The sequence below is a fragment of the Apostichopus japonicus genome, chromosome 1 (assembly GCF_037975245.1).
Source record: "Apostichopus japonicus isolate 1M-3 chromosome 1, ASM3797524v1, whole genome shotgun sequence".
Classification (NCBI taxonomy): domain Eukaryota; kingdom Metazoa; phylum Echinodermata; class Holothuroidea; order Aspidochirotida; family Stichopodidae; genus Apostichopus; species Apostichopus japonicus.
Window position 1 is genome coordinate 17816992 of NC_092561.1, and position 110973 is coordinate 17927964.

The window sequence follows — 110973 nt, forward strand, 5'->3', positions numbered from 1 at the left end:
TTGAGATTGGATACATACTGTAATGAGGCTTTTATAACCAGCTAGTTGATACAGTCCTAAACCCTTTTAGAAGTAAACATATTCTGTGCATCGCTCTACATACGTCACTCTGATGGACGGACACTCACCCACCCACACTGCTATTTAACAGGATATACGTAAGTCACAACCTTTTAGCATGGTTCGGATACTTTAAAAATTCTACAAATTCCAAAGTTGCAACGGGATCTCAAATATACAGACTTTGTATTTATCGTAAGTGAAACATATTGGATACATCAGCACTTGGGTAATTACCGCAGCGGTTAAACGACGGAAGAATCATCATTAACAAACTATCTGAAAAATCCCAGCCTCTGGAGGGGGAGCTCAACGGACTATCAACGCCCGGTTGTGTGGGTTATATTTTGATTGTGCCACACGGTCATCAACAGTTTTAATTAAAGATCATTCTAAGGTCAAAGAACATTCTAAGGTCACTACAGTATATGCCACTGTTTTTTCGAGTTTGGACTCCCATCGGCTTGCTTAATAAATAGATATCTGGCTAAGATCGCACACACAATGATTGAGGAATGTCAAACAAGGAACATGTCTTGTACCAATTTAAAAGGATTGAAAATTTTCTAAGGTATTTGGAAACATTAAAGAAAGTTCACTCACAGATAACTGTATATAACGGTGAGCACTGTGTGATATACTATTCTCTGAAATTATTTTGAGCCATCCCCCCCCCCCTTCCTACCCAAGAAAAAAAAAATCCTCCTCACTTTGCTTATAAAAATCATCTCAATTTTGATAAAAAGAAAGGCCCGACCCTTCTATCTCCCAAAAGAAAAGATCACTTGGCTCATAAACAGAGAAAAAGTTACACATTTTTGTCAGAAAAGTGTTATGTCACTAACAAGTACTGTACGTTACCAGTGGTATAAACCAAACCCTGTATGAACCACACATGAATATAACACTGTTTATATGCTCCGGCTATGTCTGTAACATTGGTAAAGTATGAATTCATGTACAATATGTCAGTATTGACAATATCTGTTGTTTTTTACCAACCAAGCCTTCATGGAATGTACAGTACATGTTTCATCAAGTGCTGTACCGTATGTTAGAACATGCTGGACTTCTTACTTCTGAAAACTGCAAAGTACGGAAGTACGGTTAATACCGACGACACCGGCCAAGATACACAACTTAGATCTTGGCAGTCTCTCTAGAGTACACAACTAAAACTGTAGGATGACTGGAGGTGAAAGATCACCATGGAAGGAGGTCAGTGTCAAAGGTTACCAGGTTAAGATACGTAGACAGGGTCAAGAGCGAGTGCAGTTTTTTTTGGGGGGACAGATAAGCAAGGAAACAAATAAATTCAATGTCTTTGCTGGTCATACCATTTGTTTTCTTACTGAGTTAAACCTCGCCAATTGGATGAAGGGTATTCACCTGAGTGAAATACAGTACATAGTAACAATTTGAACTACTGTACTTAAAGGCATTGAAGACTCGCCCCAAACACTGTGTGGCCATCGTGTCGCTACAAATTGCAGACAGTAAAGTAATGAAACGTGATACCTTGTTATCTTTAGCTGGACCTGAGTTGTCCATCGCTGTATCGTTTGTACACTGTGCTGTGGGTATTGACCGCAGCTGTATGTACTGACTAAACACTAGTGTCTAATTACCGACGGTAGCAAGCTGTGTGTGTATTTTCTGGGATCGATGGTGGTGTCTAACACTTCTGTAACACCTCATTCGAAACTAGGTCAGATTACCTGCATTAGATGTTTCTTTTTGCGAGAGTCTTCACACCCTTTAAGGTACATAGACAAGGTCAAGAGCGAGTGCAGTTGTTTTGGGGGGGACAGATAAGCGAGGAAACAAAGTAAATTCAGTGTCTTTGCTGGCCAAACCATTTGTTTTCTTACTGAGTTAAACCTCCCCAATTGGTTGAAGGATATATCTTCACCTGAGTGAAGTACAGTACATAGTAACAATTTTAACTACTTAAAAGAACTTTTGCATTAACATTTTTTTTTCTTCCTTTTTTATCATTTCATACAACTTAGAAAACTTTGAACCTATCAAGAAAACAGTCCAACATTTGCATTTTTTACTTTCAGGATTAGACATTCATGACAGGTACTTTGCTAATACAAAACTTTACACCATCTCAAAATGATCTTATCCTATGGGAACCACTGAAGTATCTTGATGGTGCAATCTGCAAACACTATAACCCCTGATGCTCTTTTTGCAACACAGTTCCCACAGTACAAACTAGCTGCTGTCAATACCCCAACAACACAATGACAGATCTCTTTGGTATGCCAAGTATGCAAGGTCACCACTGCATTCGTACAAAGTGGAAGTCTCTTTCAGCCCTAGGGGGAAACAATGCAACAAGTGGTAGTAGTACAGTAGTAGTAATAGTAGTCCAATGAACCAATGGCATGGGTAAACACACTGCCTGGCAACTACTGTACATACCAACCATGAACAGAGGAGGGCTGGTATCAATCCAGGAACCAGAACAAACCTATTATCTCCTGTCACATGAGACTGAGGGAGTACAAGAATGTCACCCACCCCTCCCTTGGAGGTCCAAAGCAAACAATATTTAATAATCTCAACTTTCATTTTCATGAATAGTAATAGAATTTCCCAGTGAGCACATATTTTGCAAGACTCTGCCCCTATGTGTTCAGACTTCTGGCATACTTTTGAAAAGTTTCCTACTGTACAAACAATAGAAAAGAAATTTTTCCATTTCGGGGTGGAAAAAAAAGAAACTGAAAAAAAAATTACTATACAATTCTGCCAACAGTGAAGTTGTATTATATACATGTACATGTACATTATTACTGTGTGTAGAACTGACTACAATACGGACATTCGTTGAAGGTGCTCTTTCTGACAGATTTTGAAAATTCACTCATTTTTTTTTCAGTCCTTCTACAAAAACACAAAAGTTTTGAAAAGCCATCAGAACCTTTTATCTTCAAATAATCAAATACTGGTAGAAAGTGAAATAATAGCCTCTCAAAGTTTGATCCTCCCAAGGAGCATTCTACTACCCCCCTGGTGGACCATTTTATAGGTAGGTCAGGGACATTGAAGTATTGCGCTTGGGGGACAATTTACACTGAGCCATCTGGGCAGTGAGAAGTTGTTTTAAATGGTGCATCCATGGGGTCAAAGTGTACCATGGATATACAGTACTGCAGGAAGGGAAACGTTATAATGTCCAGATACTGAAATAATACTGTGGGTTATTATACTTGGTGGAAGTTATCAGTGAAATAGGTGGACCAGTAGTTCTGGGAGGAAGATAGTGACCTTAGTCAATTGGGGGGGGGGTAGAGGAGGGGGCACAGTGCATGAATGTCACCTGTTCTGAGGCTAGGGTAGATCAGAGGGGGTAATTAAAGGAGACAGGATAGTGAGGAGGATTGCAGGTAAATATTTGGTGGAATTATTCAGTGAAACATGAACTGGGACAGTCGTACAGTACAGTGGCTTCATTGGATGGTAGATTTAGGAGGAAGAGGAAATGGGGGCGCTGTGCTAACACGCTCCAATCATGTACTTAAGGTGTAGAAAAGTGATTATGTTGACTGGGAGGCAAGTAAATTCCAAAATGATATATTGTTATAGCCAGGGTAAAACTGGAAGAAGTACGTATAGAGTAATTTGTCTACTGAAAGTACAGACCAAAACATGTATATATACTGTACTGTATGGTAATAGCTGTATTTTCAACAAAAAAAACATTTTTAGGATTTTCTTCAGAAACGAGATTATGGGCAGATCCAAGCTATTTGCACTGTGACGTACGGGACATTTCAGAGACTTAAATGTGTCTAAAAGTTATAAAAAATCTATTTTCCAGAAACTTTTTCAGGTTTTCATATTTGTTATTGCTGCTACTGTATTACAAACTCATGAAGATTTCCTACACTTTCTTTAATTAGGTCCCATCTTAATTAATGTACAGTGTGACGTACGGGACCAGAGAAATTTGTGTTTTTTTTACTAAAGAGCAAAGCTGAAATCGCTCTGAAATTAGGAGGGCAGTGATCAAGCTGTTATAACTAGTGAATAGCCTAACCTTCCAAGGGCTAAGCTGTAACATATTAGAAAAAAATATGAAGCCATTCCAGTTCAGTGATTACACAAATGAAAATTGTCCTGTGACGTACGGGACATGTGACGTACGGGACAATTTGTCCAAATAAAAATTGACTATGAAAACTCATATTTTTATGTCTGAATATACTATAACAAGCTGATTTCTACATGAAAACAATAATTTGGATATGCCAGAACAATGTCATTGGTAATTTCATGCCATATTTCCTTCTTTCTGGGATCGAAAAGAGCAGTGACTGTACTTGTGTGATCATTCCACTACATAAAACATGGAATGCCTAAGTATAAATCTACTCTACACATTCATCAAATACTCATAACATCAATTTTAGCTTTGTTAGACCACAAATGATCCAAGATGCAAAGTTTTGGTGCAAAACTGTTTTGGTATATACTGTACAACACTGTATCATACGTACTCCCCACTATTGACCCTGAAGTTGAAATATGATCCATCCCATTCAAAACATATCAAAATCTCCACAGTAATGTCCTCATAATGTCCACCTATGAAACTAGTACAAGAAAGAAAACTCTATATAGACCTAATACTGGTTACCAGACCAAATACTCATAACATCAATTCTAGCTTTGTTAGACCACAAATGATTCAAGATGCAAAGTTTTGATGCAAAACTGTTTTGGTATATACTGTACTGTACAACACTGTATCATACTCCCCACTATTGACCCTGAAGTTGAAATATGACCCATCCCATTCAAAACATATCAAAATCTCCACAGTAATGTCCTCATAATGTCCACCTATGAAACTAGTACAAGAAAGAAAACTCTATATAGACCTAATACTGGTTACCAGACCAAATACTCATAACATCAATTCTAGCTTTGTTAGACCACAAATGATTCAAGATGCAAAGTTTTGATGCAAAACTGTTTTGGTATATACTGTACTGTACAACACTGTATCATACTCCTCACTATTGACCCTGAAGTTGAAATTATGATCCATCCCATTCAAAACATATCAAAATGTCCACAGTAACGTCCACATAATGTCCACCTATGAAACTAGTACAAGAAAGAAAACTCTATGACCTAATACTGGTTACCAAACCAAATACTCATAACATCAATTCTAGCTTTGTTAGACCACAAATGATTCAAGATGCAAAGTTTTGGTCCAAAACTGTTTTGGTATATATACTGTACAACACTGTATCATACTCCTCACTATTGACCCTGAAGTTGAAATATGATCCATCCCATTCAAAACATATCAAAATGTCCACAGTAACGTCCACGTAATGTCCATCTATGAAACTAGTACAAGAAAGAAAACTCTATAGACCTAATACTGGTTACCAGACCAAATACTCATAACTTAAATTCTAGCTTTGTTAGACCACAAATGATTCAAGATGCAAAGTTTTGATGCAAAACTGTTTCGGTATACTGTTCAACACTGTATCATACGCCCCACTATTGACCCTGAAGTTGAAATATGATCCATCCCATTCAAAACATACCAAAATGTCCACAGTAACATCCACATAATGTCCATCCATGAAACTAGTACAAGAAAGAAAACTCTATAGACCTAACACAGGTTACCAGACCAAATACTCATAACATCAATTCTAGCTTTGTTAGACCACAAATGATTCAAGATGCAAAGTTTTGGTCCAAAACTGTTTTGGTATATATACTGTACAACACTGTATCATACTCCCCACTATTGATCCTCAAGTTGAAATATGATCCATCCCATTCAAAACATATCGAAATCTCCACAAAAACGCCATTCGTACAATTTCCATAACAACGAAGAAAACTCTATAGACCTAACACTGATTATTGAACAAACTCATGAGTGATTGTCGTCTGTAAAAATTGGGCGAGCAAAACTCTACACTTGTAACTAAAAATCTCAATGTCTACTATCTACCGTAAGTTCAGGACACAAGAACATTGTTGCACAGTCATGATAGTCACACTTCACAATAGGCCTATGACATGTTGAAATGCAAACTCAACATTCTTGAAGTCGTCTTCATTCAATGTCAATGTTGAATAGCATTGTAGATGATTCTGTATCCCACACACACACAATTGACTTCCCGATAGTTTATTGAACAACACCTGGGCTGTTGGTGGTCATCTGTCAATAGTTTATTTGAAGCCATGATGTGCTCTTCAGGCATGCAGGGATTATTAGTTGCAACTACCATCTTTCAACAAAATAAATTTGTAAGCATTGGAAGGTTTCCAGTAGAGGTCCCCATTGGAGCCCATGCATGTTTATTATGTATAAATACAGGGTTTCCCCACACTATGTCCCGTACGTCACATTTTGTCCCGTACGTCACATTTTTAATTTTGATAATTAGATTTGCTGTGAATATTATTTCAAATTTTTTGGGATGGATTTTGTTGAACAATGTTCTTAATTAGAACTTTACAAAATATCACCAAAAAAAAATTGTTCGTCCATATCAAAACTTGAAAAAAGTGCTGAAAATTGTGACGTACGGGACATCAGTATTTGGACACTAGCTAATTAGCATATTTAATTGATGAACCCCCAAACATAATATGTCAAAATTATTGGAAGGAAGGGTGTATCATGTCCCACATAACTTATATTCAATTATTTCATATTGCTGGCAGGGAAATAGGATTCCAAATGTCCCGTACGTCACACTGCAATTTGAATTTATGCAAATTAGCTGGCTGTAATTATTCGAATAGGCAAAACAATTAAAAAAACTTATGAAAATCCGAAACTTCAATAATTCAGCTTTCACATGACACCACATTTAGGGTGCTTCGGTAAAGTTTAAAATTTGGCTTCTAGGGATACAATAGCTTGGACCTGCCCTTATCAGATAAACGATACTTTCAGCAATTAGATAACATGTATATAAAGCAATCAAGTTCAGCCACCCTGATATCCCTACAGTATATTTTTGACTTCAGAAACCCTGGCCTTGAAATGTGACATGTACCAGACATGCATAAATAAGGGGTTAATCAACGGTCTAGCGTGCGTTACTCACAGGATTAATGCACGATCGGGGGATAATGCAAGCGATGCACGAGGGCGGAGCCCGAGTGCATCCAGCGATAGCATTAACACCCGGAGTGCATTAATCATGTGAGTAACGCACGCTAGACCCTTGATTAACCCTGTTCATTCATACACTAAAATTTGTGTGGGGGAAAAATCATAAAACAAAACATTTTTGGTTACATATAACCAAAGATTTATTAAAGTGATGCCCCGTAATTTTACCGTGCGTTACTCACAGGATTTAACCACGGTCAGCTGACCTGAATGGACCAATAGGATTTAGGAATCTTTACTAAGTATGAATGAATATTCAGTAAATAGTGATCACAAATATTCATCGACAACAGCAAATGACCACATACTGTACATACATATACATGTAAGACACCACTATTAAATTTGCATCAAACTCCCTGCATTACTGTACATGCTAAATGGCAACCAGGTGATAGTTACTTTGGTGTGGTAGGCTATTAACGGTCAATATGTGTACAGACATTGCCATACTGTACCAAGAGTTGGTTTTCCAAGAATGAAGGATCATCAGACCAATATTAAATTCAAAACACTTCCCAATTGCTGCATGTCTGTACAAGATTGTGCAACATCACATGATGTGGCCATCTACTTGTAGGGGCGGTTGATAAAAACTCGGATATCCAACATAAACATAAATTCAGTGACACAGGATGTGGAATCTCTTGTGCATATTAATTGTGACCTTTTTGAATAGCAGTTTGCAATGCTGGATAAATCATATTCCCTGACAAATCTATGTAGTTGAAAAGTTAAAGCAGCATTTTGCGTTTGGTCGCCGTTTTCTACTTTTTTTGACATGTCCATCGAGTTTTTACATATATATCAATCACAAACAGCAAACTAAGATATTAGCCAAGATTTTCCCTGCCAACAACGTTAATTAGCGAGTAATTAAGGATATTTGCAGATAATGAGAAAAGTGTCCACGACAAACTCCACGTTTAAAATTAATCGCATACAGTTCCCCCAAACCCACTAGTTTGAATTCAACCAATCAGAGATGCAGGTTTAGTTATGAGCTGTTGCTAAAAATAGATTCAAGACTTTGCGTTGGTATAACCATGGAGGTAAAAACAGATTTACCTCCATGGTACAACCAGGGAGTTGCTATGGAACTCCCTGGTACAACTGCCATATAGACTGTACACAAATCAAACATGGTGTTGTATTACGTAGGCCTATTGGTCAATGACGTTCGTAGTGTTTAAATATTCATATTATGGGCGAGGTTTATTGGGATCCCAACGAAAAATCTCTTGGAGAAAAACAAAGTTAAAAGTTGCAAATTTTCGACTTTTAATACTTTTATGCCACCATTTGAAGTAAGATTTAAATAGATAAGCTAGTTATGTATGTCGTTATGGCATATAGTGGAGTCAGTGAGGTTGAGAAATATCATAGAAAAGGACGCAAAATGCTGCTTTAATGGATGAATGTTGCTTGTTACAGTAAAGTAACCGTTTGTACACAAAATTCATTTTTCCATTGACTGTTCATACTGCCAGCTACTGTATCAGTTACATACATGTGCTCAGTTACAATGATCTGCAAACACGGCTCGGCATACAGTTACTGTATATTTACTGAAAGTGTTGTTCACAAGTCATAAATTTTGAGCCTCTTCTGTGAGTTTGATATGCTCATGGTTACACCTATCAGTCACACTGGTACAGTAATATAACTGTTAGAATGAGAAGGGACATAGAGGGTGCACAGTGTTAAAGGGTTCATTCTAGGCAGAGTACGACAAGAGTGGTAAGGTTGCGAGGAGACAGGTAAACGAGTAATAATAATAATAATAATAAATGAACTTATAAAGCGCTAAAATCTACGAAGTATTCAATAGCGCTGTACAACCTAATAAAAAGCCAACTTAAAAAAATGAGTAACAAAGTAAATCTGCTACAGTATGCTGAAAATATTTTTAAAGTTCTGTACAGTTTTTCAATTTTATTCCCCTCCTGATGTGTTGTTAATATTTCAATTTGGTTAAATTATCATGCTCCTGTATACAAAGTTTACTGATAGTTATCAGTGCAAAACTACAAACTACAATTAACTCACTGAACTATGGTTTTTACAAAAGATGTCATTGATGGTCAATTGCTTCCAACTTTTAAGCCTTAATCCTAGTTAGTGACTTGTTGATAAAATCATGAAGTCAAGAGCGTCACCATTCATAATGTTCATTCGAACATGCAATTTCGTTTTGACACTTTTTTACAACAGGCCGCTTTTTGGAAGAGAACATCGAAGCTGTATAGCTGCACTCGGACCACTGGACAGTACACCAAGTTGTATTCACCAGCTTCACCTCCACCAGATTGTGGTCGGAAGACTACAGCTCTTCAATACTCTACAAGAATCTATTTTTTGGAAACAAAAACAAACCCATCTCTGTGTGTTCCAGCTCAGTCGCAAGCTTTTCCAGACTGGAATTTGTTGGAAGAACAAACAGTAATTAATTCTGTTGCATTTCCCTGTTCAGCTCATCTTCATTTCAGAACATCCAGGCTATATATGCTATAAATAGCTTACAGTGTATAAGCTCCAAAAATATGGAAAATTGTCTGAGTGATATAATTATTGTAATCATCTTTTTCCAGATTATTTGTGTAGCGAGTCCGTCCGGAAAGCTTTAAATACTTTTCTTGAACTGTAATTGGTTGAGACCGCCAGCAACTCTGTATGTACAGCATTTTTAATAGTACTGTAACAATATACGTACTGTACAACCTAGAGTTAATTGAACCTTTTCAGACAAATCTTTCTGGGGCTTTCATGAGATCCAGGAAGTGTGAAATGGTTGATATGAATCTATGAAGATGATAATGAAATCCATATACAGTATTATATCATGTCACACAGAATAGAAAGTCTGGACTGGTGAATTTCAAGTGAAACTTGATCGATGCGTTCGTTCAACGTTTAATGTCTTCGCATGATTTGTGTGGCTTCGTTTTGCTTGTCGTCTGCTTAAAGGCATTGAAGACTCGCCCCAAACCGCGTGCGGCCATCTGAAAAATTTAACTTTCTGTTGCTTGCAAGTGATGTTTTGTTTGTGTCGCTACAAAATGCAGGCAGTAATGAAACGCGATACCTTGTTATCTTTAGCTGGACCTGAGTTGTCCATCGCTGTATTGTTAGTACACTGTGCTGTGTGTATTGACTGCAGCTGTTTGTACCGACTGTACACTAGTGTCTAACTACGGACGGTAGCAAGCTGTGTGCGTATTTTCTGGGATCGATGGTGGTGTCTAACAGTTCTGTTACACCTCATTTGAAACTAGGTCAGATTACCGGCATTAGATGTTTCTTTTTGCGCGAGTCTTCACACCCTTTAAGTTCTTACTTCTGTTATTGTTTTAACTTATCATGTTGCGTTTAGGCTGCTACGGTACAGTATTCGTGTTGGGCTACAGTAGGTATAATTTGTATGTCAATAGATGTGTAATTTTGAATGCGATTCTAATGTTGTGGTTTTCGAGATACTGATAAGTTGTACAAATGAACATTGTTAGTAATTTTCCAACTGAAGTGTACTTCAGGTACTGAAGGGGGGTAATTTGATCATTTAATTATTACTGAACTTTGCACCATGAAATGTACACAGTGCTTTAAAGTATATCAAACAGGCAAAGTAGGAGCTCCAGAGTTCTGATGTTGTGAAGGGACAGGTAGGTGGGGAAGCGATCTTCGTTAAAGTCAACGTACAGTACAGTGAGCTGCAGGAGCCATACTTTGCAGGGCTTGATCACACTTGTTCCCCTCTCCCCCCCCCCCCGCAACCCCCGATATTACAGTGAGTCACGCATTTGTGTCATCCTTGGCTGACCTTGTACAGTACTGTAAGGGTATCCTGGTCTTGTGTTTCATACAGTATCATATTGCCAATGGCTGTGGTTACTTAAATATTGTGAAGCTTATTAGCAGGGATGAGCCTGGGGTAAAAAAAAATCACGGAACTTTGCAAAAATTGCAGTATAGGCTCCAGTTTGCGTATGCTACAGTGTGTTAGGATAATAGTTTTTGTTTCCGAGGTAGAAAAGAAATCACGGATTCCACAAATTCGCGGGAAAAGCTCATGTCTGTGTTAGTAAGCTACTTATATGGTGTTGATAAGACGTCTGTTTCATCTCAAAAAGGTACCAATATCCACCCAACTTTGGAAAATGCAATTATCACTGTGCCCATTATTAAAACTGCAAAGGGCATGAACCGAACAGGCATACAGCTCTCCATAACCTTCCAGGTTGTTGCAATCTTCATGTACACTTTTCAATATTACAAATTTGTGGCCAGTGTCGGCCACTAAACATATTTCCATGATGAATATGCGCAAATATAGACATTATGGAAGTTAGTGACCAAGCAACTAGTCAACTACTCAGCTGAATTATTGCTGATTTCCGGGCTTTTAAAGTTTAAGTTTCCAAGATTTTGTGAAAAATGAAAAAAAAAAAATATTCATCTAAAATAATAATAAATAAAAAAATCTCATCACTAGATTGAAGGTTGACCATACAGCAATTTTGCATTTAGCATTTTGGTGAAAATTGAAGGTCATTTGAGTTCAAAAACATTCAAAATCGACAAAAAAACACTTACATATTGTTGCTGATATTGTTTTTCAGTGGGGGAGGGAAAGGTGGGGGAGGGAAAGAGGGAGAAAGGGATGAGGGGATTCAGTCATCTGAAGTTATGAAATACTGTTTGTTTTGCCTTAATTTACAAATGCTTTCCATCACTCTTTTCTGTTTTATAAAAGTGCTCAAGTTTTGATCACCTTTTGTCCATGTTCCTGTTAACGAAGAAGACAAAGCACAAAAGCAGTGGTGTACAACGCTCTGAAATAACCCTCCATACTCCTCATCATAGTCAGAACTTACAATCTTTTCAAATTTTGCAAGTAGCTCACCCCCTTCCTACCCACCTTTCCTCCAACCACATTCCCCCCCCTCCTACTCTACCCTTCTACCTCCCAGCACACATAAACTAAAAACAAATCTCAACCTACTACTGTACATAGTTCTCTGTGACAATATACAATAAAATAGCAGAGAGCAGCTCTTTTTGGAGTATTTTTAGTGAGTGTGCTAAACAAAATCTCAAAACACTTCAGCATTTATTTTAATGCAGCCATGTTGTAGGGGTCCACATTATAAACTATATTACTGCAGTAGCTTACAATTTTCCTCGGAAAAGTCAAACCCACGTGATTAATTATCGCACTACTTGACTGTACCTGAGTACGAACTTAGAATGAAATATGTATTTATATATAGCAACACTGTACAGTAATGAATGATGGAAGTATATGAATTATTCATGGTTGAGTAACAGCAAACAACAGGCTCCTGTAAGTGTGTTACTTCTCACTGTGGGAGTGGGTGGGACATTGAGTGGGCGGAGCAGAGGCTTGCACTACTGTATGCGAGAGGAGGGGGCCAAAGAAAATTCCCCTTTGATTGTTTTCGAAATTTTGATATTTCCCACTCATAGCAATTGTAGTATACATGTACATTATGCATACAGGATGTAGTTTACAGGACCAAGAATGAAAAAAACATAATTGGGAAATGGGTGGGTGGGTATTGCATGGGTGGGTGGGTGTACAATAGAGGCATGCACTTGTGTTCGGTAGTTCCCCTCTTACTGTAGCTGTGAGAGGTGTGGCCTAAAGAAAATTCCCCTTGCTCATTTGTTTTGAAAGTGTTCACAAAATGTTTGTGAAGAAATGATGGCTTTGGTAATAGCCAATTATTAAACTGGGCAAACAAAGCAGTTACAGAATATTTCTCTTGTTACAAAGCACTGTACTGTATTGTAGAGGATCGAGGGGGGGGGGGGAGGGAGGGGGCATAGTGCTAAAATATGATCAGTTATTAGGGTAGGTAGATGGGATTAATAGGGTCCCAACAGGTAAGAGAGGGGGACAGTTAAGTATGAATAGATCTAGATACAATGCTATTGTAGTACTGTAGGACTTACTATGATATGGTAATTCCAAATCAGTGGACCATTTTTGAGGCAAAAATTTAAGTATTATTAAAAATTGTAAATTCCAACCTTTTTTTTAATTCATTCATATTTGTGTACATACTACACATTGTGTAAAGTGAGCTTTTTTTTTAAATTTTATTTACTGTTCATATTTTAATGACACACTATAACTTGTAGCATTTACTGAACAATCAAAATTTCAAACTGAATTTGAAAATAAAACTGCTACAGTAGGACATTTTCAAAGTATTAAATAAACTTTCTGGTTAATTAACCTATTGTACAGTAAGTGGGACATGAACTTAAAAGCTAAAGGGGATCAATAGGGGTACAGTATGGTCCAATACTGTACCCATATGGATTACAGAAAGAGATCTGCAATTCTGGGAATAATTCTATCTATAATGTTTAGTGTACAGTACTGTATATCTACTGCAGTATATACAGTATCAGCTCCTGCAAGTACTTACTGTAGTAACAGTATCAATCTCGCAAAACGAACAAAGTTATTAAAAAACAAAAATGTTTCTGTGAAAAACTTGTTACCATGAAACAGGCTAGAATACAAGCTACCTGTACGTAGGTGGACATTGAGGCGTGGTGGGGGAATTTTCAGTAGTACCATGAACACTATAGGGTGGACCAGTAACAATAAAGACTACAATTTTTGACTAAATGGCATGTTTTACCCCCTAAGTTAACAAATATGGCTCACTGTACTGTACATCACAGATAATTCTTTTATACGATAAAACTGTACCTACTATACGTATATAAATATATTTACTTACAGATTCTAAACTGATTTCTTCCGAGTCTAAGACCACAGTCTTACAGAATCTGCAATCTGCTGTCACCCTGTTCGTGGTGTAACTGGCATAGTGGAAATTGTGGAGTACCAGATGATAGAACCCCTGCACGAGACCACTGGTTACCTCGGCAGACATCTTTGTCCCAGTGATTTCTCCTGACAGCAGCCTTTGTTGATGGCCCACTCTTTGTTCTATACTGATATATATGTACAGTATGTATAGTCCTCTACAGTTAACTGTATGTACAATCACACACACACAAACAGCAGCAGCTCTCTGCTTGCTCGAAACATATAAAGGTTCAATTAATAGAAACCTATGGTAGCTCAGAGCTGAACATGTGCTGCAGCATGAACAAAAACCTGCACAGATAGCCTTGGGTCGACGTCAATTACTGTGCTTGTATATCGGTGATTCATGGAGTACAAGACAGGTATGCAGGAAGGACTATACTGCACAGGTGACTGAGTAGTTCACAATTATTAAAGCGAGGTCAACTGACTATTTCTGCATGAAACAAGCAAAGACAACATCAGAAACAATGAAAATCCCCTATTCTCTTTGTGTGATTTTGTTTTTGTTATGAACGGCTACAGATTTACAGTAACAAATCTCAAGTTTATCACAAACAGTTACTGTACTGATCCCCTTAGTTCATTCTTGAAAATAAACTTCAAAGTCACGGTCTGCAACTTGCTTTGAAGTTTTGTATTTCAATTTTACCTGTAAGTTTTAATCACAAACTTTTCATTCCAAATCAATTCGAATAAACAGTTTTAAAACAGTTGCTTTAAGAACACTCCCAAGAACACTTTAAGTATTTGTAGCATACCGCTTATACATTGCACTTGCGTCACACAATGAAAATTTAAAGGCGAGTAGTTATCCTGATGCGTTGGGACTCGAAAACACAGCGACTTGTTGTAATGTGCAGGGTTAAAAATGCTGTTGAAAAGGGTGCTGTTCCACTTGTCACAAGCGTAAATTTATATCACAGTATCATATTATAGTTTCCAAAATAAACCTGTAGCAATCTTTCGATGACGTTAGGAAATTTCGAAGCAGTCCTGACTGTGGTGTCACAAAATTTTAAGTATACATCACATTTACTCTCCAAAGAAAATTCGCAACGATAGCCAACGATGCCCATCTAGAAATAGAGTTTGTGTTAAATTTTCCTTCAAAATTCACAAGCCATTATAAGGATGAAACAGTGCATAAATTATCCTGTGCAATTCAACAGCGAGAGCGAAACCTGCGAGTGCGAACCCTGCTCTATTTCCTAGAAAACTGCAATTCTCAACTACTGTATAGTATCTATTACATTCAAGTTACAGACAGTATAGAAGTTACTATTGAGACAAAGCACATACAGGTAGTGTTCCTCCTACTCGTAAAGGTGACATTAAAATGATTTTCGATGAAGTCTCAACTAGGTCTTCACCAAATGATGACATCTCTGAAAAGAACTCAAAAGTTTTGAACGATTCAACTTCGAGAGCGAAAGTGCACACCCCCGCTCGATTTCCTAGAAAACTGTAGTTCTCAACTACTGTTAAAGTATCGATTACTTGATAGACAGTAAAGTTAACAACTTGAAAAAAAGACAGAAAAACAGAACCAACTTTACAGTACTACACTGTACAGCGGGATCATCATTGAAAAGCTTTCAACTTCAGTCTACAGGTAAGATTCGAATCCATGAAAAATCCAAGACGAAACAAATGTCCCGATCACGTTGGGGCTGTGGAATGATAAGGGTAGTTCTTTGACCGTTGGGGTCCGGTCATAGAGCAGAAAGCGATAGAAGGTTACCGGTTCACTCTAAACTCGGTAGAGCCATAGTGCTGAGGTTGTGTTGAGACAGGTAAGCGAGGAGCTAAGTCAATCTGAAAGCACGACCGGCCTGGACCTTCCGATGTGGTTAAGATATAAGTTTACAACAGATACGTAACATTCGTAATTCAAAACACCGGCCACTTTCTTCTGTCTCTTAAATTCGGACAGTTACTGACAATATCAACTGTTCCTTGTTAAAAATTGCTTTTGAATAAAAAGTTTCCAGGAGAAAAATGTTGTAACACATGTAACAATAGTGTTTAATAATATGGTAAAAGTGAGTCCAAAAATGGAGCAACTGCTTTCTGCTTCTGTCTGCACTGGTCACAAGATCATGAATGAAACTGCAGTTAGTCAATAAGCTACTGAACAAAACATACTGCATTCTGTAGTCAATTTATGGCTACAGTAATATATAGACGGTAGACTCAATTTAACAAGGATTGCAACATCTGACCCAAAATGAAAAATTACCACTTTTAAATTTACAATTGATGAAAAGTTATTTTTAAACGCAGGGGAAAGCACTGTCTGGTCTCATCAAACAATTACCAACTGATTTGGTTGGTCTGAATACATTGTATTGTTGTCAGAAATACCAGGTCAACAAAGTTGATACAGTAGGAAGTCAGTTTTAAAGAATATTGCAACAAAGACAAAATATTATCTTTTTCCTTTGTAAACTAAACAGAGAAATACATGTTTCATGTGCACAGAAAGGGGAGGAGAAAAAGGAGGGGGGAGGTAAAAACAAGGCCAATTTATGTCAAGTTGAGTACTTCTTTAGTTCCTAAATTGTATGTAGGCATTGTAAAACAAAGGCCATGGTGGGGAGTGGGAGGGTAAGAGGTGGGGAACAAAAGGGTAAAACACTGCCCTCCTATCTTCTGTTAAATCAGCGAATCACTTGAAATGTTCATGAAGACCGACCTTTGCACCCTGGATGGGGAGTAGGAGAGGATAGGGGAGGGTGAGTACTGCTGAAATGTAGATTTTTATCTTTAATACAGTTACTGGTTATTTCTATGTTGTGACACAGACAGGGATATCATAAGGGAATCGTTCAACTCCCCCACATTGCCTTCTTCACTTTTGTAAGAAGTTTTCCTTCCTGGGGATTGAGGATGATGGGATTTTTTTTTTAAATACAAAACGAAAGTTACGGAAAATACCCCACCACAAAAAAAAAAAAAACAATTTCACAATGTCAACGATCTTTAAATTTTCTGATAAAGATCAGTTCATTCTTTCTAACAGGTAATCATCTTGGCAATTTACATAGGTTTCAAAAGATGCCATGATGGAACTACAGTACTTACTGTACAGTACAAGTTACTGTGTACAGTATATGTGTGGGTACACCCTCCTGTATAGCATTAAATTACTAGAGGCAGGTGTGCATTGTACCATATCTATAGCAGATTCAGCTTACATGGTATTGGTTACACATGTTGTACAATACAATACAGTAGTAATTATACAGTAGTAGTTCAGTACGTTTCAAGGCCTCTGCCTTGGTACTGTACATACATACTATTAGGGTTACTATGATAAATTAGTTCAGTTAACAGGGATTAATTTACTGTTCAAATATTGTGCAGCATTTTCAAAGGCTCTGATTTTTGTTCTCTCATGGCATTCTATTATATGTACAGTACACTGTAGCTTCTGTGTTGAAGACTGCTATACAACTTTACAAAGTATGTAGAGCGACTTGACCACTTTGTATAGCATTTTGCCCTGCAATTATTCCATGCTGTATTTACTGTAAATACTTCAAGAATAGGCCTACTGTGTGTGTCCTTGCTGTACCTACTGTACATACTTTAGGTATAGGCCTACTGTGTCCTAACTATAAGCAAGTTGTTACCGACTTTACAGTACTAACTGTACAGTACAGTATATACGGGTACTGTACAGTACTCACTCACTGTACATGTAGGTACATGAATCTACCGGTCGTAGAACTCTGTGTAGAGGCGGTATTTATAGTTTCCATGTTGATGTCTTAAACAGATGTATTTCTGTAAACTATGAAGTACTGTACTGTATGCCGGATGACTTTAACCCTCATGAGAATGGTCCTAGTTAATTAAACTGTCAGAACAGGTTAATTAATTATCAGAAAGGCACTGCAGTACAACCTATTGTACTGTACATAGCTGCAGTAGTGTTGTACAGGCTGCCGGTATGATAAAAAAATTGTAATCGGATCATGTTAACCTACAGTATAATTCATAAATTCATTTAAATATATAATTTATGGATGATGGAACCTTTGGCAAGCCAGTTAAAAGGCTAGAAAAAAAAGAAGAAGATATTTGCTACAAAGCGCTGCCTCAACAAGCCTGAGACATGAGCACTGAGTAAAGTTATATGGCTTACAATACTGTACAGTATATATGCTGATACTGTACATTAGTACTGCACACATTTACAGAACACGTCCTATACGTCAAAGGCATTGAAGACTTGCCCCAAACCGCGTGCCACGCTCTGAAAAAGTTAACTTTCTGTTGCTTGCAAGTGACGCTTTGTTCGTGTCGCTACAAAATGCAGACAGTAATGAAACGTGATACCTTGTTATCTTTAGCTGAACCTGAGATGTCCATCACTGTACATATCGTTTGTAACTTTGTACACTGTGCTGTGGGTATTGACTGCAGCTGTATGTACTGACTGTACACTAGTGTCTAATTACCGAAGGTAGCAAGCTGTGTGCATATTTTCTGGGATCGATGGTGGTGTCTAACACTTCTGTTACACCTCATTCGAAACTACTGTAGGTCAGATTACCGGCATTAGACGTTTCCTTTTGCGCGAGTCTTCACACCCTTTAAGGGAACCTAATGTTTAGCATACATGTACTACGTAGCTATGATAGGCTATACAGTACGGCGTCAAGTACACTGTGATGTAGAGTATGTTGATTTAGACGTATGTCTTATCAAAACGATCTAGGTTACGAATTCTGATGAATGGCAAGCATGCTATCTTGAATAAAAGAAGTAACACCTACAATACAAAGAGGTCTTTAAATAAATTTATTGCAGTTGTGCAAATCATGTACAAAGTCCAGTACATAAAATACAAAACCTGCTACATAGTAAGATACCTGAACAACCATGCATACTATACAGTGGTATTCAGGCCTACTGTATTAGAGTTACTAATATTGACAGAGATTATACAGTGTCGCAAAGGATCCTTGGTCTGCTTAAGTATAGATACAGAACATTGTAAACAGTATATTAAACAGACATTGACTTCGTATATCAATTCATTGGCCATGAATAAATATTTTAGTCACTAAAGGTACAGAGTCTATAGACCATTTAAACTCAACATTTTGATCCAGTAAAGGCCAGTTTCATGACAAACGTTTTGCAGTACTTGTAAAGTTCAGTACAACAGCTACAAATAGATTGACTTGTGTACTGTACAGCTACAGTTATAAAGAGTTGGAGAGGGGTAGGGAACGGGGAATGAGAGGGTCCAGGGATATGAGAGAAAGGGAGGGAGAGATGGGATGGGAGGGAAAGGTGTGGCAGATACTACAGACCTAGTAGTATATAGACCTATAAAGACATAATGGCAAAACTTTACAGATAGTGGTCTGTACTTTAAACAATGATCACAAAAACCTGTACATGTTAAGTATTGTTTTCCAAATTATAATCTTTTATAATAATCTTTATAATCAGTACTACTTGATTTGCTTCTATGTCATACTGTCCAGACTAATTATCGTCAAGCCACTGTTGAATAATTTGAAAACTTACAATTCTCTCATAGATGTACAATATTCATACTGTATTGGCCATTTTTTGTTGGCACTACTGTACCTGTAGTTACAATTTTTGGGACAACCAAATTAGTTGTTGACCAAAGGAGTAAGACCTGGTTGTCTGAGGGATAATAGAAAATGCTTAAACCCTTTGCCCTGTACAGTGACTACGTACATACCAACCAATTACCTTGTATGGATACCAAATGTGCATGGTGAATATCTCAAGCAGAAATAGGTTTATAACTGATCCAAGATGAAATTCATCTTTAGAACATTCTTAAGCGCGCAATCAAATGTCCAGTAAATTATGATCATGATTTCTAGGACCAATAGGGGTTGATTTTTAATGAAGGTGAGCTGCTTCCAGCAACCTGCTTGTCCATTATAACAACCTGTAAGTGTAACTTGTAAGTTACCAGTAATCTATGTACTATGGTTAAACTTATAGATTTCTTGTGCCACTGCAATTACCAAGCTTTGATGTTCAACTTCAAGGGGCTAACAATTTAAACAAAACTGAAGCTTCCTCCCTTTACTGTATTTTAGTGGTTTTCACTGACAGAAGTTGCATGCAAAATAATGGCTACAATTTGACAAGTCTACAAACTAGTGTCTTTCTGTCCAGCAACAAGTATAAAGTGTAGTACCACACAGCATGCCTACCCGGGCCAAAGTAAAGCTAAATGTGCAAAGCTGCTTTAGACCTACTGTAACTTACTAAAGCCAAAGATTTGCCTTATGTACAGGTAGCTTATTTAGTCTACCACAACACTTCCCTACCGATACAACGTTACTATAGTAAAGGCATTAGCCTTACTCAAAGCGCCACACCGCCAAAATTAACTGAAAACAGGTCATGTGGCTGTAGTCTGTAGCATAGCCTAAATATTGGCTTTACATTGTGCCTAGCCTAACAACAGAAAGTTCTGCCAACGTAAACTGGGCGTAGGCTAGGCGTGCAGATGCATGAAAGAAAGAGAAACAGTTGTCAGCTATGTACTAAGCTGCCGATATATTCTCTCCAATAGTGAGTAAGTTAGAGCTGTTAAAGGTTTTTTCAGGCCACACATGCACTATTAGTGTTACGCCTTAAGTGTAGTCTGCTGAGGTGTAACATTACAATAAGCATAACGTGTGTAAGCCTAACTTAGGCTAACATATGCAGAGAAAGGTGGTACACTCCCACCAACTTCTAAAGCATCTTTATCGTACCGAGATTTAACGTTCTTAGATAAAGGGTGTAAAAATCGAGATACTTACTTTAGCAGTTAACGAAAACGTCCCGTATCCTCCCCCTTAACATTTTTAGGATAGCATTATCCAAGAAAGAAACGGTAATTCCATAAATTCACGGGTGAATGTTCTTCTGGACTGTACCTAATATTGGATATCAGTGTAGCTATGCACACACGCACACATGGAAATCTCGCACCATAGACAGTATTGTACGTCAGTAGTGTAGGATACTGAATACATGCATGTGTACGTTGATTGGGCCCTTCGTTTCAATTTTACAACAGCTCGGCTATATTTTGAGAGTTCAGAAAATATTTCCTTCAGAGTACAGTTAATAATACAACGAATTCGATTTTAAAGGAGGGAAGGTCGAACTTCTCACAAAGAATGGCAACATTAACAGAACTCGAGCAGGTCTGGCAAGCCTGCATGGTTACAGGTGGAAGTGTAATACAACCTCGAGACCCTAGGGGCAACATTGAGACTTTAAAAGAGGGGGCCGGGCCCGGTGACATAATGTCACACGACCCTATCCCCTGTATTACTCTCGGCGCCACTGGTATAGGAACGCCACTTCTTTTACATAGTTCTAATTGTCTCGAGGTACTGTACAGTCAACCGTATATACTGATCGAGCAGTGGGTATAGAGGAGGTCATTATTGGATCAGTTTGATTTGAAGTCTAGATCTAGCTTCGAGCAATAGTCTTCTTTGCCATTTGTAGAACATGCACGTAATACGGTCATAAGGCTTCCGACATATAATACACAACCCCTTCACGACAGCATGCACGGTCGATCGTACATGGCAGTTGTAGGCCTGTAGGCTAAATGAACGACCGGGAGGTAGGCCTGCCTATTGGATATTGAAAACAGCTCTCCAAGAAAACATCTGCACGTCAGAATCAGTCTCTAAAATATGGCAATTTTCGTATGGGGGATGCAAAACAATATCAACAATGAAGAGTGTAGATACGTAAAATTCGTATACAGGCATTCATTCCCAAGATTTGAAGTTGTACTAGAAAAGGAGTGAAAATGCATGCTGCATTTAATCCCTTTTACCAAAAAAAAAAAAAAGAAAAAAGAAAAGTAGAAGCCAATCAATTAATTGATCCTACCAGGCTGAAGGCAATAGTTTTTGCGGGGAAAGGAAAAGAGGGGATCTAAGCCCTACCGGTGTCGAAAGGTGGACCGGGAAGCAACGGTATCTGAATCGATCTAGCCTTAACTAAGTGATTTGGACTTCGGGTTGGGCATATTAGACTACATTTTCTTCGGAACATTACACAACTTGGGATATTGCCGTCTTCATGACTACATCTTGCGTTGAACTATTTCCTTCCATATACAATTCTTATAGTATTTTTTATATATATTATGCTTCAAGATCGTAACATAAATGTCGTGATACATTATCACTAGTAATACTCCCCACACCCTCCCCGTGCACTCTCCTGAACGGGCCCAACATCATGTTAGAAGTTTCATTGCTACTTATCCTATCATTTTGACAAAAACTGATGGCGCCCTTTCCATAAACACTGCTGTTTGGATAGTTATTCGAAATGAAGACAGATAACGTCTTCTTTTGATCAACGTTTTTAGGAAGTTCCTGATTCCAGCAATATACGCTGAAACACAATTAAAAAAAAAACACGTATCATTGTATACGTTTTTCTTTCTTTTATCGTTCCTTTTCACTAGCTAAAATGAAGTTACAGCTATTAGCAGGCAACGTTACTGCTAGCTACGATTCAAGGCAACTTAATGCTAATACAGGAGGACAAATTAAATGGAACGTCCTTTTGAGGTGACACTGTGCACGGACATAGAATTAACGTACCGTTTGAAGTTGAAGTGTACACAAATAGTATAGTTAGAATAGTTATAGTATAGTTTGAAGAACCCTAGCAAAGCATTCCTGACTATCCGTTTAATAGTTTGATGGGATACATAGAGCAAGCATGCAGAAGAGGCAGGAATTATCGGAGAGTCGCAAAGCATGAGTTCTTAGTCCCCAGTATTAATCACTACCCATTGACAACAACATCAGTGTATTTCTACCAGGGCAAAAACAGTTCCCCAAATTTGGCAAGGTAAAATAACGAAGGCATCTGTGATATATCATTAATAACCAACAGCAACTTCAGACGCAATATGACTACAATTAAATGTATTTGTCTTTTGGAGGTTCAAGACGGCAAGGTTTCCTGCGTAAGACTGAAAATACAGTAAATATCACATTGGAATGAACTTATTTTGCAAATAGCAGGTGCCACGAAGGCCCAATTAAGATACATAAAGCAACATTGTAAATATAATTGACAATTCCCTTGGGGTGGGGTTGGGGTTGGAAGCCGGCAAATTTAAATTGCAGAGGACAGACTACACAGTGCCCTATTCGAATGTAACGTTTTAGTATCATCAAGGAAACGTTTTGAAACAACCATCTTGTCTGCATATGAAACCATCCACTTTCATATCTAACAAGAACTATCACGCAAGCTTGAAAGGGGCGCTCTTCTATATTATTAATGTATTTCGCGAAAAAAGAGGGCGCTTGTCGTTACAAATTGTCAGAGCCCGTGTATACAGACATTCGCCTCTGAACATAACCAGAGCCGTCGCCGTAGATAGCTACGGCTCTGAATATGACACTGTAGTTTTCGAATTGTACTATGACGCCCTCACAAGAGCTGCAGATATTCGAGGCAGCATACGCCCATTAAATCCCCCATTGACTTAAACACTAAATAACAAAAGTAATGTGGTCTCTAAGTTCTCACCAGCTAAACGCTACCCATTACAGGATAGCTGACAAGTTGACCTCTTTACTAGTAAACAATTTTCTTACGCTGCTCCTGACAGGGCTAAAGTGGTCTAACATTCAAAGTCATTATTTAGACTTTTCAGGTCAAAATATGACATTTTGAGATATTATATATCTTTCCCATGTCCCTAATGAGCCACCGTAGTTTAACTGGTCTAATTAAGATATTCTAAGTAGGCCAACTACTTCATTAATCAGATTTTTCAAAACTAAAAGTGTTAAATTAATATAGTCTGGATTGATAGCAGTGATTTTCATATATCTACAAAAGTAGTAAAATTAATGTTGTGCCTCAAGACACCTTTTAATAACCCCATATTTTGGACGAGTATTGCTAGGTTGCGTTAGTTACATCTATTATATTAATGTGATGAGATATATAAATCTATATTTTTATGACTTTAGTGAATGGATTGTTACAAAACAACATTTTCTGTAAGGATACTGAAGAACCAAATCAGTTGGCTGGTCGTATAGAATATTAATATAATAATTCGATATGGAAATCGACATATATATTGAGTGAAATTTCGTGTTTGATTATATTTAAACATTTTGTGTCTCGTCTTGTTCCCTTCTTTAGCTCTTTTGTAAACAAGTCTACAGGTTTTAATCTTCTGCAAATCAGTCCCGCATAAAATGACCGGTTGAGTGCAAATCAAACTTATGATTAATTTTTCATCTCATAATACCCCACTATCGCGGCAAACCCTGCAGTAACATCATTTTCTAAGAAGTGTACGGCGCAAATCTTTTATGCTGAAGTGGAGGCTCATAAAACGAAATGTTGAGCAAACAATCTTTTTGCTGTGTTCGACTCTAAAGATATTTATAAAATATTGGAAAAAAATTCTAATGGATTTTCATAAAAGACGTTATTGGAAAAAGCAGATGAGCCGCCTTTATTTGTTTAATATTCCGACAGTTACTATCCAATGAGGTTCATCGTAAGTGTTTTGCAGATTGATAAGTGTATTGATCAAAGCTCTGTTACGTTGGAGACATTTTGTATTCCTCACCGCCTGAAGAAAATCAGCGTTTGGATATTTAAATAGCGTGATTTACGATATGGCATTAAATATTCTAATCTGCATCCTTCTAATACCAGGTTTGTATCAAGAATCAATTACAGTTATTTTATATAAAAGGTTTTCAAGTTTAATTTTCAAGAAATGTACAACAAATTGGGAGGTATACTATACATAATGACATATTATAAAGTTAACGGTAACTTGCAGCATATATGAAATTCAAATACAAGAAAAGAAAGCAATTAACGTTATTACTTACAAGGTATTAAAGGAATGGTCGTAAGGAAACCTCAAATAATAATTAGAATTTACTCTGATAATGTTTTGAGAATTCACTTCTGTCACTAACTTAACGTTATCGCAATTCCTTTAGCAACTTGGAGTATACATATATATATATATATAGAAAGTAAATTTAATTTAACAGTGTGAACAATGGGCTATCACATTAGCTGGGAGAAGCCTAATTTGAACAAACAGCTTGATAGCCCATTGTTGATATATATATATATATATATATTTAAATACAATATATATACAATTAAATGTATTTTCACCTTGGATACCATTATTCGTTCATTATTAGTCTGTAATCTGAAGATAAAAGTAGTCACTTTCCGCAGTGTTTTTGTCAATTGATATATTCATTCGAAGTGAAAGAAATAAAACCTATCTATAAGTTAGAAAATACATTTAATTGTATATATATATATATATATATATATATATATATATATTTATATATATATATATATATATATATATACCATGCCGACATCTTCTCTATAAAATAGTTTCAATTCCTGCTACTCCTTGTCACTTTCGGTGATCATGCACTGAAGAAGCGCTAGTTTTGCTCGAAAGCTCTGCAAAAACCAAACATTGGCTGATTTACTTCCAATCACTTACCTAATTCAATTATTGTATCTCACTCGAGATCCAGCCTTTCTCTAAATGCAGCAACAGTTGTTTAACAGTTTTTCCGTTATTCCTATGTATATATATATATATATATATATATATATATATATATATATATATATATATATATATATATATATATATATATATATATATATATATATATATATAAATACAATATATATACAATTAAATGTATTTTCACCTTGTATTTATGGCTACTAGCCGTATGGATACCATTATTCGTTCATTATTAGTCTGTAATCTGAAGATAAAAGTAGTCACTTTCCGCAGTGTTTTTGTCAATTGATATATTCATTCGAAGTGAAAGAAATAAAACCTATCTATAAGTTAGAAAATTGTAAATCACTACAGCTATTTGATGAGGTATCTAACTATACCCCATCCCTTTGTCTCCTTAATAGTTAGAGTAACTTTACATCACAGCCAATTAGCAATTATGCTCAATGATCTAGTTCTCAAACAATGATGCAACTTTAGAGCAATTAGTTCCTGGCCCATGAATATATACACCAGTTTGGTTTTTAATTTGACACAACCGAACACAATTCGTATCTTAGGTTGGCTGCGTTACTAAATTATAATCAATATAGATGAGAATTTTTGTTTTTCATGATGGTTAAGATATGTTCGAACTCAAGAACCCTCATTTGTCTTTTATAGGTAACGGTTAGTGTATGAACGAAATCTGTTTAAGTCACCAGTTGCAGCCTGTTAAAAATATTGCTGTCTTTAAAACTAAAATCCAATATTTAGGAGAGGATGTAAATATTGATGGACTCGCCTCATACAAAGTAACCGAGTTCTCAGAAAACACCATTGCGGGATCGTATTCGAGTATTGATTCAACTACCACAGTTGATTATATCACAATTCCATATTTACTCGTTATATACTATTTTATGATTTGACAACAAATGTTGTTCGGGTTCAGTTATTTGAATCGATAAATATTGAGTGATTGAGAAGTGCTTGATTCTACAACTGTGTTTTACGTTTTAATAAACATTCGTCTTAAGCGTATGTTCGTAATTTCTATCACTTTATCTTTTAATTGTGCTTGAAATACGTTACAATTTCATGAAGCAGATAACCCCTTCACGTAAAGTTTGCTCACAAGAAAGAAAACGAGAAGTATTTTCTAAGATGAATGTCTGTGAAATGTCATAATGTATAGTAATTCGTCAACAATAATGTTAAGGAAGTCCATATTGAAAGAGAAAGTAATATTAAGTCCTTTTATTGTCGACGTTATCTTGTCCGATCGATAGTTCATTTCCCCACTATATACCCGACCCTATAATCATTAGAACAGGCTTCCTTAGCTGCCTAAACTTGCATCTTTTTGTCGTGAAGATGTTCTTAATATTTATAGATTTAAATCTTAATGCATGTCAAATGGTTCTATTGATTCTATCTCCTTCGTATTCTCTCCTTACCAAGTAGTAATGACGTTGTTGCATTGAAATTGAAAGTCTGCAAAAATACATAAATATATTCAGCAAGGTAATATATTACATCGCTCCCGGTGACCACTTCGGTTTTGGTCACAGCCTTGTCATTTTCTGAATATATTGGAAACAGGTCACATGCGTTTACTCTGAAATGGATATTATAACTATCTTTATACTGGTGTCTATGGTATCAGGTACGATATTATTTTGAATAATAATTTATTGTTAATAATAATATATTATTAATAACGAGACTAATTATCAAATGTTATATGTTGAATACATCATCTTTTAGGTTTTAGTAGTGATCGTGACTGTAATCATGTGAATCCTTGAACGTGTTTCGTGTTTGTTTTATGAAATTTAGTAAGCGATCAAGCAGTCGGAACACTTAATCTTTTATTTATTTATTTCGAATTTAAAGAATACTTTAAATAGGCCAGAGGTACAAAAGTTGAATTTAAGGCTAGCATATTGACGGATGGAAGCAAGGTTGTTACTTTAATGATACCTCGTTGCCTTAACAACCGGACGACGTTGATTAAAATCAATCAAATTTAGGTTCAACAGCAGAGAATGATATTTACGACAACGTGAAACGTGTTTGGCGCTACATATTTAAGAAAGTATCAAAGGAAATTAAAAAAGAAAAGAAAATTAAAGTTGATTCATCACTATCATTAGTGTTGTCGTGCAGTTCTTAGCGGTACTATATTAATGTGTAGGCTTCGTAGCCTATCACATAACGACGATGTGATAATTGGATGATGGAGATATGAACGTCAGCATTCTAAGTGAAAATGTGATCAACAAGACTACAAAGTCAATTTCCAACGAACCTTTTTTCAAATTATACTGTCACAATCATCCTCGGAACACGAATACGTTCGACAACACATACGTTCGTTGTATTATGATCCAGGTACCCAACGTGATGGATGTTTCACTTGCTTCAAGTTTGAATTTAGCGTATTAATTTATCGTATGATGTAGTTATTTGCTATGTAATTTATCAAAAGGACAGTTACATATCACTTTTTGTTCAATTTGATATCGATGGTTTAATGAAACGTTGTGAATGTGATCAACAATTTTTTTCACTAAAAGCGACTGATAACTGCCCAAAATAAGATAACAATAATTGATGAAATTAGAACCGCTACATTTTGTGGGTGCGAGTGCAGGTTAATGAAAGAGTAATTATGGAATTGATTCGATTTACCACTTTTCTTCACCTAGAAATTTCGATATTGGCATTTATAACTTGCAGTTTAACAATGTTATCTTTATGTTTTATGATATTATGTTAAAAAAGGTAATTATTTCAGGTAATATTATTTGTTCATAGGATTTTCTACATGGAATAGCATTCAAACATTTACCAGTAGCAACTAAACCACACACACATTCTATAACTAAATTTCTATCCTTGTAAAAACATTTTTATCAGTACTCGATCTTTCAAGAAGAGTCTTCTGAACGTACATACTAAGTACGTATGTCACAAAGTAAAGACAAACGTTTTAAACCCACAACAATCAAAAAAATATATTTATGGGATGGAGTTCATAAAACCAAAAGAAGAAAATTATACAAACATCATATGAAATTTCATTTACTGTCGCGACTTGTTAACTGTGATTAAATGCTCATACTATTGGACCAACAATGATGACTTTAACTGTGTCCCGAGAAAAATAAATCATGTTTCAAGCCTAAACAAATTAGAGGCGTGACGTTTATTCTTCTCCACTTCCTTTGTCTCGATAATTCCAAAATGGGATATTTATTGTGGAAAGCATTTGAAACTGTACAGACATATTATTTGTACGGTGTAGGGATATTTTGTTAAAGAGTTGCTTCCAATTTATCGGGGTCTCATCAATGATTTATAGATACATAAAAAGAATTGTATATTATTTCTTCACATTTATAGAGGTATATGTACGGTATAATTGTTTTTCTAAGGTATTGCAGCCAGGTACCCCAGAAGTGCTGAAGGAGAGCTTCGCCACTTTTTATTAAATCAAGAAAACCATTCACCGAGGGACAGACCAGTTCTGAACGCCAGTGATACTGTAGTTGTCGGACTAGACGTCGAATTTTACGCCATGCTTGATTTGGTGAGCCGGGGCGATTGTGGCGCCTTTAAAAATTAGCCACACATAATGTACTTAGTTTTGACCCTTCTGAGACCTTTTTTGTCAAACAAATTACAACAACAATCACTCCAGGACCGATTTTTTTTTCTTTTTAAGCTCCACGTAGCACAAGCAGATAAGAATTGAGACTTGTCAGGCCACTGTATCCGAGAGACATGAACTATACTTTAACATTTGCTCAATTTGATTATCTATATACTTGTATTGTGCGAGTTCTATCATTGATTTGACAATAATAAGAATTCAGAAGTCATATTTCTATTTGTATTGTTTCTTTCCAGAATGAAAAAGATCAAATACTAACGACTGCTTCTTGGTTGACCATGGTAAGAAAATGTGTCGACAATGTTACGTAATATTTACACACATATTTTATATACATGTTACCTTTCGACTTTTCAAATGTTTTCACTTTTATATAACTCGTTGACATTGCAGATGGGTTACTTTCGATATTATCTTAGTTTGAAAGTTGATTCAAAGTTTCGTTTCGTACAATTAGTCAAATTTAGATTATGTTTTTGAATTTGATATCACTACGATATTAAATTAATTCCGAATGTATTTTGTCATAATAGTATGGTTATTTAATGATACATTAAAAAAAAGCTACAACAATTTGCTGAAACCGTAGTTGACAATCGTTGGAAACATTATACAAACAAACAAAAGGAAGAATAAAAATATTCCCCAGTCTGATGTCACTCGTTTCTTAATGTTCTACAAATATGATTTAAAGAGGAAGTTACAGATTTCTCAGCACTGACAAGTGTTAACTATCGTTAGCACAACTTGAAACTATCAGAATAAATGTCTATTCATGATTAAATTTAATCACATTCGCATATTTTTATTTCAGACCTGGACAGATGAGCGAATGTCATGGGATCCGAGTAATTTCAGCGGCGTTGATCTAATCCATATGTACGTTGACGAAATATGGATTCCAAAGATATTCCTAAGCAACTCGTAAGTACTCGTGTCTATATTACTGGAAAGAGGCTAAAATAGGTTGATGTTTATTAGAAAGCTTGTAGATGTGAACATGGTAACTGATCAGAGGTGCTACATTGCGTCCGAAAAAGAGCTATTCTCTCTGTAAAAGCTATTCCCCAAAAGTTCACATGTCACAATGAATAACATATATTGCATTACACTCTACTAATATACAATATTAATATAATGTTTTAGTCATGGTCATATAAAGAGCCAAACACCAAAGCTGAACATGATACCAGCTGAGCGATGACAAAATGAAATGATACTAAAAAAATATATCTGAATGCCTCCTCGGAAACCTCTGTAACGCGAATTGATGTCCCATTATTGTTTATTTAAGACGATTGTTCGTTTGATTTCATCTAGATTGAGCGAGGAAGCTCTTGGTATTGTAAACTCGGAAAGAGGATCGATCTTACTGACGTCAAATGGCCACGTTCATCTCGGGGCTCCCGTTGTCCAGTCTACACAATGCCACATCATGTAAGTTTAGAAACCAATTAATGTCATGATCATAAGTACATTTATAAATTTTAGAGGAAAAAGGTAAACATGTGTCACATCTTATGACGATAAATAGCGTGTGAAGTTGTTACTAGGAAGTTGACTAACTAAGACAATGATTTTATTAGGATCCAAATTCCAAAAGAATGATACCAAATTGACAAGGATTCCGTTTGTTGTCTGATTTAATCATGTCAACGCCAGACTAAAACTAGTATGGTGACATAAGGGTTGAAGCGATTAATTTATCGAGAGCTGATCACATGTTTTTTTGTTGAACTTGATGGTTATGGAAATGTATATCTTATAGCTATTGTTTCCCTATAATGATTGGCAAGAACGCAAATTACTGTTCACGTTTACCTTTCTTTTTTTTATTTCACAGCATCACATACTTTCCGTTCGACACACAATTGTGTCCTTTTCACTATATCCCAGAAACCATGCTTGCTCATCAAATGTATTTCTATATCGCCCCGCCAAAGAACGAACGCACTTTGTATAGCAATCAATGGGACCTCCTCAATGTAACCGTGTTCAGCGGTGTGTTTCCAGTAGAAGAATTCGTAGAAGGCCGCCATATTGATTATTATACATTGGGCTCAGTGTGCGTTCATCTACGAAGAGACCCTACCTACTATATAACAGCTCTCCTCCTACCTTCAACCTTTCTCTGTGTAATGTCATTTGTAACATTTTTGGCTCCACCCGATAGCGGCGAGAGAATCTCACTGGGTGTATCAATGGTACTTGGCTTAACTGTATTCCAGTTGCTCATCGTGGATACATTGCCATCATCTAGCAAGACGCCTCCGATTATCGGCACTTATCTGACTGCAACCTTTATTCTTGCCTGTCTCGCTGTTCCTTTCTCTTTGGCTAACATTGCCGTAGCTTACGGAGACAGACGATTATGGATCCTGAAGTACACATTGTTTAGGAACATCCTGCTAGAGAAACTGCCTAATATATTCTGCACGCCAACCTACAGTGACAGAATTCACATCGTACCCATCGTCGTAAAACCACAACCACTTTTCAATAAGAGGGATGAAGTTATTACCTTGTCAACCACGGAAGGAGCACCAAAGACGAATCAAGTGGCACCTTTGCCACCAACGCCTTCGCCACCGCCGTCACCAGGAAGGCAAACGGAGAAGTTATCAGCTAGTGAGAAGGTAAAAACACCTGACAGATTAATGGAAATGCTGTTTTTTTATTGGTTAGTAACATGATTCGATAATGAAGTCATCAAAGATAAAAGGTCATGTTATTCAGCGCAACTCATATTTTTGTTTTTATACTTTGAACGTTATGCATACCGACTTATCTCACCAGTTTGTGTTAAAAATATACTAATAAAAAACCAGATAAACAATTAATTTGTTCGTTTTTCCTGCTTTCATTACAGACGCAACTGGAAGCGCGCACGGTTGCCTTGGTGATGGATAGATTGTTCTTGCTTGTGTTCATCTTTGTGTTCTTTGCTGTCACTGCATATGTGATAATTCTCTTTGGGCAAGATCCTGGACGAACGGAAGAAAGTTGTGTGATATAAACAAAATGAAACATCCAGTTTAAATACGTTACATTTGATTTGATTTCACGGACATTATTAACATATACAGTAAAGTCATCTAATTCTCATAGTAACAAACGAGACTTCAAGAGTTACTACTTTTCCAGTTTCATTAATATAAGTTTGAGTAAGTTGTAAACACCTTTATTACAGAGCACTGTCAAGTTTTTAATGATTCCTTGTACTCCCATCTTTGGTGGCAGATTTTTCTGTTCCTAAAAGAAGAAGGAAGAGAAAAAAGAAGCAGTTTCTCAGCAGAGAAAGTACATTTCTCTCAAAAGATTTCTTTAAGATAGTTTATTCAAATTACAATCTGTACATAATTACATGTTTTTTTAATAATTTGTAGAAAAAAGAAGGTAATTAATTAATCCTGCGAAATCCTGCGAAAAAGAAGGTAATTGTGAACAAAGCTCGAGCTCCGTGGTACACAGATGAACTCCGACTTCTGAGGACTAATGTTCACCGTTTAAAACGAGCTTGGCTCAGCTCACCGCTGGAGATTAACAAGCAAATATTCCACGGTGCCCGAACATCTTACCATGACAAATGCGAGAGAGCTAAAACTGAGTACCACCGTTCTCGCATACAGTCCGCCAACACCAGGAAACTGTTTGTCGTGGTTGATGAGATCACAGGAGACAATAAGTCAACTGGTGCCATCCTACCTAAGCACAACGATCCCCAGCAAATGGCGCAAGATTTATCTGACTTTTTCTGTGGGAAGATCAGTAAATTACGCGATACATTCCATGATGTTACAAAGCCAAGTTTACCACCGTGCCCACCTAGTCATAGCTTTTCGAACTTCAAGCCAATTACCCGTGACGACGCGACCAAACGTATTTCAGCTATGAACTCGAAATCTTCAGAGCTCGATCCGATGCCAACTCAGTTCGTTAAACTTTGCCTACCAGAATTAGTGGATGATCTCGTGAACAATGCCAACACTTCCTTCAAAGCAGGGACTGTTCCGCGACGTCATAAACGCGCTCTTGTCAGACCATTATTGGAAAAGCCCGGACTGGATCCTGATGTTTTATCAAATTATCGTCCCGTTTCCAACCTTTTATTTGAACATACATTTTTAGAGAACATGTGTTTGAATCAAATTGATGTATATTTAACCAATTCTCTCTTTATTCGAAATTTCAATCTGCATACAGAAGGAACCATAGCACAGAAACCGCGTTGCGTCGTGTAAGAAATGACATTCTAGTTTCAATGGACAATCATAAAAGGGGGAATTTTAGTCATACTCGATCTTACCGCCGCATTCGATACAATTGACCACAATATTTTAATGCAGCGTTTGGAGCATCGGTTTGGCATAAATGGCATTGCTTTAAAGTGGTTCGATTCATATCTTCGAGGACTTACTCAACGTGTCTGTGTTGACAATTGTTATTCGGACGATGAACCGTTATTTTGCGGTGTACCACAGGGAAGCGGTCTTGGGCCGATTCTTTTTATCTTGTATACATCCCCACTCGAAGACATTATTTTAGCCAATGATATCGACTTAATGATTTTTGCCGATGATACACAAGTGTAAAAATCTATCGGACTGGACATTCATACCTGAAAAATCCATAAATGCTATTCGTGAGTGGATCGCAGCAAATCGACTTGTACTCAATTATAGCAAAACAGAAGTAATTCATTTTCACAGTAAGTTCCGAAAAGTTCAAACAGACATATCTAGTTTCAGAGTTGGTGTTACTCATGTTAAACCCATTTCCGTTGTCAGAAATTTAGGAGTGCAATTTGATGAATTCATGTCTATGTCAAGTCATGTCTCAAAAATTTGTCAGTCAGCATCATACTCATTGTATCGTATTGGGAAAATTCGTAAGCTCTTAGATCGCACAAGCACAGACAGATTAATTCATGCATTTGTTACATCGTACCTTGATTATTGTAATATTTTACTCTATGGAATTGAGCAACAGCAACTGGCACGTCTTCAATTGATCCAAAACTCGGCAGCACGCAAGGTTACACGGAGTAGGAGGCACGAACCCATCACACCCATATTGATTGACCTTCATTGGTTACCTGTCTCCGCAAGGATCGAATTCAAGTCTCTAGTCATAACTTACAATATTATAAATGGCACGCCCCTCACTATCTTGGCCCTTTGATCAGTCGCCAGATTGCCAATCGCACACGACAGAGGAGCAGACATTCTATGGAGATACGACTAGAGCTGGGCAGATTCGCCCAAAAAAAGCTTTGGCGCACAATCCTTTGCCTTTTTTTGCACCTGATCTATGGAATGCACTCCCCAATGACATCAGGGCAGCTCCATCATTAAATGTTTTTAGGGCACTCCTTAAAACTTACTTTCTTCGAAAGTATTATTCTTTTTAAACCTCCAGTCATATTGTTTGTGTTACCATCTTGCCATCTTTTGAATGTTTTATATTGAAATTTATTTTCTATTTATGTTTTGATAGTCTTATTGTTGCTAATTTTCGGCTGTAATAGTTTAGTATATTAGTTTTATTGTATGCTGTCATATTTTATTGCTTTTGTCTCTAATTTCTCAATTTTATTGTTTTTCTTTTTAATAATTATTGTTAAGTTATTTATTTCTGTAATTCTTAGGATGCAATAGTTTTAGACTGTAATATTTTTAAGCTGTAATATTTTTTAAATTGTATTATTTTATGCGTTTCTGTGAAGCTGCTTTGAGATCATTCTTTTGATGTAAGGCGCTATAAAAGAATAAATTATTATTATTAGAAAGAGGAAATCGTTCAATTGATTAGAACGTATTTGAGTAAATACAGCTGTAGTTGCTCGCGCAAAACAAGAGAGTAACCTAGGATGATGGACCGCAATGTATGGAACCAAATCCACAGTTTTTTTTAATGTCTTTTGCGACTTATATACCAATGAAAGGATTGAGTTGTCACGTCGTCAAGCCAAGATCTACCAAGTTGTGACAAGGAAGCGGAGTCAAATATCGCATTAGCAACAATATTCGTTTTGGCATTGTAAACACAAACTTGACCGTAAGGAGGGAGGGGGTGATAGTCGAAAGGTTGTGTACATTTTGCTATACGTTTTGGCTGGGTCGTATCCATAAGAGATTGCGGTCCGCTGATACATAGAAGCATACTCCGGTAGTTGTGCTTATTCTAATATATAGATTCATTGGGTACGATCACATATATAGTTTCAAACTAATAATGTAGAAGTAATCAGTTGCACGTATAAAGTTTCCCCTCACCCATAAAAATAACACAAACAAAGATACATATTGATAAAAACAATGGAAAATAATCATTGATCATGAAGTTCCGATAGCTATTACGGTTTCACGTTATTTAGCTGCTAAATGTCTTGAGAGCAAGAAAAAATAGAAAACAAGTCGGCTCCTCAGGGCTAGCCTAATTGTCAATCTTTTGTTTCGTCAGTTCTAATAACCCGACAAAAGCAAGTTCTATTAAATTGATATAAAAATAAGCACAAACTTAACTACATTTATATCTACATTTAACACCATTTGTTCTTTAAAATATGTTGTCTCATTTAAAAGATATTAGTTGTGGTCACAAAAGTCTTATATTCTCTGATTGAGTATTGTATTGCATCTGTATAACTTACGTAACGTTTCGCATAAATTATTTATTGATGGCCGTTTGAAGGGAATGTATCCCTACCAATGTAATTTATTAACTACAAGTGTAATACCAGCGTAAATTGTCAATTGATGTTAATTCTAACATGAAACAGAATATCTATATTTAACACCATTTAGTCTTAAATTTTTTGGTCTCATTTAATAGATGTTATTTGTGGTCACAGAAGTCTTATATTCTCCGATTGAGTATTGTATTGCATCTGTATAACTTACGTAACGTTTCGCATAAATTATTTATTGATGGCCGTTTGAAGGGAATGTATCCCTACCAATGTAAGTATGATACCAGCGTATATATTCAATTACTGTTGGTTCTAAAATTAAACATGATGTCGTAAATTTCTAAGGCAGAAGTAGCTTTAACGGTAATCGGTCATAAACATTGGAAACAGTAGAAGTTTTACAATATTGTAAACACTTTTATACACAACTTGGTATATCGTATACAACATGCAGGACACGCTACTAACAGAGCTTGGCATTAACTTAACCCGATAAAACCAATTTTAATAAAACAATTCAGGAAAAAAAATATATACCTAATGCAGAACATCGTTTAAAACGAACTATAGGCCATTTCTTTAAAGCTACGCTATACTCCCTGGTTAAAGTAGAGATACTATAAGAGTGCATGTTATGTAAAGCTTATTTTCATATTGTAAGTATTTAGACGGATGCGTATTTCAATGTTATTTCTGTTATTGGTATGTTAATTAGTTGTAGTAGAAGCTGTAACTGTTGTTAGTGTCGGATGGCATTCGATTGCCGGGCCTTGAGTGAGACACCTCGTAAATAGATATAGGCAATGCACGCAACACAACTTGTAGGCCTATATTTCATTCATCATGATAATACAAATACATTTCCTTTAATAACTTTCCACTGAGTCCATGTGGTTGTGCGGGGTTAGTGGTGGTAGTTTTATGGGATAAGACAAAGAGAGATGGTGAACGATTGGTGGATTTCAGCATGTAGATTATTGCAGCTCATTTATTAAAATTGTTCCTTAAGAGAACATGATACAATACAAAATTAATTTTGTTCCATTGTAATATTGATGTCGTTGTATTGTTCAATGGAACCGATTGGACGATGAGGATATAGGTGTTGTCACAAATTGACCGTTGTTTGTTGTCAAGTACTCGATGTTTTAATAAGTTTGCTCTTCTATCTTGAAGAAATTACAATCCATACTATAATGTTGCCGTAATATTCTTTATTAAGTCATATCATCATTCCGGATGCTCTTCGTCATTGAAAGGATGTCAGCTAATGTAGTTTGTAGGGTGTCAAGTACGGTTTTTTTTTTGTACATATAGAAATACAAATATGAAGAAAAAGTACAAATAGAAGTCTCACCGAGAATAGCGTTATCAATTTCTCATTCAGAAACATAGTATTAACCCCCCCCCCCCCCCCAGCCAACAACCTTGCTAATGTTAACGTTTGTTACCTTTCCTTTCTCTGGACATTGGTTTCTTCCAAAAATCAACCAATATCGAACCCTGTTTTAATCCCCTGTGGTGCCCTACTCATGTCTCTGCCTATGCTTAAATACTGTCCTCCTTTCTCGCGGCTTTGTTCTACCGTGTAGCGTGTATTTCTGTTTCTTTTGTTACGGTATAGTTTGCAGTGACTATTCGCGTCTCTTTAGTCCCCTAACTCCATACTTCCCTGCTTGAATGCCTAGATCTTTCTCCCTGGTTTGCTTTGACCCTACCCACCTGTCTCTATGATTCCTTTTCCCCGTCTACTCTTTATAGCTTCCATGGAACATCATGAGGCAGGCCTACAAGCGTGATGATGTGCATAAAGCTTGATGTCGTTGTTATGAAAACATGTTCATATTGCCACTATGCGATAGGCTGTAAATGCATTATCCTATATTTGTTTTCCTTGACTCCTTTTATATAAATAGTTTTCAATTTCAATATTCTTGGAGTCATATCTCGCTCTACCTCTTCACCGCCCTTCTGTTAACACCACTGTCAAACCTCCTGGTTAAGTTATTGTCTTTGTATAACCTACTAATTAGTAAGTAATCGACTATGAAAGAAGTTTGAGGTTTGAATCTCTGTTACTATGACAATAGTATTTAGCAACGACCTAAAAAACGTATAATCATTATTGGTATAGTTCAGAAAAATATTGATAGTATATATTGTCCTTTTGCTAAGTGCACTTCCGTTTTATTAATAGATTAACAAACAAGAAAGCAGGCTGAAATGTACTAAGCTGATATTTATTCTGTTTGGCCTATTCTTCTTCTTCTTCTTCTCTCAAATTTGCGTTTGAAAGCTTATCTAAAACTAACAAGACGCTCGGCTTTGAAAAAGGAGGGGAAAAAAGATGAAAGGATACCTAAAATGGTATTCCCTTTAAGAAAATGTTAAGTGGCGTAATACATGTCTTATGCTTTTTCCTATTGAGTATGTGTTGCATTTGTGGAACTACGGTTGCTTAATAGAGACATGGAAAAGACAACATAGGGACTCGAAATATCAAAATAAAAAGATTAAAAGTATAATTTAGAATTTAAATTAAAACAACATGAGATTCAAAGTAGTTATTTAGACTTTTCAAGTCAAAATATGACATTTTGAGATATTATATATCTTTCCCATGTCCCTAATAAGCCACCGCAGTTTAACTGGTCTAATTAAGATATTCTAATTAGGCCAACTACTTCTTTAATCAGATTTTTCAAAATTAAAAGTGTTAAATTATTATAGTCTGGACTGATAGCAGTGATTTTCATATATCTACAAAAGTAGTAAAATTAATGTTGTGCCTCAAGACACCTTTTAATAACCCCATATTTTGGACGAGTATTGCTAGGTTGCGATAGTTACATCTATTATATTAATGTGATGAGATATATAAATCTATATTTTTATGACTTTAGTGAATGGATTGTCACAAAACAATATTTTCTGTAAGGATACTGAAGAACCAAATCAGTTGGCTGGTCGTATAGACAAAACAAAATAATATATCGATATGGAAATCGACATGTTTATTGAGTGAAATTTCGTTTTGAATAAATTTAAACACTTTGCGTCTCGTCTTTTTCTTTCTTTGGCTCTTTTGTAAACAAGTCTACAGGTTTTAATCTTCTGCAAATCAGTCCCGCATAAAATGAATGGTTGAGTGCATATCACACTTATGATTAATTTTTCATATCATAAATACCCCACTATCGTGGCAAACCCTGCAGTAACATCATTTTCTAAGAAGTGTACGGCGCAAATCTTTTATGCTGAAGTGGAGGCTCATAAAACGAAAGGTTGAGCAAACAATTTTTTGCTGTGTTCGCCTCTAAAGATATTTATAAAATATTGGGAAAAATTTCTAATGGATTTTCATAAAAGACGGTATTGGAAAAAGCAGATGAGCTGCCTTTATTTGCTTTAATATTCCGACAGTTACTAGCCAATGAGGCTCAACGTTAAGTATATTGCAGATTGATAAGTGTATTGATCAAAGCTCTGTTACGTTGGAGACATTTTGTATTCCTCACAGCCTGAAGAAAATCATCGTTTGGATATTTATAAAGCGTGAATCACGATATGGCATTAAATATTCTAATCTGCATCCTTCTAATACCAGGTTTGTATCAATAATCATTAATAGTTATTTTATTTAAAAGGTTTTCAAGTTTAATTTCCAAGAAATGTACAACAAATTGGAAGGTAAACTATACATAATGACATATTTATAAAGTTCACAATAGCGTGTGGCATATATGAAATTCAAATACAACAAAAGAAAGCAATTAACGTTATTACTAATCGCTTCTTATTACTCTAAACAGAAAGAATCATCTTTGTAAGGGTTTAAAGTAATGGTCGTAAAGAATCCTCAAATAATAATCAGATTCTACTCTAGTAATCTGTAACTATTACTTCATTTACATGAATAGAGAATTTTCATTTCAATGTCACTAACTTAGCGTAATCGCAATTCCTTTAGCAACTTGGAGTGTACATATATAAATATACTTTATATATATATATATATATATATATATATATATATATATATATATATATATATATATATATATATATATATATATATATATATAAAGTATATTTAATTTAACAGTGAGAACAATGGGCTATCACATTAGCTGGGAGCAGCCTAATTTGAACAAACAGCTTGATAGCCCATTGTTGATATATATATATATATATATATATATATATATATATATATATATATATATATATATATTTAAATTTATTTAAATACAATATATATTTAAATACAATTAAATGTATTTTCACCTTGTATTATGGCTACTAGACGTATGGATACCATTATTCGTTCATTATTAGTCTGTAATCTGAAGATAAAAGTAATCACTTTCTGCAGTGTTTTTGTCAATTGATATATTCATTCGAAGTGAAAGAAATAAAACCTATCTATAAGTTAGAAAATTGTAAATCACTAGAGCTATTTGATGAGTTATCTATCTATACCCCATCCCATTGTCTCCTTAATGGTTAGAGTAACTTTACATTACAGCCAATTAGCAATTTTGCTCAATGATCTAGTTTTCAAACAATGATGCAACTTTAGAGCAATTAGTTCCTGGCCCATGAATATATATACCAGTTTGGCTCTTAATTTGACACAACCGTACACAATTCGTATCTTAGGTTGGCTGCGTTACTAAATTATAATCAATATAGATGAGAATTTTTGTTTTTCCTGATGGTTAAGATATGTTCGAACTCAAGAACGCCCATTTGTCTTTTATAGGTAACGGTTAGTGTATGTGCGAAATCTGTTTAAGTCACCAGTTGCAGCCTGTTAAAAATATTGCGGTCTTTAAAACTAAAATCCAATATTTATTTTGAAAAGGATGTAAATATTGATGGACCCGCCTCATACAAAGTAACCGAGTTCTCAGAAAACGCCATTGCGGGATCGTATTCGAGTATTGATTCAACTACCACAGTTGATTTTATCACAATTCCATATTTACTCGTTATATACTATTTTATGATTGCCAAAAAGTGTTGTTCGGGTTCAGTTATTTGAATCGATAAATATTGAGTGATTGAGAAGCGCTCGATTTAGATTAACGATTTAGAAACATTCGTCATAAACGTATGTCTTGCCGTAATTTCTATCACTTTCCCGTGTAATTGTGCTTGAAATACGTTACAATTTTATGAAGCAGATAACCCCTTCACGTAAAGTTTGCACACAAGAAAGAAAACAAGAAGTATTTTCTAAGATAGGAATGTCTGTGAAATGTCATAATGTAAAGTAATTCGTTCACAATAATTTAAGGAAGTCAATATCTTTGAAAGATAAAGTAATATTAAGTCCTTTTATTGTCGACGATATCTTGTCCGGTCGATAGTTAATTCCCCCACTAAATACCCGACCCTATAATCATTAGAACAGGTTTCCTTAGCTGCCTGAACTTGCATGTCGTGAAGATGTTCTTAATGTTTATAGATTTAAATCTGAATGCATGTCAAATGGTTTTGTTGATTCTATCTCCTTCGTATTCTCTCCTTACCAAGTAGTAATGACGTTGTTGCATTGATATTGAAAGTCTGCAAAAATACATAAATATATTGACTGTAGTCAGCAAGGTAATATATTACATCGCTCCCGGTGACCACTTAGGTTTTGGTCACAGCCTTGTCATTTTCTGAATACCTTGGAAACAGGTCACATGCGTTTACTCTAAAGTGGATATTATAACTATCTTTATACTAGTGTCTATGGGATCAGGTACGATATTATTTTGAATAATAATTTATTGTTAATAATAATATATTATTAATAACGAGACTAATTATCAAATATTATATGTTGAATACATCATCTTTTAGGTTTTAGTAGTGATCGGGACTGTAATCATGTGAATCCTTGAACGTGTTTCGTGTTTGTTTTGTGAAATTTAGTAAGCCATCAAGCAATCGGAAGATAACACTTTTATTTATTTATTTCGATTTTAAGAATACCATAGATAGGCCATAGGTACAAAAGTTGAATTTAAGGCTAGCATACTGACAGATGGAAGGAAGGTTGTTACTTTAATGATACATCGTTGCCTTAACAACCGGACGACGTTGATAAAATCAATCAAATTTAAATTCAACAGAAGAGAATGATACTTGAGACAACGTGAAACGTGTTTGGCGCTACATATTTAAGGAAGTATCAAACGAAATTAAGAAAGAAAAGAAAATTAAAGTTGATTCATCACTATCATTAGTGTTGTCGTGCAGTTCTTAGCGGTACTATATTAATGTGTAGGCTTCGTAGCCTATCGCTATAACGACGATGTGATAATTGGATGATGGAGATATGAACGTCAGCATTCTAAGTGAAAATGTGATCAACAAGACTACAAAGTCAATTTCCAACGAACCTTTTTCAAATTATACTGTCACAATCATCCTCGGAACACGAATACGTTCGACAACACATACGTTCGTTGTATTATGATCTAGGTACCCAACGTGATGGATGTTTCACTTGCTTCAAGTTTGAATTTAGCGTATTAATTTATCGTATGATGTAGTTATTTGCTATGTAATTTATTAAAAGGACAGTTACATATCACTTTTTGTTCAATTTGATATCGATGGTTTAATGAAACGTTGTGAATGTGATCAACAATTTTTTTTCACTAAAAGCGACTGATAACTGCCTAAAATAAGATAACAATAATTAATGAAATTAGAACCGCTACATTTTGTGGGTGCGAGTGCAGGTTAATGAACGAGTAATTATGGAATTGATTCGATTTACCACTTTTCTTCACCTAGAAATTTCGATATTGGCATTTATAACTTGCAGTTTAACAATGTTATCTTTATGTTTTATGATATTATGTTAAATAAAGGTATTTATTTCAGCTAATAATTATTATTTCATGAATTTTTTCTACACGGAATAGCATTGAAACATTTACCAGTAGCAACTAAACCACAAACACATACTAAACCAAAATTCTCTCCTTGTAAAAACATCTTTATCATTACTCGATCTTTCAAGAAGTGTCCTCTGAATGTTCATACTGAGTACGTATGTCACAAAGTAAAGACACACGTTTTAAACCCACAACTGTACGCAATCAAAAATATGTTAATGGGATGGAGTTCATCAAACCAAATTATACAAACATCATATGAAATTTCATTAACTGTCGCGACTTGCTAACTGTTATTAAATGGTCATACCATTGGGCCAACAATGTTGACTTTATCCCGAACTGTGTCCCGAGAAAAAATAAATCATGTTTCAAGCCTCAACAAATTAGAGGCGTGACGTTTATTCTTCTCCACTTCCTTTGTCTCTATAATTCCAAAAATGGGATATTTATTATGGGAAGTGTTGGATAGTTACTTAGCGCCACCAAATAATCTGTTTACGATATAGTTTGATATATGTTAATTTATGCAAACCTTAATTTGAATGGTATGGTTTGTGTTATGTAACGTCTACCAAGGTTTCTTGGAGAACACGTTCTTGTTAAAAGCTCACAATACATTACGTTAACCGTTTAGACGGATCAATGGCGCTATAGTGTTTTGTCACTGAAGTTTTCATATAAGTTTTGTTAGGTTGTCCCGGGACCGACACAACAACTGGCGACGAGGTTGGTCGGAAATAAAACCTAAGTTCTAAAAAGAGTTCTTACCGGGAGAAGGAGAAACTATGGCTTCCAACATGTTAAAAGTGGAGATTTATGATCCTGATGTGGAAATTTGGGAATCATACGAGGAACGTTTGATACTGTTTTTCCAAGCAAATGAAGTAGAGGATGATAACAAGAAAGTGGCGACACTTTTGTCTTCAATGGGAGCAAAAGGCTATGGACTTTTGAAAAATCTTGTATCGCCAGACAAGCCATCATCGAAGAAGTTAAACGAAATTTGTGGGACTTTGAGGGTATACTACAATCCCAAACCCCCAGTTTTATTGGAGAGATTCCGATTTTACAACTACAACCAGAGCTCGTCAACTACAATTGCAGAGTTTTTAGCCGAACTAAAGAGAATGACTAGCACGTGTAATTTCTGAAGGATGCACTGCGTGACCGGTTCGTTTGCGGGATATCCAGAAAAGGCTCTTGTCGGAAGACGATTCACTAAAGCTGGATAATGCCGTGAAAATTTCCATGAGTATGGGGTCCGCCGCCAAAAAACGCAGCTATTATCAAGGAAGGGTCTGCCAGCGTTCATCACGTGGCATCTAAGCCAACGAGTCATCGAGTGTTCTGTTCGTGCTGCGGTAAACCAGGACATTTTAAAAAGGACTGTCATTATAAGGACTATAAGTGTCACATTTGTTATTGTGTTGGACATTTAAAGGCTGTTTGCAGGCGAAATTCAGATGTGAGTAAACCACGTGATAAGGAACGTAATTCTAAGCATAGGACAAGTAAAAAGAGTAAACATAGTTCGAGAATTAAGGAAGTAAATCAAACCCCTGAATATGATTCTAGTAGTAGTGATGAAGAGAGTGGTGACGAAGACGTCACAGTTTACTATGTAAAGTTACTTGCGTCAAGCAAACCAGTTGAAGTTCAAGTTGAAATTGAAAACCAAAAGATATCTATGGAATTAGATACGGGGGCTGGTGTTTCCCTAATTCCAAACGATATGTTTGTTAAGGCACTGTCGCCTAAGGTTGACATTAAACCTACAAAGGTTGTTTTGAAAACATTTACAGGAGAGAAGATACCTGTAAAAGGAAAATGTATCGTTAAAGTTAAGTATAATGGAATCGAAAAAGCATTGGCATTGTTTGTCATTGCAGAGAATGGTCCCGCCCTTTTGGGTCGAAATTGGTTGGAACACTTGCCTTTAAATTAGCAAGAAATCAATCGTGTGTATTTGTCACCAAAAGACAAAGTCAATGAGATATTGTCTGGTAGTAACGTACTTAATAAGAAATTGGGTACAGTCAAAGGCATCCAAGCGAAACTTAGGATAAAACCTGATGCAACGCCTAAATTTTACAAACCAAGGCCCATGCCTCTAGCTATCAAGGATAAGGTATCAGAAGAGCTAAATAGACTAGTGAAGGAGGGTGTGCTAGAAAAAGTTGATTTTTCTGATTGGGCCGCCCCAATTGTCCCAGTGAGAAAAGGGGATGGTAATATCCGGGTTTGCGGGGACTACAAGGTCACAATTAACCCAGTAATGCACCAACAAGAATATCCTTTGCCCCGTCCAGAAGAGTTCTTTGCACAGCTGCAGGGTGGTCAAAAGTTCTCAAAAGTAGACTTGTCAAATGCATACTTGCAAATAGTTTTAGATCCCGATTCCAGAAAATATGTTACGATCAACACCCATTTAGGTCTTTTTCAGTATACAAGACTACCGTTTGGAGTAAGCTCCGCCCCTGCAATTTTTCAACAATGCATGGACCAAATTTTGGGTGGGTTAAATGGGGTGGGTTGCTATCTAGACGATATTATTGTCACTGGTAAAACTGACGAAGAACATTTAAGGAACTTGGGTCAAGTAGTCAAGAAACTCGACGAGGTTGGTTTGAGACTTAGGGAATCAAAGTGCTCATTTTTTCAGGACTCGATCGAGTATCTTGGTTTTATATAGATGCTAAGGGAATTCACCCATCTCCTGCAAAAGTTGAGGTGCCGACACAACAGGAAGCATTCGACACTGTACAGACATACTATTTGTACGGTCTAGTGATATTTTGTTAAAGAGTTGCTTCCAATTTATCGGGGTCTCATCAATGATTTATAGATACATAAAAAGAATGGTATGTTATTTCTGGACATTTATAGAGGGATATGTACGGTATAATTGTCTATTTCAGGTATTGCAGCCAGGTACCCCAAAAGTGCCGAAGGAGAGCTTCGACACTTTTTATTAAATCAAGAAAACCATTCACCGAGGGATAGACCAGTTCTGAACGCCAGTGATACTGTAGTTGTCGGACTAACGGTCGAAGTTTACGCCATGCTTGATCTGGTGAGCCAGGGCGATTGTGGCGCCTTTAAAAATTAGCCACACGTAATTACGTACTTAGTTTTTACCCCTTCTGAGACCTTTTTGTCAAACAAATTGAATTATAAGTAATTAAGTAATATTTGTAAATGTTTGTAAGTATTTATAAATATGAGGTAGCATATTATAACTAAGTTATGTGTAAGGTGAGAATAAGAGAAATGTGGTATAGAAGTTATTCTACACTATTTAGAAGAACAACAATCACTCCAGGACCGATTTCCTTCTCTTTAAGCTCCACGCAACACAAGCAGATAAGAATTGAGACTTGTCAGGCCACTGTAACCGAGAGACATGAACTATACTTTAACATTTGCTCAATTTGATTATCTATATACTTGTATTGTGCGAGTTCTATCATTGATTTGACAATCATAAAAAATTCAGAAGTCATATTTCTATTTGTATTGTTTCTTTCCAGAATGAAAAAGATCAAATACTAACGACTGCTTCTTGGTTGACCATGGTAAGAACATGTGTTGAAAATGATACGTAATATTTACACACATATTTAATATACATGTTACCTTTCGACTTTTCAAATGTTTTCACTTTAATATAGCTCGTTGACATTGCAGATGGGTTACTTTCGATATTATCTTAGTTTGAAAGTTGATTCAAAGTTTCGTTTCGTACAATTAGTCAAATTTAGGTTATGTTTTTGAATTTGATATCACTACGATATTAAATTAATTCCGAATGTATTTTGTCATAATAATATGGTTATTTAATGATACATTAAAAAAAGCTACAACAATTTGCTGAAACCGTAGTTGATAATCGTTGGAAACATTATACAAACAAACAAAAGGAAGAATAAAAATATTCCCCAGTTCGATGTCACTCGTTTCTTAATGTTCTACAGATATGGTTTAAAGAAGAAGTTACATATTTCTCAGCACTGACAAGTGTTAACTATCGTTATTACAACTTGAAACTATCAGAATAAATGTTTATTCATGATTAAAATTAATCACATTTGCATATTTTTATTTCAGACCTGGACAGATGAGCGAATGTCATGGGATCCGAGTAATTTCAGCGGCGTTGATCTAATACATATGTACGTTGACGAAATATGGACACCAAAGATATTCCTCAGCAACTCGTAAGTACTCGTGTCTATATTACTGGAAAGAGGCTAAAATAGGTTGATGTTTATTAGAAAGCTTGTAGATGTGAACATGGTAACTGATCAGAGGTGCTACATTGCGTCCGAAAAAGAGCTATTCTCTCTGTAAAAGCTATTCCCCAAAAGTTCACATGTCACAATGAATAACATATATTGCATTACACTCTACTAATATACAATATTAATATAATGTTTTAGTCATGGTCATATAAAGAGCCAAACACCAAAGCTGAACATGATACCAGCTGAGCGATGACAAAATGAAATGATACTAAAAAAATATATCTGAATGCCTCCTCGGAAACCTCTGTAACGCGAATTGATGTCCCATTATTGTTTATTTAAGACGATTGTTCGTTTTATTTCATCTAGATTGAGCGAGGAAGCTCTTGGTATTGTAAACTCGGAAAGAGGATCGATCTTACTGACGTCAAATGGCCACGTTCATCTCGGGGCTCCCGTTGTCCAGTCTACACAATGCCACATCATGTAAGTTTAGAAACCAATTAATGTCATGATATAAATTTTAGAGAAAAAGGTAAACATGTGTCACATCTTATGACGATAAATAGCGTGTGAAGTTGTTACTAGGAAGTTGACTAACTAAGACAATGATTTTATTAGGATCCAAATTCCAAAAGAATGATACCAAATTGACAAGGATTCCGTTTGTTGTCTGATTTAATCATGTCAACGCCAGACTAAAACTAGTATGGTGACACAAGGGTTGAAGCGATTAATTTATCGAGAGCTGATCACATGTTTTTTGTTGAACTTGATGGTTATGGAAATGTATATCTTATAGCTATTGTTTCCCTATAATGATTGGCAAGAACGCAAATTACTGTTCACGTTTACCTTTCTTTTTTTTTATTTTCACAGCATCACATACTTTCCGTTCGACACACAGTTTTGTCCTTTTCAATATATCCCAGAAACCATGCTTGCTCATCAAATGTATTTCTATATCGCCCCGCCAAAGAACGAACGCACTTTGTATAGCAATCAATGGGACCTCCTCAATGTAACCGTGTTCAGCGGTGTGTATCCAGTAGAAGAGTTCGTAGAAGGCCGCCATATTGATTATTATACATTGGGCTCAGTGTGCGTTCATCTACAAAGAGACCCTACCTACTATATCACAGCTCTCATCCTACCTTCAACCTTTCTCTGTGTAATGTCATTTGTAACATTTTTGGCGCCACCCGATAGCGGCGAGAGAATATCACTGGGTGTATCAATGGTACTTGGCTTAACTGTATTCCAGTTGCTCATCGTGGATACATTACCATCATCTAGCAAGACGCCTCCGATTATCGGCATTTATCTGGCTGCAACCTTTATTCTTGCCTGTCTCGCTGTTCCTTTCTCTTTGGCTAACATTGCCATAGCTTACGGAGACAGACGATTATGGATCCTGAAGTACTCATTGTGTAGGAACATCCTGCTAGAGATACTGCCTAATATGTTCTGCACGCCAACTTATAGAGACAGAATTCACATCGTACCCGTTGTCGTAAAACCACAACCACTTTTCAATGAGAAGGATGAAGTTATTACTCTGTCAACTACGGAAGAAGCACCAAAGAAGAATCAAGTGGCATCTTTGCCACCAACGCCTTCGCCACCGCCGTCGCCAGGAAGGCATGCGGAGAAGTTATCAGCTAGTGAGAAGGTAAAAACACCTCATAGATTAATGGAAATGCTGGTTTTTTATTGGTTAGTAACATGATTCGATAATGAAGTCATCAAAGATAAAAGTTTATGTCATTCAGCGCAATACATATTTGTTTTTATACTTGGAACGTTATGCATAGCAACTCAACTCACCATTTTCAGTAAAAAATATAACTAATAAAAAAAAAAAAAACAGATAAAAAATTAATTTGTTTGTTTTTCCTGCTTTCATTACAGAGGCAACTGGAAGCGCGCACGGTTGCCTTGGTGATGGATAGATTGTTCTTGCTTGTGTTCATCATTGCGTTCTTTGCTGTCACTGCATATGTGATAATTCTCTTTGGGCAAGATCCTGGACGAACGGATGAAAGTTGTGTGATATAAACAAAATGAAACGTCAGTTTAGATACGTTACATTTGATTTGATTTCACGGACATTATTAACATAAACAGTAAAGTCATCTTATTCTCATAGTAACAATCGAGACTTCAAGAGTTACTACTTTTCCAGTTTCATTAATATAAGTTTGAGTAAGTTGTAAACACCTTTATTACAGAGCACTGTCAAGTTTTTAATGATTCCTTGTACTCTCATCTTTGGTGGCAGATTTTTATGTTGCTAAAGAAAGAAGAAGGAAGAGAAAAAAGAAGCAGTTTCTCAGCAGAGAAAGTACATTTCTCTTAAAAGATTTCTTCAAGATAGTTTATTCAAATTAAAATCTGTAAATAATTTCATGTTTTTTTAATACATTGTAGAAAGAGGAAATCGTTCAATTGATTATAACGTATTTGAGTAAATGCAGCTGTAGTTGCTCGCGCAAAACAAGAGAGTAACATAGGATGATGGACCGCAATGTATGGAACCAAATCCACAGTTTTTTTTATGTCTTTTGCGAATTATGTACCAATGTAAGGATTGAGTTGTCACGTCGTCAAGCCAAGATCTACCAAGTTGTGACAAGGAAGCGGAGTCAAATATCGCATTAGCAACATATTCGATTTGGCATTGTAAAAACAAACTTGACCATAAGGAGGGAAGGGTGATAGTCGAAGGGTTGTGTACATTTTGCTATACGTTTTGGCTGGATCGTATTCATAAGAGATTGCGGTCCGCTGATACATAGAAGCATACTCCGGTAGTTGTGCTTATTCTAATAGATTCATTGGGTACGATCACATATTTAGTTTCACACTAATAATGTAGAAGTAATCAGTTGCACGTATAAAGTTTCCCTCCCCCATAAACAATAACACGAACAAAGATACATATTGATAAAAACAATGGAAAATAATCATTAATCATGAAGTTCCGATAGCTATTATGGTTTCACGTTATTTAGCTGCTAAATGTCTTGAGAGCAAGAAAAAATAGAAAACAAGTCGGCTCCTCAGGGCTAGCCTAATTGTCAATGTTTTGTTTCGTCAGTTCTAATAACCCGACAAAAGCAAGTTCTATTAAATTGATATAAAAATAAGCACAAACTTAACTACATTTATATCTACATTTAACACCATTTGTTCTTTAAAATATGTTGTCTCATTTAAAAGATATTATTTGTGGTCACAAAAGTTTTATATTCTCTGATTGAGTATTGTATTGCATCTGTATAACTTACGTAACGTTTCGCATAAATTATTAATTGATGGCCGTTTGAAGGGAATGTATCCCTACCAATGTAATTTATTAACTAGAAGTGTAAAACCAGCGTAAATTGTCAATTGATGTTAATTCTAACATGAAAAAGAATATCTATATTTAACACAATTTAGTCTTTAATTTTTTTGGTCTCATTTAATAGATGTTATTTGTGGTCACAGAAGTCTTATATTCTCCGATTGAGTATTGTATTGCATCTGTATAACTGACCTAACGTTTTGTATAAATTATTTATTGATGGCCGTTTGAAGGGAATGTATCCCTACCAATGTAAGTATGATACCAGCGTATATATTCAATTACTGTTGGTTCTAAAATTAAACATGATGTCGTAAATTTCTAAGGCAGAAGTAGCTTTAACGGAAATCGGTCATAAACATTGGAAACAGTAGAGGTTTTACAATATTGTACACACTTTTATACAAACTTGGTAAATCGTAACAACATGCAGGACACGCTACTAACAGAGCTTGGCATTAACTTAACCCGATAAAACCAATTTTTATAAAACAATTCAGGAAAAAAAATATATACGTAATGCAGAACATCGTTTAAAACAAACTATAGGCCAACTTTTTTACGTTATACACCCTGGTTAGAGTAGAGATAATATAAGAGTGCATGTTATGCTATATTCATTTTCTAAAGCGTCAAGTGATGCTTATTTGCATATTGTAAATATTTAGACGGATGAGTATTTCAATGTTATTTCTGTTATTTGTATGTTAATTAGTTGTAGTAATAGCTGTAACTGTTGTTAGTGTCGGATGGCATTCGATTGCCGGGTCTTGAGTGAGACACCTCGTGAATAGATTTAAGCAATGCACGCAACTCAACCTGTAGGCCTATATGCTTCCTTAATCTAGTCTGAGTCTCTCCCGCTACGCCTCACTCCGCAGGAACGTCCTAACAGACAAGCACAGAACCCCTTTAACGCCATAACTACTCACGTTACAATAATTAGAGGGCGGGCTTTAAAATACAAATCTGATTTTAATTCTGTCGTTCCGTCGTACCTAAAATGGTGTTGCCCTAACTACAATATTAATCGGGGTCATACTATAATATTCTCCTGTTGAGTATTGTGTTGCATCTGTGGACTTACCCATTGGTCTGTCTTTTATACTACGTAGGCCAACTACTTCAGTTAATGAGACTCAGATGGTTACATCCTGATTTTTCAAAACTAAAAGTGTTGTAACAACATAGCCTGGGCTGAAAGCAGTGATTTTTTATATATCTACAAAAATAGTAAAATTCATGTTGTGCCTCAAGACATCTTTTAATAACCCCCATAGTTTGGACGATTAATGTTAGGTGCATTAGTTACATCTATTATAATTATATGATGAGATACATACATTTAAAGATATATAAAATTTTCTGTAATTATACTGCAGAAAAAAAAATTGAGCTGGTCGTAAAGAATATTAAATAACATATTCGTTTTTGATTTTCTTTGAATATCTCATTCGTTTTGTGTGTCTTTTTTGGTTGTTATTTTGCTGTTTCCTAAAACATGTTATAGAGAGTAAACCATCTCACAGCAAAATATTCCAATAAGTGCATATTTACTCTCTCCCTACACGGCATGATACCGTCATTGTGGTAAAACCCAGCTTGTTATATGCACTAGGCATTAACAGATCCATGAAATTGCATTAACCATACACAATAAGATCGATGGCGAAACTGAGGCTGCTGAGTATAGGGAGAGACTATAGGGTATGTGAGGGGGGGGGGGGGGGGGGGTTAGGTAATATAATTGATGTTTGCTGGCTTGCAAGGTAATACTTGCTCAACAGATACAACTTATTTAAATATATATTTTTATATATACTTTTTTCTCTCGGCAGTGGACAGACGTTCATTACTCATGTCATACTAGACACCAACCATATATATGTATCTAAATGTTGTATTTATACTCAGAATGCTACCACCACTTCCCATTGCACCTCCCCAAAACAAAACAAAACAATGAAAAGTACTATGAGGAGTTGGAATACGTACACTTTCGTTGCCAGAAAACAAAAGATAGTTGAACAGATCCGTAATACATTTGTCTATCTTGATTTTTCCAACTTTTTTTATATTCCTCGAAAAATTAATACACTCTCACAATAAATGTATATACAGTGTAAACGAGAGCAATTGTTAAATAATGTTAAGACGATGTCGTTGTGTAGCACCATACAATAGTCTCATCCGTCGGCTATCAGGGATTATTGTAATGTCCAGATTCCCTATATAAAGAGTGATTAATTTACTTGACAATAGAATGAAGCTTGCTGCAGGACGACTTTGAAAGGATGATAATTTCGTAGGCTGATTTTCTCATTAAATTCGATCAAATTGTTTATTAATGGAATCAATAAGTCTTAAATCTGCACTTCTCGCATTCCCTCCCCAACAAAATATGCAATCCAACCACACATCCCAAACCTAACCTCGTTAGACTGGCAGGTTTAGTGAAATAGAAGCACGCGGGGAAGGTGGGGGGTGGGGGGATTAGACGAGGGCAGTGTTGTACACATATTCATGGATCGAATCACTCAAGCTGAAAAGTGAAGTGGCTCAAAAATGTTGTGAATTGTTTTCCTATAAAGATAATGCGGTAAGTCAAGACAGTGGCTGCACTCGAGTCAGAGATGTTGTTGGCAATGACTTGACTAAATAGATAAACTGACATGTTTTCAACTCTGGTGATTGGGGACGGGGGTTTTGTGGGACTTGCTGGGACAATGTCATCGTGCGCAACAGCAAAACATAGGGTCTCGCTGACTATCTTTGCAGGGATGAGACGTGTGTGGCAGGGTACTTTTCGTGATGATACGGATATTTCTGTAATATCCCTAATCAATGTCTTCCAAGTTGAAATAGCAGAGACTGAGCGTTACATTAGCTAGTGGTGTGATGATATGGTGACTGTTCAGAATAACTTTGACAATATTTAAAACTACGAAATGTGATAATCATGTGACATGGTTTTCTCATTGTTTGTCTCCTAGTTCCACCAAGTCATGGATTATTTCGAGTTAACTTCCAAAATCCACAGCAATAGAGTTGTTATTGAAATGATGGGATGCAATCATCAGCAATAGAGTTGTCAATGGAATTATGGGATGCAATAAACAGCAATAGAGTTGTCAATGAAATGATGGGATGCAATCAACAGCAATAGAGTTATCAATGAAATGATGGGATGCTCTTGTTAGTTGTAAGTCTGTGTGTCTTTTGCTGTTTGCATCAGTTTAACTATGCCTAACCAAAAGAAAATCAATTTAAAACAAACATATTTACATTTATCTTTTATTAATACTTGCATAATAATAGACAGATGGAGCCAAAAACATTTTATACGATTACAGACCTTCCTTGTTAATCGTCGCCAAACTTTCCTTGCTTGTTGATCAGTGCCAGCTACAATATGAAACATTATTTCTCTAACGCATTACGAAGGGAGTTTCACTGGGTAACTTGTTTAACATACCAAAGTAACACAAATATTTACTTTCATCAAACTTGAGAAACTGTATGTGTATATATATATATATATATATATATATATATATATATATATAAACTTATCGACCATACCGGTCTCGAGTCATCTCATACCAGAACAAATTCGCCTTTAGAATCGCTTCCATCGTATATGGTTAGCCCCATCGAGCCCGCCCTATAATTAAAATCTCTCTGAATTGAGTAAACGAGGGAAATGAATGCCATCCGCCACATTGGGAATGATGTATGGTTATTTAATAACGTCATAGCTTACGTAGCAGATACAGGGGTAATTCTGGCCAATAATAATGGGCGATTCTTCTCCAATGATGGTAGGCTTCCAATTACGTCTCATCTTGGAGTAATACATTGTCCCTAATAAATAACAGTTACTAATTAACTACATTAAAACGTAATCTATGGCACAATCGTTTCTCTCTTGAGTACAACTATCCTCAGGATACACAAGCGTCATCGAAAACGGCATCGTTCCGTCTGAATTCCAGAATTAGAGTGATACCAATGAGCAAAAAAACAGCAGAGAAAATAATCAATATAAGCCTGTCCATCACCAATGCCACCGTTCGAGCCTGTATATTTTTCTGTGAAGAGATAAAGATAAAATAGGCAAAGCTTATCTTATCAATCGTTTATTTTGCTTGTTTTCTAACAATTAATCGATGGAAGGTTGTAGCAAATGTTACGTTACTATTATTAACAACAGAGGCAATATTTTAAAGCATGCAGTTGAAGGAAATTATTAAAAGTTTAGGTAGATATTTGCCTTTTACTTCGCAACTTTCCCTTGCGGTGACATAATCCGTATGTTAATGGTTTAACCCTAGCGACGAGTAATTTCTTCGTATTCAAGGTAACCTTGCTAAAGTTATCACTTCAGTATACTCGAAATTAGCTTAACGATAACAATCAATTAATTTTCGAATTTGAATCAGCAATTGTCAGGATCTGGTTTATCGACAATATTGTTTCTGATTAAGTTATCATAATAGCTAACAACAGCAGTCACTCCTAGCAATGCCTTTCTATTCCCTACTAAATAGTGTGAGAAGTCCCGTCAATTAATTATTACTAAATCCAAGATATTGCAACCTTCACTTACAATTGGATATCCTTAGCGGACATTGGTATCGCCCCCACCCCACAATGCTAGAAAGCAACTAAGCAACATTTTTCAGAAAACTGTTCAATTACTCAGTTAGAATGAGGTGAACAATTGAACATTTTGCAGAAAATAGTTGAATTGACGAGATATGATAAGTTGTCAATTAAACATTTTTCAGAAAATCGTTCACTTACCCAGTTGGAATGAGGTGAACAATTGAACATTTAGCAGTAAAATAGTTGAATTGACAAGATATGATAAGTTGTCAATTAAATATTTTGCAGAAAATTGTTCATTTACTCAGTTGGAATGAAGTGAACAATTGAACATATTTTCAGAAAAATGTTGAATTGACGAGACACGATAAGTTGTCAATTGAACATTTTGCAGAAAATTGTTCAATTGGTCAGTTAAAGCAACTGAGCAATCCAACCTTACTGATTTTTGTTAAAATATTATCTGGTTATCTAAACAATTTACTGAAAAATGTTGACTTATTAGGGCAAAGTTTTCTTATGTTAATGACACTTTTACGCTTCCATACATTACTATTGACTTTTAATTTTTCAGTTCGACTCTCCTGAGGAAATTTGGTCTCCGTAGCAACACCTTGGGACCTGGTATCCTACCTTCTAAACATTGAGTAGCAGTATGTATATAATTTCAAGATACCAACAACTTTCAATTCATGTTTATTAAAGAATAGCATAAGAAGGTAATAATGTGGACAGCGTACATTGTCGGGTCCACACTTGGTCATTTCTCATTGATCCATGTAATTAAATGATTCCTATTTTACATTAATAAACAAAATATAAAAGTAATCACAGAAGTTTAGTACACCTTTTCACGTCCTTGTGGCACTATATGGCAACACATATTAGCAAAATGATACCGCACATTCACTAATAAGAAGTTTAAATCATTGTTCATTTCTTATAATTGTGGGAGTGGCGGATGCATTTTAACCCGAATAACAGTTTGGTTTGCTTCTCCTTCGTCAACTACATACCTTATCCACGCTTTTTAATTCCTTCTGTGGTATATTATCCTGCGTCGGTTCAATCTGATTTCTTTTAACTTTCGTTACTTTCTTCACATCTGAATCACCAACATCCGACTCTTCATCGGAGTTTGTCACCGTGGATGGTTTAACTTCAATTTCATTTACAATCTCCTCTCTAAGTCTGTCTTTGTAAGTAGTGACGAAGAGCATCGCAGGCAAAATCTCTAAGAATGCTCTTCTAAGCCAAGGCCTCTTCATCGACGAGAATGGGCTATCGCCGTATGCGATGTTGATATTGAACAACGAGAATGGCACCGCCAAACAGGCCATACAGAAATTTTCTGTCAAATATTCACCCAGAAGGGGGGTATCCTTGCTTGCAACTGGCAGTGTCTCAGAAACGAGCAGTTGGAAGACCGTTAAACCAAGGACCATGGATACTCCCAGCGATATACGTTCCCCGCTATCAGGTGGCGCTAAGAAGGTCACAAACGCCAGGGCGCACAAGAGAGTTGACGGTATGATAAGCGTTTGGATGTAATAAGATGGATCTCTTTTCAGAGTGATACAGAAAGATACCGCCGAGTAGTTACTTACAGGTCTGTTGTCTACATAATCAGGCAAATCATAATATGTTGCATTGGTGGCGGTTACTTTAAGCAAATCCCATTGGTTGCTTTCCACGAATAAAGTAAACAGATTACTATCAGCGTATAGAGTTATGTGCTCCTCGATTTGATTCTCGGGCAGAAAATGGAATGGACACGCCTGAGAGTCGAAAGGGAAATATACAACACTGGCGAAAAGAAAGCAAAACGGTTAAATTGTGCACGGATCAGAGGCGACACCATGATGATAAAACACTTAAAGGAATTAAGGGCCAACCCTTGGCTTAGCTGACAATTGTGTTCGTATGATATCTGGTAGCACTTCGTCATGTTTTCACTTGGATATTGTTATTTAATATTTTGTATTTGACAGTGACTTATTCATTGGATATACCAATAATATTACATAATGTTACATGTAACGCAGTGTTACTAGCTAAAGGCCAGTGGTTTGGATTTTTCTTGAGGACAGCAATAGGTGACGGTTACCTTCACGAGAGTATATATGAGCCAATTTGCTCTATTAGTTTGTTTTAGAAAATCGTTGCAGTACTTTTGCATAGTTCATGGCTGCCTTTTACATCGTGTTATACTCAGTATGACCTATTTCGGGGAGACAGAGATTCACATAGGGCTGTAACAGCTTAACACAATGGTCTCACTCTAGAATGATCTAAGTTCATTTACTATATCATAGGGAGTCTTTAAAGTAACACACAGTCAGGAAATCGTGCTGGATTTCCTAATTCTATCACAAGGGAGAATCCACTTACTTAACGGGACATTGTGTCGTCTGTATAAGTGCACCTCCGAGCTGCATTGTCCCTGAAGATGTCACCAAGATCTTGGACCGAGGTGATGATAGGATACCTTGATTATTTGTTTCCAACCTATACGAAATCACAAGAAACGTGCAAACTAACAGTGACTGTTCCTCAAAAGTAGCGAAAATAATAAAAGTCTCACATCGTTAGATTAAAGATAAATGTATGGATTAACTACACGTTTAGTTAATGCATTGATGAACATATCACGGTTAGGGTTTCTTAATCTTTAGATATCCTTAGGTCATCCCGTGACGTAAAGAGGCGAACAAGAATTTGACAAGCGTACTCACGAGTTGCTTAGGTATAACAGTGGCGTCCAAACTTCGTCACCACTTACAAGAATAAGGTCAGTTCCACCAAAATCTTCAGGGTCCCAGGTAAACCGCTCGTCTCTCCATCTCTATAAGACAGATGTAGTAAATTCAACCCCGGCAAAGATGGGTTATATTACATAAATCCAGACAAAATATAAAATAAAAATATTGTTCTCAAAATTTGTTGGTCCATCAAAACGCAAAGAACTATAAACTTAATAAGTATAATGACATAGGCTACTGGGAATAAACACATTTTAATGATCCTGACTATTCTTAGAGTTTAAGGCATGCCCAGTGAGATGTTTAGTTCGGGGCAAAATCAGATGCTTAAAAGTAGGCCTAACCCATAATAGTAAGAAACAGTATAATTTATCACAACGCTTAAAACGAAATATTTGAGAAAAAACGAGTAATGTATAAATACTGAAATAGACGGCAATGATAAATACGTTTTAAAAACGAATTGAAAAAAATGAAAGAATACACGGATACACTATTCTTGGCACCGTATGAAAATTCTCACCAGGGAAAGCCACGAGGCTGTTGATATTGATTCTTCTCGCTCGTTCTGTAACGTAAAATATTCAACACGACTTAAGTTCCATAAATCAGAAAGTTTCATAATTGCTACTAATCCTAGTCGTACTCCCATCCGTAAATCACCATAAATTAAAATTAGTTTGCAGTGCATCTCCCGTTACATTGACATTGTAGTACATCTCCATAAATAAATTGACATTGCAGTGCATCTCCATACATTAAATTTGCATTGCAGTGCATCTCCATACAATAAATTGACATTGCAGTACATCTCCATACATTACATTGACATTATAGTGCATCTCCATACATTAAATTTACAGTGCAGTGCATCTCCATACATTAACTTGACATTGCAGTGCATCTCCATAAATTAAATTTACAGTGCAGTGCAACTCCATACATTACATTGACATTGTAGTGCATCTCCATACCATAAATTGACATTGCAGTGCATCTCCATAAATTAAATTTACAGTGCAGTACATCTCCATACATTAAAATTACATTGTAGTCCATCTCCATACATTAAATTGACATTGCAGTGCATCTCCCGTTACATTGACATTGTAGTGCAACTCCATACATTCAATTTACATTTTAGTGCAACTCTATGCATTAAATTTACATTGCAGTGCATCTCCATACATAATTTATTTTGGTTTAGTGTTTACTCTTTTAGAAACGCATAATCGCCAGAAAATAATGAAGCCTTTCCCATGACAATAAACGATTCCAACGCTGTTCAAGTTTTAAATCATTATACCGATACATTTATATGTTTCTATGTTACGAAGTCTTTCCTAAGTTATACAAATTCTTTCTTCCGTCATTATTTCAACATTAAAGTTAAATTAACCGATTATTTAGCTGTTTCCTACCCTTTTTGTAAAATGTTACTTAGTAATGGATGGTGTAATTAGTTTCCTTAGGATTGTTTAATCTTTCTTTTGTTTATTAGGACACAATAACTGTCTGATATTTTACCTTAAAACGCACACACAAAATTGAAAATGAAGATAAAATGATTTGTGAATATACTTACAAGCTCCAGCATAGAGTAAAGCTGCATCGATATCCAAACTTCAACTGACCTCGATGAGTCTAAAACCGGACGCACTCTTGACGAATAATTCGCTTGGTTGAATAGAAAATTCCGAATTTGACCTTCCGAACTCAGTGGAAATCTTCCATTTGTCACTAAACGAATATAGCGTCGAATGTATTAATTAACTGTTAAACAATAACATTTTCGAAAACTTAAGCATGATGAAATAAAGGAAAGAAAGTAGAACATGTATCTTTTTCTTTTTTTCTACAACCGTGTAAGGGTTCCAGATGAAAGTAATTAGATGTTCATTCATACTTAGTAAAGATTCCTAAATCCTATTGGTCCATTCAGGTCAGCTGACCGTGGTTAATCCTGTGAGTAACGCACGGTAAAATTACGGGGCATCACTTTAATAAATCTTTGGTTATATGTAACCAAAAATGTTTTGTTTTATGATTTCCCCCACACAAATGGTAGTGTATGAATGAACGGGGTTAATCAACGGTCTAGCGTGCGTTACTCACATGATTAATGCACTCCGGGTGTTAATGCTATCGCTGGATGCACTCGGGCTCCGCCCTCGTGCATCGCTTGCATTATCCCCCGATCGTGCATTAATCCTGTGAGTAACGCACGCTAGACCGTTGATTAACCCCTTATTAACTAACATTTTACAGTGATCACATAAAAAGGGTTTCCCCAAAAATCACATCCCAATCACAGGTGTATTTATAAAAAATGTGCGCACATTGGTACATTGGTTTACGAATATTAATTTGACGCTGTTAAAACAATTGGTTATTTACAAATAACAACAATTAGCTGCATGGTAAATCATATCGTCACGATAAACCTCTTAATATAAACTATTCTGTTAATCCGCTACTCTTGATTTTCTTAACAGATGTTAATCTCAGGATTAATACTGACTACTTTTGAATTAAACTTGACCAACTCCAAACCAGAAATTGTAGGTTAGAGTTAGTAAATGTTCTCGATATTCAGCAGATAATTCTTTGAAAAGTCGTAAAAAAATCATGCGTACAGTCATTCCTTCCTTCCTAACTTGGCTCCATTGTAGCAAGAGAAACAGGGCCCTCAAAAACCACTATGGTTATGAGACTCTACAGTGTAATCATGTACGAAGTTCAGCATCCACCTGTTAACACTATTATTGCACCATAAAATGGATACTAATAATAGAACCATTTTAGCATCTAACTTTGTTTTTCGTTAACAAACGGATGGGTACAGTGTATTACTTACCTATTAAAGATTCTTACATAGTTACATCTAGTTATATAGTTACAAGCTTTACCTTCTTAACACTAATAGTACATGCCATTCGAAATAGCTCTCGCCTGTTGTTTTCTAAAATATAAGTTAAACATCAATTTCAAAATGTAAAAGGAAAGTATTATTATTATTATTATTGTTATATGACAGTTTAATCAGTTGCACAAAATACTATGTGATCACGTAATAAATTGAAATGATGCTATTAAAAATACCGAACTGATATACAAGTCAGTCAAATTAGTTTTGCTTTTATCTTGCAAGTTCGTTCAAAAAAGTTTAATGATAAAAATCATTTCAGCCACTATATGTTCTAATTCTTAGAAATGATATATTCAACACATAAAGTTTTATTATAAAAAAAAAAAACATATTTACCTGATACCATTGACACCAGTATGCAGATGGTTAGAATGTCCATTTTTGGATAACGTAAAACCACTTGTCACCTATACCAGCGGTATCCATGGAATGACAAAGCAATGTACGTTTGGCCCGTACCGAGAGTGATGTTAGTAAAACCTTGATGACAAGAATCAATCCATAAGTAAATGTTTGCAGACTTTCAATATCAAAGCATTAACGTCATTACTCATTGGAAGAGATCAAATAAAATGACGATTTACTACCTGGAAAACAGTTTAAGGGGGAAGAAACTGGATCTTTTTAATTAGTTTGTGTTTTACTTGAGCGGAAATAGAAATGAAGATATTATGTCACTAGATGAAACAGGCTCCAATGTCGTTCTGTTCGCCCATAATGACCGTCTTATATCGTACGTGTACAGCTCAGAGCAACCATTTTCAAACTGTGAACGAAAAAATACCCGAGGTAGTAATAAGAAATATATTAGTATATATTCTATCATGAAATATTAATTAGCGGTTTGTTTGTCGTACTTTTCCAACGCGTCATGAATTCTACATTTCCTCAAATAAAGGCGAAACTATTAAATCTTAATAGATCGATTATAAAATTCGAATAAAGTTTTAAAATTTGCATTTTTTACAATATAAAAAATATGATTTTCTTCTTTTTGGTCCCAATCTAAATGTAAAACCTAAAAATATGAAGATGAAAAGTGATATATTATTCAGTTTTTACAAAGTTTAACTAATAATACCACAACATTAATAACTACATCAAATAACAGAGGTCTTACGCAAGACGTAATCGTCATTCACCTTCCTTCGTGCTTTTTTTCTGCTTTATCTTCAAGTTGCTATATAAACCATTTGAATTGCTGATTTAATGAGCTGTTTTCTATGGAGTGCATTTATCGAGAGTACTAATGCATCGTTGATTCCACTTTAATACATTAAAGTACGCTTCATCGGCCAACATATCAACTCGGCGTTAGATAAAACAAAGAAGAAACACATAAAATTCACTAATAAAAGCTCACAGTCACGAGGAGATTTATATTTTATATGTATTGAGTGAATACAGCTGTAATCTCACTGATATTAAAATCAGAAGGGATGGCCAAGATTGATATGTAATTGCATAAGATTACGGGTGTATTTCACGACGTCAACCAGAAGGTAGATATACATTGAGAGATAAGGCGGGTGAGGTAGAAGAGAAGGAATATATTTGTGTTTTCGTGCACTGCGTTTTCACCGTACAAAATATAGATAGTATACGAGGCTATACCGAGCGAACCACGCAGGATATTTGTTATTAGTTATATATATTTATAATTATTAATTTCCTGCATATCGACAAACATGGAGTTTAAATACAATACACATTTCAAAATGGATTGTCGTGTCTGGTTAATTGTGTTCATCACGCTTACCACAGTGACAGGTATATAAATATAATTTTGTTAAATTTTTATCTTTACAATCTCTATCACAAATATTTGTGATCTAGCTCTTGAAGTATATATACTTGCATCTTTATTACTTCTTAATTACTGTGATATATTTATTCATTTATGTTTGTTTTTTTATCTGCCAGGAATGGTTCCTAAAAGTTTTGAGGGTCAAATTCGAGACAGATTACTTAATAATGTCAACTATTCTTCGAAAGAAAGACCAGTTATTAATGCGAGTGATGCTGTACAAGTTGATATGAAGATGCAGATATATGCGATGCTAGAACTGGTAAGTCTTTATTACATTTTCTAGTGTTATGCTAAGAACGAATTTGAAAGTAAAATCTTTATTAACATCTCGTCTAAACTATTCAATTGTAGTTCCGGTAATTGACACAAATACTACATACATACATTCTGTTTTCAATTTGAATCAGTAGTTAATTCCTTGCAACTTACAGTTCGTAGAAAATAATCTCTAAAGACATTTTAAAGTCTGATCAATTGTGAGTAAAACTCGGAAAAACTTATCAAACTTTCTGGAAGTTTTGAGTCACTCGATGAAGATATTTCAAGAGAAGTCGAGTTATAATAGTGCAACTAAAGTACAGTGTCTTTGATCAATATAAGCATTTAATGTGCTTTTTGTCATTTTTAATCCGTTAATCTTAATCCCTGATAGCGAGATCATACACCCTCAAACTATACTTGGCTGTATACACATTTGACACAGAATAGTCATCGTAGCAAGGAAAACAAGTTTTCATCTCCCAAGATATTTGATCGCAAATCTCTTGGCAATTCGTCACTAATACAGTGTTACAAGAAACCAGGTGTGAAATAATACCCGCTGTTAGCGAGAAAGACTTCAAAGTCCTATTCATGCAGCTCGCGAAACCCTAAAATATTGTAGCAATGTTTTCTATCCATTATACCATAATTAACCATAACAATCGAATTGAAATATATGGTACTTAAAACATACTATAAAAACAGAGCAAAAGACAATAGAACAACATACTATCTCTTGTCAAGGCTCAGGTATTTTCAATAGCACACAGAGCGTTGACCCAACTTCCACATTGAAGAACGCAAGGGCTCTACTTTGGTCCCATTATTTGCACCAGTTTCCTCTCAAAACTTTTTCACTTTTTCATGTGATATGTAGAACAAAGAGCATAGGGCCTATTTGTGATAGTGTATTACCACATAACATAGAAAAAAATGTGCATATAGCTATTTCTGATCTCTTCTTCTGAATGATGACCAAATTTAACCATAATATAGTTCCGCGAAACTGAACAAGCTGCATTATATTACTGCATATCATAACGGTAACGAAAAGTCTTCTTTGTAATTATTTAAGAACAAAATCTCTTGAAGCAAATTTGTGAAGTTTCATGTCAATGTAATTGCTTTAAAACATCTTCACATGCGTTTCGTTATTCGTTTATTGTTAGTTCAGTTAAACTGAGTATGTGGAACCTTGAACTAATCAATCATATAAACGCATTCGTATACAACTCACCCAGCGTGTTCGCATGCTATAATATGCGTTTCCAAACGGTCGTCTTAGTGTGATTCGAAATTGTATAGATTATTTGCTGTTCACCTTTTAATGAAGTATTATCGTTATTATATATAGACATGTTATAATTTCCTTTCAGAGTGAGCATGATCAAGTAATTACAACGGCCCTCTGGATTACTCTGGTGAGATGCTTAATTGAAATTATTCTCGGTAGTTTATCCCACTCACTATGATATGCCTCCTCCAGTTTTGTAAGAATTATATTCACAAATGCCCCGTTTCACGAATATCAATTGCTCGATAATCGTATTGAATAGTAACCTTCTTTCAATATTCTAAATTTATTTAATTAAGACTGTCCTCTTCTGTAAAAAAAAAAAAAAAAAAATACATGAAAACATTTTTTTTTCTAAAAAGCGCCCTTTCTTTAACAAATCTAAGAATATTACAATCTAATTAAAACTAGCCATGTGTTAAACAACTGTTACATTATTACTTGAATGTGTGTTCACAGAATGTACATGAAGAATGAATTACTACGGAGGTCTGGATATGCATGAGGAGATGCTTAGTTTAGATTGTTCTTCTTTTCATATCCAATTAACTGTCAGATAATTAAAAATATCCTCTCCCAATCCAAGTTTTAAAATGTATTAAAAAGTAGCCAATTCTTTAATTAAAAACGCTTTTTTTTTATTAAGAAGAACCCATTCATCTATTGTTTTTATAATTTATTTAATAGGTGAAATTTGTCTCAGTAAAATAAAAAATAAATAAAGAAATAAAGTAAAACAGTGAAGTTCAACGTTAATATAAGTGCCATTTTAGTGATGTATTAGAATTAGAAATGTTATGAAAAAGGGTCCTCTTGTTGAAGCCAAAAAACAAAACATTCAAATTGTCACTCTACTTAAGTAATTAGTGGTACAGAGTGTACAGTGTGGATCCATTTTGAGTTGTGGTTTTGATGAGAGAGCGCGGTGGACAATTGGCTAAGGCGTCGGACTCGTGATCCTAGGATTGCTGGTTCGATTCATGACTAGTTCATTACGTCGTGTGCCTTGGGCAAGATGCTCTATCTCACTTGCCTCTCTCCACCCAGGGGTTAAATGGGTACCTGTGAGGTAACTTGTCATTGGGCGCACTATATAGCTGCTGCCGACTGGGAGGATTGTCTCTGGGACAGTTTATCATTGACCAGGGGTAATATAACGTCTGTAAAGCGCTTTGAGACCTATCGCTGGTATAAAGCGCTATATAAAAAGCAAATATTATTAAATAATTTTGTGTTAGCCACCTCAACTCAGACTCATATGCACCAATAATTGTGCCCCCTCCCCCTCTTACCCACATCGTATCCTCTTCCGTATCAACCCTGGTATAGGTAATCCAGATTTGTAAAATAACCATTGAGGTATGTACGAACATGTTCACATTTACAATTACGTTTATTAACTTGAATTTTGCCAATTTTATTTTAAAAGACAAAATGTTGAGGATTTTTTTGAATTTGATGTTTCAAATTAGTTCAACAATTAAAGTTAAAAGGAGTCCACGTATATTGCACAATACTCGTTGGTTACTGTAATAACGTTGTTGCTTGGCAATCTAACGCCGTTAACTATTTTAATAACAGCTTATACTGCATATGGAAATTTGCTTAGCCAGTTATTTGATAACTTTTGGTAATATTTCACACAAAAACAGAAAACAAGTAATCATGTTCATAATGTATGTAGAAATTGCGTCACGCGCATGCCAATAGCTTTTCCAAGTATACATAAATTAGAAGGTGCATTCACATGGTATCATGCTTTTCACTGTTTGTATCTACAACGTTGATCAGTATATCTAATTTTACAATACTATTTTTCAAAATGTTAATATAATTTAAAATTGTAAATACTTCATCAAGTTTTAGACACTCACCATATCCCGAAACATTCAATGGTGTTCGTTTGTAGATACTTAACTTTCTCAGTGAGATTGAAAACAGAATCAGGAAACAAAGTGTTACAGTATAGTTTTGCAGTTTTATAATGTAACAGTGTTATAGAGTAATAATGTTAAAGTATAATTAAATGTATATATTTATTTGTCTTAGCGTGCATGACCGTTATTTAAGAGGGGAACAATACCTCAGTAAAAGTAACCAAGACAATAGTACTTATTTTCATTCAGCTGTCTACTAAAGTTGTTACTGTGTGTTCCATTTTCCTTATAAACAGCGATGGAAGGACTTGCGTCTTTCTTGGAATGCGTCTGAGTTTGGAGATGTGACAGTCGTGCCAGTGTACGTGGAAGAGATATGGACTCCGAGCATCTTCATCACTAACGCGTAAATGACATATTAGCTAACTTTAAATATGAGACCAATCAGGGTTGGAATGAGAGTGTGGGTAGGGTAAGATAGTTAAGTCAACCATGTGTTTATATAAAGTAATATTATGTAAAGAAAGTTAAGAAACATTTTGATAGGACAAATAATTAATGGAAGGAATTCTATGGAAACAGTGAACTAACTTGCGTTCTCATCCGGAACTTTTATCTGCATTAGAGGTCACTGGGAATTCCATATTGTTACCTGAATTACTTTTAGTTTAGATTAGTCTATTAGCAATACTTAAAGTCATCAACAATTGTTGTTCAAATAAACGAAGGAACAAAAAAAGCTATATATTTAATACACGTTGTTGGCTGCTGTGTCGTTTACAATTGCATATAATTACAAGGACAGAGTGTGACAACATTTTGTCGACTTAATGTAAAACTAAATATTAGTTTGCCTCCTTTTAGCCCACTAGCCATAAAATGTATTATGGTTATATTTCCACTTCAATGCTGAATTTCTTTTTATTAATGGTTAAGCCTAAATATCAAGAATAAATTATTTGCTTCTACTCAACAGATTGGACAGTGATTCTTTGTCTATCGTCTCACCAGAGAGAGGAATGATATTGTTAGATTCGGATGGAGTGGCTACTTTGGGAACCCCAGCCGTCTTGTCTACACAGTGTCCTCTCTCGTAAGATATTTGAGCACGTCGATATTTATGAAAGTTTATTAAACAAAATGAATACAGTGAGAAATTGTTGGATAAATCCAACACCCCCACCCCCACGACATAAAGTGCAACGTATGGACACGTCATATTAATTTCATTATAACTATTTAGTTGATTACCTGAAATATACAGCAATATCAATCTTTTCAATCCCATCATTTCTCTCGATTTCTCTGACTTTGCCATACTTTTTTCTTTTTTAACTATTCCTTATTTTGTATCGATATTTCTTGTTTGATTTCAGAATTTACTACTTTCCTTACGATAAACAAGTATGTCGTTACCACTTTCTGCCCACTAACCAACCTAATGACCTTGTCAAGATACTAACACGATCGCAAGGACTACTCGGCACCTACAGCAGCCTTGACTGGACAATTACAAATCTTACCAATTATGATGGAGAACTAATCATCCCAGATTTTACTCCAAATATTCATAGAGGAAATTTGAGTATGGCTGTGTTCTGTTTGCACCTTGAGCGAGATCCGTCATACTATATCAGGGTACTATTAATACCGTCTACACTTCTTTGTATATTGTCTTTTCTAACATTCTTTGCTCCCCCAGATAGTGGTAAAAGGATATCGTTGAGCGTATCTATGGTTCTTGGTCTGACCGTTTTCCAACTTCTTGTAGCGGATATTTTGCCAACAACTCTCGAGGATTCTCCAATTCTTAGTTATTATCTGATAGTCAATTTTGTCCTTGCTTGCAGTACCGTACCAATATCATTATCGAATATTAACATCGCTTATGGTGATAAGAGACTCACTGTTCTAAAGTTTACGTTCATGAGACGACTGTTGGTTGAATATTTACCACGGATTCTTGGTGTTACGTCGTACAGTGAAAGGATAAACTGTTTGAACAAGCCACATAAGAGGAGGAATCAACTTGAAAACAGCGACATGGAGACCAGGACACCAGAGAGTTTGGATGGTCACTTAGACACGACTGAAAAGGTTCGTTTAGGAAATAATTCTTTATTTGAATGTTACCTTGTCCAGTTTGCTCAAGACAAGTTATAATGTAACAGTTACGGTAACCTTTCATTCTGACTAAGATATGCAAGAGCAGAGATTACAGTAACTACTGTAAATCTAAAGTTTTGTACCACAGTAAATACTAGATCGTGCTGACAAATCTGATAAATCGGTAGCATGTGCTATTAAGTTTACAGTACGAACTGAGGATATTTTTAATTCCAACAAATCCTAAACAACTGGATGTTTTGGAATTACACATATCCTCAGTTCTTAAAACAACTGAGTGTATCTCAATAGTTAATACAATGGCATCACACACGAATCTCACTATAATCTCATATTATAATCCTCCTAATTTACTTTCTTTTTCTTTTCAGACTAAAATAGAAGCTCGCACCGTCTCTCTTGTGCTCGACAGGATTGCTTTCGTTATTTTTTTGGCATGTTTTCTCTTCTTTTTGATACAAGTTATTGTTGATTTCAATGGAAACGATGGCTCAACTCAACTTTCGTGCAAAGAAATAAATTCAGATTGAAGAACCGCGGCAGATCTCTGAAAATGGAAGCTTGAAAGTGAAGTTTTTGCTTCTGTCTTCTCTGTGTGAAGAAACGTATTATGTAAAAACGTTGCATGGAATCTGTCCGCTTTCAACGCAAGAAAAGATAAAACACCAGCCAATCACTATTGCGGATTAATCTCAATTGTTGGATGTAACGACGACAAATCAAGTAAAGCGGATCCATCAAAATATTTCAGTTAAATTAAACATTACAAGACGTTTTGAGGAGTTTTGAGTTACGGTATCCAAATGCTTGGGGAGTGCTTAACTTTCAGAACTATTCATGGAAAAAGGTTAATATGTTGTTGTTGATATGTTGTTCTATATATCTTTTTTGCTTGTAAATGTCATATCCCTTACTACCGCACCTCCTCTTTGGAGAGCAAACATTTTTGTTGGTACTTTACTAATTCTTGATAGGGAACTGTTGAAGAAGCGAACAGTTTCGGATGGATAATGCGAAATGTCATACATTTAATTAGCAGTTCTCTTTATTTCCTTCGTGTCCTCATATAAGCAAATAATTACATATTGTACGGCAACATGTTTTGTTATTTCTTTAAACAGTATGTGTCTATTGAATAGCCAATTTGAACATGATATTGTACCAAAATATTTGTCTTACAACAGAATGACCTAACATCATATTCCAAAGGCAGGTAATCTATCTCTTTAAATATTTAAAGGCAAATTTCATCAACCATTTGTTACTTGTTGTTTTTAAATAAATTCGTAATGAATAAGTTGATTTTTATTTTTGGGCTGCGGTGGCAAAACTAAATAGTTTCCGGCAATTCGGTTATCTACTTACGCATTGATAATCCTCTACATTATATAGAAACAACAATTAATCTACGAAAACATACGGTCAACTAAGAGATAAACCATGGATTCATTAGAATTGAGAAACCCAAACAAGAGATATAATGATCATAACCATGATTAATCTTTAGCCGACGTTACATTTTCAATCTATCATTAAAGGACAAATTGTCTTTCATCTTCCACAAAACTTGATTTACTTGGTACTATAAATTCACCGAGACTTCACACAATACAAGGTGCTTGATTACAGTTTAATATATATGTCAAACAGAAGAAAACGTGGCTGATTGAGGAAAGAATAAAACAGAGTAGTACTCTCACTAATAAACCAAGAACATACTTTATGAGCACTGATGTTGCAATACACTTACGTCACTAAGTAATAACGAACGATTTGGACTAATTAAAGCAGGCAAACTTGCGTATTTGTCCTTTTAACGATAATCGATCATTCTCGCGATTGCTATGAGTTTATACAAATATTGCCTCTTGAGTCATTCAAGCAACTAAAAGAAGACTTAACTTGAATTCTTAAAACATTTTACATCTTCCATCGTCGAAAAAAAAAGGGCATTGTGTTTCAATGGATATCCGTCTAAGGTTATTTTTGTTCCTCTACCATTGCATAACGCCAGGTTGGTCTAAATCTTCCCACCAAAAACACATTACATATTTATTCTAACGTATAGTTGACATATGTAGTATTTGATGCAAACGGCTCATCAAGACGTTTGACCGGTGTTAAGATTTCACGTATGCCATATTAATCTTGCAATCATATCAAATGTCTTCAGAAGGGGTTGTACCTTCTTACAAAAAAAAAAACCCTAGAGTTATCATACTTTGAAATTCATATTTGGTTGAATCTAGCTTTGCCAACATTGTAGATATGGATTGAACTATACCGTTGCGAACTGTCAAAACTGTCGTTTTAGGGATGAAGTAAATACGTTCTTCATATATTACAAAAGATAAGATACTTTTATATATCACAATTTCGATTTAAATAGTTTGGGTCTTTACTAAAATCTGACGTCAGTACTCCTGACCTACCTTGACAATGTAGAGAATACATGAGTTAATAAAGGACTTTGAAATTTATTTTTAAATCAGTCTAAACAATTGTTTCCCCTAACGACAAAAAATAACAAGAAGTATCGACAAGAGAAGCCCATATTATGAATTTGATAAATCATTTATTGGGAGAGTACTCAAACAGATTATTTATTTACTTACCCATAATTTTCTCTGAAGGTTCCATTAAAGCTGTAATTATTGAGCTGGCAGTCCTTTGTGGTAAAGGCATATAAGCAACGATTACAATTCTCAAGGGAAAAAAAGAAAAAAAAAAGAAAAGAGTTTTCAGTTTTCAGTCACTTTTACAATTCATTTCTGTTAAATTTTGATACAACAAATTCAATCGTGACTTGTTGTATGAAATTGGAAGTGTGAGAGTGCGTGAACGCGTAATTGAACAAGATTAAACTTGAAAAGGAAGTTTTGCAAAGTGGCAAGCCATTGATTTGTTAATTTTTACTTCCTGACAAATACAATGGCAAGATATCCCAAAAGTCATGAAGGTCAAATATGAGAATTTCTGCTGAAACAAGCCAATTATTCCGCAAAGAAAAGACCCGTGATTAATGCGTACGATACTGTACTTGTATCTATTTCAGTAGACCTACAGATATATGCAATAATAGATCTGGTAAGCTTATGTCTTCCTGTAAGGTATCCCTAACCACCCAATACTCAAGGCTTGTACAGTAACTACTGTTCATGTTACTGTCCTGTAACACATGTTACATGTGGTACGAACACAAATTAGTAATAACTGATGCACAGTTGTGATACATGAACAGTAGTTTCTGTACCAACCCTCGAGTGCGAGTTCTTTAATACACGATTCTAAAATGAAGTCTGTCTTATGGTTTCATGCTATGAGTAGGCCTATGGATATACCCGAACATGGCCTTTCTTCGTTCCCGGCATGACTAATTGGCGTAATTTAAAGAGAGGTGTGAGCTGGATTCAAGCATATATACTGGACCCCTTTCACTTCAAACGCACAGCTAGTACAAGAACTACGGGTTCCACATGTAACACATGTTACTACTGTTCAAGTCCCACACCCGTACATCAGTAATTACTACAATGTGTTCGTTACACGGTAACATGTTATCGTTCCATGCAACACCACAGTCAGCTGGACAAGGAAAATCAAACTTTATTCGTTAACTGAAAGAATTTGGACCGTTGTCATTACTAGGATTTTGTCATCTTCTATCATAGGCGTAGGAGCCTAATCTGATTTGGGGGGGGGGGGGTGGCTGTAACCACTTGCCCGAAAAAATATAACCAACATTTTTCGCGGCCTCCGCGCGCGTTCAACATGTTAATATGCATATCATATCGGCATTCATCGGTTATTACATCACATGCCAATAACGTACAATCATTTTCCGTGTTTATTACCCTTCCACATTGGTTAGAATTGTTGGGGAATTCGTTCCAATAATGATGATAATAATAATATAAGTTTAACCATTGAAAAACACAAAGTAGGTACCCGAAAATTTCTCAGCATATTACCCGAATTTTCACAAACATTTTTGGTTGGGGGCTGCAGTACCCCTAGCTCCACCCAGCCTCCTACGCCTATGACTTCTACCAATGGTCTACGAAGCTTCCGTGAAGTATCGTGATTCTTACTCTTTTCTGACTCGAATATATTAACTTCTCACGTATTTAAATCCAAATCCACCGGTTTAAACCATTTAACATAAATACTTATTTTAACGATTCAGGTGACGAAACTCCCAAAATGTTTATTCATAATTTAAATTCTACAGGTCGATATAGCACCAGTTAATTAATCTTAGGTCCTCTTTACGCATAGAGCTTTCACTCTCATGAGTGCTCCAATTCTTTAATCACCAGTTCTCATTTTCAACGCAAAGGTTGGCGCTATGCCATTACAAAAAAAAAAAAAACAATAGTACAGACGTAATAATCAATCCTTTTAATGAAAATTTTCATAAATCAACCTCTGTTGAAGGTAACCACTTTCGATACTACCAAAATTAACGACAAGGAAACTGTCGTCGTCAAATTTTGAAAGACTTGTTCTTCTGCTATCGATCGAACGTTAAGTTTTGTGGCCCAAAAAACCTTGTTTCAGTTTTAGAACGGCCTTCGTTCGGTTCATTGCGTCGCATTGTAATATACCAGCACAGTACATAAACTGTAAAACAATGAGCACCTTCATGGATTTTTTACTTTGGACATGGTTCATGCGCGCAGTGATCGCAGCAGCGGCAGGTATTTATGGTATTATGTATTTATAGTAATAACAGTAAGGAGTTCATCAATGAAACTTTATGTCTGCTTACAAATAAAAAACTGACTGGTCAATGTTTTCACGTACCGTATGTCATAAGCTAGTTTATAAATTAACGCGATATTTAAAACACATTAGTGTAATTGCCAGTAATCTTTAAGGCATGTCTTTGCAGTAATTTGCTGTAAACGTGTCTTGTTACGCATACTTTAGAACAGCTATGTGTTCAGTTGGTTTGATATTCGCATCATAACATGTGATACTTCTAAATGTTTTATACAACTCAATCAGGATTTGTTCTTAGATGTGTGCTATTGTTTGAAGGTTCATATTAAGAGAGTGTAGAAAGAAATGAACAGTTAGTGCAATGCTAATAGATAAGTATCAAAAAGTATTAATGTCATGCTTTGAATGTATATATATATGCAGAACCTTCTTAACTCCATCATTCATGTGCAAATCGACATTAATTAGGTTCAGATTCAGTTTACTCCAATTATTTAGGTCAGAATTAGTTTACTTCAATTATACAGAAAGACGGTTTGATGCTAACACACTGTGAAACTCAGCTCACGATATGACGGGAAAAAAATTGAAAATCCTTATGCCTTATCGCTCATTCGTGACATTGTTTTACAATTCATCTTCCCTCAATTTAGGTATGATATTGTTCTTTCTCGTTTGCTCAAGAATAAGAAAGTGACATGAGATAGTAATGCAAAACAAAACACATAAGCTTAATCAATGTGTACCTAATTTGTTTTCATCGCAACATATTAACAACTGTGTAGATCTCTACACCAAACAAAAATATTGGCTCGTTTTATATATTATGAATTATTCCATCTAAATAGATTTCCTTTCACAACTTGCATATAAATGCCTGTAATTTACCTACATCAGAGAACGTCATAGAACTAGCCCGATTCGGAACTAACTGTCGACAACAGACATTAAAGTATAATTAACGCTTCTTAACATACACAGTACAAGTGTCGACTGGGTACGCCAAGAACAATGAAGGACAGATACGTGATTACCTACTGAGCCAAGTCAATTACTCTTCGAATGACAGACCTGTCGATGACTCTAGGGACAGTGTTAACGTAACAATGGGATTGACTCTATATGTGATGATGGACTTGGTAATTTTTCTTTTTTAATAGCAGTAACCTATATTTTATCTAAATATCAGCTCTATATTAAACTACTCACATGAACACTGATTAGATACCAGGTTGGCGGAAGGGGGTTCAAATGGAGGGGAACATATGTTTAAGGGAATTGGAGTGTTATTGGAGTGTTAGCTCAGTGGTTAACGTCGATGCCTTTTAATCATAAGGTCACCGTTTCGAGTCACTCCCAGATAAACGTATGTCGTCCAGTTACAGAGTTGTTGACAATTAACAATTCATACTCATGGACGTTAAATATGAATGTAAGAGACTGACTTCGGTCAGCTTGCGGCATTGATAAGCTAATGAGGCTTCTTCGCGAGTTCCTGCTTGCAGGAGGATCTAATATACAAGGAAAGAGGAACACATGACTTTGATTTGAGGAGTCAAATCACAAAGTTACGTCAAACTTTCACAGCAAAAAGGATCCTCTGCGTATTCCGGTAAGAAAAGGTACCAATACTTTATTTTACAAGAAAAGGTCTACCTTTTCACTAAAGTTTGCTATATGAAGACACTATGTTTATATTACAACTTTGGATTTTGTTTCAACAAAGGAGAATATTGAATTTTCAAAATAGGCACATGTAGTTTTAAAGAAAAAGGGCAATTCCGAAGTTTTTAGTACATAAAACATCCGTCCCCGCACCCGTCATCCTTGCTAGAGATAACAATGGTCAGATCAGTGCACTAGTATAAATAAGGGTGAGCCAATATATAATCATAATCATATTATGAGTGTGCTATCTTTATATACATTATGTACTAATTTAAAGTAAAATCAACTCTGAGATGATGATTCAATAATAGCTAATTAATTTGTATTCGATCGTCATTCATGTTCATGTGAAAGGCTAGTAATTTATTTTAACTTCTCTTCACAGAATGAACGCGATCAAGTTTTAACCACCAACCGTTGGATTTCTCTGGTTGGTTTAATGTATTCTAGCGATACTGTTTATAAACTAACAAGAATTAATTTTTGATTTTGTAAAAAACAAACGTTGTCTACTTCCACGTTGTCGCATGTAAATATCATTTACCAGATCTTTGGCATACATTTTCTGTCATGCGGAAAACAATTTTACTTTTCTATTTATATTGTGTATTTGGGGATTTACACAATTTGCGACAAAGTGTTACCATAATATTTAATGAGCGAGAATAAATGTACATATTATGAGAGAGACAAAAAAGTTAGCACAGTAAATTTAAGGAATATTTTACGAGCAATCCTGGGGGCTTCCCGCTTTGTCTAAACCAAACGTTTCTAACCTAAATCTTAGTTTTTCAGCAAACAATTTGAAATCGGGTTTTGAGTCGGGTAGTTGAGTTTACATGAACCAAATTTATGATTATTATTATTATGATTGTTATACATATTTTGAAGATGATTGGTTATATTTATGTCTTCTGTCTTTCTGTTATTTATGTTAGAGAATAAATGTACATATTATGAGAGAGACAAAAAAGTTAGCACAGTGAATTTAAGGAATATTTTACGAGCAATCCTGGGGGCTTCCCGCTTTGTCTAAACCAAACGTTTCTAACCTAAATCTTAGTTTTTCAGCAAACAATTTGAAATCGGGTTTTAAGTCGGGTAGTTGAGTTTACATGAACCAAATTTATGATTATGATTATTATTATTATTATGATTGTTATACATATTTTGAAGATGATTGGTTATATTTATGTCTTCTGTCTTTCTGTTATTAATGTTTCTTTCTTATATATCTACTATCTACTATTTACTATCTATAAATATTCCGATGCTCTTGTTGACATTTTTATTGCCCTTACAATATGACATGAGGAACATTTTAATAAAGGTTTTTTTTTTCTTAAAAATATCCAAGCGTATTAGTTATGGCGAAATCGTTTAGAAAGAGATTTTAATTCATTTGTTTGTTTAACATCATCTTAATACTCATCGATTTATTTTTCAAGTTAACTTGTTATTTCATCTACAGCGTTGGCAAGACAACAGGCTGGCCTGGAATGCATCAGATTTTGGAAACGAGACTACTGTTGCAATGTTAATGTATTCAGAAGAGATCTGGACCCCAAGTATTTTCATTAGTAACTCGTAAGTTTATCCTGCTCTTGTTCACCAATATTTATCACTAGATTATTTACAACCGAGCCGAGTAAAAGCAGAGTAACGCCGAGTGAAGAACATTAACAGTCGCTAATAACCTTATCGTTATTACTGTTGAACAACATATGATATTCACGATTTCGTTTTGTCTTTTATGACTGAGCCCGCGCCTTAAATAACTCATTCCGACCGGTATATATATATATTCTCCGTCTATAGATGAACTCAAGCGGAATTGCTGTGAACTTTACAAGGCAAACGTACTTCATTACATACTTCATCATACAAACTGAAATGGTTGCTTGATGTGGGAAAAGTGATAACATTAGTGATAAGATAGTGGTAATAGAAATAGGGATAACAACATTAATTCCTTTGATGGAATGATTAGGTACTGCCAAACAAAGGTCACGACAAGTAGTTATAACACTATGCAGAAACGACTCAGTTCTTACAAGGAAAATCGTAGATGGTCGGACAGTATGCGTGAGCTTAAATAATAGAACCTTGTAAATTTTAAATGGCGTTTGGCGTCATACAGAAAAACTCAACATGCATCGTTTTCCCAATTGGCCGTGTGTAGTGAGCGACAATAAAACTGTAATAGAGTTTTTAAACATGTAGCCAATCACTACGAAACATATGTGCATGCTTCATAACATGTAGCCATTGTCCAATTGAGTCGGGCCACTTTTACTCCGGACATTATGCGAGCCGTCTTATTACTGAGACCAATGGATGCTGTGATGTATTTGCGAACATGTAATACGGTTAACATCGATGAGAGAAGTTGTTCTTGTTTCTTCTGAATGTCATGTAATGTCGTGTACTTAACCTAGTTTATGTTTTCATAAACTTGCTCAGGTTGTACACGGAATCTATGAGTATCGCTTCCTCGGGCAGGGGTGTGCTTCTTCTCACCTCAGATGGAATCGTCAGCCTCGGAACTTCTATGGTACTCTCAACTAAATGCAGGCTCATGTATGTAACAATGAATTGAATAGAAAATTTCATAACTTTCATGTAATACGTATTTATGTCTGACAATAAAAAAATCATCAAAATTAAAGTACTATTTAATAACTAATAACAGATCAAGAACAGGCAGAAGCAAACGGTACATTATATATATAGTTATTTATATCATTTATATATATATATATATATATATATATATATATTTATATCTATATATGTATATATATATATATATATATATATATATATATATATAAGATACATAATATGTGCATCAAATTACAGGGGCGGTATTTAATATTACGCATTGTGAATGATGCGCGACATTATGATGAAAAAGTAGTTGGTCACTCCGATTACTGGTTAGTGTTGTGTTACAACACAGGATAAAAAAAATGTGTTAAAAACTTTACTACTTTGAACATTGTTTCATAGAAAGTGAAATATACAATTAGCTGACCCATCTCTTTACGGAAAAGAATTTTGTTTCAAAATTTGATATGAAAGGATACGTGAAGCCATGTTGGCCGAAAATGTGCTGAACGTCTGTAGCCATTAGTATTTCGAAACAAAAAGCAATAGAAGTGACTGTTTTGCAATATTTTTTTGTCAATTTCATAGAACAGCTGTCCCGTACGATATAACTGTTATGCAAAGTCCAAACCTTCAGAATTCTTTGGTATTCTGTCCAGTTTTCGACAATTCCTCAGCTTCTTAACACAATTTGTATTTATTTTCTCTACAGGGTTCATTACTTCCCCTACGATACACAAGCGTGTCCTTTCTATTTCATTCCCGAGAATCAACCCTCCGATAAAATCAGTCTGATCCCGTCATCTCCAAGAGACGATTCTGGAATAAATGATAGCAATGAATGGACTGTCGTTAACTTCAATAGTAACAACGGAGAATATTTAATCCACGGTCTAACTCCAAATAATCACACCTCCTTGTTAAGTTACGGTGTGTATTGTCTTTCCCTTCAAAGAGATCCAAGTTATTATATCTCAACTCTTGTGTTACCCTCATCGGTTTTACTTTTACTAGCTTTCGCGACGTTCTGCTTGCCTCCTGACTGTGGAGAGAGAATATCACTCGGAGTGTCAATGGTTCTTCACTGTAAAAACTAAAAGGGTTCATTTACCCCAAAATAGGGTAAATGTAAATCCCGCATGTGGACACAAAGTATGGGTATTTATAACCACATTTAGGTGTGAATTTACCCTTTATTGTGTCGCTATGCAGGATTTACATTTACCCACTATTTGGTTTCTTTTACACAATTTAGGTGTGAATTTACCCATTATTGTGTTGCTATGCAGGATTTACATTTACCCACTTTTTGGTTACTTTTACACAATTTATTTGTAAGTTTACCCTTTATTGTGTTGCTATGCAGGATTTACATTTACCCACTATTTGGTTACTTTAACACAATTTAGGTGTGAATTTACCCATATTTGTGTTGCTATGCAGGATTTACATTTACCCACTATTTGGTTACTTTAACACAATTTAGGTGTGAATATACCCATATTTGTGTTGCTATGCAGGATTTACATTTACCCACTATTTGGTTACTTTAACACAATTTAGGTGTGAATATAACCATATTTGTGTTGCTTAGCAGGATTTACATTTACCCGCTATTTGGTTACTTTAACACAATTTAGGTGTGGATTTACCCATATTTGTGTTGCTATGCAGGATTTACATTTACCCACTATTTGGTTCCTTTAACACAACTTAGGTGTGAATTTGCCCATATTTGTGTTGCTATGCAGGATTTACATTTACCCACTATTTGGTTACTTTAACACAATTTAGGTGTCAATTTACCATTATTTGAGTTGCTAAGCAAGACTCACATTTACCCACTATTTGGTTACTTTTAAACAATATAGGTGTAAATTTATGACTTAGTTGTGTTGATGTGTGGGATTATTCCATTAGATCTTTTAGTACTATTATGCTTAAGATGTACAACTACCTCTTTGATGCTGCTGCACATAATTTACAATTATATTAAAGGTATTCTGTATTGGCCCAAAATTATAGCATGCTATAATCGCTAGATGTTTTCAAAGAATACTTTCCTGGAGGTCACTACCCTCCAATGGTTCACAGACATTCTACATTGAGCACACAAGATGACTGAATGTCTCAGTGAGAAAAATTTCCTCAAGAGTGGTAATAAAAACAGTTCAGAATTTTAAGCAAAGGTGACCATATTTGGCCAACACAGCATACCTTCATTGGGCTACATAACACAATGCAATTTAATTGTGCAGATTCTTGAATTAATATAATGGGTAAGAATGTTAAATTAGGAGAAAACTAGAAACTTCAAACATGAATACTACACTGCATAAACGTGATATGAATAATCAATGCAATTGCATGTTTATATCAATCTAGGAATATTCATGCATAATGTACAATATGGTGAAGCAACACTTAAAGTTGGTAACATATGTGTATACTAGTAAAACCTTGACTAAAAAATGTTACATTTACTAATGTATGATCACATTTTCTCAACAATTAGAAACTGCCACAACCCATTACAAGGCATGTCAGGTATTAAACCATGTAACAATTTTCATTTACATCGATGAATACATTTGTAAAATTAAGGTGTGCCAATCTTTTAACATTAACATAAATCTCTATTGACCACAAATATTACTTTCAGGTTGTCTGTTATGATTATGCTGTATCACTGTCACCTTAAAAATCTGGTATCACTCAAAAAGTGCATTACTTTGGCATAACATTGGTAAAAAAGACCATAACTCCCACTTTTATAAAATGGCTCAGCAAAAATTGAGAAACTTGGAGAATATTAAGATAAACAATCATAACTTACTAATAAAAACAATTTGTATGTAAACAACTAACTTTGCAAATCAATGCAGGTACATCAACATGCTTTTGTTTATGATCAAACCCATCAGTTCTCACTGACCATGAATGTTGCATCAACACAATAATGGTTTACATGATAAGACCTGTATGTTACTAAGTTGTAAATTAATAACTCTAAAACATACCTTAACTCTAATGTATGATTAATTATACAGTTCTTAGTGCTTTAACATTTCATGTTGATTTATCTTGATTACAACAGTACACTCAAAAAGTTGCATTAGAGTGGTGCATGTTTATGTGCACCACCCCCACCCCACCAACCAAATTTTGTTGTGACAGAACAAGCCACAATATATGGAACTTTCTTGTCACTGATCTAATTGTTCCAGCAATTGTCTCCATGATTTTATTTATATGTGCATCAAGCATTACAAAGATTATCGATAACAACTTCCTGGTCTTGGTATAAATTGACAAAAACAAAATCAAATCGAGCAAAGATACGGTGATGCTTAAGTTTAGGCCTATGATTGTGAATGATCACCATTAACCATCTGTGTTGAGTGTAACCGAGGCTAACTGAGGAAGACTAGCATACAATTAGTCTACACTAAGCTTGCTTCAACTAGGCTGAACGTTAAACCTTAATCACTATACCCCTCTATGTTTATTGTAGACCCCACAATTTATCACAAAATATTACTGTACACAATTTGCTATTCTTAATGCTCATCAATCTTGGTTTGAATGTATAAAAAATTTACTGGCTTAGATAATTTGCTTAATATCAACTAATTGCTGTTTGGCCTTCTTATTACACCCAGTTCTAATTGTATTAACAGCTTATTATTGACTTTACTATATGACACCTTTTATAAAGTTGCATTAGTGTTCCAACTAAATTTTCGCCCCCAACTTTGCTCTTCGTCATAACAAGGCATGTCACAGCACTTCAAACTTGTAGTTGCCCCTGATCTCACTGTTTCACCAATATTGTAATGTTTAGTATTATATATCATTTAAGTGTATTAAGAATTACCCAAATTATCATTTTACACATTATTTGTCTTGTAAAATTGTGCTAACAAACTAAATCCCTGAAAACAACACTATGCAAATCCAGCAAACAATCTGAAAAACATAACTAACAATAATTCTGGGTCAACAAATAACAGAAAAACAATAGAACTTGAAGAAAAGTCACAAAATGAAATAAATCATGCTTGAAGTTTTGCAATTAATGAAATGATCTTTTGAGGCAATTTCCCCTTGTCTTTGCATTGCAGCAGAACATTTTGCAGAAATGTCAGTGTTCCTTTTACTTTGCCGTTATACTGTATGTTGAAAACATAATATGTTGCCAGCAGGATTAGAACTGCCTCAGGGAAAGATGCTGCAGTACTGCATTTTTCGTTTTCTGCAATGATTGTTGTTTGATGGGTCCAGCGGATCCCCAGTGTATGTTATGACCGGTGTGTTGATTTCAACATCCGAGCTAACCTATCAAACAATGAAATAAATAGGATGATTAATTCCTGATAACACATTTTCAAAGGTAATCCAGCTTCTTCAGAATCACATACACTAAACTTGCATTTGATAATATTACTTGGGAGCTGATTTGAATAAGCATCATTTCTAGCTATAAATGAATATTGCGAATGTTTCTATAACTCAGGGTATATATAAACCAGAATGTCAAATAACTTAGTGATTCCTTGCCATTATGAAGCAACATTAGATGGCAGATTTTCCAACTTCCACCGTGCTGACCTGATATCACCAGAAGTGCCATTGGCCTTAGAGTATCGAATAATAGGTACCTATATAAGAAGATTGAATTTGAAACCAACTATCATTTCTTCAGCGATCAACTTTATTAAGACTTGGCTCTAATTGAAGACAAGTGAACTGTGACCTCCATACAAAACATTCGGGATTTGCTACTTACCAAATGCTACCTAAATTCAATTCATGATATGTGGTGGTAATTAAAGGGTTCAGGTTTTCATGTTTGTTGATCTCAAATGACCTCTGACCACAATCAAAAACAGGAAGAACCACCTACTCACCAAGGGTTACCTTGTGTTATCTTTTAATTCAAAGAAAAAATAGGGATCATCTGCTCACCAGGGCTATCTAAATATTACTCTTGAAGTGCAAACCATCTTTCACTTCTTGAGGTATAGTGTTTACAAACCGAGGCCTCACACACACCCCGATCAGCATTGCATAGATTTCTTTGGCCTTAGAAGGGTTATCGACATATTACTCTTTACATCTTTTGCAAGTTTACAAATAATACACCAACTAATGAAAGGGTTATTAAAATGGGAAGCTTACATCATCATCACTGTTTATAAACAGAAAGTTGCGATCTTCTTTCAGGAAGCCAGGTAGTATCCAGAGAGCTGCGGTCCATGTAGCATCTGTAGCAGAAATAAACACTGAAGTTATTGTCTTCATTCAGTGTAAATGAATGTAAAATGTAACACAACAGTAAAAAATTTCATGCTGATTTCCTGAAAATAACATAATGATTTAGTAAGTTGATGTAGTGTATCAATGCAGTTTTATCTCTGCACTCTTAAAAATAACTACATTGAAGTGTTCCTTAATTAATGTTTTATTGCAGGATTCAGTAAACCATCTAATTCATCCAATGACGACACTGTTGCTACTTTGCCTCATATGGTCACAACTTGTCTCCTTGCTCAGATTATCCTGTATATATGAAACAGGATTGGCCACATTTTTCTTCATTATCTTGAAAGACCTTGGATTTTTTTTTAAGTTTTCAAACATCTGCCATCAGTTTAACTAATTTATATTTTAAGAAGCTGACAAAATGCTTGTCTCAACTGAAACTGTTAAGACATATCTCCTAGTCTACATAATAGTAAACGTTTTTATTATTTTTGGTAATTAACTCAGCACTTTGAGATGTTAACTTACCCCTTTTGTCTTTTTCTGTCAATTGCTGAATAAAGTTGTTGTATTCAACAAGGAATCGAAGAGTGCCCTTTGAGTGATTTGTGTTGTAGGTGATGATCTTTGCTGCAATGTCATCAAGATTTTTGTAGAACATCTCCGACACTGCATCCCAACTGATGATGGCTGAAAAATCTTCTATGATCTATGAATTAAGGTAATAAAAAGGATGATAATGACATTGTATTAATAAACAACTTTCAAACAGGAACTTTCAGCCAAGTATTTGTGTTAGATCATTAAGTCAGTAAAAGAATCTTGTTTTGGCAGTTATTCATGATTTTCTTCAGTCAAACCTCTATTTTAGTAGAAATTCTAAACATTCAAATACTCTTACATATCATCCATGGTATTTAGATTCACCTACTTTTTGAAAATCCCTGTCAAAGCTAACAATGTGTTTCTTCCATGGTAAATAAAACAGCTATGATTAGCTCACTTGGCAGGTTAATTTGTGGCAAAATACACTCATGACCCTTTTCCTTGAACTTTGTCTACCTCAAATGATTCTTGAACTAAAAAAGGTAGGAATCATCTACTAACCAAATGCAATCAACATTCTAAGGGATTTTTAAGAAGCCAGTAACTGACAATTTTTCCACTTATTGCACTGTGTTTCATGAATATCAGCTATGATTCAAGGAAGCTTCCCTTCCTGAGAAATCCTGAGAGCAAGCTATGCAGCATGAACACAAGTTCATTCACCCTTACATACACAAGCCTTAACATTGGCTTATGATTTCTTCAAACCAACAATTTCCAGTGTAGAACATTATAATCATAAGTCTTAATAATTAGGAATCATTTGTTTGAAATTACCTGTTCTTCACAAAATAGAGTAGGAAATTTGCCTCTGATTTCTGCTATTGGTGGTTTCTCCTCAAGTACAAGTCTCCTTCTCTCTCCAAATGTCAGTGCCATTAATGACTTAATTTTGTTCTTGTCTTGTTTTTTCTTTGTTGATTCCTTTTGTAGTTCCTTAATGTGCAGTTTGATAGTCTCCTCTGTTTCACCCTCAGGTAGAGTCCAATCAGCTCCCTCTTTTCTTTCTCCCTCGTCAGTTGTTGCATGTGTAGATGTCTTCCTCTTCTTCACAACTACATCCCTCGTCATGTGTCTCCTCTCATTTCTGAACTTATCTTTGAGTGCATTTTTCAATGCATCCTACAAAACCAAGATGCAAAAATGAATGGAAGCTGCAGTATGATGAGATAATCTGATATCAATGTTACATATTCTGTTAAAATACCTTTCTTCAGTCTGGACTTGTAATTTAAAGAGCTATGAAATTGTGATGAACACTTGAACACAAAGTATATTGTAATTTTGTTACAAGGTCTTAAAAACAGCTGAACAATTCAAATTAAACTTCAACACTATTGTTAGGTATAAAACTCGGCAACCTCACAATGTAATTTATGCACATGTTTCATCATGTCACCTCACCCATTTTAAAGAGTAGACACCTTGATCTTACAAGCATGCACATCTGGACATTCATGTCAGATGCATGCACAATGTGTACTGGTTCATGCATCTTCTCGGGTAGGCCAGTAAATTATATGAATATGTATGTATACATATATGTCACAGGAGGGGGCTAATGTGCAAACATCTGCATGTATACAAGACCCCAGACTACAATATCCCCCCCTCCCCCACCCACCCTGTGCTGCAGCAGTTCAACCCTTGCATCCACCCAGTTAAGTTCCCTCAAACTGAAAAGTACTTTTACAAACCAACAGCAAAATTAATCTATAGTGGATGTAAGATTTTACCCTTGAAATGGCAGGAGAAACAATCTAGTTTTGAATGCCCCATCATTTGACATGTCTTTATTAAAAAGATCCAGCTGTACATAGTTCTTCACTAGCACCAGCTACTGGATATAAAAATGGCTTTTGACAATTAAGCAAATACAGTGAAAATAGTCTCCTGTCTACCTGAAAAGCACCAATTTGACTGATACCATTAGTAGTGGTAGTTTTGTACAAAGTAGTCGAAATTACACAATCTAGTCAGGTGCTTTTTATATGTACATATACGCCCACCTTCTAGATAATAAATGAAGAGCTTAATCATATACTTACATAAGGCTCACAGAATGGTAATTTGATTGCCAAGTTTGGAAAGGACTTTATGACTGCTTTAGCTGCTGTATTGTATTGATCTGTAGTAGGATACCTACAAAAAAGAATATCACTTTATAGTTGATTCACATACAGGGTTAGTGCCAGCTGTAAAATTTAGGAGGGGGGGGGCAATTACCCACTTGACCAACTCTTTTGGGGGGGATTTAGTATATTGGGGGAGCCTTTTTAAAATGCGGAGTGAAAGGAAAAGATGGTACTGTCTGGGGCTCCAAAAGCTCCAGTTTTTAACCTTCATATCAGCAGGACAGGGCTTGGTTGGGTGAGACTCATACAGGCCCAATGATCTCCCATAATAGAAATTTCTTATGTTACGGGATACTGCGGACTATCTCTATAGTGGTCTCTTGTATCATTCTTGAAGATATATTGTCTAAATTGTTTTGTTTTTACTATGTAATTCTTAATTCCTTGTTTTAGTCTGATGTTGATCTGGGAGTGAAATAAACCTTACACACACAAACACCAAAAATTACATTTTTAAAATAATATCAACAACTTATTTTGCAACTTAATAATAACAGTGAAAAGTTCACCCATTTACCCACTAACCATCAAGTCCTGCTTGTACTAAGTACCTTACCTAGCACCCCCATTCCCCCCAGACAGGCTGAGTCAGCTAAAAGGCTATGATTTTATATTTGAGGTCGCTGCCTGAGCTTGTTTGTTTTGGTAATGTGGATATCCCCATCTGAAGTTAAAATATGAACAGAACTTTAACAAAGTTGTAACCACATCATTCCAAGGTTCCACAATATTAAAATCTGTAGGTTATTGACACATGACGTCTTTATATGCAAAAAATCAAATGCGAAAATACAGGCTTCCAAAGGTGTTATTGTTCCAGGTTAAATATCACCACAATTTCAAAGATGGCATACTTACACATTGACATATTTCAAAGCTAGTAATTCTGAGATGTTGAAAAGTCAAGATTCCAAAGACTTGTGCATTATGCATGCGTATGACATTTGAAGGCAAAAATTTACACTGGTTTAGCATTAGTGATTGAAAAGACAAAATATTAATATTCAAATAGGGAAAGGTACTTACACAGTAAACAAGCACATTTTGTCAAATGTAGCTTGGATTACAGCAGATTTAATTCTGTTGCTGACAGGTCCCCCTTTTAATAGTTCTACCAAGATGTCTCTCCTAACATCATCTTGATGCAGCTCAAACTTGCTTGGCCATGGCAAGAACTTTTCTTCTTCATGAAAACTATCAAGCATGCAAAAAGGGTAAACAAAACTTTATTAGCAAAATGTATAGAATTAGCACTTTCAATAAAGTGACCCTAAACAAATTTTACATGAACAATACAGATTATACTTTGACACAGGTTGAACAGCTTGATTTTCACTACTTCAGCTGTAAGTTGTTGAACATGCATGTCAGTACTTAGCAAAATGTGACTTCATATTAAATGGCCTCTTCAAATAAGGGGCTTTGTACTGAACTTCTTTAGGGAATGTGTGGGACTTACTGTTAACCAACCAAGTTCCACCAACCCCCCACCCCCCATACCCTAATATATTGTAGTGACCCCTGATTTGAATTAGTATACTGTAGTATAATATTTCTATTATGGCTCTTCCTACTCATGTGACAATGTTTTTGTTACTGAATTGTTGAATTCATGCACCATAACTCTTAGATTTGTCTTTTATATGCAATATTTATTTTCTAAAATGCCATAAAATATAATTGTAAGGTCAGCACCAGAAATATGCAAGGTTTAGCTGATATTGCAAATTAGTTTGGGGCAACTGCTTATTCCCTTAAATAAGCTCTTTTTTGCTTCTGTCAAGGTAGGATAATAATTCAAACATGAAATATTACATGTCTTACCTGTCTGAAACATCACTGGTACAAGGTACATCTCTTTCATTTCCAGCCAATATAATGGTGTCATCTGAACTTGAAGAGCTTGTAAATGAACTGGCACTGAGGCATGCAACTGACAAAGGAGTGTCCAAAATATGTATTATAAATTATTTTTCTAATTTGCAAAACCCCAGGATGTAAAGATTAAATATGTGTTGCTCATAAGTACAAGAAACAAAATAACTGGATTTGCATTGCAATTTGCTACTTACTATTAAATCTTCAACTGCTAACCAATTTGATATTGATTAGCACTTTCATTAGACAGTAATGCTTTTTGATTGATATTGCAAACTGTAAACTGTTACAATGAAAATTTGAAGTAGTATTCAACTTTGGCATACCAATTTGTCCCTTGCAGAATACCTTCAGACTGTGATAATTTCTTATCTTAAAGCTTCCCTGAAATTTCAAATATGAATACTATAGTGACTTCCTCCTGTCAAATATCCCAAAACTTTCCACTACTGTAGGGGGAAAGCCATGAGGAGAGGTTATGACAATGTACATACATTCATACAAGAATGTTTTATGTGCATATATTATCCTTGGAACTACCCAAGTACCAATAAGTTCCAAATGGGGTTCACACATCACATTATGCCAATAAGGCTCCTTCATGAAATGGTAATAAACATGCTGCTGATAGGCAAATTTTTCTGGACAACAATCTTTTTGCAATCGTGTACAAGAAGCATTTATACTTACCTTCATCTCTTTCACCAATCACATTCAGTTTAACTGCTTTATCTTCCATCTGCTCTTCTTCTATATCACCGTCAATGTCCACCCAGTCGTCAAAGTGTTTATCAAAGACCTGAAGCCGAAATTTCTTTATCCCAAATTGAGATTTGATTTCTGGTTCTACATCACTTGCACTACATAAGAAAACCCTTTTTCTGGATCCATAAGTTACATGGTACCGTTTAAGTGCTTCACTGAAGACACAAATATATAGAAACTAAAAAGTTGTTTCTTCTAACCTTTGAAGTTCAAAGTAACAATGATAAGGAATGAGATGCTCTATTTTAAGTATTAATGTTTCTCTAAACAAAGTACTTAAGTGTTACCATTCTCTGATTTTGATTTGTGTAAATTGATAAGGGTAAATGACAAGCAAAATCTTCATAAGCAAATATGACCCATTTTTGTTGAAAACACAATACATAGCTATGGAAATGTTGACTGTAACCAATAGTGCGCAAAACCATCAAAACAAAATACACTTTACCACCTTTGATAAAGATTGCATCTATTTTGCCAAATTCATGCAACCTATTTTCTCTTGCCTCTAGAACCATGCAACAACCTTTTGCATACAATGAACTGTGTAATTCAACAAAAGCTAATGTATGCACTTCTTCAATGCTTGGAAATTGACTTTTCAAAGCTCTCTGAATCCCATCACAAAACTGATGTAACTTTTGAATGTCCCCTCCTGAGTTGGATGTCATTTTGTCATCCAAAAAATTCTGACCAGCTCCATAATAGCACATAAGTAATTGATGACGCCTTGCCAATGTCTTACACAAATTCCGCCTGTTTTTCTGCCTATTGGCAATTTCTTTGAAATATGCATGTTTAGCTTCAAACCTCATTGTCCAGCAGTGAACAAGAGGTCCATATTTCAATATTGAACGAGGGTAATGCAATAAGTAATGACTTTTGGGTTTAATTCTATCGTCAGGAAAGAGCTCTTTCAGAGCAACCAGAAATCCATGCACCAAATATTCCAAGTATGCAACCATTTCACACGGTATAGAGGGAGCAAATGTAATTTCACAAATATCCATAAGTGACAAAAATAGTTCCCAGTATTCATTTCCCTCTGGAATTGAGCTTCCTATGATTAAAGGCAATAATCTCATCAGGCACCATGTTTGAGATGCTGTTTGTTTGATTTTGAAACTTCCCAGGTTAGCAGTGGTATTGCAAGTTGGTTTGCTTTTCTGATCACTTTTTCCAAAGGGAAAAAGTTTCAAAGCACTGTTAAAAGATTCCAAAGTGAAAAAGCCATCCTGAATAAATGTTGTCACAACCTTCGTCATTAATTCTGGAACAAGTCCTTCGAGCAAATCATGAGCTGGATCAGGTGGTAGACAACTGATTACATCAAAGTATTGCAAATCTGACAAAACAGATTTAGAAGCTACTCCATAAACATGCCTAAGACCTTGATTTTCCATAACTAACTGCACCTGATGTTTGTGACCAACACTTGTTCTTTCGATTAAACTGGATGAATCAAAATGATCTTGAATGTCATTACTACTTGCCATGCAAAATCTACATATTCTACCAGCATGAAAATGTTGCTGAAAGCCTCCTAACTGATGTGCTGCCAAGTTATCCATGGAAACCAAACTAATGCAACCCTTGAATGTAAACTCCTCCTGGTTTAAAGTTGTTATTGTCACCCCCTTACTTTCTAAGACTTTAACATCCTCAAGAAGCGGTTTGAGCACTTTCCCAAAGCCATACTGTTTTATTAATCTTGTACAGCAGAGGCAAACAAGCTGAATTGTTGACAATTTTGACCGAAACTTTGGGGATAAATTTCCAAGAACAAAATAAAATGCAGCAACTTTGTAGCTGTTAGCTTTATTTCTAAGTGGGTTCACCACACCAAAATCATCATAATAAAAATGAACTTGGAGTGCATGTGGCTCCAAAGAGAATAGGGGATGATTTTGAAATGCTTCACCATCACAGTAATCCTCATATCGCTTGTCCCCATGTCTAGAAAGGGACTTCAGAACTTCTGCTAAAATATCATCATGACTTAAAAGACTTTTTAGAGTATCAAGCAATGGTACATAAATGAATGTATCATCTTTCCCACAGGTGGAACCTAGCACATGTTCACCTGGCTCAACTAAACCAAAATGCTCCTTATAAAAAGCTGTCTGTTTATAGTCTGAGGCCAACTTTTCAAAGATGTTATTTTTCTTTTCAAACTTTTCATCGATAAAGTTAAAGATATCAGGATTTTTAGCCACTGTGAAACCAGAAGCTGAAAGTTTTTCTTTGATCTCTGTGCTATCATCCCTTGAACTGTTATAGATGAGTTCAGATAGCTCTAATATTATGCTATTTGTAACAGTAAGTGGTAGTTTATGCTTCTCTTTCATGCCTAAGATGAAAAGAGCAAAGTCTCTTTCCGTGGATCTTTCACCGATTTCTCTGATGTGTGATCCATCACCCAGAGCAGCAGCATCGATAGCACTTATTCCAGTTGATTCTGCAAGACTATTTTTATGCGAATTATGAGTCACATCATCAACTTCTAAACCAATGTTTTCCGTCACTAGACTTGTGCCTACTTCAGTATCCTCATGCCCACCAGAGTTACTGTCATGCCTTATGTTAACATCGAACACTCTTTTATGAAATTTCCGCAGATGGGAATAAAACGTGCTGAACACCCGATATTTTCTTTCACAACCATCTATTCCACATCTTATGGAGAAGTTGGGTTCAATACTATGTGAGAATCTTATGTGATGTAACAACTTTTTGAAAGTAATGGTCCTGAAAGTGTTACATATTGAACAACTTTGCATCTGCAAGGATGCCATAAGGCCTAATCTAACAAAACCTTGGCTAGGCTTTATTAGGATGGCTTGGCATAAGTACTGGACAAACCTCACAGCATTAATGCACACTCAGTTTTAATAGTTCAGTCTTGGCCTGCGCTAGCTAGGCTTATAAACTTTGATACAATGGTAGGCCACAGTGTAGGCCCTGCATTGTACTAGTGGCTGTTACTTGTAAGACATAGCCTAGGCTTAGTTATAAAGTCTTCTAATCTTATATAGGCGAATAAGTAGCAGAACAGTTAGGCTAGTAAAGCCTAGGCATAACAGTTATTTAATCTGTACTTTTATAAACCAAACAACTCTTTCAAGGGCTTAACGTCAACTTACACTTGTGACATGTTGCTTTAGATTCATATAAAAATACAAGCGGCCGTTGAAGGTGAAGTCCAGTCGTGTCAAGTCTCGTCAAATGTAACGGCGAAGCGCTTCTGCGGGAACAAACTATGAAATACTAGGATTGGTCGCCAAGCAGTGCAGTGATGACAGTATACTGTATACTGTACTGTACGTACGTAGGTTTAAAGAGGTTATGAAATGAAAAATTTTCATGTCTTAGAATGGTTTATCTACATTACTACAACACCATCCATGCACAACTTTCCGTAAATACGGCTTCAAACGCCAGAAATTCGCTGTCAAAGTATTCCCCAGAGACCTCTCGAGCTGCCACTCGTAAAAAAAAGCAAAGCTGCCCACCGCAGTTCATCTGACGTCATCAAAGGAACCATTTCAGCCAAAGCCGACTCCCCGCTGTTTACCGATACGGCGTTACACAGTTCACTACATGTAACCACAACACTCTTCTCATCAATTGAAAATGTCTCTCCCGAATCTTCCGATTCAGAGGAAATCTCTCAGGACATTCGTAAGCTTTGACGAAAATTATTTTCTTGAGGAAGAAGAGGAGGAAATAGTTTTCGAGGGTGATGAAGATAATATCGGTGTTTTTCCCTATCAATTGAGCCCCTTGCAGAAGAATTGTAAAACGATCCGGTGGCCGAGACGCGTCGCTGCCGATCAAAGTCCCCGAGCAGAACGGTTGGACGACCCTGAACCGAAACTGGTCGGTTGAGCATAAACAAAACCACTGTTATTAAGACCATCATATGATTTAAATTATCTCGAATGTCGATGATCCTGCTACTTAACCTCGTAGCGAAGCTTCTAGAATTTTGTGTCTTACAGTGCAAGGAAAATGTGACATTCTGTACATTGCAACCCTATAGTACTAGTAGTGGTAACATGGGTCTAGACCTAACTAATAGACGTTGTATAACAGGCTAGCCAGTGTAATTGTATCATCCAACTGTTACGTAAAATCACAACACAACGCCAGTTTTACCAGAAAAGAAAACTTGCAGATCTAGTATTGATTGTTCTTAAACCAACTGGCTTTAAAATTTGTGCGAAATATTAGGTAACCATAAAAAAAATCGTCATTTGCTGTATCAAGGAGGCCTAGGCTATGGTCATAACAAGTAATTTGGCAACAGTATAGGCCTACAGGCACTCGTAACGTTGTGTATGTGTAGTGTTTTGAGCGAGTCGTGTTCAAATTCTTCGATTTTGTCATCTTTTGGAAAAGCTTGCAGTAGAAATCCGTCTTAACTTGTGGTGGAGCAACCTGATACCACATCGGCTCGGCATTTTTAACATTTACGAGATAAATTTACGTAAAAACAAACTCCAAACACCAAATCTCAATTACTACGGAGCACTGCAACAGTGTAATGGTGTGTGTTCTCAGACGTTTAAGAATGTAAACATAGCGTCTCGGAAGTGAGCTGAGTTCCTCGACTGACGTCACGCCGCGTTACCGTAAATACAACAATTTTTAGAAAGTTTTTTATTACCCTCGAATTTTTGATCGTTTATTCCTCGAGAATGCAAGCTTCGTTTGACACAAATTGGGTATCATTGGAAAGCTACGAGTGTACAGAATACGATGATAAAGAATTTTTTTTTCATTTCATAACCTCTTTAAGGCATTGTGTTAGCGCCAAGCGCCAAGCGCGAACGAACCACCCTTTGTGAAAGAAAACTTGTCATTGGCTTAAAGTTTGAATCTTTCATTTGATATTATGTGGGGTTCTTTCTAATTTTTCAGATATGCACCCATTTTCTGGAATACCAACTTTGAATCTTTTACATTTTTACCAATATTTATTACCACATCCACATTCTTGAAAGGCTGTATTCAGTGAATTAATGTAAAGTAGTGTTTTAGGAAATTTGTTTTTAACCAATGAGAAGTAAGAACACTTCTGAGACGTATAGTCTGTCATTATTCTCTCGGCGCGGCCTGGCTGCAAACGTAACTTTTATTTCTAGTACGAATGAGTACATCATTGTAGAAAATTCTATAGAAGTCACAATGAAAAAAATGTTTCAGCTATGGTCGACGTTTAAGGGCCAGGCATTGTTATCATCCGTTGTGGGGATAAATGTATGCTGGCCGTGCGAAAAAGCACAAAACACTTAAACGTACACAATCATGACAAAAATATTGTTCCAGCTAGCTCAAGCTGTACTTCTAAGAATATTTTGTGAACAAGTGTCTCGAGAAATACTCACGTTTAGGCTCTATCAGTTTGAATTGTGAGTCAAACCGTCTTCATGGGCCAATCCAGAAGGGGAGGGATTCAGTGTTTCGAGAAAATGATCGCAGTAGCTTATATACTTTCCGTTGTTTTGTTATGTACATAAGCGTACGGGACTACCTTCGTTGAGGGGGGGGGGGGGGGGTTGGTCTGACGCAACACAAGCTAGCATGCTCGAAAAAGAGCGGCTGGTCTGAAGAAAAGGGTACCTTCTGATCGATGGGTTGCAAACCTTCACCCCGTCTCATACGCGCCCATGGTTAGACCTATGTAGATCTTATAGATAATTGTCTGCACCCCTTAATCAGGTGTTGGTATTTATAGGTTGGGCGCCGCTCCTTATCTGTTCATTACCTCAGGATCATTTGCTATTTTGACTGTATTAGTTAGTCTTGCCTTATTAAACTTTCACGAAACTTCATATAGGCCTATCCTACGACTCCATTCATATCCTCTCACCCCCACATAAGAAACAGTTATTATTTTACTAATAACCATGCAGACATTTCCACGGGGAAATTCGGGGATACTCCATATATCTGTACAGTTTGCCGTATATTTATAACACGATATAGGCTATTAATAAATAAATGTCAAGCTAAACAGCTGGCCTATTGTCGCCCCAATTCCTTTTGACAGTAATTTGCATTGGTTGTTGGGACTTTAGAAATTGGGCCTATAGTCGCCGGGGCAGCTCTGTGTTCCAAAATGTGCATGTAGGGTACTATAGGGTGCATACAAATAATGACGGGCTAAGACCCGAAAATACTGGTAGTGATGTATATTAACCCATGAACGAGTAAATTTATACTTCAGTACATAAATACTGGGTGATTATTCCCCCAGGGTGGCATTTTAAACTAATCACAAGTGTATAGAACAACTACAACCACATGAAGTGTATAAATAGCTCCTATCTTGTGTGATTCTACCCTCTTACGATACTTCAAAATAAGTGTTGTTGGTGTTATACCCTTTTTGACTTAAAACAACATACTAAGAAGGGTTATTTTACACCTTGTTACTAAGGTATACATTATTCGTGCAAAGTACATGTTATGTGGGTAAAATTACCCTATTGGTTAAAAAGGGTACTTTTTTGAAAAGTGAGTGTAAAATAAGCACTGTAAATGTGTAAATGTACATAAATCATTGTGTCTTATTACACGCACAGTATGTAAATTTACCCACAAAGATCAGAAATACACAAACCGGCTTTACCTCGGGGTATATGTACACGTTAATCGGGTAATGGCCAAGGCAATGGTTATGTTTACACTTTGTGATGGTATAACTACATTGTGGATGTTTATTATACACTTTTTCAGTGTTTAATAACAATCCATGTGTTAAAATACCTGACAACAGTGTAGAACTACCCGTTTATTTTTTAGAGTGTTGGATTAACTGTATTTCAACTCCTAGTAGCGGACATTTTACCAAAAACTAAAGGCTCACCTATTCTCAATCAGTACCTAAGTAGAAACTTTATAATTGCTTGCTTAACTATAGCATTTTCATTAATGAATATCAAAATAGCATATTGTGATAGCAAATTATTTCTCTTGAAGTTTTCTTTTACTAGGAAACTGTTCTTAGAATATTTGCCTCGTATAACCATGGTCCCTTCATACACGGAAAGAATACGAAATGTAGGTACCGATCACATGAATCCGGTCCAAACGAATGAAAAAACATCGAAATAAAGTCGAAAGCGATTTTCCAGTGACGTCATCTACTCACAAAGACAACGTCAGTAAAAGAGAGAAAGTAAGTGGAGCATAGTTAATAATTATAGAAGAAACTAATTCGTCTTTTGAAACGTCAAATAATTGTATGAGTAAAATAATTCCCATGTATACCTGCAAATTCCAAAAGTTAGAAAAATATACGTGACAATCAACTTCGTCTATGACATTTTCTCATAATTATTATCTTTTTCTTTTAGTGTTGATTATTCGAGATGTTTTTGATGGGACCACATAATTGGTGTAGCCCACTTACATTACTTCAATGTCAAAACGTAGAGATATTTTGTGTATGAGTTTTTTTTTTTTTCTTGTGTGAAAAAAAAGTTCAAATAGGCCGGTTTACAGTCACTTGTGCCGATGTCGTTCTTGTATTTTTGGGTGTTTAACCTGTACTGGCATCCATGTTGTCTAATGTTTCCTTTGTATAACATTTTCTTATCACAGTTGCCATGTTTTGCATGAGTAACAAGTTTGTGTGTACCTACGTTGAAAGCTTTAATTATGCAAAAAGGTTCACACCGAAACGGCAACATGATCTTCAAGCAAATCATTACAAAAACAAAACAAACCATAGCATCGAACATCCTAACATCCCCAGTCAGCCAATCTACCAAAACCAAAACTGTATCCCAGTGACCATAACACGATCACCCGTAAGCCTCTCTAATACGGAATGAAAGTGACCTCATAAGCAAATAACAAACAAGCAGCACAAAAACCTGAGCAGTGCTTTCAAAGCTACCACATCCATTTGTCGGGTACACAATCATAAGGTAATCACGCAGTATAACTGTAAGATTCCGAGCCCAATGTGCAATTCGCCACCACGATTTACTCCATTGTTCAACTTGAATATCAACAGGTGTACACGGAAATGTTCTTATAATTTTGCATTCAAATGTACATTGGATTACTGTAAACTGATGAACACTTTAAGAAATTAAAGAATCACGAATTACCTTCTCTTAACTCCACAGGACAAGATCGAAGCTCGCACAGTTGCTCTGGTCATGGACAAACTCCTGTTGTTCGCCTTTCTCATAACCTTCGCAATTTTCTGCATCAGTACAATGATTCAATTCAACCAAAACCCTGTAGTATCTCCGCATACTTGCGAGTAATATTAAGTATATTTCGATACTGTTCCATCTACAGAAGATTTAATGTATGTGAAGATATATTGTGTTTAACATATCCCAAAAGCAGACGGTTAAAGCAAATTAAACTTGGCAGCCATTTTGCACTTTTAAATAAGATTTTAAATTTTTGAATGATTACTTAGGATAATTTAGAAATAATTTATGTCGTCGCAAGTAAGTATAATCTGAAGTGAGTAATTGACAAAACATTACCTTGTCGTAAACTGAAGTACACAACAAGGATCATGTTAGTTATAAATTAGTGTTATGCTTTTTTGAGTTTGTTGTCGTACATGCGATTACGCAAATGTGGAGATTTGGGTATATTGGCTTTGTGAGGGTTTACGTATCAAATGCGAGGGTTAAGGATGAGGATGGCATTGCCCATCATCTACATCGTCCGGGCATTTCTTACATATCTATTTCATCCAAAAACATCATTTGTGAATGGAATTTAGAAGCACAAAATTGCGCTTAGGCGTAATTGATAGTCTAAATATGCTTATAATAATATATGTAGTCATACGAAATCCACGAAATCTTAATTATTATATATCTAAGTCGGATGATTTTGTTTATTTTGTTTATTAACTTTACCAAAAAAAAATGTTTGTTTGTGTGTTACGCTTAATGTTTGATTAAATTATGCTGCGAAGAGAAAAATCTAAGAATGGCCTATCCTTATAAATCCATCTTGTAAAACAGGGTTAATGATGGTGTACCATCTTCTCGGAATGTTCATATTATTTCGAAATCTGTCGGAAAATGGTGGTTATCTTTGTTGACGTTATGCTATCTTTATACAAAGATAATATCAGTTACCATACCATACCATTTATAACAATACGCAGCAATAAAATCAAATATAAATAGGTTTGTCTATTGTACTTAAGAATTTACTGATGATCACTTTTTTTTTTAAAGATTTCGTTCAATTCTGAAACTTATTTCTAGAAGACCTTCAGACACGTAGGTAATCACACTTCAACCATTAAATAAAGCTTAAATCGCTCACCTAATGAGTTGTTATGTGGTAGTGTTGCATCAATAAACCAAAAAGATAATATAACTTAACGACCACGAAGTTGATTGCCTATGAGATGAATGTTATACTCTTTGCAGTGTGACAGAGCAAACAACTAGTAGATATTTTTTTTCAAAAACTTCAGTGATAATTGAAACGTTGCTATGAGCATAACACTTCTCGTGACTGCTAATAGTCTGAGTGGTAAAGACAAACAATGCCAGGGCAATATTTTAATGGCTTGCCAACTTTCAGGATTAATTATTTTTTTTTTTTTAAAAGGGAAATTTTGGTTATTTGTCGGCTGTTACTGAGGCTCTCACCATAAAGTTACTTCACCTGAATGATATTGCAACGTTCAAAGTTAAATGCGATGTATGTAGTAATTTTATGTAGTTATTTTATTCACCGGTTGTTCTTTTCCTAGTTTTTATTCATCTTGGTTAAACAAAAATATATAAATACATATGAGACACATAGAGCAGTTGAGGACACCTGTTAATACTTACACGGTTGAAGAATAATATACTTTGTTTGTCTTTTCCCATCTTTGTTTTGCTTTTTTTCTCTGACTTAAAAGATTAAAAGATTGAATAATTCTATCTAAGTTATACCATGTTATCCTATGCACTAAAGCACGGTGACTTCTTCATTGAAAATATTGGATTAATGAAAACTTAAACTAGGGAAGGATACACACTTGCAGAATTTGAAGAAAACTATAATAACGAACAAATTAAGATTTAGTAAAAATATTTTGATGCAAAGTTTACCGTTTATTGAGTGAGATTGGTCAATTTATTTTTCTGCTTTATGTATTCCTTGAAACTCCTTATTTCCCGATTGCCCTTTAATGAACATAAGTGAAGACATGCTTTAGAAAATCATTACTCGAGATAGGAATACACTAGAGAGCTTCCCATAGCTTTATTTTGCACACAAGACAGCCTGCATCAATAAACAACCTTTTTCCGAGGGGTCACAGGGACCTTTTTTTTTTTTTTGGTCTTCAAAGATTTGTTTACATTCAAAACACCGGTCGTTTTGACCTTTTTTTCAAAAAAATCGTGAGAACAGTGAAAAATGTCAGTCAACCTGACCCTATCTTATACAACTATCTAATACATACAAGGAATCAAATCAGGAGCCTCAGAGGCATATGTAGAGAGATGGCTCTATATTTGGGGAAAATATGTCAAAAAATAACGTTTTTCGGTCTATGTTAAGGCCAAAAAACGGTCAACTTTCTGAAAATATTTCTCCCGAATGCCTCACCCTACAGAAAAGATTTTTAGCTCTCCAGAAGCGCCACACTGAAATTCAACTCTACATAGAAACAATTGAGCAATAGCGCCTCCACTTTGTGAGTAATCCCTGGCAATTCAACTCGAGCATTTCTACGGTATAGAATTTCGGTCAACCACAGTTGATATGCTTGCGTCGTTAGGGTCAGCCTCATTGAAGGTAGCAGCCACTAACAGCAGACACTAACAGCAGCCACTAAGAAAAAAAGGACAGTAAGACATGACACACAGTACTACAACTGCGGTCGTGTGTGCTTGATGTAACCAGTATTACCAGCGACAGTTGACGAAAAAACGCTAGATTGGCGAAAATAAAACCCCAAACGCGCTGTATAAACTTAATGTGTATAATGATCAGAAAAATGATTATTTTTTCAAAATCGATTAACTTTAGTTATGGAGCCTACTAGGATGTCCGGTTAGCACCACATTAAAGTAGAAAGGTTCCTCTTTTACGTGGTATACCTCTACTATCGGTAACAAAAATGATTTCTTGACCAAAAGTTACCTTGAAGTTTTAACCCCGATACAGACCCTTCTCTAAACGCGCTGTATATACGTAATGTGTAATGATCAGAAAAATGTTAATTTTTAATTTTTTTCAAAATCGATTAACTTTAGTTATGGAGCCTACTAGGATGTCCGGTTAGCACCACATTAAAGTAGACAGGTTCATCTTTCACGTGGTATACCTCTACTATCGGTAACAAAAATGATTTCTTGACCAAAAGTGACCTTGAAGTTTTAACCCCGATACAGACCCTTCTCTAAACGCGCTGTATATACGTAATGTGTAATGATCAGAAAAATGTTAATTTTTAATTTTTTTCAAAATCGATTAACTTTAGTTATGGAGCCTACTAGGATGTCCGGTTAGCACCACATTGAAGTAGGCAGGTTCCTCTTTCACGTGATATACCTCTACTATCGGTAACAGAAATGATTTCTTGACCAAAAATGGCCTTGAAGTTTTAACCCCGATACGGACATCTCTAAACGCGCTGTATATACGTAATGTGTAATGATCAGAAAAATTTATGATTTTTACTTTTTTCAAAATCGATTAACTTTAGTTATGGAGCCTACTAGGATGTCCGGTTAGCACCACATTAAAGTAGAACGGTACTTCTTTCACGTGGTATACCTCTACCATCGGTAACAAAAATGATTTCTTGACCAAAAATGGCCTTAAAAGTTTTAACCCCGATCCGGACATCTCTAAACGCGCTGTATATACGTAATGGGAAATGATCAGAAAAATTTATGATTTTTATTTTTTTCAAAATCGATTAACTTTAGTTATGGAGCCTACTGGCATGTCCGGTTAGCACCACATTAAAGTAGAAAGGTTCCTCTTTTACGTGGTATACCTCTATTATCGGTAACAAAAATGATTTCTTGACCAAAAGTTACCTTGAAGTTTTAACCCCGATACAGACCCTTCTCTAAACGCGCCGTATATACGTAGTAAGCATGAGAGCCCTATAGCCAATCAGCACTTGCCGATTCTTAGAAGTCTTTGAGCCTGAGGTCTGTAGGCAGCCAGCCAAAATTTTGGCAAGGAGTGCTTCAGTATGGAACGCGAAAAGGGCAACCATATTTCGTTGTCTAAACTAAGTTTGTTGCAGTCTAAACTAAAGTTGTTGCTGCTGTTTTACCACGTTGTTGCTCAAACTCATGTTGTTATTTTAACTTCCGTTGTCTAAACATACGTCATTGTCTAAACTGACGTTGTTGCTATCGGCGCTGTTCAAAATTGCTCAACCGCGTAATGTAAACCAGAATGCAAAATGTATTGAGGTTTCGATGACTTCAGTACACTAGAAAGGTGTTAGTATAAGCAGAACTAGCTGTTACTATAGAAATGGCCCGAACCACCATTTTGATACATTAAATAAACACAGGTCAGTCTATTGTACGTGGCTATACACACCTGCACCAAAAACAATAGGGGTCTTGGAGGTCCAGGTCCATTTGGAGTCACCAAACGCAAACTTGTGGAAACCTTGTTTTATAAGCTACCGTATCTCCCACAGCCAGCCTATCAGATAACATGTGCGTTAGTACAACTCATACGAATAGGAGGCTGCACGGTAAACAACTTTAAAAATGTTATAATGTTATACTTATAGGCTATGCATATACGCTGTGAATGTCGGAAATCAAGTACAACGTCGAGTGTCTAGACAAAGTACCAGTATAAAAATACTGCATTTTTAAACTGATTTCATTGAGCGCCTCCAACAATGTGTAGAGATAATCTGGGAATGTCGGTAATCAAGTAAAACGAGTGTCGAGACAAAATGCCAGCATAAAATACTGTACTTAAATTGAATTATTGAACCATTACATGATGTCTGGATATGTTGTGAATGTCGGCAATCAAGTAAAACGTCGAGTGTCTAGACAAAGTACCAGTATAAAAATACTGCATTTTTAAACTGATTTCATTGAGCGCCTCCAACAATGTGTAGAGATAATCTGGGAATGTCGGTAATCAAGTAAAACGAGTGTCGAGACAAAATGCCAGCATCAAATACTGTACTTAAAATTGAATTATTGAACCATTACATGATGTCTGGATATGTTGTGAATGTCGGCAATCAAGTAAAACGAATGACAGTAATATTACTAAAGACAAATGTTTTCGTCCCGATCGAACACCAATTGCGTTTATTATATGACCTATACTTTTACTAGTGTTTATAGTTGAGAAGATGCGATCTTATCATTGCCTGTACTTTGTGAATTCTCTACACAATATATATATATGGCGGATGCCATCCAGTGCCCTAGCTTCGCTGTTTTACAAGGGCGGCCGTCCGACCTTCATTTCGCCTGCCCTGCCACTCTTTCCTCCTCTCCAACTCCGTATATAGTACCTCGATGCTTTGACCTGCAGCGATTTCACCAGCTACCCCAACTCTTCAAATATCCCCGCAAATGTAGTGTGCATATCTCGCTAAATTCCACGCAATTTGTATTAGGCCTGTTCAAACTTCGGAGTTTCAACTGCACATGCGCATATCCTGAAAATTTGTGGAGAAAAGATTATATCACCTTACCTACAACACATAGCCTTAGTCAAAACTCGAGTGTATCTTGGATGATTCGTTTCTTGCATAACATGTTAGCGGGTTTTTGGTCTAAAATTCTTAACAATGCTGAGCGGGGTTTGTGTATATTCCATTTACAACACAATCCCTTTCGCAAATCGAAACTCCGAACTGGATTGGTGTTACGAATGAACTTGCTTGGCGGGTTAAGTAAACTAGTTATGTGAGTCATATTGCCTACGTACTTCAATACTGTGCCCCTCTTGTTACTCACGAAGCGCAGACTACATCCAACCATAGAGCAACTGATCCAACATTTACCCTGGATGCTTTTCAGTATTTGGAAACAACCAACTCCACGACAATTATAGTATTTAAATAACATTTTTACGCAATGTCGAAACTTCAATGACTACTTTTGACGATGTATAACTGCAGTAGTTTATGCACACGAATTAGTGTTGCACCAGAATCATGACTTGAAGCACGTGGTCAAAGGGACCGCAAAACTTTACGCAAGTTTGCAACGAAGAAATAACTGTGGTATAAATGCACATTTTACATTATCAACTCTCAATATGGAGAGAACAAAACATACTGTGAGATTTAAAGTCCTTTTCAGTATCAGAGATGTTGTGGTAGCTTCCCGCAAAATTCATAGATTGTCTCAACTCATAACTTTCTGTAATAAAACAATTATTCAAATATGACATTAACAATATAAATGTAAATAACGTCCTCGGAGTTGTATCAACTATCATGTAAATATCGTTAACAACGTGATTTTGTTCGACAAATCAGGTTGTTAAGGATATTTACATGGTTGTTGCTACAAATCCGGCATGACATTAACGATCACCCCCCCCCCCCCCTTTTCGCGTTACATAGTTAAACCATCATACTTTGCGTTCATTGAGCACTGAAGATGCAAGCATGTTTGCAGACAATGGGTAAGGGACTATTAACCAAACAAATCTCGGGAAATTTGAGAAAACATCATTGGCTGTATTTAGCATGAAAATCTCTGTAATAGATATGCTATTAGCACTGCACGGAAGCAACTTGCGGTTGATTGTTATAATTTTTTTGAAAAGAAAGAATGATGTTCGTTCACAATGTGTCCACAACGGAACTTTAGATAGCAACGAAAGTGAAGACATCAACGTGAGTTTAGACATCAACCGTAAGTTAACTTAGCAACGAAAGTTTTAGACATCAACGTGAGTTTAGACATCAACCGTAAGGTTTATAAATCAACGTGAGTTTAGACATTAAGGCGCGTTTAGTCGTCAACGTGACTTTAGACATCAACGTAAGTTTAGACATCAACGAACAACAGCAACATGGTAAACTAGCAGCAACAGCTTTAGTTTAGACAGCAACAAACTTAGTTTAGGCAACGAAACAAACTTAGTTTAGGCAACGAAATACGGTTGCCCTTTTCGCGTTCCATACTTCAGGTCTGCTCAGGTAGAGGGGAGAAGGTGTAATAGGGTAGGTCAGTGGTATTGTTTGAGAGAGTGGGTAAAACAGGATTTAAAGGGGGAAAATTGGAATTATAGCCAGTGGTGTGGCCAGTATTCTGCTAACGGAGGGGGGGGGGTACCCCTCATGGGCCCAAAATTGGTGGAATCTGAAAAATGGCCTGAAATTTGGTGGGCCATAAAGTTTTGTGGGCCCTACATTTTTAAGCTCGAAAAGGTATGAGCTTCTGCACCATTGGTGCTCTAGTTGACGTTTCCATTTTTCCTCTCTCACTAATGTATCTATATATATATATACTATATATGGTCTAGCATAACGCGTGTGTGTGTATGAACGCCTTGAACAATTGTTCAATTGTGCAATGGAACCAACTGTGGCTGGTCTTGAACTCGACCGAGTCGTCGGGGAACATGACGCATTTCGGGAAGTGTCATTTCCAGCGATCTGGGAGGCTTTTTCGGCCAAAATTTTCTTGTACGCTTCGCTTAGATAGTTTGCCTACAGGCTTCGCCCTTCCGTTGGCAAATTACTCGCTACACGCCTGTTCGAATTTGTAAAGCAAAGAGCAGACATCACATAATATCAGTGAGCATGAAAATGCATGTTCAAAAATGAACAGCCTCAAAACTGTCTATGTGTGTAGTCAAAGGCGTAGGAGCCCAATTGGATTTGGGGGCTGTATAACGACTTGCCCGAAAAATATAACCAAAATTTCGCGCGTTCAACATGTTAATGTCAATAGGCGGAGTGTATAGCCTAGTGGTTAACGCCGGCGTCTCCCAGTCATGAGATCCCCGGTTCGATTCCCCGCCGACAGCAAGGTGTGTCGTCTGGCAAGGGTGTTGTTCAATAACAACTTCCCGACATGGACGTTAAATGGATGTGTGCCGAGAGATTGGCTTCGGTCAGCTTGCGAGTCTATAAGCCGCCATGGCTTCTTTCGCGAGTTCCTGCTTGCGGGAAGATCACACATACATACATACATACATACATACATACATACATACATACATACATACATACATACATACATACATACATACATACACCCATACATACATACATACATACATACACACATACATACATACATACATACATACATACATACACGCATACACACATACATACACGCATACATACATACATACACACATACATACACACATACATACACACATACATACAATATCATATAAGCAAGCATAGGTCATTACATCGCATGGCATCGTGTACCGTACGGTCCTTGAAAGTTGCGCAGTCATCCGCAGGATGCTAATGTAAACAACGAAATGTCTTATGTAGATGGAGAAAAAGCATACAGGTCCAATTATGTCAAAACTCTCTTTTACAGTAGTAATGGCGAATTAGTCTGCCAAGCTTAGAACGTTATTTTAATTACCAAGGAGATAATTTTTAAACTATTCATTTATTCTCAGCATATTGCCCGAATTTTCAGGGGAACAAGTTTGGTTGGGGGGGGGGGGGGGGGGGCTGCAGCCCCGCCTCCTACGCCTATGTGTGTAGTGTTCGGTTTCGAAATATCTGATATCGAAAATATCTGCTATTTTTCATTTCCTTCAACGAAGTTTTATAATTGCCGTTATAAGAGGTTGTAATATTTGTACATTAATAAATTAACTGTGTCTGAATTTTCGAAAACTTCCTGACCAACATTCTTCATCATACTTCCCTCTACTCGTAGCAATTTTGACCGGTCTGTTAGGGGTTGAAGGAGGTTTCTCTATATAGGTTGTCCATAGATTGAATTTTGTGCAACATTATGTATATGTTTTGAAGTGATTTTCTTCACGAGAAATGTGAATTTTCAAATTCTGAACAAATAATGGGCTTTAAACTTTGAAAAGTGGGGCTTTCGGATATTGTGGGCCGTGACGTAGAATCACCTACAAAAGCAATGATCAACAGGACATGCAATGAAGTCGAACATGATGTGTGACTGGTTACAATCTTCAAAAAGGTTATGGATGAAAAAAAAAATATTGGGAAATACTTGGTTCTCAGACAAAAGTGTACATCTGGTTGGTCATTTTCAAGTCCGAGAAGTGCCATTTCCGGTGATCTAGGGGGTATCAAAACCTGAAATTTTCTTGTACGCACCGCGCCAACCGATGGTGGCGCTCCGCTTAGATAGTAATTCGCGCCCCCCGGATTAGGAAATCCTGGATACGCCCCTGTTATGTGTAATGATCAGAAAAGTGGTTAATTTTTATTTTTTTCAAAATCGATTTACTTTAGTTATGGAGCCTACTAGGATGTTCGGTTAGCACCACATTAAAGTAGAGAGGTGCCTCTTTTACGTGGTATACCTCTACTATCGGTAACAAAAATGATTTCTTGACCAAAAGTTACCTTGAAGTTTTAACCCCGATACGGACATCTCTAAACGCGCTGTATATACGTTATGTGTAATGATCAGAAAAATGGTTAATTTTATTTTTTTTCAAAATCGATTAACTTTAGTTATGGAGCCTACTAGGATGTCCGGTTAGCACCACATTGAAGTAGACAGGTTCATCTTTCACGTGATATACCTCTACTATCGGTAACAAAAATGATTTCTTGACCAAAAATGGCCTTAAAGTTTTAACCCCGATACAGACCCTTCTCTAAACGCGCTGTATATACGTAATGTGTAATGATCAGAAAAATGTTAATTTTTAATTTTTTTCAAAATCGATTAACTTTAGTTATGGAGCCTACTAGGATGTCCGGTTAGCACCACATTAAAGTAGAAAGGTTCCTCTTTTACGTGGTATACCTCTACTATCGGTAACAAAAATGATTTCTTGACCAAAAGTTACCTTGAAGTTTTAACCCCGATACGGACATCTCTAAACGCGCTGTATATACGTTATGTGTAATGATCAGAAAAATTTATGATTTTTATTTTTTTCAAAATCGATTAACTTAAGTTATGGATCCTACTAGGATGTCCGGTTAGCACCACATTAAAGTAGAAAGGTTCCTCTTTCACGTGGTATACCTCTACTATCAGTAACAAAAATGATTTCTTGACCAAAAGTGACCTTGAAGTTTTAACCCCGAAACGGACATCTCTAAACGCGCTGTATATACGGTATGTGTGATGATCAGAAAAATTTATGATTTTTATTTTTTTCAAAATCGATTAACTTTAGTTATGGAGCCTACTAGGATGTCCGGTTAGCACCACATTAAAGTAGAAAGGTTCCTCTTTTACGTGGTATACGTCTACTATCGGTAACAAAAATGATTTCTTGACCAAAAGTGACCTTGAAGTTTTAACCCCGATACAGACCCTTCTCTAAACGCGCCGTATATACGTAGTGTGTAATGATCAGAAAAATGGTAAATTTTTATTTTTTTCAAAATCGATTAACTTTAGTTATGGAGCCTACTGGCATGTCCGGTTAGCACCACATTAAAGTAGACAGGTTCATCTTTTACGTGATATACCTCTACTATCGGTAACAAAAATGATTTCTTGACCAAAAATGGCCTTAAAGTTTTTACCCCGATACGGACATCTCTAAACGCACTGTATATACGTAATGTGTAATGATAAGAAAAATGGTTAATTTTTATTTTTTCAAAATCGATTAACTTTAGTTATGGAGCCTACTGGCATGTCCGGTTAGCACCACATTAAAGTAGAAAGGTTCATCTTTCACGTGGTATACCTCTACTATCGGTAACAAAAATGATTTCTTGACCAAAAATGGCCTTAAAATTTTAACCCCGATACAGACCCCTAACAAAACTGATTTCTTGATTAGATTTAATTATGATTCAATTTTGTCCTTCTTGTCGGAACAAACTGAATATTTGTGCTCCATAGCTACTGTTTGTATCAAATCTACTTCTGTGCTCCACCTGTACCGAAATATCAGACTATATAGACAAAATACGTAATCAAATAAAATTGATAACTTTTCGTCGTACTGTATTTTCTTTCAAAAGAAGTTAGTCATTTACCTTTTTGAGGCATGACAAGAAAATCTTCACATCGTACCATAAGACCACATATAACCAACATGAAGTCTGTGTGGAATACATTGTATATTTAACACACGATCGGATACTTTTGTTAACTAGTACGAATCATCCTGCAGTATGATCTTGAGGTTCTAAAGAATGACTGACGATATTAATCTCTCTTCTCATTACCTCTTTGTAAAAGTATAATTTGTAATATTATCACAACAATAAAACGTCTTATAAGTTAAACAGACTCTCTATGAGACATGACAAACCCTATATTCACACTTAGTTACATCCAGTAGCATATCAAATACAAGCACTGGCGGATTCAGGGCCTCTGTTTGGGAGGGGCCAAAGTGGCATTAGAGTGATATGGGGGAGGGGTCTAAGGGGATGGGGTGCCCCCCTCCCCTTTGGAAAATTTTCTATTGCTGAATGCCCTCAGATGCAATTTGGTGCGACAAAAGTGTACAATGGTGATGTTAATTTACTTCTAAAAAAAATGTTTCCCAGGTGTAATTTTCTAAAATATTTATAAAACAAAGTTGGGATCATCTTTCTCAAGAAATTTTATTTCTCATAGGTTATAAATTTCTTACAACCAGCCTGTAACTGCAAAATGGTGTTAAACTGTAAATCCTCATGCTCATACATTTACATAGCTCCCAACTCTTGAGAAGGCAAATGCTGGTCCATGCCACGAATCGCCGTCCTGGGGGAGGGGTATAAGGTGAGGGGGTGTCCCCCTCCCCTATTGAATTTTTTTGGAATCCTGGTGATGCCTACATGTAAAATGGTGGCACTTATAAAGGCTTTTGTCACCCAAAATTTTCTGAGAAATATGCATTTTTTTTGTGTAACATCAATAAATTGAATAGTAGGTGATAATTCATTCTTTCCCGTGGCATGAAAATGTTCGCTGCTCGCCCAAATTCAAAGGTTCAAATGATGCTGTAAAGGAGGTTTTATACTCTATTATGCTAAACGCTAAAGAAATGATGGTTGCTAAGTCAAAATTCGATGCAAATTTTTTTATGTATACTTGACAATTACAATGCGGTTTTTTCGGACGCTTGTGCGGGTCAGCGGGTTTGGGTGTTAGACTGCGGGTCTAATTCCCGCGAATCGCGGGTCAGTTGGGAGCTCTGCATTTAATTTTAAACCCGAAAACAAAAAGGTTTAGACTAGTCTACCACTGCTATTCCTCTCGATTTTTTAAATTTCCAATCATACGATTTTAGCGGATGTTCGGAAACACTTTTTTGCTCACCTTGGCCCCCCCCCCCCCCCCTTGGACCCGCCAGTGAATACAAGAACAAATGTATGATCCCAATCTATTTTACTCTCCAGTACTTATGAAAGAATTGGAGACTGTTTTATTACCGTCATCTGCTTTTTGGTCTGGGTTACTTCTCGGTGACTTGAACCGACATATTAATATAGATGTATAGTATTACCAGAAACGTTCGTAAAGTTTCGGTACCACGAACAATTGGTCATGCTGAATCGAGAATGAAAGTTCTTAAATCTAATCAGCTGAGTGATCGCAACATGAAAAGAATTGATGAATTACTTTCTGTTTATTACCAAGACTTGATTGGAATACAGAGACGATACAGTGATCAGATGATCAGTTCATACAAAACTAAGTGAAAACATAACACAAAGACAGTCGAAGAGTACGGAGAGCCAAACGTTCCATAAATGTCGAAAAAGAAAGTGGAGTGTCCAAGTTAATATATATGTCCAATTCGATATCAACATGTTACAATTCCATATGAACATATCGAGACAAAATACCAATATGTCATTACGTCTATCAACATGTCAAATTCAACATATATATACGTTATGTGTAATGATCCAAAAAATGATTAATTCCTGTGTGGGCAATTGGGCCTTTGAGGTTGCTGCATGGGCCCCGTTACAGTTAAAAATGAAGTCGTTGGTATTTTTAGATACCGCAATGTCCAATAGGGCCAACACCTCTTAAAGAATTATCCTGATTTTGTTAACATAATCAAATCATGTGTGGGCCATGGGCACTTTATGGCTGTTGCCTGGGGCCCGGTACAGATAAAAGTCGTAGATGGTATTTTTTGGTTTCTCCAATGTATAAAGGGTCCAATGCAACTATAGAATAATCCTTGTGTCTTTGCACATGATCAAATCACGCGTGGGCCATGGGCCCTTGAGGTTGTCTGGGCCATGGTAGAGGATAAATTTGCAGTAAATCGACCTGTGACGTCATTATGATGGCTCGCATCTTGCATTGATGTGAGCCTAGTTTATTGCATTGCACTGCACTTGGCCCGCGTTTACTTTCAACCCAGTCTGCATCGATTCGATACTCAACTGGACCGGGAACCCAGAAGATTTGAAAAGAGACAGAGGGTTTAATGGGCAGCTTATGTCCGTTTATGACCAGGATTCAAGGTTATGTGTTGCTGCCGTGCCACACAATGTGCGTGTATGTAGTCTAAATGTGCCTTCAATTAAAATAGGGGGCTCAAATGTTGATTTAATCATGTGAAAGACGCAAGGCAAAAGCGCTGGATAAAACTCAAAGTAAGATACTTTTAGAACCATAGCAATGACAGTAATTGTACCTTGTGACGGGCCCTGCAGAAGGGCCCATCAAAATGGTATTAATCATGCGAAAAGAGACAAGGATAATTCATTTTGCGGTACACCAGTTAAACATTGGGGTGTCCCAAAATACTAATTACAGCAACTTTATGATGTACATGGGCCCATGCAGGCAGCAACCAAAAAAGGCCTGTGGCCCACATATGATTCATTTATGTGAAATGAGAGCAGGGTGATTCTTAAAGTGGCATTGGACCCTTTGGAAATTGGGGTATCCAAAAATACTAATAACAACAACTTTATGATGTACCAGGACCCATACAGCAGCCAGAAAGGGCCCGTGGCCCACACATGATTTAATCATGTGAAAAGAGAGCAGTATGATTTCTTTTTATTGGCGCTGGACCATAAGGTTGTCGGGTATTAAAAAAAGAAAACCTATGACTACAAATTTATCCTCTACCATGGCCTCAAGGGCCCATGGCCCACACGTGATTTGATTATGTTAACAAAGAGCAGGATAATTCGTTTAGAGGTGTTGGCCCTATTGGACATTGCGGTGTCCAAAAATACCAACGACTTCATATTTTAACTGTAACGAGACCCATGCAGCAACCTCAAAGGCCCAATTGCCCACACAGGAATTAATCATGTTTTGGATCATTACACATAACGTATATACAGCGCGTTTAGAGATGTCCGTATCAGGGTTAAAACTTTAAGGCCACTTTTGGTCAAGAAATCATTTTGTTACCGATAGTAGAGGTATACCACGTGAAAGAGGAACCTTTCTACTTTAATGTGGTGCTAACCGGACACGCCAGTAGGCTCCATAACAAAAGTTAATCGATTTTGGAAAAACAAAGAAATTCTGATCATTACACATAACGTATATACAGCGCGTTTAGAGAAGGGTCTGTATCGGGGTTAAAACTTTAAGGTCACTTTTGGTCAAGAAATCATTTTTGTTACCGACAGTAGAGGTATACCACGTGAAAGAGGAACCTTTTCACTTTAATGTGGTCCTATTCGGACATCCTAGTAGGCTCCATAACTAAAGTTAAACGATTTTGAAGAAAAAAAAGAAATTCTAAACATTACACATAACGTATATACAGCGCGTTTAGAGAGTGGTCCGTATCGGAGTTAAAACTTTAAGGTCATTTTTGGTCAAGAAATCATTTATGTTACCGATAGAAGAGGTATACCATGTGAGAGAGGAACCTTTCTACTTTAATGTGGTCCTATTCGGACATCCTAGTAGGCTCCATAACTAAAGTTAAACGATTTTGAAGAAAAAAAAGAAATTCTGATCATTACACATAACGTATATAGCGCGTTT

General features: G+C 35.9%; 4 protein-coding genes across 9 annotated transcripts; 2 read left to right on the forward strand and 2 right to left on the reverse strand.

The window, feature by feature from the left end:
- The first annotated feature begins 23882 nt into the window (after nucleotides 1-23882).
- On the forward strand, nucleotides 23883-52114 carry LOC139969565 (neuronal acetylcholine receptor subunit alpha-7-like). Of its 5 annotated transcripts, none has more exons than XM_071974675.1 (7): nucleotides 23883-24848; nucleotides 29136-29290; nucleotides 29611-29655; nucleotides 30189-30298; nucleotides 30695-30811; nucleotides 31218-32010; nucleotides 32244-37346. In XM_071974675.1, the coding sequence occupies exons 1-7, from the start codon at nucleotides 24809-24811 to the stop codon at nucleotides 32388-32390; spliced, it is 1407 nt and encodes a 468-aa protein (XP_071830776.1). In that variant the 5' UTR covers nucleotides 23883-24808; the 3' UTR covers nucleotides 32391-37346. The 5 variants fall into 5 exon arrangements, with proteins under 5 accessions (XP_071830776.1, XP_071830769.1, XP_071830760.1 ...); XM_071974668.1 differs by lacking the exons at nucleotides 29136-29290; nucleotides 29611-29655; nucleotides 30189-30298; ... (1 more) ...; nucleotides 31218-32010; nucleotides 32244-37346 and adding exons at nucleotides 45889-46043; nucleotides 46501-46545; nucleotides 47078-47187; ... (1 more) ...; nucleotides 48094-48886; nucleotides 49126-52114 and having other exon boundaries at nucleotides 23892-24848; XM_071974659.1 differs by lacking the exons at nucleotides 23883-24848; nucleotides 29136-29290; nucleotides 29611-29655; ... (2 more) ...; nucleotides 31218-32010; nucleotides 32244-37346 and adding exons at nucleotides 39171-39672; nucleotides 45889-46043; nucleotides 46501-46545; ... (2 more) ...; nucleotides 48094-48886; nucleotides 49126-52113.
- A 1768-nt stretch (nucleotides 52115-53882) lies between these two features.
- LOC139965604 (neuronal acetylcholine receptor subunit beta-4-like) lies at nucleotides 53883-61557 on the reverse strand. Its single transcript, XM_071968183.1, has 7 exons — nucleotides 61199-61557; nucleotides 59519-59673; nucleotides 58457-58501; nucleotides 57907-58016; nucleotides 57563-57679; nucleotides 56188-56977; nucleotides 53883-54654 (listed from the first exon to the last, which is right to left on the reverse strand). Exons 1-7 carry the CDS (start codon nucleotides 61239-61241, stop codon nucleotides 54508-54510), a joined length of 1407 nt encoding a protein of 468 aa, XP_071824284.1. The 5' UTR covers nucleotides 61242-61557; the 3' UTR covers nucleotides 53883-54507.
- Nucleotides 61558-62289: 732 nt separating this feature from the next.
- Nucleotides 62290-70617, forward strand: LOC139965663 (acetylcholine receptor subunit alpha-like 1). The gene is made up of 7 exons (XM_071968309.1): nucleotides 62290-62632; nucleotides 62786-62931; nucleotides 64310-64354; nucleotides 66401-66510; nucleotides 67081-67197; nucleotides 67481-68201; nucleotides 68603-70617. The coding sequence occupies exons 1-7, from the start codon at nucleotides 62551-62553 to the stop codon at nucleotides 68759-68761; spliced, it is 1380 nt and encodes a 459-aa protein (XP_071824410.1). The 5' UTR covers nucleotides 62290-62550; the 3' UTR covers nucleotides 68762-70617.
- Nucleotides 70618-79572: 8955 nt separating this feature from the next.
- Nucleotides 79573-91166, reverse strand: LOC139969593 (sterile alpha motif domain-containing protein 3-like). 2 transcript variants are annotated; one of them, XM_071974702.1, is made up of 9 exons: nucleotides 91027-91151; nucleotides 87809-88038; nucleotides 87065-87173; nucleotides 86267-86434; nucleotides 85154-85247; nucleotides 83883-84227; nucleotides 83028-83208; nucleotides 82416-82501; nucleotides 79573-81572 (listed from the first exon to the last, which is right to left on the reverse strand). In XM_071974702.1, exons 1-9 carry the CDS (start codon nucleotides 91035-91037, stop codon nucleotides 81453-81455), a joined length of 1344 nt encoding a protein of 447 aa, XP_071830803.1. In that variant the 5' UTR covers nucleotides 91038-91151; the 3' UTR covers nucleotides 79573-81452. The 2 variants fall into 2 exon arrangements, with proteins under 2 accessions (XP_071830803.1, XP_071830811.1); XM_071974710.1 differs by lacking the exon at nucleotides 86267-86434 and having other exon boundaries at nucleotides 91027-91166.
- Between the last annotated feature and the right edge of the window lie 19807 nt (nucleotides 91167-110973).

Coding starts and splice junctions, on each gene's coding strand:
- LOC139969565 (XM_071974675.1), top strand. CDS start 24,809: ATGGCATTAAATATTCTAATCTGCATCCTTCTAATACCAG. Junction 29,656..30,188: donor CTGCTTCTTGGTTGACCATG/GTAAGAAAATGT, acceptor TTTTTATTTCAG/ACCTGGACAGATGAGCGAAT. Junction 30,812..31,217: donor TCTACACAATGCCACATCAT/GTAAGTTTAGAA, acceptor TTTATTTCACAG/CATCACATACTTTCCGTTCG.
- LOC139965604 (XM_071968183.1), bottom strand. CDS start 61,241: ATGGACATTCTAACCATCTGCATACTGGTGTCAATGGTATCAG. Junction 58,502..59,518: donor TTTACTCTATGCTGGAGCTT/GTAAGTATATTC, acceptor TTTACGTTACAG/AACGAGCGAGAAGAATCAAT. Junction 54,655..56,187: donor AATTAAAAAGCGTGGATAAG/GTATGTAGTTGA, acceptor ATCTCTTCACAG/AAAAATATACAGGCTCGAAC.
- LOC139965663 (XM_071968309.1), top strand. CDS start 62,551: ATGGAGTTTAAATACAATACACATTTCAAAATGGATTGTCGTGTCTGG. Junction 62,633..62,785: donor CACGCTTACCACAGTGACAG/GTATATAAATAT, acceptor TTTATCTGCCAG/GAATGGTTCCTAAAAGTTTT. Junction 64,355..66,400: donor CGGCCCTCTGGATTACTCTG/GTGAGATGCTTA, acceptor CCTTATAAACAG/CGATGGAAGGACTTGCGTCT.
- LOC139969593 (XM_071974702.1), bottom strand. Junction 86,435..87,064: donor ACCAGTGATGTTTCAGACAG/GTAAGACATGTA, acceptor CATGCTTGATAG/TTTTCATGAAGAAGAAAAGT. Junction 82,502..83,027: donor GACAGAAAAAGACAAAAGGG/GTAAGTTAACAT, acceptor TTTCTGCTACAG/ATGCTACATGGACCGCAGCT.